Source organism: Nesoenas mayeri, assembly GCF_963082525.1.
Source record: "Nesoenas mayeri genome assembly, chromosome: 7".
Classification (NCBI taxonomy): domain Eukaryota; kingdom Metazoa; phylum Chordata; class Aves; order Columbiformes; family Columbidae; genus Nesoenas; species Nesoenas mayeri.
Genome location: NC_137551.1, coordinates 21982554 through 22126732, shown reverse-complemented (window position 1 = coordinate 22126732; position 144179 = coordinate 21982554). Strand labels below are relative to the sequence as shown.

The following is a 144179-nucleotide window of genomic DNA, read 5'->3' as shown; positions in this document are numbered from 1 at the left end:
CCAGATCAGAAGGTCTTAAAGAACAGCAAAGCATTATTTTTCAAGCTTGTGTGCTCAGAAGCAACAAAAGAAATTTGGCATTAAGTTTGGGTATAAATTTATTAAAATGGGTGACTTTGAATTCCAGTAAAAAAGACTTGTCAAAACCATGGTGTTAGTATCAAAAGAGGAAAAGACTTCTGTTACAGAATCCTGGTACAGGAGCGCTGGTTCACAGGTTTTATAGGGTCTTGGAAAAAAAATTAAAATGTAGATTTCTTAGCTGCCTGCATGAAGTTTCATGGAATTGGAGAATTTATAGTGTAGAAGTTATTCAGAGTTACTGGGTAGTGCCAGTCAAGCATGCCATTTGGGCACTGTAAGAGATCGTCACTAAGCCTGAGCTGTACAAGAAGAGAGTCCTTTATATTTCTGCTTTCTGTTTCCATAATCCAAATATATTGCAAAATATGAAATAACAAAATTCTGCTTTGCTGAGTACTAACTCTCACTGAAGTTCCTAATGGTGTGACTGCTTCTGTTGGTCTTGGAAAAAGTATATTTCATGTTATACCTTCTCAAGTCCCTGAGTAAACATCTGTGTTTAAAACGTACTTCAGTGGTAAAGTCTATTTCCAGCCATCTCAGGCTATCCAAGAAATTCATATCCACCTTTTGAAAAATATTTCAGAGCTTGTTGCTTGAGAAAAATTCATTGATATCTTTACACCTGCAGTACTGGGAAAAATTGGTCCTAGACTAACTGTGATAAAATTTATGGAGTAACTCCAGCTAAACAATGACTGGCTCCTTAAATAATACAAATATTAGCACTGGTTTCGGAGTCCATTTTACTGAACTGATTTGACCTTGCTTAGCTGTACTTCAGAGAATTAATTGATTAAATGTATGTGTGCATGGGTGCTGTGTCATACCATTTACTTTTTGAGTGTCTATAAAAATCTATTTTCTTTTTCCAGTCTCTGTGACAGGAAGAGCCAGAAGAATAGCAAGCTCTGAAATGCCATCTGGGAAATTTTAACTATAAACAATTGTGCATATTTTCCCCCAAACTGGAAAGAAGTTAATGTTGCTGTTTATGTTTCTTTTAGAATCTGCAGTCTTTTGTTATTGTTTTGTTTTAATAAACATTTTGAGGGAGGGTCCTTCCACATTTTTTTTTCCTTCCCTCCAAAAAGCCTCCCAGGAGGCAAAGGACTGTGGGGAAAAAAAAAGGAGGAGGAGGATTTTCTGTTAAGCTAACAATTTTTTTTTTAAACTCACAGCATGGTCCTTGTATATTCACTTTGGCTGCAATGAATGGTCCTTCACAGCACTATGCCTAGGGATCTGAGCTTGACAGGAACATCACATTCTCCTAGAAGCACTGAGCCTGAAATTACGATGCCCTGTTGATGGTATATTGTTTAGGGAGCTTACATTTGTTAAGGTGCATTAAGTTAAATTTGTTGTGATGCACTGAAATGGAATGGGTGCCTGGTAAGTCTAGACAGTGACAGTGCAGATCTTTTACAAAATAACAGCCTCATTCCCTTTTTTCAGTGTTTGTAAAGGGCTTCGTTTGCTGATGTGGCTAATCCATGCATCAGGTTTTCAAAGGCCATTGGGAACCGTATGCACCCTGACATGGCACAGGAAAAATCAACAGTTCTGTGACTGCAGTTTTTTTGTTGTTATTTGTTTATAAAGGGAAGAGCTTTAAATGCATCTGGATAAGCTGGAGATGGGTTTGCAAAATGCCTAAAGGGAGGAAAAAACACAGTGAGGTCTCCATGCTGCGCATTAATCTGTGTATTGATTGAGTAGTACTGGTGGAAAAGAATGGCAGCATTCACAAGTAGTGAGGTAGGATAAGAAGAGAAAACATACATGCACTGAGCAGGAGCTTACTGATAGACACAGAACAGTAGGGAACTGGCAGTTGTATATGTGTTTCATTGCCCTTTTCCTTGTACAGATTAACCATATGCCAAGTCCAGGCTCTTTGGACTGTTTAAACTAAAGGAATGTTTCTTATTTTTGAGCTGGAGCAATCAAGTTTCCTCTTCTGCTCTTGCAACCACAGTGCCTGTGCTTCCATGGCCAACTGTGGATCTTTCATCACTTTCTTATATTGATTTGAGTCCAGTAGAGATGGACCCATACCAAAACCAAAGAGGCACAACCTCTGCAGTGAGCTTGGAACCCAGGGTCCTGGCCCAGCTGCTGCTGCAGGCTCGGATCTAACACTGGAACAGTGATGGGGCTTAGATCCCCGGCCAATCCCAGATCCGGGGCTGTACGGTTTTACCTTAGCTACCCTTTTAAAACAAGAAATTCTTCTGAACTAGCTGATCCCAGTAGCTGTACTATGTGACCAGCACAGAGTCTCTAGCGTTTTCATCCTCAGCAGCCCTAGAGGACAGAACACTACTATTATGTCAATTTCATTTCTGGAGAAACTGAGGCATAAAGTAAATTTAGGCACGTTTGTGCATGCAGGAAAGAAAGGAATTTCCTAACACTGTTGTTTCTAGTGGAATTAGTGCTTCATGGCTTTTAAATGCATGGGTAATGATACCAGAAGGCATGTACCAAGCTGAGAGTGTTTTAAAGTTTCAAATGGCACTATGTGCTGAACAACCACAGTGAATAAGACCTGCATGAACAAGCAACTGTCTGACTCAGGAGGGCTCAGGGAGACTGCAGAGATCTACTCTCATAGCCCATTTTTACCTGCTTGCAGTGAACATATATTTAAGCTAAGTTACCGATACCAATCTGAAACAAAGTTAGAATTATCTGAAAGCTGATTCCATCAGCTGATAGTTTGTCTGCTTTTTCTTTTTCATATGTCATTCAGTGCAAGTATGCAAACCAAACAAATTGCAGTTTCTTGTGATTGTGATAAGTCTCACAACTTCTTTGCTTTTCGATCCAGCAGAAACCTCACTGTTTCTAACTTCTCAGGTACAAAGAGAACTAGGAAAATATCTCAGAAAGCAGAAACCTGGATTTGTCCAGAATCTTCCCCAAACTGACCCTTTGTGTGGGAACCACAGCAGGCACACATCTAGAGGGCTCAGCTTGTGTGCCAGCTGCAGCAGGAGCTCAGTGTGTGCAGGTAGGAAGTAGAGGTGGAGACATGAGCCAATGTGGAGAGGGGACTGTGCTTCAGCACTGCCTTGCCTGCTTGTGCCAGTCATCAAACAGAGCAGCTCATGTTCCTGCAGCGTACCTTGGGGCTGAAATGAGAAAGAAGAAAACAATAATGAGGCAGCAAGAAGGCACATCAGAAAGCCTGGCAGAAGACAGCCTAGTCCTTACATCTTAGCAATATTTATTATGAGAGATTTAAGATCAAAGTGTTCCTTGGAAACATGTGGCATTGGCTGCTGTTAGAGCCTGTTGGACTAGTTTGACCTCAGGCTGCTCCGGTGTGTCAGTGCCCGTGCTCACTTGAAAAAAACAGAAGGAAATTTGAAGATGAGAGAAAGGCACCATTTGAGGTAGTCCTGGGGAAGAGCACTGGACTGGATGTCAGGAGTTAAGGCTTCTATTCCCAACGCTGGTATTCACCTTCCTGACCTCACAAAAACTTCTTTGGCACAAGGATTCTTGTTATGTGTCTAGGCAATTCTTAGTATTATTTGGAACCCGTATCATTTGGCAATACCAGTAACCAATACATTTTTATTTCAACATGACATTGGCCTTTCTCAGGCCAATTCTCAGCTCTTTTGGTTGCAGCAAGTTTCAGCTAAGAAATTAGAGAATAAAGCTTAAACCAAAAAGTGATGATGTAGCTCCAAGAACAACTTACAAGATTTCATAAAAATGTTTACCCTGTAATCAAAATTCAAGGAATAAAACAAGCTTCTTGCTATCCCATATCACTAGAGCTAATTATAATTATAATTCTGTCATTTAAACATACCAAAAACCTTCTGGGCTCACATATTTGAGTTTTCTGCCAGGAAGGGAAGTACAGAATTGTATTAAAAAAAAAAAAAAAAAAAAAGAAGAAACCAAAACCCAGCAAAAATCAAAACCACTAAAATCATATCAAAATACATGTGGGATTTTTTTGTGTTTGTTTGTTTTGAGGTTTTTTTTGTTGGTTTTGTTTGTTGGTTTTAGTTTGTTTGTTTGAGTTTTTGTGTGTGTGTGTGTGTGTGTTTTTTTCTCCTCCTCATTCAGAGCCATAGAAAATTTGTGGAAAATTTACAGGGCCATTTTATATTATGGTCAACAATTTTTATGTGGTCACATATTATGGGATGTTTTAAATAGCTTTTGTAACTAACTAGACTTTTCCATTTGTTGTACTGTTTACTTGTATCAAACTGGGTGAGAAAAAAAATACTGTGATGTAAAGCAACACAAGCCAAAACTGCAGCATTCTGTTATAGACCCAGAAAGAAATTGTGAACCAGAACAAGGATCTATCTTACGGCAAATTTCTTTCATTTTCTAAATCTTTGTTCATCTTTTATTTACTGGCTCTTATTTCCCAATTCCTTGCTCAAGATTAAGTGGTATCCCTGTATAAGGCACTGAGTTATGCCATAGATACAGAGGGCAATGATTTCACTGTAACACTCCTGGGCAGAAGAATAAAAGTCTGGCAGATGGAAATTTATTTATATTTTCATTAGTATGAAAATACAGGTAAATATACATGATATTCCCAGAAGCTGCAGTGAAAGAAGACATAATATACAGAGTATTATGACTGTTAAAACTAGGCAAAACCATTATAGCTTGTAATTGGGCACCATCTAAATAATGACAGAATGTTTCAGCTTCATCATAACAATTATCTTAAGCAGAAAACAAACTTTTTGAGCAGGTGTGACATCTAGTTAGTTATCAGTGGAGCATTTGATTACGGCTATAAATGTCAATTTTAAAAATGGACAATTGCAACATAATTGTCTTAGATGTGCAAGTATGGAATAGAAAACCAGGTGGATGTCGTATACAGTAATTTCATGCCTGACATTGATTTCCAATAGGCAAGTCATCTAATGGACAAATTATTCACCAATTCGGTAGGCAAACAGTCAACAAATCAAGCCATTTTGCCCCTGTTTCCCTGTGATAAAAACCAGAAAATAACTACTGACAAGGATTTTCTTGTAATACTGTCAGATTCGACCAGCAGCCCAGAGCTGTGGTTTAAATAGGATCTTTACCTACTCAAAATGACACAGTGACTGTTGCTATTCACGTCCGCAAAGAAATTGAGATCAAGATTTTTTATGCTAGCAAAGTCTAGAGACATGTGGATTCTATTTACCCAGCAATTGTGAATAATAAATAAACTAAGTCACAGTTTGTTGGTAGAGGATTTATGGACTAAAAAAAAAAAAAAAAAAAGAGTGAGATTTGCCAAGACCATTCTCATAGTTTCAATCCACAGATAGTTTAGTTGCTATTTCCTAGCTTTTCTGTGATACTTTAGGATAGCAATTCCTAAACTGTGGTTTACGAACCAGTGGTGGTCTGTAAAATAGTGATAAATGGGTCTGCAGCTGGTTTCTGTAGCTACATCACCTTTGTTGTGTTTCCAATGAAAACTTGTATGGGAAGGGCGAGGCAGAGAGAAATGTGCACATTGACAGTGACCAAAATTTTGGAATCTACCATACTGGAAAATAAAATGTAACTGTTTACAAGACTGATATATTTGTTTCAAAAGTTACATGTGTTGCAAATAGTGTTCAGAATTAAGTGTGCTCTGGGCTGAGCTGTTTTTCAACCTCCACAGGTCCTGCCGGTGCATTGTCTTGGTTAGTGTCATATTGGAAAGTCTCAGCTGCAGGAACCACCCTGAAGAAACTGGATCCAGTGCTCCTCGCACTGACTGGTGCCCACCAATGGAGAAACAACTGGATGACAGTTAGTGTAGAAAGCTAATTGTTCAAAACTTTATGAGGTGGGAGAGGGGGAAAGAGAGTGAATCCTATTTTGGCAAGTAATCTGTAGCAGATACATCCCACAGAGTGTTTCTGCCCTGAAGCTTGGTCTAATTAATGCAGTCATTATCTCCACCTAGCATGGCTAAAGATATAAATGGTCATAAAATTATCCAAACCTTTCATTAGTACCCAGCCACAGTTAATCTCACTCTGTGACCTTCTGGGGTGGTGAGTTTTACAGGTCAGTTTCTTGTTGCTCAGAAATCTTTCCATCTCTTGCTTCTAAAATTTCCTGCCCTTTAGTGTCAGCAACTGTCTTCATGCTTGGGATTAAAAGAGAGGATCAATCTGCTGCGATGCAGTTGGTTTGAAATGCAAACCACTAATACTTAGAGGAGTGCAACAGTTGATTCTCAGCGTTGCTGAAGATATAGAACATCTACATTGCATTATATAATAATAAAGCAAGTTGCCCCTTGGCTCTAACAAAGCTCTTTCCATTAAGCTATGGAACACTTTTGCTACCTGTTTTCTAGGTACTGCACATTTAAGTTTATAAGATTGCTGCTTTGTTCAAAGAGCCAACAAAGTATATTTCAAAGATGACATGCTGTATTACAGACTGTGTTTTTCCTTACTGCTTCTGTTAATCTAAAGAAAAATGGATTAACACTGAAAAAGTACATAGATGTTTCTTCTATTTGTTGAAAAAAAGATGAGAAAAACATCCTATAAGGACATTCTCCTACAACTCAGTCTATCTGTTCATGAATAGCATGGAGGATGGTGGAAATAATAGTATGTATTTTCAGTGGTATAGATAAGTTACCTAATATGTTCACCACTTTTTTAATTAGAAAGAGGAGAGATGGGAAAGAAGGCCATTACTCTGACAAGAGTGTAGAAACTATTTAGCCTGGAAACCATGGCAAAATGGAATTACATTATCTAAGAAGAACATGTATAACATCACATCTCTGGTGATATGTTAGCAGCAGTGACTGACCTCGAAATCTTGGTACTAAAAAATCCTAAGGACCTTGCCAAGCTGAAAGACATATTTTTTTGAACTCTCTTTTATCAGCTTCTATGTATGACACTGAAGGGACAGAGTACAAACACTGCTGCAGCCATGTATAGCATCTAACATAGGAAGAGTACTGTTGGACAGCACAATTTTTCTGCAACTTAGCTGGTCTTGTCCCCTCTAGAAACCAGAGTAAGAAAAAAATGGGATAAATATCATTCATTCATTCATTCATTCAGGAAGTCCTTGCTCACAGACTTCTCTTGAAAGATGCTGCAGAAGTAGAATTTACTCCTGTGACCTATTGTCTTCCCTAAGTTACTCCACCGTTGCCATTTATTACTTAGTTCATAGACACCTGGAGTCTGCAGGACCTATAAACAAAAATTAGACTGCATAATAGTGACATTATTTTGGACTCCGTATTTTATGAATAGATCCTTTTTAAGAGTGGCAGATGAAATCAGTAACTGATATTGTGGTTTATCAAAACTCCTTAAAATTGGAAGCCATCTCTGACTTATGATCAAGTGCAGCAGAAGAATGACACTGTACAACAGTTTAAGCCAGGAAATTAAGAACAAAGTTCTGTCTCATTAAAAAAAAAAAAAAAAAAAAAAAAAAGGAAAGAGAGATACACTAAATTAATGATTATTTACTGTTAAAGTATCTATATGTGTCCGTCATAGACTAGGCCTTTCTCATGTCAAGAGCACTAAAATCACCAAAAAAAAAGACAGTGTCTCCTTAAAATTTATAGTTTAGAAGTTGTCTACATGGAATAATTTCTGAATAAGTAGTAAATTTAGAGTTCAGTAGCTACTGCAGAAAAATTTCCATGTGGAATTCCTTTTTTCTGAGTGCAGATAGATGCGCAAGAAAAATTCCCAGCTATTTTCCTTTTGTCTAGCTTGTTGCTCACTTTAGCAGATTGCAAAAGTTTTGTCTTTCACCACTTGTTCAGTGGAGTGAATCTTCCAGTCATCTCCTTTTACGTATTTTTTTCAGTTGCCTGATGGCATCTCAGCTGTTGCAAATGCTCTGGCTTCACTTACAACACATCCTAGATATTTCTGTTTTGTTTGTAGAATAACTTTAGAAGTAAAAGGTTGCTGAACTCAGACTGATCTAAGAATTTGATTTAAATTCATTCCACTTAATCCCTGGTACTTTCCTAGGGCATTTACTTTCAAAGGCATTTAGACATGTGTCAGTACTTTTGGTAGTTTCCAGCTTTTACAATCATATAAGAAGACAGAGATTATATAGTTTTGTAATTGAATTATAGATTTGGGATAACCAAATTTTGTTTAAATTATGGATAAAGTTGCTGTTTTGTCAGTTTTGACTTCAATGTTTTAGTGCTGGGGAACTGGCTCAGCATCTGTTGGTGAAAGGTGAGCAATTGCACTGTGCATCACTTGTTCTGTATATTCAATATTATTGTTATTGTTGTTGTTGTTGTTATTTCCTTTTGTGTCCTATTAAGCTGTCTCTGTCTTAATCCATGAGTTTTAGGTGGATTTTTTTCCCATTCTCTCTCCCATCCCACTGGCAGGGGAGTGAGCAGATGGCTTTGTGGTGTTTAGTTGCCTGCTGAGTTAAACCACAATTGCACAGAAATGCAGGGGAACACAAGGAATCAGTGAGACAATACTGGTCAATAATTTAGACAATGGTCTCAGCAACTGGCTAGCTTTTGTAGAGATTCTTGCAAGTTTCCTCAGATGACCCAACTGCAAACTGATATCTGGTCGTTCAGGCTAATGATTCAAAGACAGAGTACTGTCAACTACACTGTTTCTTTGTACATCATTGGATATGGAAAGAGCTATATTTTAATCCCATTAACTGATTAAATTGTCCAGGCTTGGAGAAAACTTGTACGCTTTCTGATCATGTCAGGTATATGAAAATGTTTGAAAATTTAATTCAACATTGTATTTGTAATTTGACTCTTGTCTCTAACAACAGAATGATAGTAATAAGTCAAATCAGAAGGAAAAAGTCATAGTTCACTTGGAGGTCACTTTTTCCATTATAAAACAGATTAATCCCATTTAGCTTCTGAAATTAGGCATAGTCTCATTTTTAAAGTAGATTTGGATAGATGAATCTTTGATAACATTGTAAATCCTATTGTGGGATCAGCACATTAATACCTTTTCAATGTTACCGTCTTTTGAATGTATTTTTCCATGGTGAACCTGCCATTGATTGTAATGACAGCAGCCATCACTTGTGCAAGGTCTGTTATTGTCTTTGGGCACCTTCAGAGAAAAAGTTAACAGGAACATGTGCATCCATCTTTTACTCTAAAGAGAATGCTGTGAAGACAGATTAGAAGACTGAAAGAAAATTGTACATAGAGCTGGGCACAATCTATGTATTTTTGAGCAAACATGCCAGGTGTATGAGGGAGGATTTTTTCAGCATATTATATTAGTGTTCTGCAGCTTGTGATGAATCTATATTTCTTAGAATATTTGTGGGGCTGGTACTGATCAGTTATGCCTTTAAAGGGGAAGCTTAGGCAATCTGAAAAAAATTCTTATGCCATAAGGGATAAGGCATTATGTCTTCAGGAAAACATTTTGCAAAGAATCCAAACAGTAAGAAGACTAGCAGTGCCTTTCAAAGATTCTGTACACTTATCTGTTTATCCACCTTTGAGTGAGAGAGCAGGAAAGGAATGAAGAAATAAAGATCGTTCTCTGATTATATGCTGACCAGATCTTTAACTACTGTAAGTCATGTCTCTATGAATATTTAAATTATTTGGGAATCTGAAACTATATATTGCAGATTAGATGGTAAAGTGGAATTAGTAGAGTTTGAATGTCTGTAGAATACAATACCGAACTTCAGATGAATTTAGGTTTACAAGTCATGTTGGCTCAAATTTCAGTCTGAAATGTTCTTCAGCCTGCTGAAATAGCTGGGCAAATTAAAATAAAATGTAAAATAGTGTGTTGAATTTGTGAGTTCCAAGTTTTGTTCCAGTTTTCCATAACCTGTGGTATTTTAATATGCACAAAAACAACAGAGCAGCCGCCAGATGAGAAGCTTGCCCTCTGCTTCTGCCTTTGCCTGCAGGAAAATGTTTGGGATTTTCATCTAGGTTCTGATAACAGTAACTTTGAAAATTTGTACCATTTGTGGGTGAGATGAGAGCCATTCTTTATGCTTTGTTTGATAACTCTTCAATCAACAAATTCTAGTACATTGGTATATTTCTGAAGGTTTCAGCTTTGAAAAATAGGAACAGGAGAACCCACCTACTGCATGAGAAAGAAAAATGCAAAGCTTGAAATTGCTCTTCCTATTTTGGTGTTAATAAAAATTAGCTCATTAGAGTTACAAGGTGGTGTCAAATTTACTTGTAAGGGTTAGAGCTGGGAGTGTAATGGAAGGAGTAGCTGCCTCTACTCTCCCTAATCATTTCATCAGTGAGATGCAGGAGCAGCATTTTTTGCCTTTGTGAGTATAAAAAAAAAGCAGAGTAAGCATGAGGTAAACATTACCTTTTTCGATCATCCCACTTTCCAGTCATCAGGAGTTTAAGCATCTCCTGACTGAAAGACTGAACCCAGGCTGACATATTTATTCCCTGGTATGTCATCTGCCTTCCATTAATGTGTATATATTTTTTCAGACTCAGTAATGCTCCTGACCTCCACATGTATGTTTCACTGCTGAATTATGTACTATGTAGTACTATGTATGTACTATGTGTGTCCTTAGACATAAGTCCTCAAAAGACTTAAAATTTAATTGGGAGGGCTCTAATTTTCATGCTAGAAAAGAATATGATTTCCATATTTGCCTTCTCCACATTATTCATAATTATGTAGGCTTCTAGCATATCTCTCCATGGTCATAATTTTCCAGCCTGAAGAGTCATAATCTATGTATTCTCTTCTCCTGTGGAAGTTGTGTGATACCTCTCACCATCCTTGTCAACCTCTCTGTGCCTTCTATTGGAGTACTCTCCTCTAATCTCTCCATAGGTCACCCACCATTAGTATGTCTCAAAGCTCTGAGCATAGATCCTAACATCCTCAAAAAAAATGCCTAGAAAGTGTTGTGAAGAACTTAACAACATTTATTTACTTAACTAGGCCATGGATTAGTATCAGAGATCCTGATTCTCAGCAATATTAAGATGGGATGTCTTATTAAACTGTCTTATCCTGACCTTTGTGGGAATGTAGCATTAAACTCTTGGGGCATTTGGGCTGTACTAAAAAAACCCCCATAACCAATATTATGTCATTTTAAAGGTATGTAGGATAGAAAATGAATTTATCTATGTGCATATTTGCTGATTTTTTTTGTGTTGCTAACCACTTACTTCTGCTTCATATTCATAGATTTTCTTTCTTATCCTAAAAAAAAAAAATCTCATTTAAACACATATGCTGTTTCAAATATATTGAGCCATTTGGCTTTCAGCACTTTCAGAAGATATTATTTTCCTCCTCATCTTTTATTGCCTGAATTCAGCCCTTGTTAATATTAAAACAAATATCTTGGCACCGAATGCAGCCTCCCTGATCCCTGTTTTTTGTTAGCCACTGTTTGAAAACCTTGTTAGCTTAGTGTCAGGCACTCATTAAACTTTCAACTTACACAAGCTGCCTCCCAGCTCTGACAGATTGTCTGTGCTGCCGTGTGTATATGCACCAGCATGTGTTTGTCTGCGTGCTTGAGTGTGTGACTTACTGACCTGTATGCAAGGCCAATAAAACTGTAAAAGAAATGTGTACCTCCCTTCCCCCCCAAATCCAGGGTGTAATTCCTCCCTTCCATCTGGGTTGTACAGAATCCAGCAGTGATCCCATACAGGGCTCCATTCTGCTCTCAAACAATGGGCTGCTGTTCAGTCCATATTATCATGTATTACCTTAGCTGTGGAAACTCCTCATTACTAAGTTAATAAAATATTTTCCTTCCTTCCCCCATAATTTTTCATAACAAAAAGATGCATGTCTTTGCATTCAGAATGATCAATATCTCCACTTACGTAGGCAGGTGGTCACATGTTCTTTGTTTTACTTTGTTTTGATTTTTTCTAGGTTTTTTTTTAGCAGGGCTGCAGGCTGCACAGGAAACGAGGGGGATTCTGTTTTTCCAAAGGTCAGGCTTGGATATGCCAGTGATTGCCTGGCTTGCATATGTGGAAAAACACCGTCAAAGAGCACAGCGGCTCTTTATTTTTAATTGCTACGTGACATTTTAATGTTTTACTTTAATTACATATCCCTTTTCCCAACACTTGCCTGCTGTTCTGAAAAAAAAAGAAAAAAAAAAAGAAAACTCCTTAGAGAGCAATAAAACAAATAGGGACACTTCTGTACAATGCATCAGAACAAAAGGGAGAGCTTAAAATGCTTTCTTCCATCTCTGTCCTCCACGATCCTGTGACTGAACAGATTGCATTTTAGCAAAAGGAAAACATCAGGAATTTGAAATATGTGCATACAGGTCCTCCATTTCAGAGTAAATCAGCAGTGATGTCAGTGCTGCCATGCTGATTTACACCAGCTGGGAATGTTACCCATTGCTTTGGTGGGGTTGTACTGTTGTACACCTGCTGAGGAGGCAGGCTTTGAGACATCTAGGATATTAGATCAGGCTTAGAGCACTGTTCTCATTCTGCTATATCTGTTATGGATTAGGAATTAGTCCCATGAAATTAAGAGAGCTTGTAACAATATAAAAGAGGGTTAAATCAGGCCCTTTCAATGTCTTCTAACTTGCTTGGCCTCTGAATATGTTCCCCTTGCTATTCATCTCTCAATAGCTACTTGTACTGCAAAGTATCAATATTTACATTGGGATACGTTGCCTTTAAGCCCAATGGCTGATTATTTTTTGTGGTTTATGGCTGAGCTGAGATTCAAGGTAATGAGGGCTTCTCTCTCCCTCTTACTCACCTCCTCCTTATGGTGAGGAGGTTCAGATGGTTTCAGCTGCACAAGAGAAAAACAACAAGCTTTTGATAGATAAGTTTATGACAATTTTGGCAATAGTTTATGAAGTACACAGGACTCAGTCTGTCCTTTCCATGGTAACCCTGTCTCCAAAATAACCCCAGTTCCAGCCTCCCAGAGAACATTTCAAACCAGTGGCAGAAAGCAGATAAGCAATCTTTACCCAGATGGTGGCCAGCCAGGATATGAAGCCTGAGCACCAGTAAGGATGTCCTTCGACTGAGGACCACCACTACAGCAAATGGCAGGTCAAGCCCAGAGCCACAGTGGAAAGCAGAGGCCTCAGGATCAGAATGCTTGTAGGGCCTAAGCAGAAATCCTTGATCATTTGTAAGGTCTAGCTCAGGTCAAGGAATTGAAAACAATTGCAGTCCTGCTGGTTCAAGTCAGAGTATACTTTGACCCCTGTAGTTCCTTCAGCACTCTTTTTCAGCCCACTTCTTTTTGTGCATCACTTTCCCTTTTCACGCTGTGTGTCTCATGTTTGGAGATGGGAATCTCTGCAGAGCCGGATCCTTCTCTTGCTGCCTGTATGTGCAGAGCCTAGCACAGTAGAGTCCAAGCCTACTTAGGAGCTCCAAGTAACACCTACATGTTACTGCCATTACCTTTGAGCAGGAAGCATGGCATGGCTGTAGTACCAGTATGAAGTGGGAAGAACAGCAGCGAGAATTCAAGAAGTCTGAGGTGGCTGCTTTTCCCTCAGTCTCTTACTGGGCATGCCACCAAGATGCAGCCCTTCCTGACCCCTATGAGGTGTGAGAATCTATTGCTTCAGACTGAATGAACTGCTTCACATGGCAGAAATATCTCCCATGCCACTGCCTGGCATCAACATATTTTAAACCAGCCTTTTGTTTTGCCAGCATTACTCCAGATCCGTGCAATGGGTTATCTGCTGGTTGGAAGCCTGTACTGTAATTCTGAGGTCATCTAAATTAATTGCTCTGTCAAAGGATGACACAGATCAATAACAAGACCATACTTTAAATGTTAGTTCAAAATCTTGACTAAGCAGTCATTCCAGGAAAGCATTAATGAGTCAGGATGATGCCAGAACTTACATGAATGAAATTCCCTTTCCTTGTGCTGACATGGTTGCATATTTAGCCACCACGAATTTTAAGAGAGACAGGCATCCAGATGGGACAAATCTTCTAAATCCCCTAGTAAAAACAATGGATGTGCACTCCATTTAAAATAAAGGACTTATTTTCTGAGGAGTATTAGTTTTGTTTTTTATAGATTGTTTTTGTTTAATTAATATTACAAAACAAAGCTTACACAGGCTGATCTTGCACAGCTCTCTGCATCTTATTTTTGTGGAACTGAATAACTTCATTATTTTTTTCATGTTTGTCAAGGTATCTTTCTTTAGCTTCTACAGTCATATGAAATGTCATATTATTTTCAATAACATCCTGCTTTTTTGGGTGCGAAAAAAATGTATAACACAGCTTGACAGCATAGAACCCTGATAGCTCAAAGTTCAAAACCAAATTAATTAAGAATGATTTTTGCATTTAATCTCATTTTTTTAAAGACTTGCAGAATTCAGTTTTATAGTTACAAGCTCCTGACTCCTGATTTAGCATGCTTGACTTGCCAGCAATAAAGTTGGCTCTGAAATTGACTTTTAGTTCTGGGAAATGATTTTGAGTCTTCAGAGACTATTGTCCCAAAGTAACAGGAAACTTTCAGACACTGGGAAAAAAAGCTATTTATACAGAATATTTTAATTTTATTAAATCAGCAAGTTCTGAGGAAAATGTTTTGTTGGAGTACTTCTGGGCAGCTGTACTTCACAGGACTACTCTTGACTTTAAATTTATCATTTTCTTTCTGGAATGATAGTCACTTATGGAAAAATCTCTCCTTGTGTCTTTTTCATTAACCTTCCCATTTTTGCAAGATGCTGCTTTTCCTTTCTGTGGAGCTTACTCTCTGTAGAATGGAATGAAGAGGAGATCCACATTGCTGGCACAGAAATTCAAGGGGACTATTGCCATTGATGTCAGTGACACCTGGTTGTAAATTGATGTTTATTGTCCTCGCTATCTGCTTTCTACATTTGTTATGCTAGCAGAAATTATTCCATTGCTTGTCACCAGAAGGAAGAAATTAGCTTTTGTAGACCTTTTGCAAGCTAGACTGTTTTCCAGACAGGAGAGAGAGAGGAAAATGAGGTAAGAGGAAAAAAGGGACAGGGCAGGGATTTCCTCTTTCCCGATGACATAGAACAAAGCAGAATCCATCATCACTGCACCTCAGGTGCAAATATTTGCTGTCACAGGAGAACAATGAATGTAGGAGGTGGCACCTGTGACCTGACCTGGTGGTAGCACCCTGCACCACAGGAATGAGGCACATCGCAAATACACTGGTACTGCTGAAAGTTTAACGTAACAACTTATATATGTTTCAGAAAAACTAAGATGAAGGCTTTAGAAAGAGGACTTTGGGGTGTCTGTATGCATACAAATTGGGATTCCTGTATCTTATTTTTAGTGGTGTTGAGGAGATTGCAAATTCTTTCTAACCCAAACTCTCAGAACTCTCAACATGGATTTTATCTCCTTTTGTCCACATTGTAGCCAATTATTGTACACTAATAACAATACAAGTATAGAGAAATACCATACACATCCCAGTCAAGGAAGTTCACACCTTGGAGACTACATTAGAGGTTTGCATAGTTATGTGGTAGTATAGAGGTGAGTTAGATAACTCAGCAAATTTTCCTATCTCAAATTTCTATTTTCTTGTTCCCAGAAATTCTGTAACAGTGCTTAAAGTTGTCCCTCTTATTCAAGCCTGGTGCAAATTCTGTGTCCTGTCCTTGGGTTTCAGAAAGGAACACTAAGAAGGAGGAACCATTCTTCTGTTCCTCTGCTTTACTTTTGACATACTGAGGTCTAATTTAAGACAGTAAATTGGTGTGAAAACAAAATTACAGCATCAGTTTACAAAAAAAGGAGAATATGATTTTCTCTCTCTTTCACTACAGTGCCTCCCAAGATTGGTTTACCATCCTCTGTCTTCCCTGTTGGAAACTGAAGAGGTAAAAGCTGACTAAGTATGGACTTTGCCCTGACTGCAGCAGTTCAACGTTTTTGTCTCATGGGTTTTATCTTGCTGTGCTTGCTTGCATCTCTTCTCCCCACTCACATTGGTTCAATATCTTGTCTATTTTGAAATAAATAAATAATTCATAGAAAGTAAGTTTGTTCTTGCAGCATACAAGCCAGATGTTTTTAGACTGAAGAAGGGCTTTTTAGTGGAGTTTGAGTGGAGGTATTTCTCTTGTCCACTCCAGTGGTCAGTGATGACAAATAAACAACCAGGACATCAGAGTGCAGAAGGACCAGGCATTTTTAGTCCTGTATCTTCCAGCAGCATTCCTCCAAGCACTTCCTCAGATTGTTGCTTTACTTTGTCTGCTGTCATATTAGCTGAGTTAGCATGCCCACCTCCTGCAAGAGCACATGATCCTTTGCTGCACATTTGCACATGATGTTGGCAGTGACAGTTGACCAAGGGAGAATGTAAGGTGTTGCTTCCTTGGATAGCACAGCTTGTTTCCCTCTTGTAGCAAAGAAAACAGGGATAGAGAGGATAAGTCTCATTCCTTCTTTTGAAAGATGAGAATCTCCAAGTGTGCACAAGTGAAATCACCACTGAGCTCTAAATTCCAGGGACTGTCCTTGCCTTCAAACAGGAGGATGCAGGAATAGGATATATCCCTTGCCTCTCTGACTTTCCTCTTGCCTTCTTCATCTTTTAAGGCCTTCTCAAGTGGAGGTATTTCCAGGTGCACCTGCAGTGCAAGACTTTACCTACCTAGATACATCCCAACAGTAATTTCTATTGCTAGCAGAGTCAGCTGAAAAAGGCAAGTATATTTTGTGTGAGAACCTGCAAGTGAAGGACACTCTTCTGTTTGGTTTTCAAATAGCTATTGTATTCTTAAAAAAATAAATAGAATAAAATAGAATAGATTAGACTAAAATAGACTAAAATAAAATAAACTAAATCTAAATAGAAGTAAGAATGTGTTAGAGTGAAATAATTATTCTGCCTTGTCCCTCTCTTTTAATGGGAGAAATGTAAGCAAGAAAATCAGAAAATATTAAATGAAAAATGTTGACTACAACTCAAGTTCAATGGAGAAAATATATATTAATTGAAGTAATTTTACACCAGTAAAAACTTTGAAACCAAATATGTCAGCCAGCCTTTACAGCACATTCCCCTTTCCAGCAGTCATCCAACTGAGGGTGACACGATTGCAGTCCATGGGGAGGGTAGACATCAGCCCTGCACCCCAGCCTGCATAACCATTTGTCAAACAACATTTAATTATTAAAAGCAACTCTTATGAAACCATTTGATGAAACCTGATGTCCTGTCTGACCTTCTCAGAACATAGCACTTTGGTAATTGTACTATTGTTTTGTTTTATTGAATAAAGGAATTATTTGTAATTCACAAATAAGTTACCAATTTGACCTTCTCATCTGACACTCACATGCGCCCTCGAGTGGTCTACATTGTGAATTGCATTTACTCGGGCTGTTCAGTTTATCTGAATATAATTTAGCTGGTATTTTGAAGCACCTTGTTACAGCTTAAATCAGCACTTTTGCTTTGAAATATTGAACTTTGAAGTTGTCTTTAGCTCAAAGGTTTCTGGGTAGAAGCAGCAGGAATGAAGAGGGGTGTTGCTTTGTTTCACTTTCCCTGGAACTGCTGTCTTGATTACACATCACTTGTGGATTGGGTTATGTGACACCTCCTAACCACTGCATAAAAAGGTGATGTAATTTCCATAACTCTATCATTTAAGGTTAAAAATGAGGTAAAATATTTCATTTTTGGAGGTTGGTGCCCATTCCATTTAGAACTCTTGAGCTTCTGTACTTACATGTTAATTACCAAATTATCAGCCTGACAACTGTGAGGATACTCTCTTTGCTCCTTTAAAGCTGCAGAGGGAAGCAAGGCAACAAGTTCTGGGAATGTTCTTGGCTGACTTTCCTACAGGGGAAGACACAGAGGAACATTCCAGCCATTATTGCTTTTCTTTTTCAAAGTGCTAAAAGTACTAAATCTTTATGGAGTGTTGTTCACTGATGGAAATGTCATAAGTATTGCTCCTCTGGACATCTATGACAAATATCACATTTTGTCTCTCCTTTTCACATTCTTTCTAATGCCATATTAAGGGGACAGGATTGGGAGAACCTCCTTCCTCTGTCCCAGACATTAATGCCATTAGTGAATAATGTTTAAAGTAGTGGATTTTGTGGGTATGATCGTGTATTCTTCTGAATCAGCTGGGTGCCTGGTTTTCTATTTTCCATCAGGCTGCCCAGTTGTAGGAGGAAGTTTGGAAGTGTCATGGTCTGAATCTGACTCTCAAGACCATGTTAACTGGACACAGAGCCTCAAATAGAGGCACTAGCTGCTTCATTTTCTCTAAATAACTCTTGACAGGTGACCACTGTTATCATTATCATTTGTACTGCAGTTGCATTTAAAGCTTTCTATCATGAACTAACGTTCAGTACTCTGCAAAACAAAACCTTTCACCTCCAATAGCTTAAAATCTATGAGAAGCCTCTTCCGGTCAAATGTGTGACTGCAAGTTGTGTGAACACAGGTGAGGTAGCTTTCAGCTAGATATTTGTTGTCTGTGTAGCTCTTAACGCTGTAACTGAAGTACAGGGAGAAGTAGTGACATCTCTAAGATTATTTAAAGCTCCAGAATCTAGGAAGAACCCCAAACTGCTGAGTTTCTCTACAGTCCTCTGCCTACCAGGCTACATGCATACTGTATTGTAATGGTACTAAGGTCACATTCCGCATTTTATTTACACTACAGCTTTTAATAGGGATATTTCCCCTATGTAGTGTCCAAGGAATAGAATATCCTAGTAGGCAGACACCATTAGCACCAGAGGAGTTGTTGATCTGCAATCAACAAGCTTCTAGCATGATTTCCTGATAATTGGCTCATGTCTGGAAGTAGCAAGATGTGCTAATATTCACCAGAATCACAGGGAGTGATGGATGTTGTGAACCTTCGATCAGTTGATAATATCCTCACTGCTCCATGTGTCAGAAAAAGACAAAGGCTTGGTCTTCCCTGGGGTTTCTCACATGGCAGAGGGAATGCCTGGAAGTTTTACATGGACTTAGTTATTCAGCAGCAGAAACTGCGACTGTGATCTGGCTTCATCTGGTTTCAATCACCCGCTTCTCTCAATCTCTCTGCTGAATGTTCCTGTGTTCATGGAATATTTTTCCAACTGCCAAATGTGTTCCTTTGGCATTACCTTTCCAGCCCGCAGCAGAAGGATTGCAGAGGAAAAAAGAAGTGGCTTCATCAAAGTAACTGTTTGAATCAATAAGACGTTATCAACATTATGGGTAGCTTTTTCGACTGCCTTGGCAGCAAACTTGTTCTACTTTTCTTGCAGGGAAGTGCATCTTAACCTTTCCCGGCTCTAGTCTCAGTGAAATTTAAAACGATCTGATCAGTATCTTTAGAGTCCTTAGCTAGCTAATATGATTCTGTCTTGGTGGTGTGGAGTTAAAGGGTATTTGAACAAAGAATGGAGTAGTGTTCTTCCAAGATATCACATTATAACTTTGCTTTGGGGAAGAATTTTTTAAGCAAGTAACAGTTGTGATGGAAAATAACCTCTCTTTTATCCTTCTTATGCTTCTGTCACCAAGAATTTAAGCAAATCTGTTCTTCATCCAATCCAGATAAAGTCACAAGCATATTTCGGAATCACTGCACGTGTCAATAATCAAACAATATAGAGGCCAGGGCCTGGTTTAACTTTAGCAGTTTTGTGCTGGGATTATTAAAATGCATGGTGATGTGTTTCACGAACGGGAATATCAAAGCTCCCTCTTTTATGTGGAGGAAGCAATGGCACATGTGAGAACACTCTAACCAAAAACTGCATTTTAAATGGAAACATTTCCAATATAAAGGCCGTTTAATCTGTGTATGCTGCTGGGTCCCTTACTGACTCCAGGAAATAAATGTGCTAAGTGGGTCACTTTTAACTTAGAAACTGAAGAGCAAGATGATGTCACTGTCTTCTGACAGATCCAGAATGAAACCCGTAGTTATTTCAAGGAAATTAAATGAGGACCTCAGTATCCAAGGATGCGTATACCTATTCCTTTAGATGAGGGCTACTTTTATTCCTTTGAAGAAATGACATTCAAGAGCTGTTCTATGTGGACTGATCATGAGAGAGGGCCAAAGACTTGCATTCTATTATTAGAGTTCTACCAGCAAGATGCAAAGAGAATTTTAATTGAATTGGGTCATTTTCCACTGGAGGCTAGATGGACTGCTGTATTGAGGAGACTAAGACAGCCCAAGGGAACAACAGCAAAATACTTTCTGTGTCCATCTTAATGGTTTTAACAGAAGTTTTCTGGTCTGGGTGGTTTGTTGCGATCAGCTTTACAACTGTCTTTCATTACTTAAGACAGCCATGGCACAGAATATTGTCTGTTTAAGGTGTAAGCACCTGAGACTAAAAGTTAGAGGCAAGAGCTGTTAATTTTTGAGAGTTGATGTATTTAGCTAAATGGAACTACACAAGCAACTGAGCAAAATTCTACCAAATTTGAGTATTGCAAGCTAGATCAACAAAGATACCAGGCTTCAAAAGCACCATGCTCTGTAGAATGAAGAATCCCCAGATAAGGGCACGCTCAGCCTGTAATCTCATAGGTATCTATCTATTTAAACAGCAGCAGCAGTATTACAAGAGATATAGCTAGAATAATTTTCAGTTGAGAGGAAAAATGACAAACTTTGCTACAGGCCCTTAAATAGGGAGGTCTCTAAAGCTAAATTAGAAGAAAGCAAAAAATACAGTAGAAGACAGTGGGAAACAAATGGTTAGAAAGCTAAGATGGGAGTTAAAAGTAGTATCGACTGCAAGTGCTTGCATGCAGCTGCACCCAAATAATGGCTGAGGAAGGCCCCTTCCTGACATCAAACAGCTGTTCTGTCTCACAGAGAGCAGGGCCATGTGGAGATCAGTGTCAGGTGGAATAAAACAGAACAGAAAATGCATTCCTTAAGACACAGGTGGCAAAAGCATCATTTGGAGCTTGTTGAGCGCAAGCCAAAAGACTACTTTGTTCTATAAAGCAGATATTCCAGCTTATCACAGCTCTATTGAAAGCACATGTACAGACACTTGTACCAACTGGAATATCTCATTGCTACAGAATTAGTTTGGATTATTAGCATCCCTGTTGTGTCTCTAGCAGTAGTCAACAGCTATTTGCAAAGCCATACCTACAAAATTGTTTCTTCTTTCTAAGCTTGCTTCCTTGCTTCCACACTCCCTGTTGTGCTAGCAAGTTTTCTGTGAATGTCATATGGTTCTTGGTGTGTCAGTAAGCTGAACACATATATGATTCTTTCTCCCTGAGGCCATCAGACAGGTTCCGTGAGCAGGTTACAACTGAGTGTGAGCATACTGTCTAGTCCTTAGTCTATATCCTGGAGCAGCCAGCTGTCCAAATTAGAAAATGTAATCAACATAAAAGAAAAAGTTTTGGGGTGTTTTATAGCCAAAATTTAAGAGTCATGGATCACATTAGGGCAAAGGAATGAGACATACCATCCATTTATAAGATACATAAGATTTTGGTTGTGTCCTGCACAGGAGCTAAGTTATGTCTGCGGTACGTTACAGTCAGCTGGACTAGGGTGCAGGCCCGAGCTCAATGGCCTCCCCAGTCCACACCGTCTAGATATGTACTGCCTATAGCTCTGTGGATTTGCCAGTGTTCCCATGGGAGCACAGACTGTATGCAAATGCTAATCTTTTGTGAAAGACAGTTTTAGGTCTTCTTTAGGAAGTATAGTATAACAGATTACCTGCTCACCTTGGATGAACAATGAGAACAGATCTAGAATGGGAATCTAACACACACACTGCTCAGTAACCAAATATAAAAAGATCTTTGGTCATTTGAGTATAACTTTGATAGCAGATAAACATTCGGCTCAGTATCTTCTCAGACTATAAATCTGTCAGTGTTAAAAGGAATCATTCCTCCTTTCTACTTGAGTTCATGAATATTAACTTGAGATCATATTAACTAGGAGCTTTTTAGGTAACAAGAGAATAGAAACCTTGTAAAATGTGTCTAAGATTGCAGGGTTAATTTTTAACCTGCTGTAAAATAAAACAGTATAAAATCAATTAGACCAAAGCCTGCTTAAGTGGGTAATTAAGGTCACAATCAACTAAAATTGTTTCTGAAACCACTGCAGCTATAGATCATTACACTTCTCTCCTAGCACAATGCAAAAAGACAGGGCCCAGCTATTGCTTTCATCTGGCTATCAATCATCATTACATTGTAAACTGCCAGGGTGAGAGAGGGCAAAGCTTTGAATTCAGAGCTGATGGAAATTCTATGACCTGGGGGCTTTCTTAAGCTAAAGGCTAATTAACCATAAAAGAGTCAAAGGTCTGCAAGTCTAACACATTAAACGATGTGCCTGCCTCTTTACCTTCCATTGTATCAGTAAACATTAATTCCCTTAAGTGTGAACATGTCTAATGCAATCCTTGCCTTCTCCCACCCTGCCTTCTGCCTCCTTGATTTTATATCTTGGGATTTTCTCCATCTATGTGAAATCAGGTAGAGCTTGGGAGCCGTGCTCCTGCTGGAGAAAGTTCTGAGCACTGCAGGCTACATCTGGAAGAGGAATTCCTGACATTCTTCTTTCCTAATCAGCTTGGCCAAGCTAATCACATTAGCTTCAGAGAGTGTTTGGTCATTTGTAGTCCAGAATAAACAAGCTCATAGTCTAAACAAGTGTGTTTGAGATTTCATAGACTATGTGAGGCAGCTGTAAAACCACACGAATCTATATACTAAATCTATGGATTTGTATATATTAAATTGAGAGCTAAAGATAAAAATTGAAATTTAAAGGTAGCAATAACACGTTATGGAACAATGAAAATAGTAATGGTTAGACAGATCTATATCCTGGAGACTTTGAACATTTTCTAAATGGAGTTTTGTTATTTTGACAAAATAATTTAGCGAGAAAGGGATAAAATTGTTATTGCACAGTACCCGTTTTTGGGGCCTCATTCAAAGGTCATTGAACACAGGAGAAATTTATCCATGAACTCCCAGGAAACACTGGATCAGATGAAGTATGGTATCAAACAGTACACCAAAGCTCAGAAAATATGTATTTGCCATTTTTATAATTATGTTGTTCAGGTACTGTTCCCCTACTCCACCCGTTCATTCTAGCCCATCTGTCTCTTGCTGTGAAGTCATGTTCCAGCCCTTTACTTACACCATAACAGTTTGTGAAACCACTCAATAAACCAGAACTAAAATAGGGTTAAAAGTTTTCATTTTAATCCAACACATTTCAGTGATGCAATTGGCTATGCTGGAGGGAGAGAAAAAGAGTTGACAGGTGCAGGAGAGGACAGGAATTTCTTCAGTCAGCTTCATCACCAGAGAAAGTCTTGATCTAAGAACATCCTGAATCTTTCATTGATTTGTCATTAGGGTTTAGCAAGCTCAAGTTCCTGAGGTTGCAGTTCCACCTTACAAATCCTTTCACAGCTGAGTGTACCAGGGGTTCCTGTACCTGCCAAGCCTGCCTACATCTGTCATCTGCTTCTTCTTGCCACCTGCTAGACACCACAGCACTTTGGTCATTACCAGTGAAATAGTTCATGTAACTGTGATCTAAAGAGGTCTAAGAAATTACCTGTTTAAAAAAAGAACAACATGGAAAATCTCTGATCTTTCCCCCCAAAAACGAGGTAAAAGAACCTCATATCACTCTAGGTTGACTGTGCTGGATTTTTTGCTGATGAGAATAAGAGGGGAAAGTTCAGCAGTATACCATTAGAGAACTAGAGCAGAATGCAGACTGCCTTAGTAATGTGACTGTAATGATGAAGACATAATGATACAAGTATAATTTGCAGGGAGAAATAATATCTTTGATTAGCTTCAGAGAGTTGAAAAAGAGTTCGGCATTCCATTTTCATTATCAGGTGTCTGGATATCAGCAGACATGCTATGTTTTTGCACAACAGTCTCACAAAATAAGTATAAAGGGTATTAGCACTCGGTTTGAGGTCTTGTTAGAAAAGTCCTTCCTGTGCTAGGAAAAAATGTTCATGTGTTAGAGGCTAGAGCTTTATGGGCTTTGGGCTGCTACAGGTAAGTTTTTTTGGAGAAGCCCCGGAAAATACCTCCTGACCATTTAGCGTCAATTAAAGATGCCATAATGCCATTTCTGGGAGTGTTAGTGCTGGGGTTTTGCTTCGGTTCCACTGTAGCTTACCACATTGTAGCTTTGATCAATAGAATTATTCTATTTTGTGTCTTTGCTGGCACTGAATGAGAATATATCCAGGCTATATCATGTTGTTGGATGGGTATTTAACCAATCTAGGAAAACCAAAGAATTCAGAGGACTGAAGGTTTTTCAGTGTAGTTCCATTCTTTAAAAGCAATGAAGAGGAAAACTAGAAAGTTGCAAAACAGTGTAGCCTCGTGTCAGTTGCACTTCATGTAAAGGCTTATTTAATTTAGAACTTTACCAACTACAAACTGAAAAATAGAGTTCCTGCCAATAATATGGCTTCATATAAGGCATGACATGTTAAGTCAACCTATTATATCTTTCTGATGGGATTGTTGATCTATTTGATATGAGGAGTGTTATGATACATGGCTTTCTCCAAGGCCTTTGACTTAGTACTGATGGGTTTCGACCGCATTCCAGAGTAGGTGTTCTTGTTATGTCCCATCATCTGGCCCCATCCAGTCCTAATGTTCTGATCACCAAATCAGAGCACATAGTGGAGTGCATGGAAGTTCCCTCCCTGTTCATGTATCTTTCCTTCCACAAGACACGGAGACCAGGGCTGAAGGGTCCTTTTGCACAGACTGGTGCTGTTTGGAATTAAAAGGATGTATTAAAGGGTATATCATCAACAAATCTAATTTATTTGTTAAGACATGCTAGGAGGGATCCCCAGAGACTGCTTTTTCTTCCAATGCCATTTAATATTTTCTTCAACAAACTAAATGATAGAGTTTTTAATGGTAGTTTTGTAATAAAGATTAATGAAATAGTAAACAACGGAGAAGGCCAGTCTCTATCACAGAGTGATTGGAATCATCTGGGCATGTATTCTTCCAACAAACCACGTTTTAAGACTGCTGACTAGGAGGCAAGGTATTCCCACATGCTGTGAGACTCTTGGAAACTCAGAAGAGTGAGATGTTGTAAATTACCATCCCAGCAAGAGCTCTTAGTGCAGTGCTGAAAGTAAGAACAAACAATGTGATCTTGTAAAGAGGGAAGAAGGGCCATGAAATGGAAATATCAAATAGTCATAGAGAAGCAATTTTGCTTCTGTACAGGGAATTGATCAGTTTTGGTGTTCCTATTGCGAAGAAGAACATGTAAGAAAGATTGTTGGGATGCAGACTTAGATGTGAGGTTTGAGAGTTGCAATGCTCAGATGTGTAAGGTGTTTGTGCTCAGACCTGTGTGGAAAGATGCCAAATCCTCTGCCTGTTCTCCAGAGATGTCCTAAGTAATATAAAACATCAGATTAGATTATGCAATGGCTTCTTAAGGACTCTGGTCCTGAGAAACCTGTGAAACAAGTGCTACTTCACTTCACCATTTAAATGTGCAAGATTGGACTAGTTGCATTCTAACTCCAGCATGATGGCATTGTGACTCAACGGACTTCAGAAGAGTCACACTGGCGTCAGCCAGGAGTAATGTAGTGACAGGCTACAGAGTTTGTACAGAATTTTTGAGATACCTCAGGATAAAAGGTGCTATTTAAATGTAGGTTGCTTTTATTAAATGCCTTGAGAATCATTTATAATGCCTTTAAATATCAGAACAGCCACACCACATCAAAAACCTCTGCACATGTGTTTACTTTATTTCAAAGTTTGCCACAGTTCACTCTAAATGGCTTAGATATGTTCAGTAATTCAGTTATAATGAAATGTGCAAGCCTTCAATAAAAGAATGTGTTACAGCTGGCCTCTGATGTAAATGCTTTGCCAATTATATGTACATTAGTGATGACTGTAGCAGGCTTATAAATACTCTTTGTAATTCTCTGGCCTCTATTCTCCCCTCCCTTACGTAAGTTTTATAGTGGTGTGTAATTCTAGATTCACAGATTTTAGGGCAAGGGGGGACCCTTAGATCATCTAGCCTGATTATCAGGGTAACAGGCCAGACAATCTCATCTGGTTACTTAAGCAATGAGTCTAAGAGCCTTTTTTGCTTGACCAAAGCATATCTTCCAGTCTGCAAGTCTTCAGGCGAAGACCTTCAGACACAAAAAATCAGTTAGTGGCCGCAGAAGTTTGCTCTAGTTCTTAAACATCCTTACAGTGTGTCTTTTCTTCTTGCCCTGCTGTATCCTACATTACTTCTTTAAACACAGCAGATCTAGTGAGGAGACCGTCACCTTACTTTTGAGCTTCAGCCCAGATCTTTTCAGACTCTAACCTACATGATTTTTTTTAGGAGAAAAAAAAAAGCTTGAATTAATTCTTGCTAACCTTTTTTCAGACCTCCAGATGTTCTTTCTGTTTTCTTTCCCATAATGGACAAATTCTTTGCAGAGAAGTTGTGTGAGAGCAATATGCCATTTCATATTAATTTTCAGCCTTTGAGTATATTACTGAAAGAACTCATCTCAGAATTTTAAGGCTTAGAGATCCAGAAAAGATGCTATATTTTCAAGGGCACCTCTCTAGGTATACATAAAATCAGTCAGCAGAGTATTATTTTTTCCAAGAATATCAGTATGTGTAAAAGTTGGTAAAGAGGACCTGAAGACCCTGAAAGATCTTCTCACTTTGTGTGGATGTATCTTTTAGAAAATATAGCTCTCTTCTGATTCCTGTGATACTTAGCAATTCTTTGTGCAGACTCACTGGAAAGCATTATATGTTCTCCCTTTTCACCCACCACCATATAGATTTCTCACAATCGTCATGTACATTTCTCTGGACACTTTACTGATTGCCAACACATGTCTCTTTACTCTCCTATGGTCTATTCTGCATTGTCAGAAAGTCTACAAGGTTCTAATAGGACAGTTTTATTATCTGCCGAATATACAGATATTTCCATTATATGCAAGTAGAGGAGGAAGAAGATGGAGAATCTGGATTTAAATGTGTTTTCATGTTTTGGGAAATCTTATTTTACTCAGATTCTGCAGTCCATAATGACAAGTAAAAATGCAGCATATACGTTAGAGGCAGGCAGAGGAAGAAGTGTCAGGCAGGAAAAGTTCAGCTGATAGATGTTTCCTTGGAGTTTTGTGCCAGAGCAAGGCACAGTATCAGGAAGTTGTAATCTGATAATCTAAGCAGAAACTGGTCATGACAGAGGACACATAGTAGCTAATTATTATGTTAATGAAAGAACAAAGGCAGGAGAGGTCTGTATTCTCCTGACAGATAGTGATGTGCAGATCAGGCCTGAATCCACAGGAAAGCATTGAAATCTCTGTAGAATAAAAATGCGAAACTGAGACAGTGTGCATTTTTAATTGCTCTATTAGCACAAAATAAAAATGCACATAAACTTTAGTGCTTTTAATATTACACTTAGGACTGTTTACTTGCTGAAGGTAAAGTGCTTTGAGAAGGAAAGCATACTTCCTCACAGGGGCTGCTTCCCATAATTAGTTGGAGTATGACTGTTTAAATTGTAGCTCAGCAGAAATGTTTTGATTCTGTGGGGCACCAGCAGCTCAGCAACAGTGCTGCCTTTCACATCCACTTCTTAAGCGTAACAGATCATTTAGACCCTGGGTTGGCCAGGCTCACATAAACCAGGTTTACAAAGAGTTATAAAAGCTTGCCTTTCCTCCTCCCTTCTCCCCTACATTCCAATTTTTCCCCTTATAATTTTACCACAAGGCAACACAGTCAAGCTTTTCTTGGATCATATGAATCTAGATCAATAAATATCAGTTTCAGAATGGGAATCTATGCACAGGCATGTGTTAGAAGGATGAAATAGTTGTGTTTGTTTAAAGGAACCTCAAAGTTTGTTTTGTTCTCTATTTGCAGGGCACAATGCCTATGTTATATAGGTACCAAGCTGAAGCTGGAGTGGAAGAAGAAAGTTTCTTCTGAAAAAGCAGCAATGCTGGAATGTGATGTGGAGACTTGGATTGTTTTTCAGTTCTAGAGGCATGTATGGTAAGCAAAATTGTGATCTCTAGCCGGATAAGGCTACTACGCATAATGGAATAACCTCCATTTCAGCTGTGATCAGATAGTTGTTGTCTATAGACAGATGCAAAACATCTTATGGAAACAAGATGTTCAGTTCAACAACAGACTGTCAAAACCATCAAGGCCTTTTTTTTTTCTGTCGTTGCTTAGACCACAAGTCAACCTTTACCGTGGACCTGGTCCTCTCCTCCCTTCTTATGCCGCTTGCAAGAGATAAATGATTTTATTAGTTCTAAAGTGAGATTCAGAGTGAATTCAACCATCCATAGAGCAACACTACAAAGGCTGTGTTATTTAGCAGAGATCTTGTGGGACCCAAATGGTGCACGACACTTTTGCTAGCCCTGAGACATTTCATCTGCCTGTCTGATCTCAAACACAGGAACTAAATTCAGTGAGCTTTAGATCAGGTCTGTGCTCCATGTAGTGTATTGAGCAACTGGGTTCAAGTCATGATTCTGCCACTGAACTCAGCATCACCGTATTCCGGAAAGTATTCCTAATAAGAATTTTACTTTCTCTAAAATGGATTTGGATCTTTGCATAGATGTTCCTATGGAAGTACAGCATAATTAGTTGTTCTCTTGACTGTATAATGATACAGAAATGGACACGAAACCAAAGATAGAGGTTACAGTCAAAGGCATCACACCTTTCTGACTACAGATAGCTGCTAGAACGATACAATATTTCTGATCATAGCTAATGCAAAGAGCTGAACTAATATTGTATAAAAGTATGCTGCATAAGGGAGACCTTATTGCTGTCTACAACTACCCAAAAGGAGGTTGTAGCATGAAGGGTGTTGACTTCTTCTGAGTAGCAAGTGATAAGACAAGAGGAAATGGCCTCAGGTTGCACCAGGGGAGGTTCAGATTGGATATTAGGAAAAAATTCTTCATGGAAAGGGTTGTCAGGCATTGGAACAGGCTGCCCAGGGAAGAGGTGGAGTCACCATCCCTGGAGGTGTTTAAAAGGTGTTTAGATGAGATTCTTAGAGACATGGTTTAGTGCTAGAGTTAGGTTATGGTTGCACTCAATGATCCTGAGGGTCTCTTCCAACCGAAATGATTCTACGAATTAGCTGTGATGACAGCAGTCTCTGAAACTTGCTGAACAGAGAAAATCAAGCAAATGACTTAGCATGATCTGTTGTAAAGGCAATTGTTTTCTGTATAAAAAAATGTTAATTCTGTCATGTTTTGCTTTGAAGGAAATAACGTGCAAGATTTATCAAACAGGAATCATGACAATGAGATTTTACTTAGCTGTCTCCTGCAGGCCTACTGCATAATTCTAAGCAGTTACTTCCCTTTTTTTGTATGGCCATCTCTTAATTTAAGAACTGAGAAATACTGATTTCCAGGGTGTTAGGTTTTTGTTTTTGTTTTGTTTTTTGTTTGTTTGTTTGTTTTAAGTTGGAAGGGATCATTATATTTATCTTGCCCAACTTCCTGCATAAAGCAACCATAGAATTCCAGCTAGGACTTACCACTCTCTTACAAAATATTGTGCAATCCCTGGACAGATGCAGCTATATTCATGAAGAAGAGAGTGGGCTTCATACTGATACAGCTTCTTTTCATTCATATGGCAAGGAACAACATACCACATATGCTTAGAGAGAAAGGGGTGAGCTTCCCTGATATCTCTCCCACAAAGTAGGACACACAAAAGTAATCGAGTAACTTTTCATACAGAAAAGGAATATCTCATTTGTCAGGAATAATTTTTCATGAAGAGGCTCTTTTCATTAATTAACAAGCTACCATCAAACAAAATAACTAACAAATACCATCAAAAAGTATTTTCTCCCTTTCCTATTAGCTTCATTGGGAGCAAGAGTACTTCTGCTTAAACTTGAGATAAATAATACATATATAGTCATGTAAGATTTATATTTATGTTCACACATTCATAGCTTTTTTATGTGCATAATCGTATATATATTTGTATCAGAGTACCAAGTCATGTCAATCAGAGAGAAATGTCTCTCAGTGTGTCTCACACATAAATTTTCAAAAACTGAGAGTTTTGCACTGCACACAGTAAAACAGAATAAATCAGACTTCATCCTAACCAAAGCCAAGTTAGATCTTCAGAACCTTACACAAATGGTTTGTGTGTATGTAAATTAGCACTTAGTAGATGTGTAGCCCGAGTAGGTGCCTTCAATAAAGCTGCTCTTCTGTCACAGTAGTAGTGACTCTTAGTATATTAATATTAGGTTCCCCACATTCTGGGGCAAAGTACCTTGATGAAGCAGAATTAAGAAACTGTGTGCTGCAGTGGTACAGCACATCTGGCTTGCAGCTCCATAGGCATATGACAATATGGTGTTAATAGAGAAGTCAATAGCTACATGTTGCTAGATCTCATATGTGGGTACCTTGCTTTTTAATTAAGTCCAATAGATGCCTTTGGTTTGAAAATCTTCCAGTTGAGCATAATTTACATTACATTGGCTATTAGCAAAGGCTTCAAAGTGTTTTTATTCCTCTGGTATCATGTGAAAACACCAGACCTTGAATAAAGGACTACAGGAGAAAAAAAGAGTTTAAATAAATTTCAAAACCAGAATAACATACATCATCTTCACTCGGTGTTCTGCTTATGCAATAGAGCAGGAACACCGTCCTGATTACAGTTCTCAACCAGTGCACAGTGCACACCCTCCTGCACCTCATTTCTGTTGTCCCCACTGTAGAGAATGCAGCAACAGTGAGGAAGCTCAGACCCAGCATAGAGGAGTCTGAACAAAAGAAACGGAGCTTTCTGCAGACCAGCAAACATGTGTCATAGCAGCTAGTAAGCTGGTTTGTCTTGAGTTTGATCCAAACACAGATTGGTAGATCCCAGCTGCACTTCCACCCAATTTGCTTTGAATTCAGGGACCTCAAAGTATTCTCCAAATGTTAATAAATTAAACATTGTACCATATATCATACTTACCTGTGATTTAAGTAAATATTAATAGATATATTTTATAAATGAGCAAATTTGACTTCTCTGCAACTACTTTGCAAACCTAGAACCAGACACCATCAGAGCTGAGAAGGGACCCTGGGCTTTGTTACAATGTGCTGCAGGTATTGGCTATTTTACAGTCTTGCCAGAAACCAACAACAGCAATATAAGAGGTGCTCCCTCAATCTCTGAGCTAGCTTCTGAGTAGCTCCTGCATTTTCCTCTAGTTACATCTGTGAAAGTGCCTGGTCTGTCCATCAGATAAAAACAACAGTGCCAGGAGAATGGCATTAGAGTATCCTATTCCTCAGCTCTGTCAGGCAAGGCATGGAAAAAATAAATAAGATGCTGTGAACAAGAAAAGCATGATTGAGTCTGCAAGTCCCAGGATACAGGGACACATGTGCAAAGCACAGCCTGTTTATACAAGTCAGTAACTAGAAGAGCTACAACAGTAAAAATTGCAAGGAGCAGTTCTGACTGGGCAAAATGAATGTACTACTTTTGCCCTGTTCACATCTGACTTGAGATTCAGTAGGAAGGATGATCTGTGCACAGTTCTGTTTTGAGATGTAGAAAAGTTCTCAGGAACTTCTACCAGGTGAGATCAATGTAAGAAACCTGGGCAAAGTCAAGAGAGCACAGATATGTCAAAGGTTAAAAACTCACATATCTGCCCTTTGTAATCCTCTACTCTTGTTACTGACAGAGTCTGTAGCTGCTACAACCACAAGCTCACAGATGGTAGCAGCACTGATTGAGGATGCTCCATGTTTTCAGAAGAAAATCTTCAGAAACATCATTCGTCTATGTCAGGCTTTCCCATCATTTTGTTGCAAGAAGTTTCTGTGTTTATACACATGCATGGACACTCCTGCCATCCCTGAAGAAGACATTTTGCTGGGTAAAGTCTTTGTTAAATATAAATTGATCTAGCTCCATTGACAATTTATAGCAAGTAAGGCTATGATTACAATTGAGTTAACGATCAACCTGATCAAAACTGGACATTTCTAACAGCCTAGTGTGGCTAAATCAGAGGTTTGGGGATTGCTGCAAACATCACTAGGCAGAATGCCTGGTTTATGGTATCAGTCTATGGATTTAAATTTGATGAGTTATATTTAGTAAAATATGACAATTTGGCAAGCGCATTTAAGTCAGAAAACATAAGCCACAGACAGATGTAAGTATTTTAAACTCAGAATTATCAATGAAAACTCTTTCAACAGTGTCACGGTTGCACTTAACATAAATTAAAAAAAAAAGAAAAAAGAACCATTTTAAGAACACTGAGTCTGAAAACTTGAAGAGGACAAGCTGGGACACAAGAACAGAATGACTTAATTTGAACTACACAGCAGTTCACTGCTGGTGTCAGAACAGTGCAATGATCAAACTGTTGAGATACTGTGGCTTTCTGTTTTCATCTCTTAATATATCTATGTTTCTATGCAGATGTGATGCTATATTACAGTAGCATTGCAGGAGCCACAGTCAAAACTCATAAACTAATGATAAGAAGTATTTTAGGAAATGAAAATTATAAAACCAGTCCAGGCTCTGCAGAGCTTAATCTCTATACACCCAGTTGTGTAGCCTGTGGTGATCTCCAAAATTCCACTAATATCACAGGAAAAATTTAAAATGTGCTAGTTCTCATTGCAGTCCATCTTACCTAGCTCCTGATGCAAGTTAAACAGAGAGGCCACATATTTTGTTGAGTAGAGACAACAGGCAGTGTTAGGACCCCAGAGATGGTTACATGGATCGCTTGTTCAGGATTGTACAAAGCCCTTTCCCTGCCCCATCATGATCAAGTAACGTTCTTGTGGCAACCACAATAATTCCCTGCAGGGGCCAGGGATATTAAGAAAGTATGTTTGGAGTCTCTTAATGTAATTTAGCAGCAGGAAACTAAGAAGGAGTGCCAGAACCATGTGAATAGCCAGTTCTGTGTGCAGCACTTGCAAATGCTCCACCTAGGCCACAGCAGAGCCACTGCTGCTTCATTTGAATTTATTGTTAAGAAACCTGATTTAAGATTTTTTATCCACATGCGACTTATGTAACAGCAAATTTACAGTTTAAATGTGGTTAATGAAAATTAGTATTTTATTCACTGAAAACTCTTGTTGGACTTTCCAATTATTTGTATATTTAAGCTTTAACAACTCCAAGTGAAAAATGTTTCCTGAGGCTAAGTCTGCTAGGTTACAATATTGTCACCACCTCTTAATGCTGAATGTAGTGCATAGCAGTTTTTTGCATCTGAATACTGTGAAAGTATCCTTGTTATAATTCTGTGGTAAATCAGCCATAAAAATATGTTATTGCAATAAAAATTCATTTATACCAAGTCAGTAAGTAGAAAACTCTACTAACTACCTAAACATAGTGAAGAGATGGTATCTGTACTGAAGGGCTTGTGTTAATAAGGGAATGATCTAGGCCAGGGATATCCAAAGGCACAGACAGTAAAAGTGATTTGTCTCAGGTCATGCCACTATTCAGTGGCTGATTCACTCCTTAGTGATAGTAACTCAGCCATTTAATTGTGTTGTTTCCTCTCATATCAGTTACATGAATATAATAACAATATGTAGTTACAGAAGAGTTATGAAGTAGTTTAGGGAGCACATACCAAATAACTGCATGGCTAAAAAAAAGAAACAAAACCCAAACCAAAACAGCAACAACCCCAGTCCTTATCTGTGTCCTTAAAAAACAGTTAAAAATTTCAAGATAAATTTGTACCTCTGTCCTCAAAGGAAGGACATCAGGGATGAATCTGGCCCCTTTTTATTCAATTTGTCCTCAATTTGCTAACTTCATTGATTTTCTTTTTTTTCACTCTCTGTTAATGGAGAAACAGCAGGCCCTTTGCAATAGGCATTAGAAGCAGGAAATCTCAGGGTATGTTTCTAATTGCCAGACTTTCTCTTCCTCTTTCTGCTGTTCCTGCTCTTAAGGATGCATGAAGGGGTGGCGTGAGCATGAAGTGCCACTAGGGAAGCAGAAAAGAGTATCAAGGTCAGGGTGAAAACCACACAAGAAGCAGGAAGAGATGCTTGCAGTTAGGTTCATGACCTTTGTATTTTTTTCTGATTGTCCAGGGGAGGGAGGAAGCTGGGTAGAGTAGGAGAGCTAGAAAATTAACATTAGAGCAGATGTGTGCCTAACCTCTAGTAGAAAATATCAGAGAGTTATGCAGGTTGCATTGAAGCTGGTAAAAAATGTAGGGTTCTTACTGCTGAACTCTGGGAAAATCAGAGGTGCATCTGGTATTTGTTCCCAGGCAGCTGAGATGATAGTTCCAACAGGTAAAGTGCAAATCTTGGATTTCAAAAGGAGAGCTGAACCATAGAAAATACTTGAAACATGTCTGGTTATTAAAAAAAACCCCATTGAAAATATTTTAAAAGCGAAACAATACCATTCACTATTGGCAAAACTGTGGTTCTTAGCAAATATAGTCATTTAAGATGTTAATAAAAACTGGCAAGTATTAGTCTTAGTGAGTGCCTTCAAATTCTCATTAAGATAGTTGTATTCCTCATCAGTTCTCTCTGTATTCTGACTTGGATATAGTAATGTACATGTCCTGCTCCACAAATACGCAAATGGAAAACTGTGACCTGGTCTGAGTGCCAGTTAATTTTGTCTGGGCTTGCTGATGGCACAAACGTTTTAGTTTAGGCACATTCCTGAAGAAGATAGAATCTTTCTTTCCAGTGCCTTGGGGAACAGTTTTAGTGCATTAACACAAACTGAGGATAAAAATCTGTTCTACAACTCAAGCACAACCTTTACCCTATTTCATTACATATGGTACTTCATGGTGGTTTTTTTTAATACTCTTGTCTTTAGATGAGACTATACAACTCACTGGCTCTGAGGCAGTGGGTGATGTATTACTGTGACTGAAAGATGCTTGGTAGCATGAATACTCTATGAAACTTCTGATTTTCTACAGGGTTCCAAGGAATTATGAGTCTTTCTGCATGGTGCACCAGTTAATAAAAGTTGGCATGCTAGGTGTGTAGGTGATCTTCTCCACCTCCATGTAATAGTGCCCATTACATTGTCCCCTGCATTATGCTCTGAGTGACACTTCTGTTTCACTAAAAATGCTAGGAACTACAAAGTAATCTTCAGCCAAGTATAAAACCAACTCTGGAAATTGTAGTGACTTAATTTTTCCAATCACAATTAGCAGAAAATGAGCGTGTACAATGATGAATGGAAAGAATAGTTAAAATACTGATTTTCTGACTGTGAGCTGTTCACCCAACAGCTTATTTTATGTGCAGTCAAGATACTTCAGAGCTCAAATGGCTTTTCAGGCTCTATGTGTGATGTCCTCTGCTGCTTCACTGGGATTTTTTTGAAAGACTCCCCTGATTCAAAGCAGGATAGAGGGGTGATTGGTGGAGGTAAATAAGAGAAGACAGAGAATGGTGACTACTGGAATAACTATAAATGGCAATTGCTGGAATGACCCATATGGTGGAGATCAGTAATGACATGACTTACACTTTCAAGATTAGTTGTCTGTTGCATCTGTTAGAAAATGATGCTAAACAAACTGTTAACTTCAGGCTAGTGACAAGCGCTCAGAGTCCAGACTGCCTGAAACTTGCTCTGGCAAAGGGCACTAGTTGGCTCCCAGGCTGCTCCTGTCAGTAAGGAAGCCAAGGACTGAATTCTCCTTTCCCTCTTGGGGTGGTCTCGATGCTCTGAGTGAGCCATGTGTGTGGCAGAGACCCTCTCCCTGCCACTGCTTGTCTTGTACCTATTCTGCGGACAGAAGGCCTCTGTTTGCAGACTTGTTAAACTGGCATCTTCTATCAGCAGTAGATTCACTAAAAGAAACATGTAGGAAGGGAGAATCTATTTGCTGATGCTCTTTATTTTAATCATACAAAGAAAATGACAATTTTTATATAGAAGCCATTAGGGATGCAAGAGGCATTGGTTCCTAGCTCTGGGGTTCTTTCTTTTAACCAGACTGTGGCAATGCAAATACAGCCCATCACAATATTTATATCTTTAATTCTTGCATTCACCACATTACTAACACACTGATGGGCCTCTTGTTCTTCATTTGTCTGTTTCCTTAAACTTTCTGCCCCCTTTTTTATTATTATTATTTTTTCTGTCATGTGTGCCCTTCTTGAAGGTCAATCAGACATCACAGATAGAGCCATTCTGCTCAGGGGCTTGCAAGCAGCTTGTTTATGAATGAAGAAGGCTTTGTGAACTTCCAGGGACCTGCTGAGCTTTTTTATAAAACTACCAGTGGGACAAGGAGCTTGGGAAAGTAAAGGCCTCTTACAGAAACAGAAAACAGAGGCACACTGCCAGAAAACTTGGGCTGACAGTCCAGTTTGTCGGAAACGTGTCCAAGTAACGAGTTTCTAGAAAACAGATAGGGTATCTACATAACCAAGGTTTGAGCCTACACTATGTGAGCACAGGGCAGTATGTCTGCTGGGAGGCTGCCACAGTGAGTAGTTAAGTCAAGAGTTGACAATAAAGGTGTCATAAAATGATCAGACCAGGAAGACTAGACCTTTGTGGAACAGAAAACAGAAAGACAAACACAGCTTAAAGAAAAACCATTAAGGAACTATGACTGCAATGCAGGCAATAGCAGAAGCATTTGATCTGATACCGATTGTCATAATTTTTCTTACAAAATACTTTTGTATCCTAAAATCAGTGTTTTATGCAATTGAAAAGACATTGTTTAGTTGGAGGCATGCACAAACTCTTCCTAAAAAGCAAACAAACAAACAAAAAAAAAACCCCAAAAAACCCCACAGAAATCACAAAGAAACACAGGTAGAGACCAATGAACAAGGTTGACTCCAGTGCTAGCTCATGCAGATAATTTTTAGGTTAATATTTTATCCATCCTGATATCCTGAATATCCTTTGGACTTATTAAGCACCTGTCTAGCTTTATATATATATATTTAGTAGGTTCAATGGAATTCTACACTGAGATTTTGGTAGTTTTGATGACATCTTTTCAGCTGCTGTTACTTCTATAGAATTTCATGATTTAGAAAATGTCCAAGAAGCTGACAAAGGAAGATTGTAGCCAAGTTACAGTGACTCCTGCAAACTTACCTTGAAGAGTCAGGGGACAAAATCCCATTCTATACAGCTACTTTCATCCTCTTTCCATAAATTAAGTCTCATTGACATCCATTCAGCAACTCTAGTTGGCTTTAAAGTGAAGCCTGTGCAATTTTGTATTGTGTGCCTCATCTGCTACCAAAGTTTCCCCCTGCTTGTGAGAGTGAACCCCTAATGCACAGGTCCAGCCTGAAGACTCTGCTGCTAAGAATTCATTATGTACTGAAACTTGCCATATAAGCATTCAATAAAGAGGGTGGACTTTTATTTATGCCAAAATCTGTTTTGCTGTTTGGAAGCTGTTTGAAAATGTTACGGTCACTAATTGATTCAATATTTTTTGACAAAACATCGGCATGGTTGAGGCTTTGCTGTTTCTCATAGACAAAATCAGCACCACAGTTTGTTTTCATTCTTTACAAGGCTTTGCAGCACATGTGACACAAACCACTCCTTCCTTTGCTTATTTCCTATGAGCTTAAAGTACAGATGGCAGAGTTTTCTAAGGCATATGCATAAATTGAGAAGGGATGGGCTCTGATAGTCATGCAAACTTCTCTTTCCTTCCACTTCTGTCAGCTCTCACTCAGATCCTGGCTTTATAATTCTTGACTGGTGAGCTGCCCAGTGCACTGCAATTGTCTCCATGTCTTGTAAGAAGTAAAAGGATGTACGGTCCATCTTGCAGCACTCAGTGCAGGAAGAACTCCTGCCAGCTATGATGCAACTAAAAGCCTTCAGTACTGTAGCTAGGAGACCTGGGGTTTCCCTAGCTACAGGCACCAGGTTCCTGGAAGTTTTAGGGCCTCTCAGCTAAAATGGCTGTAATAAGGCTGGAGCAGTTCCTGTTACAGTAGGGCGAGCATTGAAGGGAGACAGTGAGCCTCTACAAAAGTCTGTCTTGTAGTAACTATAGTCAGCACCCCTGCCTATGATTAAGATAGTGGTCACTAAACACTCACTGAATATATCCCTCTATTGTAGGCTGGAAAATGGTAATCTAGCCCTGAAGGCTGTGGGTCAGACTCATAAGTGATGCCCATCTACAGGAAATGCCAGAAGTGATGCAGAATCGCGTCCTTGTGCTGAGGGGAAGGAGTCTGCTGGGACTTTGCAGAGGGCTTGGTAGAAGAACGAACACAGTAGATTTCATAAGCTAAATATTTCCTGTTTCCAGCTCAGAAATGGCTATTCTTTAATTCCACAAATAACTGTGTTCCGTGCTTGAGAAATGTCAAGAATCCATCCAAATGGTCCCACTCAATGTATGTTCTCCAGCTCACTGAATGGTGTCACCTTGGTGCCCCAGTCTGTATGTTACTTCCCGTCTTGTTCCTTGCTTTGCTTATTAAACTCTACAAGTACTTTCCCTCATCACTATTTTTCTCCCAGCTTCTCCCAGAAATCTATTATTTGTTCAGAACTTTTCTTTCTTGACCCTTTCCCAACCTCTCAGGTGCACTTTCATCTGGTACTAGACCGGTAAGGAACCTGCAAACAGCTTTCCAGAAAGCATGCCCTGCTTTTTCTGCTCATCTCTTGTCCAATGCTTTATTTACAGGTGTTGGTTATTTAAATACATTTAAACATATTTTTGGCAATAATTATTCTTATAAGGCAGGAATCTCTTCTGTATGTGGAGAGACGGAGAATATGTCTATAACATCATACTGTTTTCAGTCAAGACATTCCCCTAGTCATCCACATGAGCTGTATTTTAGTTCTTATTCCAGTTCTGGTCTGTAGTGAACCCACTGACTGTAAATAAAGTCAGGCATTGGATGCAGACTGACATATGATTAAATTTTGTTCTGATGGACAATTCACACACAACAAACCAGACAAGGAGCTTCTGCAAACTCAAGCCCAGCTACCAAAGGCCGACTATGTAGCTGTAAAGACCTCAGACTTGTAAAATTCAAGAGGCAATGAGCAAAGAAAGGCCTGGCAAAAGCTTGGAAGTTAGTGAAAGTATACTGGACAGCACTTTGAAAGCAGAGATCAAAAGGCAGCACAGTAAAAATTACGTAGCAGATAGTTGATCAGAAGAACTCATTGGCACAGATGTCATGGAGACTAAAAGTTTACTATGTTTTCAGAAACAGTTAAATGGATGTGAATATCCAGGACAAATTATGAATAATATAAAATCTTTGTGCTCTGTAGAAAAAGCCAACTGTAATAGAGTTCAATTTACAGTTGCCTTTTGCTGTTAAAGCAAAGCTGGTTACTTTCTGCTCTGATCATTCCTTTCCTGCATACTTTCTTTTTGGCACACAGTACTTCAAGCAAAACCTGAAATTCTGTGTGGTTTCCATGGAACCTCGAACAAGGCTTTAAGATAACTGTGACTTCTTGATTGATGAAGTTATATAGTCTTATCTGGAGAGTCCCATGTCAAGACCAAAACTTGTATTGTATATAACATATATTTCCTAGCATTATGAAATACTCTAGTATTTTTTTAATACCAAACCAATGTTTCATAGAGCTCCTCAGTATAAATGCTTGATATTCTTATGTAGTGGTAAATGAAGGCATGTTAACTTTTGCTCCTAAAAAAATACTGCTGGAAAATTTCCAAAATATCGATCTTATTCCAATAGGAGAATTTATTGAGTGGGTCATGCCATCCTGCAGTTTTATGCCCTATACTTTTGCAAAATTTGCATTAATTTAAAATAAATAATTATTTGGAAGTGTAATCAAATGTAAAATCTCTCATCAAGATCATTCTTGAAGAAATTGGTTGTCTGTGGGGAAGCAGAATGTAAAACCAGGACTTGTTTCTTAAATCTTCCACCTGTGTAGGTCTTGATGTCTTCAGACATGGCATGCTTATTCTGCTCTTGGTTGCAGCAATAACATGGATTGCATCTTCCTTTCCTAAAAAGATGTAATTGAACAGTTGCTGTTATGAGACTGCTGTGACCGAGCAGTGCAGGTGAGCTACAAATAAGATACTGACCTTCATTTCCATTTGGAAATCCAGACAAAGTCAGAATAGTTTCCACCGTGACTCTTCAATTAAAGCACATCAAATTTGATTTATTTGAATGGAGCATCAAGGACTCCTGCTCTTTCATTCCAAATTTCCATCTCTAGATGAGTCAGAGGCCCCATTCTCCCACGTGTCCTATGACTTTTCCATATCAACACCATATCAATGGGGCTTAGGTGATCTAGAAACATAAATTGTGCTGCTAGCTTGGCTACAGAAACAAAACTAAATTAAAACATTCTGTCATACTGATACACAATTATACACTGTATTAAACTTTGCATGTGACAGTACCAATCATGTCTTACTGGACAACTGAAACAGAGCCAAGGACTTCCATGATGTTTCTGAGAAATTCTCAAAAGCAAAGGTCTTATTTCTATAGGAGTAATATCCTTTAGAGGCAGTGGGATTTTAACATGTGGGATATGGTGTGATGAGTTAAACAAACCATCCCAAAGTGCTGGAAGTGAGCATTTGCCTATATCTGAAACTGATGTGAAAGTCTCTCTGTACCTCCTGTTTAAGACTTCCTAGGCAGTCACAACTATTACTGAATTGCCATTAAGTTAATTAGAGCCTTGCTTAGTTTGAAAAGAGTGTGGAATTTGGCATATGAAAATCTCTGAGCTTCATCCTGTTCTTTGGATACCCACTAATATAAAATTATTTTCATCTATAGCACGCTAAAACTACAAAACCTCAGAGCTCTCTTGTTACCTTTTGCTTAGATATTTGCTCTTAAATTTCCTTTTTTTCTTTTTATTTTTCTTAAATCAATAATTGCTCCAGGAATTTGTATAGTGTATGATTAAAATTGACAGGATTCAGATGACTATTGAGAAAAGCAGATGAAGAAAGCATCCTGAAATCATTCTTAATTTTCCAACACCCAAAATCAGAGCCCCTAATTGGATGAAAAGTTCCATTTTTACTACCTACAAGTAGTTTCTGTAATTGGCAAAATTGCCTGTTATTGTTTGAGTGTGTTTGGATCTCCTGCAGTAGGTTTTTATATGTTTGAGAATTGACTGGAAAGAAAAGCAGTGGCTTTCCCAAGTCACTGTTTCATTCACATAGTCCGAGCTGTAGGTATGAGATTACCAGGGTCTGACATGAATGGAGCTCCTTCTCTCTCAGGCCTATTGGAAAACAAAACACATACCGACATACATTTGAGCAACTGTGAGTTGACTTTGGAGAGCACTGGTATTTTTACACGATAACAGTCCATTGGATTCCTTCATAAGTCTTTCAGTTCTTTGTTACATAAGGACTTTTCCTGAACTGCAGGGCAGAGAGCAGCATGTATGTAATTCCTGTTTCACACTAATGCATCACATGTGCTTTGGATTTCAAACATCAATATTTGTAGGAACATACAGTAGGGCTCTTTCTATGAGCAGGGATTGGATTCTCTCACTTACCACCTTTCACAGTCTCTCCATAATTCACTGAGCACGGGCTTTGCTTTTCTTTATTTAAATTTTTATACTTTAAAATTGCCCCTTTATATTTAAGTACTGTAGGACCCTCCAGTAACAATCCAGAGAACTGCAACATGATATTCAGAAGAAGCTTTCTTACAGGCAAATATTGCTGTACAGTCTTTATTTCTCTCCTAAGATAATTAACAGATCTTACTGGCCAGGTTTTGATCAGGTGTAAATCAGCACATCTGCACCAAATTCAGTGATAACATTGATTTACAAGAGCAGAAGTACTAGTCTAATCTGATTCCTGTCATGCCTATAGACAGAGAAATGTGTAATAATATTTTTAGGAGTGCCTCTTTATTAACTGCTTCATTTGTCTGGAATAGTTTTTGTGGACTGAACCTGTAATGTTACAGGGGGAAATAACAACCACTGGTCTCATCTATTGCAGGAGGTCAATGTACAGAAAGAATTCCCAGGCTTTCACACCCAAAAGGAAGGTGTTGTAATGCCTAAATGTAAGTGCCAACTCCCCTTGGTGGAATCCGGAATTTAGTGTTAAGTGCCAAAGCTCTTGGTATAACAGGTGGGTCAAGGTAGGTGTCTCAGAAAGGGAATCAAAGCACCCAGCACTGGGAGCAGGAAACCACGTAAATTAAGAAGTTGGAAGTATTAAGCATGGAACCTCCTCTGAAACAGAAGTTCATATTCTAGGCAGCACACAGGTTCATCCTTCCATTCAGCATCCAGTGCCATGAATTGTCTCCTGAATGTAGGCACCTACAAGTCTTTTTCCAGAGACCTGATCAGAGCTCATTGTTTTCTTTTAAAACACAACTGCAAGCAAAACAGGACATGCCTTTAGTCTCATCCGCAGGAAGACACCTGAGCTCTATGCCCCCTCACACCCTGCTGAAGTCTGAGAGGGTTCAGCCTATCAGTTAAATGTCTGGCTACATATTAGTGTAAAGGGGAGTCACTTGACCCCTGCAGCAGCTTTATCATTACATTCTGACTTCATCAAACATCTAAATGTGATCAATTAATCTATAAAAGGACTATACTCTTCTTTTAGTATCACCATGGCAAAACTAGCCATATTAGTACAATTGCACAGCAGATGTTGGCCTTGTATGTCTCAATTATTTCACCTGCTTGGGTTACAGGCTTCAAAGATCTCAACAGAAGAAAGTGTCCTCCTTCTAAAAATGCTGTTTGAATTTATCCACAATTAATCTGTAAAGAAATAATGAAAACCTAGAGAGTAGTGTTCTCAGAGAGAATTGTGCCCATTTTCTTTTGGGTGCTTACAATGAAATGCTTGTGAGTGCTCATAACAGCAGACGGCTTCTGTTTGCTGCCTTGCGCCTGCTGAGTTAAACAGAAAGAAAAATGTTAATGGTCAAAGCTTGTCAGCAGTACATTGCCATTCACGTTTAGTCACAGTTCACTATTGTTTTGTGTTGTTGTTAGGATACAGATATTTCTAGGGTCAAAAAGGGAGTGGATTTATTCCTCTGGAAACTTTAATAAAGTTTCAGCTCATGCAAGCCCTGCAATACCCACAAAGATCAGCTCACTGACTTCTAAAAAGGTGAATCAATTGGAAATGTGAGAAATGCTTATAATTTCTGAATCATCTGCATGTAATAATTTCTACCCTTTTTATAAATGTATGTTTACACTGTAGTATAATAATACATTCTATTTTGTTCATTTTTTCCATCAAAATATATCAAATTTCTCTAGAAATACTGATAAATGTGAAGGAAAATATGCAAGTGGATCTGAAAACAGATAAAGCTGTCATAGAATTCAAAAGATTTGAGTTTAATTCCATTCCTTCAGTGATAATGGATAATTCACTTGGTCTTCCTGTGCCTATATGTAAAAAGAAGTGAATACTGCTTTCCTTTGTGCATCTTATGTATTTGTACTGCTGAAAACAATCTCTTGCTATGTCTTCAGAAGCTAACTTGGCGAGACTGGGTATATGATCTGATTTTTTTGTTACGTGGAGGATATAGTGAATACGACCCTTTAAGTCTAACTCACTGTCTCATACTATTTAGGTAAAGACAAATTTTTTTTTCGTCTATAAATCAAGTTTTTACTGGCATCTCTGCTAAGGCATTTTCATTCTTACTCTGTTGAGTTTCAAATTTGGCACTAGCAGGCTGAAGGCAGCTGATAATTGGACCAAATTTGATGTTATTTGAACAAGCTGTTGCAGAATTTCATAAGTGGGAGAGAAAGATGTTTTATTAAATTTCTTCAGTGCTTGCCCCCCACCCTCCCTTGTCGTGGCCCACCAATCAAACAGACTGTGCTAGAGATGTTAAGAGGTCAATGTAAAATCTGGTAGGTTATACATGGACCCTAAAGGCTGTGCAATCAAATAGAGTCCCCAGGCTGTTGAAAAGCATAATTGGAAAGTGATTGAGTTAGGAATTTTGGAATAGCATGCCACAATCCAGCATATTCCCAGGGGGCAACATATTTTGGCATTTCCTTGCAAGTTCATTAGGCAGCTGGTTCAGCCAAAGAGGTTACAAGCAGCACAGTCAGGGGCGTAGCAGAGACTATATGATGACAGGGATGGGGAGGATGACCTCCATAAGGCACACAGAGGTTTAACAAGCAAAAGCGATCTTTACTGAATGCATTTTTCAGTTCCTTACTAAGAAAATACATGTAGTGTTGTCAAATCCCCAAATCAGAAATCAAACCTCAAAAAATCAGGAAATTGGCTTTTCATGATAACCAAAAGAACTACAAGGCTTTTGAACACAAGTAATATTTTCTTCTCCTGAAAGAGCCAGAAACAAGTACCTAGATTTCTAAGTCCTGTGATATGTGTGCTTTTGTTGTTCTTGTTTTCGTTTTATGAGATGCAGCAATCAATGACATTCACCTGAAACTGCAGAGTGCTTTTAAATGCACCTGATGTTATTACCACTGCTACTTTGAAATAAAAAAGGCTTTTGGAGGCTAAATTGCTCCTGATGTTAGGCAGGTACCGCACTGAGGAAGCCATCTCCCAGTTTTCTCTTGTCATGAGAGGGTGAGGCAGGGTGTGCATTAGCAGGTGTAAGAGCCTAGCGCCAGTGTGGGTTCTGTGTCCTTTAACTAAGGAAGAAAAAGAGATGAGGACAGATTTTAGACCCAAACTTTTATATGCAGAAAGGCAGTATGAATGCAAATACAAAAAATGTGTTTATGTAGGCCTTTGCCCCACAGTGGCTGATACAAAGGGAATGGTAAAATGCAGCTTTTCCTGTCTCAGAGTAACCATAATTTTTCCTGTATATCTGAATCAAAAGCATTTCAACATGTGGGAAATAACTTTAATATCAGCAATAGTTGTTTATTATTGAATAGTTTTCTGAACTTCAGGAATACATTAATTTGTAGAGGGTGAGATATTCTAATTACTTGCCCAATTTTGAAATTTACCCATTGCATGAAGAGCCAATGAGCTGGTACTTCATTGACCTGCATTAATCTTAACTATAAGCCTAACAAAAGCCCATTTAATAAAGGGTGTGTGAGAACAGAAGCAGGGTGCCTCCATTTCCAGACTACCATGTACAAAGCCTCTGCACAACAGTCAGTACAGCGCTTGGCACTTCAGGGAGGTTTATGATGGCCATCACACTCTCTGGCCTCTATTCTGCACCTCCTGCCTGTAAGCCATTTTCTAAGCCACATGAAAAGGTCTTAAGTTTTCCTGTCAACCTAAGGTTGAGCGATCCACTGTGGGAATGGTAAGATTCCTCTCCCTTCTTTCTGGGAGAGATGTGGATGCAGTGATTTAGAGCAGAACAACCTAGACAGAAACAGTGGATCTGATTTTTAGAAAGAAACAGAAAAAGGATATTTTTCTTGAGAAAAACTTTGCAGTGAAACAGTTGTTTTAAACTTTCTGTTTTAAATCTCCACTTGCTGCCAGAATATAGTCACAGGAATGGCAAGTATGATAAGAGAAGTTCATTACTTCTATTTATAAACCTAATGAAACCTCCAGTGAAATATCTGGGACTGATCAGCAATAAGAACTCTGTTTTTTAAAAATAGATAAGATATTTCAAAGTCTGTTTTTTGTCATGTATTGCAGTGCAAAGGAAACACTCCAAAGTAGCCTATCCAAAAAACCTTACTAAAGACTTGTGAGACCCAATTAATGTGTTTGTCCTAGAGGAGAAACTTCAGTGTAATTTTTCTTTGTGCATGTGACTTCCCCATTACAGAATAGGGCCTGTGCTAAGAGCTGTTTTCGCAGTTTGATCAGAAATTCCATCCTGGACCTGAACTTCCTGCTTGAAATTCACCTCAACCACTGAACTGAGTGAGGGTGAATCAGTAACTCCCAACAAAATATTACTAGCTGAAAAAAATGTAAATGTATTGACCAGCTCCAAGTGTGACTACTGGTTGTACTAATTCCTTAAAGGATATTGTGTCTCTTTTTCCAACCCTTTACAGTTTGAAAAGAATGATTGAAAGTCTTCAACACCTGCCTTAGATTAGAAGGCTTAAGAAGCTCAAAATATTAATCTTAGATAAGTCAAAACAAAACACCCACAAGAGGCAGAGATTTCTGTTTTAATCTGTTAGCAAAAAAAATATTTTAACAGTTTATATAACAGAATATAATTCACTACTGCAATAACTTGCCAGAAGAGTGGTGCATTTTCTATCCTGGCAAGTATTTGGAAAGACACTCATGCTAACTTTAAAAGGTACACTACAGATTAACCACATGCTACAACATTTTGTGTAAATCATTGTGTGGATTTGTATAAAAGATCATAGTGGTCCCATAGGGTTTTAAAGCTTGCTTGTCTATGAACCAAGATATGCCTCAGATAATGCAAGATTACATATCTTACAGGACTCTGTCTCCGTCTTTATACAGTATCCTGAAACTTCCCTCAGAATTGCTTTTCATGTGATAATTATTTGAGATTTATTTCTACTTGGGAGTTTTGTTAGGCCAGCTCTACATCCAGGGGTGTCATTGTCATACCAGAGCACACAACATACCTTGCCACAGCTCTGGGTGAAGGGAATTTCAGATATACTCCTGTTTTGTATGTCATGGCCACATGAATCCTGTGCCTTGAATCACTTATGCAGCAGAAAGCTTAAAGATGGAATTTCTTCCACCATTAATATAACAGGTCACTTGATAAATATGGAGTCTCAGGCAGGCTTTGGATGTAATGGCCCCAAAATTCAGGTATGCTGGGAGCAGGATTTTAGCGTATATTTCTTTAGGGATTTTGCCTCTCCTTTGTTGTTGTTGTTGTTTTATATGCTCATTAGAGGCTCTGATGTCTGACTGAGATGAGTTGACAGAGCACCCAGAAACTCTGTTTTATGATTTCTGGTGCCTACTACCCCTGTTAATTGACAGTCTGCTTTCTTCTGCCTTTCTGGTACCATGTAGTTATGCCAAGCCACATTAACTCAGCCTTACATCTCCTGGCCTGTGCCTCCCTTGAGGCACAAAGCCACGTGTTCAGTTTCCAGCACTGACAGATGAAGGTAAACACTTCAGGATAAGCAAGTCTAATGCTCCTTATTTGCACACTTAGGAAAAAATCAAAGTCATCCATTCATCTCTCCTGTTCAGTAAACACAGAAGCTAACTTGGCTGCACTGTGTGTGGTTCCCCAGGGAATTGTTTTCATAAGACTTCATGTGAAGATTTTTGTGCTGATTTTGAAAACATTTTGAGGTTGGATTGCAAATACGATGTCCTCATTTACAGCCTTTCCTGAACCATAAATCAAGGGATATGTAATTAAATGAAACAGATAGCCAAAACCTTGACTAAGCTGTATATTGAGCCTGGAAGGGAAAGGGATTCTGTGGTTTCACAAAGATCTAATGTAAGGATCCACTTATAAAATGTAGTTGTAAGGGTTCAGGTATGGTGATATTAATGCATGATAGCAGCTAGCACTATATGCTGTGTTCCAAAGTTACCCATTTGCCTACTCAAAGAAATGGACTGTAGGACACTTTGCAATAATAAATGAGAGCTGCTCAACTCAAATAACTTGCTTAGGCATGTGAATTATTTGTTTGATTTTTGTTTTGTTTGTTTGTTTTCCCATGAACCAAAACAAAAATCTGTTTGAACCCCTTTCTCCCCCAGCTTTTTTTTCTAACATCAATAGTAAAAGGGGAGATTATTATTTTAGAAACAAATTATATGTTAAATTTTCTAAAAGGCTTTAAAATTTAATTTTATGAAATAAAATTACCTTTCAAGCAAAGTGCTGTTTCTAGTTGAAAAAAAATTTTGAGTGGGAAGAGAAATGTCAATCTTCTTGCTGGAAAAATTTTCCAAATAGATGTTTGTGAAATGTTTCTGTTGGAACAATGCTGCACTTTGAGTTTTTTGACAAACTGTTTCTGTGAAAAAAATAATCATCATACCCAAAGAGCAAAAAGTAGATGAGAATCTTGTGTTTCATTTCTTATGTCTGAGTTAGTTTATATGAACTGTATACATTTATCTTCTTTCCCTTCATTCTACCCCTCCCTCCCATAACATAATTTGGGCATCCCCAAACACCACAATAATAATGGTCACTACTACAAGGGTTTGAGTTGTTTTCTGAATGGCTTATTCTATGATGATGGAATTTAGAATACAAGGTGAGAGGTCAGAAAGTTGCCGTCCTCCATAATTTAACTGCTGGGGCACTTTTTTGGGTCTCTGCATTGTAGCACATTGCTCTCTGGAGAAGTGAGTGCCACTCTAAGTCCTGGGAGTGCTGGGGCTGGTGTTCTCAGGTTTCCCAGCCGCTGGAAACATCCCATTCCAGACAGACTGATGGCCTCAGACACTGCAAAGGGAGTCACCAAGAACCATATTAGAAGTCAAGTCTGGACAGCCTTTCACATCTTTTTCCGTGTTATCTGCTGATGCTTCATCAATTGTGTAATGCACTTGAATGCCACTTCACTGTCTTCACCATACATTTATATACACATGTACATATATGTATACATGTTTGTTAGATTTATTATACAACTATTCATGTAGACAAATAGGGTTTCCTGTGCTTATTCTTAGTTCTGCCTTGGAGTATTTTTAACTTTAAACAATCCAGATTCGTCAAGTCAAAATTATGTTCTTCACCTCCTTTGCAGATATATTGTCAGCAAAATTACTTGAAGTCATAGCAGTACATCCCAGAACGGGTATCTTTCCCTTTCTTCGATCTACTTGTATTCTTGCAACCCGTGCATCTCATTATGGTTTGTTGGAATCTGCATGTAGGCAGCAAGTTAGTACTGTTTTCTTCACCACTGCCTTCTATTTGCTGCTTCTTTGCTGGCAAATGAAAATATCCTTAAAGGACCACACACAGCAGCTGATGCATTCTGGATTGCCCCTGCTGGGGACATTTCCCTATGTCCTGGCCATCTGACAGTATTGTCAGCTGTGAACATCTGAAAAAACAGACTAACCTTGGTGTCAGGGGATGTGCTCTATTTTGCATCTTGGGAAATCCACACTTTCATAGCTGCTGGTGCTGTTGAGCTCCTCTTTTGATGCAGCCGCTCAAGCCTTTCTATAGCTATGGATCTACAGGTCTGTTCAAGATTATGGAGAAGTCTTTGACGGTTTCATGTTTTGCTAAGGTGACCAGTTCTAAGTCCTATATAGATTTGAGATTATTTATTTATGTATTTATATATTTCAGTTGCAAGTATTTCCAAACACAAGATTGAACCTGAAATAGTAGCACCTCTCAAGGTCAGGGAGCTGACCTCTCAAGATAAGTCTTTCCAGAAATCATTGCAGGAATGTAGTTGGTGTTTAGGGTAGGAAGGTGGGATGTATGCACACAATAATTCCTCTTCTAAAGAGATGGCAGCAACAAAGGCAAATGCTTGCTCACTGTCTCCAGGAGGATGATGATTCAACAGTTGCTAATACCAGTGAACTCAAGGTAAGTTTGAAGAGGTCATATTTCATCATCCATTCCCTACCCTAGCAGTGATACATGGCTGGAGGGTGAATGGAAGTTGTCAGGATTGAGATTGTTAGGGGAGAGTGTGAGAGAGCTAGAGGCTGAGCATGGAAGTGGCAGAAGTGAGCTGCAAGGATAAACTGTCTGTGAAATATTATACTGGCACAAAGGTTACTTCATTATTATTTTTAAATTTGCAATGGAATTGCACATTGTCACCTCTTCCTAATGATCAACAGGATCTTTTGAACTTTATCTGATTACCGATGGAAGTTACCAGATTGGTCTCTCCAGAGCTCCAGCCTGAGTAGCACATAAAAGTCATAAAGTTAAAATTTCACAATGAAATGTGTCTAGTTTGTTGCAACCAGAATTATGCATGGCTTAAGACTTGGGGCAGAGATGTTTTCTAAGTACTGATTAAAAATCAGATATTGTCAACAACTTTTTTTCTAAAACTGACTGCAGCTAAAAGATTCCCCCAAGATGTAGATTTTACTGTGATTCAATCCTGCTTATCCATTGGTCTGTGATTAATTACGATCGACTAGGCTACGTGCTGCCTGACAGAATATACTGTTTATCTGTATGTGCAAACAGAATTATAGACCAGATAATAACTGATGTTTAAAATACAGATAATATTATTGGGTCTGAATAGAGGGTTTTGTTGTCAATTCAATTTCCTGGGATTTTTACATGCAAATTATTTCTTAGAAATTATGGAACTTAATTTTATTTTCCCCAAGTGTGCAATTTTATACAAGAATGAAACTACATATACACAATCTTTTTCACATACAAGCTATAAAGGCTAATATAAAATCCCAGTGCTACACAAAAGTCTGGCTTGAGGTTTTTTCTTCCCATTCCAGAAAATCTTATTGGAATGTATTTTGAGTTCACCTTTCTAAAGAGAACAATATGCTTGCAAATCAGTAGGACTACTTGCTCAAAGAAATCAAAGCCTTGCAAGGAGCAAAAGTCATTTCAAGCTGTGCAACATGTAAAGTTGAGACACCAGTAAGCCCACAAGCTCTGTACTTCACCAGGTACCATGCACTTCATGGAATTCTGTGTAGATGTCTGGGTGCGAGTTACTTGTTTCACTTCATGCATTTGCAATGTGTGTGTGGCACTGCAAAGTGGCAGAGGCTTAACACTCTTGTTGCGATGCCAACAGACAGGTAGGCAAAAGGGCAGCATTCCCTGGCTGTGCCTCAGCTGGAGCTGAAAATCCAGCTAAGACTAAAAGAAAAACTGGTACACAAATCTCTGCAAGGGTATGCTCTGACTTGCTGCTTCTTTTTAAATATTGCCTTAAATCTAGATGGCACAGCTGATGTTTATCTCTTGTGGAGGGCTGGAGTATTAACAGTAAAGCTCTGGTGTGAAATGAATCAGCCTGAACACCCAGGAATTGCACTAGAAATGTTCATATCACAGAGACTGTACAAACAGTACTGGAGGCAGGCCCTATTCCAGCAGTCCTTTTGTGCTCTGCGAAGGTTTTCAGTGAATACTTACAGTTAAGCATATGTTGACATGTGTTTCTGAACAGAGATTGATTTAAGTAAAACATGTAAATGTAAATTTGAACCTCTGTTCCAGGCTGCACATGATCAAAATAGCAATAATTTTAAAAAATAAACTGAGAAGCTGTCTTTAAAGAATATTGTGAAGGGGGAGAGAAGGGCACCTACTGGTAGAAATTCTTGCTGATCTGAGGAAGAATTATTATACCATACAAATGTGTAAATATTGTCAAAACCGAGCCAGGGTTGGGATTTCTGGCCTCTAAATATCGATAGAAAGTTAGCTGCCAAGTGAAAGAGCACACACTTGGATTAGAAAACAAGAACTAATTGGCTATACAGTAGCCCTTTGAAAAAGGTCTGGAAGGTTTCATTGTGTGAGACTTCTTGGATTGTTTTACAAGGGGAAGCTAAATGAAGCATCTAGTTTGTCATCTTCATCTCTTGAGTTCTCTGATGTCTGTCAAACTGGAACACTTCTGGCTAGAGATGTGTTATCTTTGAACAGCAACTTAATAATGTAGGTAACTGCTAGGAAACTGTGTGCAGCCTGCCCAGCTTTTCTGTTTTCTTTTAGCTCACAGGAGAGGAGGAGTCAGGCTGCCCAAAGCCATAAGTGCATCATTGTACTTCCCCAGCAGCATATATATAGTGTCCCTGGAACTGGTTCTTGAACTCTGCCGGTGTCATTCCAGTGTTACACCAGCCTGAGATGCAACTGAGACTGTACAGCACAGCAATTAGTCATTTCAGCTTGAGTCTGTCCTTTTTGTTTCATAATTTTACCCAGAACAAGTAAGCCAAAAAGGAATTAGAAAAATATGCCAACAACCAAATTTATTTTGTATTAATTTTGTGCGTGTGGGGGTTTCTGTGGTTTACCTTTTTTGTAGGTGGCAGGAAGCACATGGATTTCTGGCACCATGTACACATCAAGGAAGGGAAATGCCATAAATGGAGGGAGCAGGTCAGGAAGGGTGGGGAGAGAAGCAAACCACATTCTGAACATCCACTGCCCAAAGACCATGCAGTAAAGTGGTGCAAATAGTATTTGTGTGTTTTAAATGTCTTAATTTGGCTGAAAGCATGTAAGCCTTAAGGTAATTTTGAAAGGTAAAACTTTCAGAAGTGCAAAATAAGAAAAATATCATATTTTTTAAAGTAAAATCCAAAATATTTCATATGTCTTGAATTTTTTTCATCTACACCTATTTCAGAATAAACATGTTGCTGAATTTAATCTAAATCATCAAATTCAGTCTTGTTAACAGAAGTCCCTTCACATATCTCTTTGTAGTAGTTAATAGGATCCCTGACCTAAAATTTTAGTGTCATTCCATTTCATCACAGAACACAACATAATATCTTTGGACCCTCCTGACCTCTAAGAAAACCACACGATAAACACAAGACTCCTCGTTTAGCTCTATTTCTCCCTGCAGAGCCTAACCATTTTTCCTGATAGTTATTATCATTAGTTGTCAGCAAATATCTTATTTAAGATCAATGTCAGGGCCTTTAAGTGGGTCCAACATGTAGCAAGAAGCCTCAGTGCAGTGTGTTGTCATCTATCTTTCCCTTAACATGAAAGAGCCGAAGTTTCTATTCATTGTTGATTCAGCTGGAGCTCCTGGGTGGCCCATGTGCAGTTGGTCACAGGTAGATGTATTGCAGCAGTGCACACAAAATCCTGGATTATCGGTCTGTGAGTGGTTCCAGGAAGAAAAGTGTATCCTACCAGCCAGCTTGTGATATAAAAAAAGTATTCTTGGCCATTTACACTGTTCTGACACCCAGAAATGGGAGAGAAGACCAGGAGGATTGAAGTGGCAATACTTTAACAAAGAGGAATGTCTCTCCAGAAAGCACAAAGAAGGTGATACAGAAAGGGCTTGCAGGGAGCTCCTTCTTAGTGCGTTGCATTTGATCCACAAATGCAACAGGTGAGTGAACTTCAGTACATAAAAGAGAAGAAATGCTTCTAGTGTAAAAGTACTATGTGGGATCCTTTATCTTCTGTTTCTGTGATGTAGTAATTCTATTTGGATTCCTTACTTCTTCAGCTAGAGAAGTAAACGAAGTAGAAAAATGTCTTGTGGAAACTGGAAAAAAAAAAAAATCTTGACATTATGTTCAAAGAATGTTTTAAAACTCATCTTCAGTATCAAACGGTGAGCTTCCAGTAGTTCACAATCCTAAGGGCAAAACAAAGTGATTAGCTGGAGAAGTATGCTGCTATAGTAGTGGTGATCTCTGAGCTGCCTCTGTGAGGTAGCTGGTTACACATTCTCCCCTCCTCTACAACTATAAAATGTTTGTGCTTGCATCATATTTCGATTTCTTTGCAGCTCTCCACAAAGCACAGGTCCTTGCTCACAGAAAGGCATCCCATGGTCAGGAAAACACCTGCAGAACTTGGTCTCATTGTGTGGCACAGTTTCATTGTGAAGCTGTTCTGTTCTTTAGGTGATGAGCATCTTTAGGTTGATATCTGACAGCTGGTACCTAGAGTATCAGGCACTTGGATGTTACAGGATTCACTTTTCGGGTAAGAGAGAAAAACACTTTTTCTTACTCTGTTATTTTATGTATTTGAACTGGTGAATGTGTAAGGTGTTAGTATTCAACAGAAATCAGTGCTTAATTACAGCCTACAGATAGTAATAGTCCAGGTAGTCTAGAATACTGTAATGATGAAGCTGTCGAAAGGAATAACTGATGTACTTAATTCTGAAAATGCTCCTTTGTACCTACCAAGATAGGAACGCCAACCTTCCCTCTCCTCTTTAGCCGGTAAAACAGCTCCCTCTACTGAAGTTATGTCAGAAATCTTGTCTATAACAACCTGTGCTTCGGGATCTTTGCCAAGAGCATATTTATGAACTACTTTCAAAGAGCAAAACAGGTGATTACAAGGCCAGGTGAGATGGTGAAGAGGTAAAGGGAAGAATTTTTGTCTTTCCACTTGCACCATAACCCAGGTGTTAACAGGATGGCACAAGTCACCATGATCATTCTATACAAGAAAATCACTATATCTCAATGCTTTGATCACAATATTTAACAAAAAGCAAACAAAAGTTTCTATCTACATAATGAAGAGATTTCTAATTTTTATTTTTAAATGTGGGTAAATTATGTAAGGTGAACAATTTTGGAAGCTGAAACCTGGTCAAAATATAAAGGAAAGAATTATGAGTCTGCCCTTTCATTCCAGAGAATAGAAATTCAATTTCTGACTATAAGCTGGTTGCTTCTTGTCTCCAGGATGGGTTTGGTATTCCCTTGGCAAACAGGGCTAATATGAGGATAAGTCCTAATCATTGCAGACTGTTCAGAAGCATTAGTGAATGTGATTTTGAAAAAACAGCAGGTCCCAAAAACCTAATCTGATGCCTCAGTGGTAAAACATTAACAACAAGTATTGGGTTAGTCCACTAAAAAAGCCAAAACATGCTTTAATATTATTGAATTTTCAAGACTGTTCACTGAAAAAATATGCAGACAGGAGTTTATACTTTACCTAATCAACATGCTGATTCTCTGCAATGTGAAAACAGACATTATTTTTTAAGCCATAATGGGAATCTCCTTGGTCAAATTTACTGAAGGACTTAAAAACAAAAGAGAGAGGAAATGTGTCCTGTGTCTGATTATTCCCTCCCTTTAGTCACAATGCTGCATTATAAAATTTAGCTGAAAAGACTATCATTTAATTTCATTGCAAATGGAAATAAAATGCTGAAAAATATTACACTACATTCTGCTAATTCTGAAAAAAAAAAAAAGGAACTGTCTTTGTTTCAATCAAAACATTTCAGCATTCAGAAATGAAAACATTTCATGTTTTTCTCTGCCTGATCTTATCTGAAATACTTTGTTGAAATCACACAGAAAATGCGATCTGAAATACAAAGTCACATAGAACCATATGGTGGCAGATAAATGCTTTGAAATGTTTTGAGGCAGTTCAACAAAATGAAATAGTCTGTACTTTTTGCAGAACAAACTCAAACTGATTTTAATTTTCTTGACCCAAAGCTGATACTAAAGACTTCATAGAGACTTTCCAAAATATTGTTATGGAGTTGACTTTGTCTTATGTTTCTGGGTGGGTCTCTAGCAAGCAGAGAAGCCAGATCACACTCCTCCTGCTACTGTACCACAACTGTGATCAGTTAGAACACTGCACTTACGACAGGCTTATCCTGCTGCAGGCTGGCAGCTGACCCAGGGGAACCTCAGTCTGCAGATGTGTTGGACAGTGTTGAGAGAGCAGAGCCTTTGAAAAGAAGGGATGGAAAGCCTTAGATGAAATTCTGTTACTTCAGTTGTTTGTAGGGTGGGAGAGGTTAGTGACAGAGACTGATAAAAGGGAAATGAACAAAAACCATGTGGCTACCTCACTCCGCCTCTTTCCATCAGCAGAGGTTCTGTGCGGACTGAGAACTAAGCATAATGCCAGCTCCTTATGTCAGTTCTGGAAGGAGCTGAAAACAAGTGTGTTTCTAGAAACCGGAACATCTTGTGTTCCTCACCTTTTAGTCTTTCTAGGTTGAAAGTATCACATATACCTCTGGGCCTCATTTACAAATAGTTCCAAGTCAGTTTTGCAGAAAATGGCTCCTCAAGTGCAGAGCGTAGAAGGAGAAAGAGTGTAAGGTGGGCAGCTGTACTGGCTCCTCTTCCAGCCTGGCAACTGATTGTTAGAGAACCCTTTGCAAACACAGCTTTGGAGGGAGGAGGCGATTGAATACAGCAGCAACTCCCCGTTGCTCAAGCAGGATCACTGGACCCAGGGCAGAACAGGCCCAGAATTAGTGGAGAAACACAGATTTCACCGGAGGATTCTTGGACAGAGCAAGACCTCTATAATGTTATGTAGGTGAAAGGAAGAAGACAGAAAAGATGGTTGCAACCCCAGCAACTAATGAGGGTTTGGAAAGAACAGATGTGAGCTGTCAATGCAGAGCTGGAGTGGGAAGAGAAGAAAAAAGGCTGTTGCTAAAGAAGTTTAGGAGAGAAGAGAGACAATGGCGAGAAGGGGAAAGCCTTTAAGTGGGAGGTAGGAAAAGGAGAAAAGAAATAAAGACCCTACATGGGAAGAAAATGAATAGGGTGTCTGAGAGGTTGATAGAGAGAGAAAGAGATGGAAAAGGGGATTCCTTGAAGAAAGAGCTGTGTGAATATGCAATGCAGTCTGCTGGTTTGATCTCCAGAGCAACTGAGTTTCCATACCAGTTCCAACTGGCTGACTTAGCGCAAATTATGAGCAGCTAGCTGATTGCTTCTGGGACCTTCCTAATCAATCAGGGAATCTCAGTCAGGCCTGTTAGTTTAAGCTGTGCAGACACAAGCCCTGTGTGGGGCAACTGGGAATTAAAGCCTGAGTTAAATCTATAGAGAAGTTTTACTGTGTGCATCTACAAACCATTCACTACAATGTGACAAAGATTTCAGCTGGAACTATGGGCTCCTAATGTAGTACAGGTAATATTTAAAGGAGAAAAAATAATGCTAGAAGGGCAGAAGAAATTAGGTTATGCTTCTGTGGTCCTTGCAGCAAATAAATGCGTAATAAACCTTGTACTTCTTGTGCTACTGGTTTTGACATGGGGAGTGGCTAATGAAGCCTTATTTTCTGCTTGAATGCAAGGAACAAACTTGCTGTTGGACTTGCAGAAGGTCATTCAGCGATGCTGGTGATTCATGGTAGCAAGACAGTGATCTCCAGAGAGCAGTCATGAAATCTGAATTTGCTAACTGGAAATAATGATATTGTGGTAGAAGGCTCTCATCTGTTGCCAGAGACTCTTAGCGGAAGCTTGTTCCAAACCATGTTTACCACAGATGTCTCCTTTCCTTTCTCTCACTAAGACCCTTTCCTGGAACATAAAGATGAGAAGAATCATGCAGTTTGCCACTTTTCTTGTCCAAACAATAAAAAATTTGGAAATTCTGACTTTACACAGAAGAGGCTTTAGGGGAAACAAATTAGCTCTGTTCACCTCAGTAGTGATTAAATATCAATAAAAGTTTAATTTATGTGAAACAGAACTTACTGACAGCTAGACCCATATTTGAACCTCTGCAACCTCTGCTGGAGTCCATGAAAGCTGGACTCAAGCCCCGTGTTCCTGCAGAGGCTGGGCAGCTGTGGAGACATTGTGAGAGACTGTGGGGACAGAACAGAATTAGGGAGTTGGAGGGCAGCACAGGAGGAATGTGAGGCTGAATGACAGGCTTCTTGTCTTTGCAACTTTTACAAGATATTCGAGTGTTTTACTAGATTTACTTAAGCAGAATCAAACTCGTGGTGCAAAACCTTCAAATGCTTTGAAATGGAAACTGCTCAGAATGTCTCATTTAGCTTGTTTTGATCATGGTTGAAACCTAGAAAGAGGTTGCTAGCCCTAAAGTTCAAAGGGATTCAGAACAGAACCTGAGAAATATTCCAAACATTAAAAACAAACTCCTTTTGTTTCCCTGGTGCTTATTAATGCTTGCCATGGAAAAGCCTGCAAGCCTTGCTCTGTTATTGCATGTCAGCAGTTAACATCCTTTTGACAATCCCATCCTTATAAAAAACTACTCACTGCTCTTGTCTCCTTTAGCAGTTATAGTAGCTACACAGATTTAGAGAGATTTGGTTTGGGTTGGTTGGTGTGTTTCACCTCCCAGCTCCCCCTTCCCCACCCCAGCTCCCACTCCTCACAGGAAATGAGAGAGGCATTTGGATAAAACTTACATTTGAAGGTCAGAAGAAGGAAGCTGTTTTGTGAAGTGATGAGTTGGTATCCAGAAGAGCAGATTTTGTGTCACAGGTCTATCAAATCCTTCTTCTCAGTAAACAATAGCAAACTACTGCATGGTGTTCTGGCTCATAGAGGTAGGCTACAGAAATTATCACCTGCTTCTATCTGCTTCACTTCTCTCCCTTGGAGACTCCTGATCCTTTGGAGAGTCCCTATAGCACTATACATGTAGCTCAGCTGATCCTGGAATACGTGCTGTATTGTTGTAATTTAGTGTGATACACTGAGGAAAACCAAAATCTCTATTGATTTCCTTGATATATCAGCTTATAATTTGTAGTGATTTAGGATGCTTATTTCTATTAGCTTACCTGTCTATGCATTACGTAAGTCCAAGAAACAAATAAGTTGAACAACTCTGGCTCTTATTTTAATCTGTCTGCATGTTTGTGAGTCAAAACCCTCAGCAGGAATGCTACCGTCTTTCTAGGGCTGCTTGAAAGTCAATATTCTTGAGTTCATATTTGACAAAAATGTTGATTTTCAAGAAGCCCCCTGAAATCCAGGAGTAATGTTGCCTCTGTCACTGTAGTGTGTATTACAATTGTTTTACTTCTGTCTCCCTGTGTGACAGGCTGACCTACTGATAGCTGAGAAACTGAGATGGAAGCCTTAGTTCTGTTTCCTCTTATCTCAGTAGGTAACTGAGTGTAGCTGCATTCATGTTCACCCAAGTACAAAAATAAGAGGAGAAGTTTGTTTTTCTATTCCACAAGAAAACTGGTTATTTGTTATTATTTTTTCATATTGCTGTGATGAAATTTAGAAAATTGTTAGTGGAAATAGAAAAAGAAATGAGTGAGTTTCTTGAAAAGTTTCAATAGTTTAAAAATTTTGCTTCACTTTGATTTTTTAAATTGCCTGCACTTTCAAATTAAATTTGAAAACAAAATTTCACATTCAGAAAAAAAAAATAGAAAAAATTAGTCACACTTGTACATTTTTTGAGGTTTCCCCTCACCAAGTGCTGTTGTTGTCCAGCAAAGTTGCTTTACAAAGAGCATATGAACAACTTTCACAACATCATACCTATTTTGTCCTCAGGATTGGAAGAGAATGCCAAGACTGATCACAGTATATTCTCTTCCTCCCTTGTGTACTAGCATCTTCTCTTCAGCTATGCCCCTGGAGAATCAGACCGAAGCCCACGTAAAGCATCTGGCAGAGGCTGGGTGCTGCAGAGGGTGTGGTAGCCTGCAGGGTTCAGAATATAATCAGCTCATGTCCTGAAGCATGAAATTTGATTATCCTCTTTTTCTCAGACCACATCAGTGCGGTTATGTCTTGCCATTTAAAATCCCTGTCTCGGTGCTTAGCTCTGTGCCCCCTGCAGCAGTGAACACTGTCATCTGACTATGCATTGCATACTGTAATCTCTCTTTAGATTTATGTCACAAGCCATTGAATTTCGCTGACAGCCCCCGTTCACATCTTATGAAACAGGGTGAAAGGCTGGCAAGATGGCAGTTTAGTTTTCTTCTCCTCTGTGACTTTGATTTTTTTTTCTTTTAGAGTAATGTTCCCATTTTCTAGAATAAATAGGCAGAACTATGCTTTTTCAGTTTTCATCTCATATACAGACTGGATTTACCAGACAGTGTCTTACAGGGAAAAGTAAGAAGGTGAGTGAGGCATGGGAAAACAGCCACCAATTTCCTCTAGCTGGGTATGTATCAGTTCATTAAAGTCCATGGAGCTGTTTATCTTTTACAAACAAAAGACCTACCCAGGACTTTGTAGAAGACAACGTGAGACGTTGATAAACATGTTGCTTTGGAAAAAGTCCAAGAGAACTTCATGTAGGAGTAAGTCAGCATCTGAGTGACATTAGCAAAGATACATCCAGTTCCCAGTTGGAGGAGAGCATGTGTTAGCCATAGCTTATAAAGAAAGAAATCCCAGATGCAAGTGAAACAGATCACCGCTTGCAAAACAAAGCCAGGAGGAAGGAGCATGAAAAAAGAGGCCATGGCAAGAGTGTATTATATTCTACCATCTGAATATTTGGCTGCCTTCAATTACTTAAATCATTTGACAAGAATGGAAAGTGCTTTTGAATACCAGTGAAATAACAACCACAAAGATCTCCGGGCAGATATTAATGAAGTTTGTACTGAAAGCAGTGAATGAAAGTACTGGGAAATGTCGAGAAATAAAAAACAGGGACACTGGAAAAACAATATCTTCTTACGCTCTGCCAGCATATACCTTACATGCTGGTAAATCAGTAGTCATTTATCAATATGGTTGTCATCTTTTGAGGGCATTTGTACAGCTCCATTCCCCTGCAGCATAGTCATCTCACAATTTTTAATGCTTTTGTTCTTTCACATGAAGTTAGGTAATGCTATAACACTATCTAATACTGTACCAATACCCATGCAGAACTGATATACTTTGAGCTGCATCGCAGGCATCAGGCAGCTGAGGCTCAGTGTTACAATGCCTAACTTAGATGCCACATCATAACATGCAATTACAGTCCTGAATTAGGTGATCAGACTCCCTACACAACACAAATTGAGCTAGGTGTCTAAAAATGTGTTTTCTGTTCTCCTGTCAGATACTCAGCAGAACCAGGTAAGCTACACAGTAACACAAAGGGAGGAGTAAGGTAAAAACTGTGCTTTCTAAAGAAAGTTAAATAGTTGAGTATGGGCTGGAACAGGGCATCACTGGCATATCAGGCAGCCAGTATCCATCTGTTTCCTTGCTGTGATATTCTATCATGAAGGTTGGAGAATGCCTAAGTGGTGAATCCTATAGTTGTGCCAGATTGTGAAACAGTACTGTAACAACATCCACTTTAATGAGAGAAAAGAAGCATCATGCTGTTTGAAAAACTTATTCAAATTCTAAATGATACTTTCCACATTGCTTTTCTTAATATTCCTAGTCACTTCCATTTTATACATTACTTATTTTTAAAAAGTTAATTTAAAAGTAACTATGAAACTCACAAATATACCTGCCTGTATGTCTTTTTAAATTTTCATTTTTAAAGATAGAAAAAGCTTCAAAAGTTGTCTTAGTACAATGTACATATATAGATTCAGATTATGAGTCAAATGATAGCGTTTCAACGGGGCTGTAAGAATATCTGTGATTTGTGGATAGATCTGGTCAGTACTTCGTGATGGGCAAACTAACATCTAGTCAGTACCACCTTTCTTTGTGGCTGCATTACAGAGTATAGATTAAGAGAGGGGTTAGCTTTGGGCTTCTCAGGGAATACACATTTATATTCTTTAGCAGCATTGAAAAGATTCTTATTTGCTCTTACTGGAATGAAAGTTAAGCATAAGTGGACTGTGTTGCCCTCAGAAAAGACAGACATAGTGTATCACTTTAGCACTACATGATAATAAACACAAAAATATGATTCTCAAGTTGAAGCCAGAAGACTGGCAGCACATGTTATTTGATCCTCTCTGAATATCTGAAAACCCTGAGCACTCTGCTACGGCTCTAGCCTTTGGCTGCAGTGGAGGTGATTATTTTTTATTTCAAACAGTTTGTATGTATTAGGAAATAGATCAGTCACATAAATTTCCAGAATCCCTTCTAATTTACACCCTATTACTCTGATTCCATAGCCTACTGCCTAATTCTTGTTAATGAACTTTCTCTTCCTCCTCTTATCTTGTTTTGAATTTCCATACTCCACTGGCATGATATGAAAATCAGGCCTTTGTTATTTGGCATCTGGCTTTAAAACAACAACAACAACAACAACAACAACAACAACAACAAATCAAAGTTAACTTTTAACAAGTTAAACAGGGGAAAAAAAGCCCTACTTATTGTGTTTCAATCCTCCATCCAGAGCTATTAGCATTTCTGTGTTCCTGCTTAAAATGTCTTGATATTTTTTCTTTATGTTTCTAAGGTAAGTAGTAATTCTGTCTCCAGAAGAATCACAAGAAAACTCTCCTTTGTTGTTTTATTGTAGGTTCTGAAATCCTCATAGTTTTTACAGGTTATGCTTATTAGGAGGTATGGTCTGTTTACATAAAAGCCCAGTGACTCTGTTTTGTTTTTTAACACATTTCTCTTGGCATAATATTTCCTAAAGATGGGTTCTTTGTCTCCTGATGCTTGCAAGCCAAAACTATTTCTAGTCTGTCCAACTAGATGGCTTGCTCATGGTCTGCTTTTTTCCTGTGCTCACATTTCCAAAAACACTTTTCAATACAAAGGAAGAGAAGAAATAATGTTTTTAAATGGACTAGCCCTCCCTTTCCATGGAGACTAGTGAAATCTCTGTATTTTTATACCATTTTACAAGTTGCTCTCAGTGTAATGCTCATGTTCATACACTGAGGTGTAGTGCATGTTAGTAAATACTAAGGAGATGCATAGCTTTTTTAAATTTATCTAGACAGCCACAGCAGATGCATCTTGTTACTCACCCCTCAGTATGTAAAAAGGATTGTGTGTGCTTCTGAAGCAAATCAAAATGATGCCAGAACAAAAGGGTCCTGAAAGAGAAGTCAGTTCCAGTTGGAAGTTTTAAGTTTGGTATTATTAAATTAAAAGTGAAGCAGAGAGTTGAGGAGGTATAAACTATTGTTTCAGCAACAGAAGATTCTGGACATGGTGGTGTGTTGGGGAGAGTAAAAGCAGGCTTCAGCAGTGTCATGTGTATATCTTAAGACAAAGAATAAACTTGAATACGATTCATAATGATCAGTAAAGAAGAAATTTATTGTTAAGAAACTGCTTACCAGAACCTGAGCAGCCCGCTGTAAATTTCAAGGAAATCATTGGCCACACTAGCACGACTTTTTTCTAGGCTTTATGGAGTTAGGCTACAAGCATGGAAACTTTCATGTGTGAGTATGCAATGGGAGAACTTATTGTTCCTGGAACACAGCAGAAAATCATGCTGAGATCTGGAAGAACAACTTAGCAATAAAAAAGGTGAATACAACAAATAGCTCCCAGGGTATGAGGTTTCAGGCAATGCAAATTAATTTGTCATCCCATCTGGTCTGCAAGTAATGGGCAAACCTCTAAATAACCAAAGTTTGGTTAAGAATTCAAAAACTGGAATCTCTCTGCAGTCATGATCATATGACTCTGTGCTTTATCTTCAAAATGCCTATCCTCACAAAACCTGAGCAGCTAAACCCTCACTAGTACATTATATTAGATTTCTTCCTGAATCCAGAAGGACAGCAATTACCACAAAAATGTTAGCATCACCTGCTGCAGTCTCCAGGTCATCTTTGAACATTTCTTGCTGAACAAGGTCATGATAGTGTTTGCTCATGAGGTACAGTTAGACTCCATTCCAGTATGGAAGGCTGGCTTGGAGCAGGTATCACATTTAGACTTGATCCTGGAATTATATCAGAATGCATAAAGGCAGAAACTGTTTGCTGTTTTGAAGGTGAAAAGGCTAAGCAAAGAGATCCTGGCATAAACAAGTGAAAAATCAGTATTACTGACCAGAATTATGTTTATGAGTTAGCAGGCTGGAAAAGTTTGACATTTCTCTGGGCATGTCTAACTGGCATGTTTGTTGCAGATAACCCAAGCTGCCACTGACTTGGCCAGGAAACAGAAGACTAATATTTTCCTTTGTATAAACTGTTCCTGAGCTTTTCCCTCAAAGTACTGGAACGTGCTTTTCATCAATATAGGTTGGCATGACTTCTTTTTCCATCTGCCTGGGTGAGGGGGGCAGGAGGGCGTTGATATTTTCATTTCTAAAAACAAAAATCCCAGTTATACAGCCAAAAAATTGGAAAACTTCACTCAACAATAGTATTTTCTTTGGCGTACTCCTCTAGATTCCAGTGTTGTGGAAGAATATTTGCTATATGAGCACTACAGGTTTATGTGAATGAAAGCTTATCAGGCCAATCCTGCCAGTCAGCAGAGTATGGCACCCCCTGGATGAGAACATAATCCATTACTTTGAAGAATGAAGTGGGGTAGGATGGGTTGCTCTTCTTAGGAGATGGAAAATCACAAGGTGGAAAATCCAAAGAGAAGTGGATCCCCAGGGCAGCCCTTGTAGGTCATTACAGATGTCTGCCCATTGCCTGTGCTTGTTTTTTTCCAAATAAAGGCTGCTGCTTTGGCAAGTGTACGGAATGGGATGATTGGTGGCACAATGACAATTGCAGTTGTGGGCGCTATCATCTGCCACCTACTGAACAGTAATTAATAAGGTCTGCCCTGAACAATGCTGCTGGCTTGATGAATACAGACATGTGCAACAAATTCTAAAGGGAAGAGACACATGGTCTGGGGTGCCACCCATCCACTCCCCCTTCTCCTCCTCATCTTCCCACCCTACTCAGAAGAAGGATTTTTTTTTTTTTTTTGATTTTTTGACAGCAAAGGTTGCAGTATATACAAAATGACTGCAAAATACTTTGTCTCTTTGGCCTTTGTTTCCAGCAATGTCATGGACTTCATTGGTGTGGTACAATTAGAGCTCCATTCTGAATTCACAAAGAACAGGCTTTATTTGTTTATGTGGCTGCTTTGCAACTATGAGAGTTCTGTATGTTACTGAAAATCACTGGTTGCTTCACTTTTTAAGTGCAGATTTCTTTTCTCAGTAATCATCTCTGTATTTTGTCACATACTTTTCGAGTTTCATTTTACTACAGTTCTTCAAGACACATTATCAGCCAGAAATAAAGGAAAATATTTATTCTCTTTAATCTGAGGGAATCATTGTACTGCTGCTGAAAGAAACACACTCTGTTTAAGTAGCAATCCATTAAATTGCTCTCACATTTTCAAGGTGTATGACTGCTGTACCGCACTGCCAGATCTGCATGCAGTTTAATTAATGCTCATCACACAGAGGGGTAAACCAGGTGGAACTCTGCTGCACTTCCTGTGGTTACCATATTCCGGTAGCCTTTACTGATATTTCTACAACTGAACATAATATTCAAATTCTGAGTTCTGCTACAGCATGTAAATCTAGATTAATCACTTATTAACATGTAACATCCCAGATAGAAAAATAATTGTATTGCTTTACTGCAGATGTGAAACTCAGAATGGCATTATGTGTGTATTTATCTCCCACAGTACTGTGCTACTGTTCTATACAGATACCCCAAGCTAGCAACATTCGAGCAAGCTACAGGGACTGGAAGCAATAAAGCCATGTAAAAGTGACACTCAGTTAAACTAACTGTCTTTCCAATTGATAGTCTTCACGGCCAAAGTACAGTCCAATATCAGCCTATGGTAATGTAAGCAATACACTGCATCATTTAGAAGCACCAGTATGCATGGTGGTAGCTGCATTTCATGGTGTAAACACCCCCAGGGTTACACAGGCTACTGCTAGACTGCACAGCGAGCTCTTTGACATGACTAGTTTAAACTCGCTGCTAGGACCTGAGTGCTTGTAGTTCAGTTCAGCACGACATAGACACAAAGCAGGTCAAACCTGAGCTGCTCCCTTATCCCTTGTCAAACACAGCAATGATGCTCTTCTAGGCAGAATATAGTGACTAACATATCTTCTTAATGTGAAGCGTATTTTGACCCATCCTGAGGATTAATATAGTGCTAAATTTATTCCCTCATCATAGAGTCATCTTACTACAGGGATATGGCCGAACACTTTGAAGAGCAGGTTAATTTAGGCTTTAATACAGGAAATTGTCTATGTATCTATCTTAAAAGGCAATATGAGTGTGACTGGAATTGAATTTACATCTGTTCTTAAACATGCCACAATCATAGCTTTCCATTAATTTTATCAGATGTATCTGGTGTAATTTTATGAGTTGAATCCCATGAAATGGTAGACAATGTACATTATTCCATGGCTGCTTTGTAGGATTTGGGAACAGGTGCTATTGATCCACTTCTATCAAATACAAAACTATGAGAAGGAAGAGACTTTTCTCCCCCAAAAAAATTTAGACAGGAATGAACTGTCCTGAATTTTTCTACTTTGAATAAAACTGACAAAGTGCAGGGTATGTTTTATATACACGCATACATACATATATATGTATATATTTTCTTTTTTAGCAGTAGTTACTCATGACAAATGGAAACTTGGCACCTTTCCTTATCCCAGGTCTGGCGTTGTGCCCACTCTGTATATAGAAGGAGTGAAAAGCTTTTCAATTTCCAATTCATTAAGCAGCGGTGCACAAGTTGCCACATGTATGCTGTTAGGAAGTCTCAGTGCAGATGGAAATGGACTTTGTCACAAAATATAGGCTTTCATCACTGCTAATGCTGAGATTCCTCACTTGGAGAATGATTAGCTGTCTTGAAGTTCATTTACAAACTGATCAAAGCCGTGAAATGGGGCTGACTGGCTAATGCCTGTTTATTCCCTCATGCTATTTGAAACAAATTGGAGGAAGACCAAATAGTGAAGATTTTTGAATATCACAGGTAAGGAAGGCCTCCTACTCTGAGATTTGTAAATATTCCTTTCACTAGAAGAAAAGGCAACTTCTTTACAGTTGCATTTTGGAGTCACATAGTATATGGATTCAACATAGAAAAAAAAAAGGCACTGCTCAGAGCAGCACTGACTGTATAAAACATGTGGGAAATCCTTAGAAGTTGATTGTTTCCCACGATATATAGAATAATACAAATGGCTGGACTGATTCTTTGTTTCTCTTTCTGATCTGGACAGTGCTGAGGACTTGCAACTTCCATTGAGTTCCCTGAGGTGCTAATGGAACGTAGGCAAGGTTGAAATCTCTGGTTTGAAATTATGAGGTTTGAGATAATAATTCACCTCTGAAGACTATATGTCCAGGAGAATAGGAATGGAGAAATTGAAACCTTCACAAAAAATGGTTACAGTGTCACTGAGAGTACTAACTGGCAACCTCTCTGTTAGCAACAAGAACGGTTATGCTGAGTGAAGCCACTGTCTCAGGTGTGAGTTAAACGTTACTGTTTTCTCCTGGGTCACTTTTGGTTTCAATTGTTCTTAGAATCAAAGAAAGTGGAAGATAATTTTACTGTAAACTTATTAGGTGTTTGAAACCAGGGTTTTGATATTGGATATATCACTAGTGCAAACATCCATAAAATCAGATCTCTTATTATGTTTTTTATATATTAATTTTAGAAGGCAGAGACTGCACAGCACCCATTACAATGAAGTCCCAATTCCAATGGGAGACAATTTATGTAGTGCAATCAAATAGTGGTTGTGATATAGACAGAACAATACATACAGCAGAGATTCCAGAAACCTTTTCATACTAAGATATCTGTGCCTTTCCCTATTTGATAGTGCCATGACACAGCAATATACCACCTGCCTGCATTTCACCCAAATGGATGGAAACTCCAATCTTCCCAGTTCTGTTCTGCTTGAAACAGTCTCTGCTCAAATGGATTCTGTGGCTTATCTTGGCAGCTTGGAAAAGCTTGGTTCAAAGGGTCCCTTTTTTGTTAATAGTGATTCTTTTTCATGGCTGTCTCTATGGCCCCTAGCTCCAGCTGCAGTCTGAAATGGAAGTACTGTGTTAATGCTCCAAAGCACAGACTGGGGTTTTCCAGCCCAACCAGATGCTTCAAGTCCTGTAAATCTCACAAAAGAGCCTGCATATATCTGCTAGCTCAGTTGGTACTTGTTTGTCTACAGCTGTAGACGACTGGCTTTGATGATCTGGATGCTCCCTACCAGGACTGTGTTCACACATTCAGATTAAGATGATTTAGTTGTGATCTAGAGAGTCAGACAGACAACTGTTTTACTTTCCCAATTTTTACCCTACCCTCTCTACGTAAGATTAGTGCTGGCAAGTTGCAGTATATCTTGAGAAAAGTATGGCACAAAGCTGTAAAGGCCAAGACTGGAAGCAGATTGTCACATGAAGGAGAAACAGTGGCTCTGTATTCTTCTCTTTTATACTAGAATATTATTAAAATTTAAAAAGCATTTTTTCTGCGTAGCTCTTTCAGGTGCCAGATACTTTATGCTATTCAATGTACTGAAGAAGCGGAACTCTTCATCCTTTCCATGCCTGGCCTTTTACACTTGTAAGAAGAGGTCTGATGATAAATCTGCACTGAGAGTTCCAGGAACTTTAAGTGCTTTATTTATTTATTTTATTTATTTCTTTTTTTCCAAGGTTTTTTGTCTTTCATCCAGCAGTGTGCTGTGTCAGACTACTGCTGCCTGTAAGGTGAAAAAAGTGTAACTGCTGATTTATCAGATAACACCAGGGATGAGTGAGTATGGGCTAACAGTCATAGACATCAGTAGTGCTAAATTCTGTTATACATGTTAGGTGTACAACTTAAAGGAGACAGAAAAAAAAAAGAAAGCAAACTTCTTACCATAACCCAAGTCTAGGTAGGAACAAGGAAAAATTGTTTGTGCCAACCCTTCTCCTCTCTCCCCACTTTCCTCTCACCATTTTAATAGCAGTTCAGAGACCTTGCAGAGTCTCAGCTGTTTCATGTCTGGTTTCCATCTGGGTCTGGAAGTAGGAATGCCATAATACCACAAGACAAGCCTCTTGCATGCTACTTCTGATCATGGACAGAAATCAGGACGGCCCCCTAGAAGGGTCTAGATGTGTGACAGCATTAGCAGGCGTCCCCCAGAGCTCTGGGAAGTAGTGCAGTGTCAGGCTGTCGGCTCCCTAGACTGCATTTGGCTGGTTACTGAGCACACACAAACTTTCCCAATCAAATCTACGCAGCACATGAGGACTTTCCAAACACAGGACTGGGCCAGCCTATGGCAACTTCTGTGAGCAGATCATGAAAAGTATTACCCAAAATGTTCAAAAAGTTGTGTAGATCTTGGCTGTATGTTGTTGTTAAAGTCATAAATATATTAATTTAGGAAAGTGGACCCTTGCATGAAAATAAAAATGGCATTTCTGAAAACATGTGAAAATCAGCACAAGTTTCATGAAGTATGAAGATAAGAAGTAAGAATGTGTCCTGACGTTGGTTATGGTTGTTAGTTTAAGAGCATTCTTTGGGCTTCTGTATACAGCAGCAAAATCCCTCAGTCTGTCTATTTTCTCTTACTCTGACAAAATGCCCTCATTAAGGGATTAAAGATGTTATTGCAACACTATTCATAATGTATACACTTTGCAGCCCCTTACATCTGTTTTGTGCACTATTTATCTAATCATCAAGACCCTTATTCATATTTGCCTTGGAGATAACAGGGCAGGATACAGAAGGATTCTTGGGCTGAGAGGAAATGACAGAGAGTTGGTGTAATGGACTAATTAAAGACTTCAGGGTCAGACTAGAGAAATCCAGAATTCTGTGGTATGGAGATACTCATGTGATACACAGCACTACGCCATTTTTCACAGCACAGGCGTGATCAAAGTCACCTGATGGTTTCATCCCAAGGAATAGCCCTCTGCCAGATCCCCCAGCTTCTGATAAGTGGCTGATGTTCTCAGCTGCACATTAAGAGAGATGCCAGGCTTTACTTTGCATGTGAGGAATTATGGGGAACCCAGGCAGCTTGCAAGAGCAGAGAGCATGCTCTCAGTAAGGCACTCATGGGCCACGTGTGAATGAGTCAGACTTTGCTCTCTTCTGACTGACCTATCAGTTGTTTGACTGTCTTGGATCAAAGAGTTCTGATGGCAGTGTAAAATACAATATGAAAATGCAATCTGTATTCTTCTCAGTGTGTGCTTTCAGATATGCCTTCCCAAATTACTTATACTGCTAATATGTAGAGTAGAAGAATATTCGCATATGTGACTTGTGATAGAACTGGGCTTAGTGGCTTAGATCCGTGGGTGGTACTTAGGTTACATTTCAAAAATTCTCAAAGAAGAACTATAGAAAAATTCACTGCAGAGCAATAAACATACCTTGTAAGATATCACGCAGACAGATGTATATGCTGATACGATGGATGAAATTAATACACATTATCAAGTCAAAACTCATTAATTTAAAAGTTGGAATTATGGAATAAGATTTATCCCCAAATACTTTTCAGGTGTTACTTTGTTGATGTCAGTAGATAACAATGAAACTCTTCCACTGGAAATGCTACAAGTAGTTCTAGGTGGCATCTAAATATCATTTGTGAAGCAAGAGTTAAGTGAAACTCAAGGAAAGGTGTGCAAGGTGGGAGTTAAACAATAAGGATCTGTGTAATAAACAGTAGTTACAGAATGCTGGCTGTTTTCATGGCCAGTGTGACAGGCAATTTGATCATCAAAAATAAGAGCTTCTGAGCTCCTAGGCTTAATGAATCACCCATACTCAGAAGGGATGGCTGTAGCAAACTCAGACTCTTTGTGAACTGACAGTGAGATACTTAAAACAAGTGCAAGGACATTTCAGCTGTCTAAACATTGCCCAGTGTTTAGACAGAAATGTAGTGATCTTTATGAAAGAGTGTTTTAAGAGACATTTGAAGAATTTTAAGGTCACAGGCTCTGCTTCTTCATCTGGCTAATGTCACTAGCAAATCAATTCTAAACAAAATGACTGTTTAAGTGTGTATTTAAAGAACTGGGAAGCCTTGCCAAAATCAAAGAGATTCAAAGTTTGGAACAAGATGGGTTTAAGCCTGCAAGAGCAGTTTATCTAGCCTACAGGCTACTGCAACTTCTCTTTTTCCTGGGCATCTCTGAGCTGTAGAGATAGTGCTGAGACAGAGTGAATGAATTGTTCTGGCAGTCAAGTGCTTTCTTCTATTACAGATTTAGCGAGAACTGATAATGTGATCATAGACTCCTCTGACTTGTAAATACAGCAGAAACAACTGGAACTAGCTACACCCTGAAGCCTCAATGGAAAATCCCTTTTAGGTTTGCTCTGGAGTTTTGCCTTCTTTCAGCTTCTTCCCACACTATATCTCCTTCATTTATGTGGTCTGAATCAAACATCCCTATCTGAACTTTGCTGAACTAACAGAAGTTTAATAGTACAGATGAGAGCAGCTATTGCGATATGTTCCTCTTTTCTCATCTGGGCGGTAGGAAGTGTTTGTAATTGTTTTCCCTTAGAGAGTGAACTGGGATCTCAGCATGCTAAAAATCACCTTAAGGCCAGGGTATGGAATGAGCTTATTTTAGCCAGAACTGGCTATTGTCCCAAAGTAGAATCTCTGAATTTCAGGGGAGTAGACAAAAGAGACACAGAGCTGGAGCCCAGAGGTAGGCTAACAAATGGTCCCACTGCAGTAGGTATCACAGCTATTGGTCTACTTCTAAATCTCCTGTATGCTTCATGTCATCCAGGCACAGGACCTTTGGAGATGGAACAGTTTATTTATGATATAGGTGAAGAACATGTTACACTAATTCTATTTTGATTGTCACAAAAGTAAAGTGCACTATGATTTGTAGTTTTCAATGTGTCAAATGGTGGGGATAGTGGTTCAAAACACCTGAATTTAGTGCCTGCTTTGTTCCTGACTTCTCAGGTGATTGTGAGAAAGTCAGTTTATAAATTTCCTCTTTATCTCTTTCCCCACCACTGAAGCTGGATCTCTTTTGTAAAACACTTTTTAATGTGTGGATGAGAAGTATAAGATAACAATTTACATTGGTGAGAATATGGAGTACTGCAGTTATATTATGAGCAAAGAAGGTGCCTTTTGCGCAGTCTTCAGTATCTGGACTGAGACTAGGACCTGATCAGAGATGTGATTAGTTAAGTTTTCACAACCTGGCTAAGTCTCTGTCCATCACACCCTGACAGATTCAAGGCATCATTAAAGGGCAGGGGGCAGCTTCCTTACGTTCTGTTACTATCTACTGATCTGGGGAGAGACAGTGGCTGATGTGAATGGCCATGATGAGCAGCACACCCTCCTGCCTGTCACAGTCACATATTAATCATGGTACAGTAATTTGTGAGAACATTAATAAATACAAATCACTCTCCAGGGGACTGCAATACATTATTTTACCCCTCAACAATAGCAGACCTTATTATCTTGCAGGGAGAAGCTCCTGTCAGGGCAATCAAGGATGGCCACTTTTAATGAAGACAAATGATCTCCTTCAAAGGAGCAGTGAGCCTTGATTTAGCTTAATGGCTCACTAGTACGAAGCATGGATTTAATCAGAGCTCCAGCTTCTGCACGCATGGACCTTGAAGTCAGGTAATTGGAGGCAGGTGCTAAGAACAATTTAAATGAAATGTCTAGTTGATAAGGACAGTTTGAAACAAGCAAATTATACTCCTCCCCCAAGCCCTGGCGCTCTCCGACATATGAGGGCAGCCAGCTGTGCTCAGGAACCAAATGACTTAATTTCTCAGCATTGCTTTTCTCACTCCCAACACTGTGCTGCTACTTTTAGCTTCCAGATGGCCCAACTGGAGTGATCCCCTTTCAGATAAGATAGTCAACTGAAGGACTCAGTATCCTTTTTTGTTTATTTGTTTGTTTTTGGTGCTGGAAGACATAGCAGAGTCAAAGTCTGGACAGAGATGTGGTCCATAAGATTCTGACTTTTAAGCTTCTCAGGGTCCAGGGAGGGAATGAGAAGGAACAGACTAGCAGTGTTTCCCTAAAATGAGTATTATTGATCACCCCTAAACTGTGGATCTGAAAGAGGGGATTTGATTCTTCAGGCCGTATTGACAAGTTCATTTTAGATGGTCAAAACTGCTATGTCAGAATTCAAGTATGCATGGCCCACAATGCCTCTCATAATCCAAACTAAGGAGCCTTCTGAAGAACACTGTAGCCCCTTTCCTACCAGCTAACCCATTATGTTTCCTTCCAAGAACACAATCACTGTTCATATTTATATCTTTTTCCTTTTTGGTGGTAGTGGAGCAGGGAGTTGACCAGATCATCTGAATTGGTGGGTACCAGCAAGAAACATTCCTACAACTCATGCCCTATGTACAGTTTTGTTTGGAACTATGTAGGAATTGTTAGCGTTATGAAGTCTTGTGCTTTAAAGGAAAGTCTTAAAATATGTGTTTGTTTTGTTTCATTTTTCTTTGATAACCCAGCTCATAGATTTGTGTGCTTATGAAGTAAATAATGCTCATGGACAGGAAAAAAATGTGAACATATTATCTAAAACAACACCTCACTGAAAAATAAATATTTATTTTTAAGCGAATCTTATGGTTTTGAAGTAAGGCCTCTCATTTTCAGGCATTTGATGCCAGCAATGCTGAACCTGATAGGGAATGTAGTGAGTTGTAGGAAGTTCAGTGAATTATCACTAATATGTTCATCATATTCTAGAATTTCAGACATGAATCCACAGGATTAGGTTTTAAACCCTAATTATCGGTTACTTAAAAGCACAGTCTAACAGGCAAAAGCATAATAAGAGCTGTAGTATAGGTACTTCAGGACCTCCCTGCTCCCTTTTAGGTCTTTCTGCTATCCTCTGAAAGTAATAGTTAAAAAGCAGTGCATTCATAACAACAAAAAGATTTTACTCCTGAGGGAGAAAGTCATTAACCACTGCGTGTGGAAGTATTTTCCATTAGCAATTTTGTAAACACAGGCTGGAGTGCAACTATGTCTGTAGGGTCTGCATGACTGGGAGAAATCACAAACCTTTACTACAGGGAGATTTCTATGATCAACTTTTGTGAGACTCATTTCCTAGTCAAGAGAGTACATACAGGGAAGCAAGGACCGTTGATGCAATTAAGGAGCCACATATCTCTGTGTGCTTTTTCAGGATGACATGTGCTGTTTTTCTTTAGAGTAGGAACAAGCAACAGGTAGGGCTGCCTTGCTACAGTAGGACCCAATTTACTAAACCTGAGCCGTGGTTGATGCACCTATTTCTGTGAGTATGAAATGGGAGTGATATTGTGAATTTATTTCTCTCCATTAATATTTTATTATAGCAAGACCATTTAACATTAGTTGTCCTCTAAGGAGTCTTTTTGAGAGAAGAATTAAAATAATCCCTGGCTAAAATCGCTTATTGAACTGCTTGGAAGAAAGAATTCTTCCTGGGGGCCCCTGCAGTTTTGTCTAGATTGTGGGAAACCAAAGAGGTTTTGGCTTTTCAGATACATTTTGAAAAGTCATTGTTGATATTTTTTTTCATTCTTTTCCCTTCATCTGTCATTTTTTGTTTTGTTTTGTTTTTTCTTGTTTTTAATTAAAAAAATACCCCAACAACCACAAACAAAACAACAACAAAAAACTGATGAGCTATAATTAACAGCTGAGAAATAGAACAACCATAAGAAGGCAAATGGATCAAGAAAAGACTTGGAAGTAAAATACAGGTCTTTTAGATTAGGAGTTAGTGTTTAGCTGATCAGAGTCCTGCTACCCTTCTGCTTTATGGCTTGAATTCCTTCCAATGCCCCTAAAGGCTGAAAATTTCCCACTAGTGTCAAAACAACATGCAAAATGTTCAGATGGCCTTTCAGGTTTACAGCAACATTGTGGTAAGTGGTGTGATTGTAATTTAGGTAGCCTGCAAAAGTGCTGCCAGCTTTAGAATTACTAAGTCTAGCTAAGCTGTGTACCAGAAGTAGTGGGCATTCAATAGCGCAGGCTGCGCCACAAACTGAACAAGGCTGGCTGGTGTGTGGGAAAATGCACCATGTGAGTTGTGATCATGCCTGTCTGTAGTGGAGGAGAGAAGCGGTGTTCTGTAAGTGCCAGAGGTTTGTGTGTGTATAGGTAGGGTTTGTCATGGGCATGCATGACAATGAATGGGAGGGAGAAAAGAAGGGTAATTTGATTCTGTTCCAGAGGGGGAGTGGGTTACAATGTCTGACTTGCCTTTTATATGCTGGGTGTTTCTGTGTACCTGTCAAAGAAAGGTGTTTATGGCAGGAAGATAAACTGTTACTCTATCAGAAAATGAGGCATTGAAAATGCTTTGATTGGCCCAGCTGAGGAAAAATACAAGTTTCCAAAAGAAAATAAGGAGTTTGTGATAACTAAATAGATGACTTTCGTAGAGGTAGAGAAAAACAGTGGAGAGAACGCCCAGGATGAGATTACCCTCTCTTCCTACCCTCGCTCTCCATCATCTTTGCCAAGTCTTGGGAAACGGGAGAGGTGCCCGAGGATTGGAGGAAAGCAAATGTCACTCCAATCTTCAAAAAGGGCAAGAAGGAGGACCCGGGTAACTATAGACCGGTCAGCCTCACCTCTGTCCCTGGGAAAGTAATGGAACAACTTATCCTTGGTGCTATCTCAAGGCATATCAAGGATAAGAAGGTTATTAGGGGCAGTCAGCATGGCTTTACCAAGGGTAAGTCATGCTTGACCAACCTCATAGCCTTTTATGATAATGTTACAAGGTGGATGGATGATGGCAGAGCCGTGGATGTGGTCTACCTTGACTTCAGTAAAGCCTTTGACACAGTCTCCCACAGCATCCTAGTTGCTAAGTTGCAGAGGTGTGGTCTAGACAATAGAGTAGTGAGGTGGGTTACAAACTGGCTTAAGGAGAGAAGCCAGAGAGTGGTAGTCAATGGTGCGGAGTCTAGTTGGAGACCAGTATCTAGTGGAGTACCTCAGGGGTCAGTACTGGGGCCGGTATTATTCAATATATTCATTAACGACTTAGACGAGGGAATAGAGTGTACTATCAGCAAGTTTGCTGATGACACTAAGCTGGGAGGAGTGGCTGACACGCCAGAAGGCTGTGCTGCCATCCAGCGAGACCTAGACAGGCTGGAGAGTTGGGCGGGGAATAACCTAATGAAATTTAACAAGGAAAAGTGTAGAGTCTTGCATCTGGGCAGGAACAACCCCAGGTTCCAGTATCGGTTGGGAAATTACATATTAGAGAGCAGTGTAGGGGAAAGGGACCTGGGGATCCTGGTGGACAACAGGATGACCATGAGCCAGCACTGTGCCCTTGTGGCCAGGAAGGCCAATGGCATCCTGGGATGTATTAGAAGGGGGGTGGTTAGTAGATCAAGAGAGGTCCTCCTTCCCCTCTACTCTGCCCTGGTGAGACCCCATCTGGAATATTGCGTCCAGTTCTGGGCCCCTCAGTTCAAGAAGGACAAGGAACTGCTAGAGAGGGTCCAGCGTAGGGCAACCAAGATGATTAAGGGAGTGGAGCACCTCCCTTATGAGGAAAGGCTGAGGGAGCTGGGTCTCTTTAGTTTGGAGAAGAGGAGACTGAGGGGTGACCTTATTAATGTTTATAAATATATAAAAGGTGAGTGCCATGAGGATGGAGCCAGGCTCTTCTCGTTGGCAAACAATGATAGGACAAGGGGCAATGGGATCAAGCTGGAACACAAGAGGTTCCACTTAAATTTGAGAAAAAACTTCTTCTCAGTGAGGGTGACAGAGCACTGGAACAGGCTGCCCAGGGGGGTTGTGGAGTCTCCTTCTCTGGAGACATTCAAGACCCACCTGGACATGTTCCTGTGCAACCTCACTTAGGTGTTCCTGCTCCAGCAGGGGGATTGGACTAGATGATCTTTTGAGGTCCCTTCCAATCCAGAACATACTGTGATACTGTGATACTGTGAAGCAGAACTGGGACCATTGTTTGTGTGTGTGTGCTGTCTGCAGTCATGAACTATTTTAAAGACATACACATAACTTTTAGAGCCAACTCTCACCTTAACAATGAGGATATTAGGGTTTTAGATCTGAAGTTATTTTGATATGCCAGGACGAAAACATAACACTGATAGCTATAGTGGGCAGGAAACAAGACTGGAGTTACCTGCTGAGTCACCTGCTGAGTCACAGAAATAATGCATAAGACTAACTCCTTAACTGGATCACCCTGTGACTGTTGTCAGTCACCAAAGAATAAGGGCAAACTGTGTTCATTCTTCTGCATGCTCTTGGCTACTGTGTACATTGTAGGGAGCAATGCACACTATTCCCAGCTACCCAGAACAAATAGGTTTTGCTACTCTTATGGGCAAAGATCTTTCATTACAATGTCATTTGTGAGAACTGGTGCAGTAGAAACCAATGGCCATGCTTCCCTAGGAGCAAGGTTGCAGAAATAAGGCACTAGGCCAGAGGTTCATTTATAATAACCAGGATTCACTTTCCCAGCTCTGGAAACTGCTGACAGTGACCCCAAGTCATTTTGTCTCAGTATGTAATTCAGTGTCTGTAAAAAGCCCCAAATAATGCTATCAGCCTCTCAGAAGTGAAATGATTTGAAGCCCTTCATGAAAGATGCTATAAAGGCCCAAGCTGCCATAGGAAAGCCAGCCCCAACAATACCTCATAGAATATGTGCCTTTCATGTTTGTCCTGGGGCCATGGGGAACAATGTTCTTTCAGGACAACAGATGTCTGCAATTCATGGTGAATTTCCTTCCCTTCTCTCACTAAACTCCATTCATTTTCAGTTCAACCTCTTCATTCTCAAACATACATCTTGGATGTTTGTCAATTTCTATTCATTTTACTTAGTCTGCACATCTAATCTCTTTGAGACGAAACATTTCCTCTGATGGCAGAGCCTTAAGAGTGCTATTCTGCCCATTGGGATGCATTGAGGAGAGCCTCTTGGCAAACTGTCTCATTTTTGGGGAACACACATTTGAGTAGCAAGACCTCAGGCATTTATGCTGTGCAAGACACCACAATGCTCAGCACTCAGTAAAACTCAGAAGGGGAACACTGCCTTGAAAAGCAGGGTGCTTATTGGCAAGTGTTTTTCAGGATTGGTGTGGAAAGCTGGCTTCAGTGCCCAGTTTAGTTCATGACTCCCTCCCTATGTAGTTTCAGGCAAGCCACTTCATCTCAGAGTTTGCAGCCTCTAAAGCAATAACACGCACTTCCTTCTTGTGCATATTATTGTGCCTCCCTCCTGCTCTGCTGGGTGTTTCAGGTAGAGGAGAACAGAAGAACTGTCATGGTAGTGTTCCCTCGTAGCAAATGGAGATTGACTCCTTTCAGATTAAACTATCCAATAGCAGTGAAATCCTAGCAGCTTTGGCTCAGTAGTGATTCAGCAGTGTTTCATCCACTGACACAAGGAAAAGGTCTGTCTTCAGCTCCTTAGGTTTGCTGTTTTACTCTGTTCTCTTTAAGAAAAAGACACTGTACCTGACTGCTATTAGAGCAGGAAACTTCTGCTGCCCTGACTCGAGACATTCTTGAGAGGCTGGTGACATCTGGTGGGAACTGGAAGGATCACAAGCCTCTTTCGTCTTCTGCCACCAACTCTCTTCTTCATTGTGAACTTTTATCTCAATCCCAAGTAATTTATTAAAAAAACAAACAAACAAACAAAAAATCCCTTCAAAACACTTCAAAACAAGCCACAAACTTTTCTATTGAAAGAGCACAAAATCAAACCACAACACTATAATGATGTATACTGAACACTATACGGTTTAGATATATAAGGGCTTGAAATGCTGATGTGATCTGACAGAGCTAGTATACAACGAATTTGGCACTTGATTTTTGCAGGCATGTAAATACCATCTTTTAAACAGCCTGGTCAGAATAGCAGTATAAAAATCAGATGGTACAGGTCACATTTGCTCATCATTCAGTGCCGGACCCCTGTGATACAACCATTCTCTATCAAGTTTAAAATTTGTGCAAAGAACATGTATGCCTTAGCCTGGAAAGTATCACTGTGGGTATGTTCAGCAACCCATTTGTGAGCAGTTAAATATGAGTGCCCAGAGTGTGGATTAGGTGTGGATCTGACAATGGGCATAAAACTTCAGTGAAGGGAACGGTAGTGAGGTTAACGTTATACTCAGGATAATTCTGGCAAGGAAAGTGGAAATGGGTTGCTTGAAGTTCAAATGAATTATCTAATTGGATCTGTATATAGATGTGCATTAACGAGTTCTTCATTTTTTTTTTTTTTCTATTTTTTTAATCCTATAAACATGGGCACTATTGCCTTTGCATCACTTTTGCAAGTGAAGTTTTTGGATCTAGCTGTGTACAGCATTTGTGCAGCTTCAGAGGATGGAGCAAGTAATAACCAACAAAATTTTCTCCCAGTGTCTTTTAGATATCAGAACAGTATGTCTGCTGATAGACAGAGGATTCCCTGTATTTGCCAAGGGTTTTATGAGGCCTTTGATAAAGGGAGAAGAATCTGAAATGTTACCAATCAATCTCCTTTTCTTCTTAATCCCTTTTTTAGGATGATAAAGATGATAAAGAATGGGTATAGAAGGACAAAATCAGTAAAATGATGGTCGAGGTTTTCAGAAGCAATTGTGAAGGCTACATCACCAATCCAGCTACTACTGAGAATCCAGAATGTGGATACACAACACTTGCTAAAATCCAGCTCCCTTTGAAGAATGCTGAACTGACACCTTAAAGTCACCGGTAAGTTTAAACAAGCACAGCCTGTTGCTGCAGCCTATCTTTTCATCCTTCAGTACAAAAGCGTTAGGCTAGAGAACATTGCAAGTGGATTTTCAGGGTGAAATCCATCAAGTCCAAAGCAAATATCATCTCAGCAACTTAGGAGAAAAATTTTCACTCTAAGGATTCAGGTTGCTTTCCTTGAGCTCCTCAGACCTCTGCTCCCTTCCTGTGCCAGCTCATCTCTGCATTGATTTCATGACGTGTAGTATCACTGCTGGTAACTATCAGCAAAGCCAGTTGTCCAAAGACCTTCACAGGGGAGGCTGCTTTCCACTGTATGAGCTCTGGCCCTATTGTTTATGACAGCGCTAGGTGACCTAATTCACTCCAGTGGGTCCATCACACATATCCTCACAGGGTGATTTTCTCCTCTGACAGGCCATTGTTACCATCTGTCTTGCTAGTAATCTGCTAGCCTTAGATTCATGCAAACACAAAACTACACCTTGATGGGGCCATTATTGAAAGCTCATCTAGGTAGTGGATATTTACATGGGCATAGTGACCACAGGGAATGAGCCTAGAGCTACTTGGACAAACCTTAGCATAGCATACTATGTGGAGTGCTTTGAGTTCTTATTTTAGCTTCTCTGACCAGCACTGGAGCAGGATAGAGATCTGCTGATACTGAGATGTTCATGGTGCTATTACAACACTGTTATAAGCTGTTAAGTCTATAACCAGAGAGAAAGCCACATTCACCACCACACTACATACATGGCATCTTTTGGGGCAGAAAGTTTCTCCTGCACAAAGCACAGATGGGAACGAAGGCACAATCTCCGCAAAGAAAATCCCTAGTAGTTGTAAAGGGGTATTTGGTCAAACAGTTTTTATTCTGTTCCACAGAAAGCACTGTTACATACATGCATATATGTCTATTTACAAACACATACATTACCATGTTTTAGATTGAGGAGTGAATGGATATCTTATTTTAGTGTAGATTATTCTGTGATTTGACAGAGGGTGAGAACAAAGAAAAGATGACATTACTCCAAGGAGTTAAAGAAAGGTTTTGAATTCTTCCTGACTGCTCAAGCCAGTGTTATGTAAGTCCCCAGGAGGACTCCCTGGAAAATTGAACAGTCTAGAAGAGGAACATAACCCAGTAGCCACTCACACTCTTAGCCAGGGATCTAAGTGAATGTTGATGAGAAGGCGAGTAGGTGGAGATGTCTCCATGAGATTGAAAATCTCAGCAGGACCTGGCATGGAGTCCTCTGGAAGGAGCTGCTCTTGCCTAGAGCAATGTTGCTCTGAAGGAGCTGAGCATTTGTATTGAGCTGAGAGGTGTGGTCATCACACTGCTGCTGGCATCCCAGGCTTTATATGTATTCTGACTATGGGAAGATTTTAACATCTTTTCATCTAAAATTGTTGTTAAGCAGAAGGAATGATGTTCCGTCCATGCTAGTGTTTCAAGTTAGGTGATACAAAAGAATTTCTAGCTGTGAAATAACCACTTTGTTCTACTTACTGCTCAAATGAAACCTAAGCAGGATTCTGCTCTTTCCAGGGGACAGGCACATGCCATGGAAATAGATCATAGTCATGTGAAATGTTACCCTTAATGAAGCAGCACAAATTTTCTAATAATAGAGACATATTTTTGCTCCATGTACCCTAACTCACACACAGTCATGGAGGGAAATTTGTGGCAACTGAAAAGTGCAAGCATGAAGAATATTTTATGCTTTTTATTGTCTTTTCCTTGAGTACTTCCTCAACACTTCACAAGCATTACCTGTGACTCATGCATCTCCTCTATGACAGCAAAACAGTAGACAAAGAAAATGAAGTGCGATACTATTAAGGGAGTTCTCTTATAATAAATTATAGACATGGTGAAGATAGGAACCCAGGAGTTCTGTGGGAATATGTGTAGTGCTATTCTAAGTTAAATAAACTAACTTTTTATTTCTTTTATCTACTGATAGTTGAAATTCCCCAAGAGTCGTTCAATTGTTTCATCTTAGGATTTCAAAAAGGTCAGAAAGCACTGTCTGTGTTCATGTTGAATACACAACTACAAGTTTTGCTTGGTTTCAATTGATTAAATAGATGTGAGATGGAGTAAGGATAGTTTAGTGAGACACCAAGGTTCAGTTCCTGCCCCTGGAATAATGGCAGCCTCCTGATCACCACAACAGTGTTATCAGGAGATGATTCCTTTTATGACATGGTGCTAAAGTCGCAGTAAAATCTGGAGCCAGCTGAGTGAGTTTTGGGATTTTCTTGCAAAGACTAAGCAGTTTTGGATCTACTGTTTCATGCAATATTTCCAAAAGTGTGTGAGCTAATTTTCTGTCTGCTATAAGTGGGCTTTTGTATATGTTACTGGTTGTGGCAAGACAGCAGGCCAGGCATGCTCTCTCCTGATGCTGTACCCAAGTTCCTACTTTATCACCACTTCTACATGTACATAACAGCAGTTTCCTTGTACTCATAGTGGGGATTTGCTTTGTGAATACTAGTGTTGCTATAGCTACATTTCTCTAATGTTCATTATTTCCCATAGTGTCCTTGTCACTCATCCAGGGATGATGGCATTAAGCTCACAGCATATCATTTCTGCTTTGGGAGCTATTGGTAGGTGTACTGAATGGGCCAAGAGGTAAAGCAGCTGGTGCTTTGCCTGGGCTAACTCTACTTTAATAATGAAGGAAGTAGTCAGGGAAACAGAAACTTTTTTGCAGCAGTGGGTTGGGAAAATAAAGCCTAAAATCACTAGGGCTCCTTTAGAAGAGGGCTGAAAAGAAAGGAGGAGAAGAAATTGTCATTTCTCAAGAGAGCAAATGCAAGGAGGGGAGTGAGCACAGGCAACTTCAGTTAATTGTTATGCTGTGTAATGAGCTGGGATGCTGGACAGCTACTGTATGGTCCCCATTGTATCTGTCGCTTGGTTGGGAGTGTACTGCTCACAGGCATTTTAGCTGGTTTTTGCTTTTGAATGGTTTAATGAGCAAGACAAATAGCTGTAAAATTCAGATCAGGATCTCAAAAAGTTCACTGTCCCTCAGGCGTGCATGTGTATCTGGTGCTGTGCAGAAGGGGCAATGAATTCTGAACTGCTGCCTACTTCCTATGCAGCTATGAACGGAACTCAGTTACACAAAGGAAGACATCAAAGAGTTAAGACTAGTTAAAAAGTAGAGCTGGTCACTGGCAGATCTTGTAGACTGACATCCAAGTGGTACTCCAGACTTTGCAACTTCTCTTAAAATCCCATACTGGATTCTCAGGCCTTGATCAGTGCCTAAGTGGTATTAAACCAGCAAGCCTCTCATGATAGTAGGCACTAAAAACCTGTATCTCCTAATTCCAGTAGACATGCAGCTGCTGGATGGAATCTGGTCCTCTCTCTGAATCAGTGTTGGCTTGGTAAGGCCACTGATATGATTAACAAATTAGAATGTCTGCTGTATAAGGAGAAGCTGAGAGACCTGTGGTTATTTAGCATGGAAAGGAGAATGCTCAGGAGAATCTTCAGGTGCTGGAGACTCCAAGTAGCGCAGCATCAGACAGGCATCTGGTCCAGATGCAGCACACTGTGTAGACTTAGTCTGTGGAAGGGTTATCCCATTTTGGTCATTTGAACTATTATAGGATTTTCTCACAAGGAAACAACTCCATTCAGCATTTCTACAGTCCACCAGGAAGAATGTTGGATGGATGTAACCAGATTCTGCTGTACTTAAATGCCTCTTAGCAGTCTTCTAACTGTTCTCAATTTATCTACACTTTGAGCTCAGTGGCCCCATCTATAAGGGATATGAGTGTACTCCAGTAGTGCAGTGTAAAAGAAGAAACCTGTGAGATGCAGAGAATCCTGTTTAAGTGGTTTGGCTTATTCAGGAAGTCTGGAGCAGAGCTGCAAGTTGAATACCTGAGTCCTACCTTTAAAGGAGAAGCTGAGAACAGATGTTTCCTTAGCATCTCCAAGAGAACATGTACAGCAGCCACATCTGCTGAACACTTTCTGGTGATGAATTATTGTTTCCAAACTCATTTTTCCAAACATGGTGTCTACTGTAGGAAGAAACTGTGTTTGTCAGTTCAGTCCTTTCCTCCTCAAAATGCATCTGCTGTCTAGGCTGACTGTCGGAAGTGAAGCTCACAAGCAGTACTAGTACTGAGGTGACCAGCCTTTAACTTCAAACATGTTCAGAACTCTCAAACTGCAGTTTTCTTAAAATGTTTACAGGCTGTGGATTGAGAGACTTGGTCTGTAGGATTGCTCTGGGACTGTGACAGATGGAGGACCTGTCAACCAGCATGTGGCAAATGGCATCTATCTGGCTCAGCTTAAAGTTGGTTTGAGAAATTCTGAGATTTTCTGTGGATGAAAGTTTCTTATATAACAGATTATGAAATATCTGTAAGGACAGTTCTATCTCACACTGCTAGCAGCCTCAGAGGACTAGATCTGTGTAAAAGTGTATGTCTCATCCAAAACAAATTTCAGTATGAATGAGGATGTCATTATGGGGATCATAAGCATAGTATCTGTTTAAAAGCACTTAATTATTATATTCTTAAAAGATAAGAACATGAGATATGGCAGAATGTCTCAGAGGTCAGTAATACTTGTTTTAGGGGAATGTATAAAAGGTATCATCATCACAAAATCTGCCTTTACAGGAAATATAAATATAAGCCCTAATCACTAAAAAAATATTTTCCCTAGAGCTCTTAATGGTTAGTAGTTAAGTTTCACAGCTGTTTTTTCATAAAAATAAGTTGAAGCGAAAGTCAGTTCAATGTTTCAGGAATCTTTTAATATCCCTGTAAAATGGGAAAAAAATTGTCAAACAGCAAACACTTCCTGTTGAACAACTGCAATGATGATGCACAGATACAGAGGAAGAAATAGTGCCATGAAGATTGTCTTCTAAATCCAGAATGCTTGTTCTAAACCACAGAAAAAACACCTTTGCATAAAGTACAGGAATATTGTCACTGAAAATCACTTTAAAGTTGTGGTACAAAAAGTGAATTGTGCATTTGTGTGCAGTGTAGTGCATTCATCGTATAGCAGTACATGTGCAGTAATTAAAATCAAAGCGAAAGGCCAAATACCAAATGAAAATTTGGCTGATGACACTTGACAAAACTGTGCAAATAGTCCTTTCTATGTAACACAAAGACAGTAATGCAGAGTGCATGGAAAGTAATGCTTCTGGGAAGACTAAAATTCAATTAATTTAAAACAAAATATTAAATTCTGTTCATATTTTTTACCAATAAAAATCCGAGGTTACTCCACTAATTTAGTATTACTCTGGATCTCTATCAGTATGCTTGAAATTATCATTTGGCTCGAAGTATAAATTTAATTTCTGTGTTTTCCTGACTTCCAGCAGACTGTCTGAGGGCAGAAAGAAAAAAATAGCCCTTGGCCTTCATTATAATTGTAATACAGTGTCTTTTTCTAAAAGTCATACTTTTAATTAGTATATAATCCATCATTCTTTCTGAACCATAAACCTCTCATTTGTAATGAAAATACACAACTATTTTCTGTCCTGTTTCTACCACAGTTCTTAATTCAAATGTCGCTTAGCATTTTCTCCTTTCCTAAAAGCAAAGACATGTTTAAATATGTACAATTGAGTTATATAAATGCTATTCTAATTTCCTATGTGTAAAAGTTACTATTCCAATGCACTTCTAATAACTTCACTTCCCTATATACCACCTTCTAGCTAGAAGACTTGGAAGTAGTACTATGGAAACAAGTAAAATCATACAAACTTGAGCAGCAGATTTCTGCTCAAATCCATTCAAACTCACACTAACAGAAACGCTTTTTACAAGAGAAATAAACTGTACAGAGAGTTATTTACTCTAATGTAAAGATCTTATTCAGCCCCTACTGAAAGCAGTGGGACTTCCCATTGATGGGCTCAGATCCTAGATAAGAATTACAAGATAGTTAATAACTGGAAACAATCGGGGGAGACGAAGTGTATGTGTGTGCAACAGTGCACACACAGTCATTTTATCTGGCTTAGTATTGCATTCTTTTTTACATGCATGCACAATGAAACACTGATGCTATCTACACCTGTTCATACTGCTTGGAAAAATTAATATTCCATCCAGTTAATAGAATACTCTTCCTGCTTTGAAGAGACAAGGGTTTAAAGACATCCTATTTTTCTGTCAGTTTCTTTATTTGAGATGTCTAGTGATGATGGTATAAACTACTGGCCTGGAGTGATGACTGGAAATGGTTCTACACTGTTTAAGCAACCAAAGGTAAACAAATTGAGTCCTTCTGCACAAAAGCATAACTACTGTAGAAAATACCGATTTTCAGTCCAGAAGCCAATAGTACACAACTATATGTAAGGTACAACTAATTTTCCACCAACACCAGCTGAATCTTGCATGTTTATAGTAGCCCTCTGGAAAGTAAAACTAATTCCAAAGGCTGCTATCTCCTTGTCACAGTTCCAAAGTATTTTCCCAGCGATTAATACATTATTACACAGAACACTCAAATCGTCCTTGGCACTGTAACAGCAGTGTTGCAGTGCTGGTTGGCTGTTTCTCCAAACTGTGAGCCAAGATTTAAATGATTTACCCAGGACATGTTAAGCAAGGTTTTGAAAGTGATCTAAAAAAGCATGTAGTATAACACTTGTCTGTGCTGGGTTGTTATCTCTTTAAAGCAATTGCTGAGTGGTCCCTCCAGTCCAATGGGAAGAACAGCAGGGAAGAGTCATATTGCAGTCAGTAGGAATACATTGCTTGAAGGTTCTGAAGGACTTCCAACACAACTTCATAACAGAACAAATACTCATCCTATATGCAGAGACACCATTGTGAATACCTGGATACATTCAACACAAATCGTACACAAAGAAGGAGGCTGAAGTGCTGTTTGTGACATCAGCATCTTTGTAACATGGATACAAAAATCTAGATATCTAAGAGAATCCTTGGTTTTTTGTTCTGTCACTTGTAAAAGTTCAGGAACATTTTCTGATTCAATGCAGCATCTGTAAGCTTGTGCTCATGTCTCATTAGGTCAATGAAGGTTATCTATTCACTTAATTTTAGTCACATGCTTGATCATTATCCTGAATAAAAATATGTCAAAGCATGTGCTAAAATACTTGCCTATAGGAAAAACTTATCCTTTTAGTCCTACCACCCATTTGCTCTAAGTTGGTTTAGCTCCATCTTGTTTTTTCTTGTGTGAAAACTCTTGTCAGGGATAGGTTTAACTCAGCAGTTGAATGGTTTACTGAGGTGACAATAACTCAGCAATAGCAAGAATTCAACTGAAGGCTGCAATTTTGCAAGGTAGAATTTATGGTATCTCACCAGTTTTGTTGTTGATCCCTGCTTTTGTTTTTGCTCTAAAAAGAAAGGGCTGGGGTGGGGGGGGCAGGGGGAAGTCAGGGAGCAGAGCTTCTATCTGTACTATATCAGTACTTTGCTTTTATTTCACTTAGTAAGGGACAGACCTTTCATATTTAAATCTAGACATCACTTACCTGGAAGGCTGTTATTTTCCTTAAATGAGAGGGCTAAAAATATGCTTTAATTAAGCATATGGTTATGTACCACTAATTGACGCTTTTAAAAATCTTAATCTCGTTGATTATTGAGGACTTACCTTAGTTTGAATCATGCCAAAACGCTGATCTCTCAAATCTCTCACTATCTGCTTGATGTTGAACTATCAGAAGAGAACAATTTTTATTTTGTTGACATGCAAGTTATAAAGAAAGATTTAAGCACTTTTAGATGGAGAAGCTGTGTCTCAGCCCTTATACAAACAGTATATTTGTAGTTATTATCTTTGTAGTTATTGTGTTTGTTCTATAAAACAACAAAAGCTGGGTTTATTCAATTTTTTTAGGATCAATTCTGTCAGGAATTACTCTGGTCTAAGAAACCCCCACAAGTTGATGACATCCATACCAATTTGTAATACTTAATGATTATCTATTTGACACTTACATGTAGATCTTTTTCTATATAGCTGAGCAGAATTTCAACACACAGCAAAACTCCACTTCTTCCAATGCCAGTGCCACAGTGAGCAACAATAGGTCCTGTCCTGTGAGCTTTCCTCATGTAGCAAATAAATTTTACAAGCTGCTCAGCTAGTTTGGGAGTATTGTGGTCTGGCCAAGTGGAAAACTGCAAATGACTTATAATGCGCTTCTCTTCTGTCTGGAAGTGAAAGACAAGAAATGTTAAAAATGATCAGTCCTGAGACAGATTTTCAAGGAATTCCACTGATAAATTTTCCTTCAGTCTCATTCTTAGTCAGTTTTTTGTCTATCCTATGTTCTTCAGCTTTTTGTACTTGACCCTATTAAGGTTTATTTTAGTTTGTCAGATGCACTCAGAAGACATAGGAGTATGAAATTTACTTCATATAATTTTCATGAGACACTGAAGTTACTCTATTGCCCCAAAAGGATGTAGTTACCTTCTTTGTTGATTAGAAAGGAAAAAACAAAGTCATTTGTTAAATTAGAACATTCCATTACTGTTTACTAGAATTTTTTTTGTAACTGAAATAAGCCATAGTAATGGAAGAATAGTAATATGATAGCCCACAATAGTAAGATCATAAATGGTATTCTGGGTATCAGATATAGAAGAATAATTTGTGATTAGATACCCTACCATACAAACCAAATCAACTAAAAAAACGCTTAAAAGAATAAACATAATGTAGATAAACAGTATTTTTAACTGAATGGTCCTGGGACAGCAATTCATGTTACCAGTTTGCCAAACTGCATTAAGCTGAATGCAAAAGACTACCTGGATTTTTACCATCAGAAGCATTTGAATGCATGTCTGGATTTCTGCTGAAGTAAACCTGTGATTTTCTATCATAATTTGATATTGGTCCAAGACAAACGCAGCAAACTTAGCATGTTCATTGAAACAATCACATATAATGGCCCATCTTCCCATCTCAATAATCTTCTGGGAAGACTCATATCAAATACTTTACTATGTTCCACACACAGTGACATAAGGTGGATTGTGTTTTCTTCATATAGAGAAACGGTGTTCTTGATGGAAAAAGACAAAAAGTCTGGCACAAGTACAAATATTTTAATTATTCCATTAACTAATAGGTCCTACAGAAATTTTTGCAAAGCTTTACATAATAATGAGGTAAGACTGATGGGCTTACAGTTGTTACAGTTTCCATTTTCTTATACTCGGATTTTATATTTGTTAGGTTTATAAAAATTTGCTGCTATATTTGCAGTGTCGTGTATATTCATACCTTTTTGTGAACGAAAGAAGTGTCATTTGTTCTAAATTCTAGGATGAAAACTAATTTCTTCCCCTCTTTTCTTCCAGTCACCATTACAAAATATGAACTCACTCTGTCCACCCTTACTGATTTTATTTGATAAGAACAGTAAGCAATTCTGCAAAACACTGAACACACTAGTTCTGTGACCATTGAAGGACTAATTTTTGGACATTCTTGTCCAAATGTAGGTAATGTTGGATCCACATCTTGTGCAATGAGCAAAGAAGCAGCACTTCACTAACCCTAATTTCATGCCTGTTATTCAAGTTTTTACATTCCTAAAAAATAGTGAGCAAATGCTACGGAGGAAGCAAATGTAACGCTAGTATTTATTCATGAAAAATATCTTATCAATTTCATAATATATGAAAGTATTAAATATACTTACCTGCTTGTTGGTCATTACTATTGTTCTAACTATGAAGTAATCCAGAATCTGGTAACTGTCTAGCCTTAAATGGAAATTAGCCAGTTCTGTAGAGCCATGAGGAGCTTCAGGCCAGTATTGATGACATCTGACTTGCCCTAGCTCCACTTCTTTTGTCATCATGGCAATCACATCTGATTCACTCTCCCAGACCATTTGCCAAAAGTCAGCCATAGTGGATGGCAGAGGCCCTTGGGTTATAATGTAAAAATGTTCCTCTTCTCCAACTTTCATTCTAATGTAACTTGCATTAATGTAGCCATTCTTTTCTCCCAGAGGAACTCGTGTCTTATCATCTGTACAGAAACAGAAAGTTGCTATTTCAGCTGTAGATCTGAAGCAGAGTTCTACGATCGCTAACACTCAGGAGACGGGGAAGCTCAGCCTCTGAATGTTGGAATGCATTTGACTAGTAACACTAATATTAATAACTACTAAAAGGAATTCCAACTGATAAATTGTATGGTTCTCTGTAGCTTTATTTCTCTTAAGGTATTTGTGTTATACTCCATGAGCCTTATAATTACCATAAAATTGTTTGGCAGTGATTCAAAATAGTGTATCCAGCACTACTTTTAAGGTATGGCATGGGAACATTGTCACTGGATATTTGTGCTATAAACCGGGGAATTTCTGAGAATGTATACTGTATCACTAATATAGACAGGTAACTATGCTACAAATTTCGCATGTGTTGTCCTGCTGCTGCAGTTTAGAAAGACATCAAGGGTCCAGAAAGTGTTCTCCCTCTGTTGTGATACCTCTTGGGGAATCATTGGGCAGTGCAATATTTTTCTGAAATCCTTGATAACAGCAGTCATACAGCTCTTGCACTCAAATCTTCCTTCTAAAATTACTTCAGTGATGAAACTTGTTTGTGACTCATATAAGAGATGAGCAGCTGAAAGCTCTGGTTGGATATTATACTTTCATATACTTCTGAAAGAATCTTTCTAAGAGCTACATAACTCCATGATTTCCACTCTACTTTTCAGAATTCCACTGTGTCATAAGCAATAGATGTAGTTGTACATTTAATCAGATTTAAACAACTGCTATTATAGTTCAAGTTACACTTGCCCACAGAAATGTAGATCAATATCTCTGAGAAAGAGGGAAGGAAACACCAAGACAGCTGACCCATTACCAGACCAAATCATGCCTCGTGGAAGATGATACTTCAGAAAATCACACATTTTGCAATGCAGACATCCTTACATGAACTCTACCTCTTTTTGAAAAATCTCAACACATTTCATTATTAGTGGAGCTCTTTGTGACTAAGTATGTGGTGGGGTTTGCACCTCCTACATCCCAGTGCTATAGCTGTTTTTCTGTTTTCTGATGTCTTTGTTCAATGAATGTATGTTCTCATTAGTGCGCATACTTACATGGAATAATATCTTGGTATCTATTTTTATTCTGGTTTTCTGGTGCTTTGCCAGTTCTGCAGTCATCTATTGGTTTCACATGTTCTAAAGCCTAGATCAAAGAGAAATAGTCAATCCATGTCGTTCATAGCCTTTACAGACAACCTTTACAGAGTGTGAGAAAACTTTACTGCTATATGTGACCCGAGACTCACAAATAGGCTTCTTACAGAAGACAATCAATGCATCATTCTCTAAACTTCTAGGCAAGGAATTTAAATTGCTTTGTATTTTCTCCAGCCTGCACAAAATTTCTGGAGTTTTCAAGTGAGATTTCCAACCCACATCCCCAACCCCTTTCATTACAAATCCCTGCTGTATATTTCTGTAAAACAGATGTTTGGAATAGTGTCTTGGCCAAATGTCAGCATTCATAATTGATAACATACTGACTGAAGCACCACCTGTTGCACCATTAACAGGTAGTGAATATCAATGAATACTTTTCAGTGACAGAGAAAGTGATGGATAAAGGTAACAGCATCAATTTTGTTGAGTGCAAACCATAGAGTCATTAAGTATTTCATAGCAGATTTAGGGGAGCAGAACACAATGTAGCTGGAAGCAGGAATGTGCAAGTTCATTTCATTTACAGCTTTGAGTTGCCTTCACTTTTCTTTATTCTTTTGCCTCTTTGGTCTGCATTGCACAATGCTCAGCCATCACATTGTGCCACTGCGCAGTGTATATGGACTGACATACATGTGACAGTTTTTTAACATCATCATCAGTTCATACAGTTTTTACTCAGATAAAATACCCATTTGCTTTGGTAAACAGTGCTTTCCCTATTAGATCTTTGTGTTTTCTGTGCAGATGCATGACTCAGCTCATAGTATGCTATGCCTATGTCAGTAACGGAATGGAATGAACGGAAATTAATACATGCCCTTGAGCCTTGAGGGAAAGTCAGCAAATCCTATACACGTGAGCCTGTGGGATTTTGTACTCAGTAAGCCAGAGATATAAAGGAAAGTGAAATAAATTGATAATATTGTGATTAGTACGGAAAAGTGGTAGCAATCTGTTTCTCTGGTGATGAGTAGGACATCCTTTAAAGAAAACTCTAGTACTATGTTCAAGAGTTATGAATTTTTTTCTTTGAGGATTTGCTGATAACTATTTATATCCTGGAACAAGAAATTTTATATGCTTTCCTAATTTTACACTTTTTCATTACTTACACACCATCAAATGTAATTATGTGTTTTCATTATCTATGGAAGTCTGTTACTTTTTCTTTTTAATTTCACAAAGTTCCTGACTTTAATAGCATTTTGTGGCAATGACTTCCCTGGATCACTGGAACATTGTGTGAAACATTTTCTTTTCATCAACTGTTTCAGCACTAGTGAATCCCTAGCAGCATGGATTTCTTGCTTTAATGAAGCCCCTAGAATAGTTTCTAGGCAGATGTTCAGCAGAGCTGAGGGGATAATAGGAGGAAGTCCATCTAGGAAAAAGTGATTCATACTCTACTTTTGTGCATTATTTGCTTTTCATTCCATGTGGACAATATCTATGCACAGGGAATATTGTGAGCCTGACCTGCAGGGAAAGAGAGAGATCCAAATACTGTAGCATCACCCAAACAGCAGAGTAGGAGCCCCGTTCTAGCTGGAATAATTCTCCAAGAATGTGGAGTCAGTAAAGACATACAAGTTGGTCTCTCATACAGTATGCTCAAGGCTGCTCAAAGTCACTTTCTTAGCTCTGCTAAACACTTAGATCTTAAAAAGGAATCACACTTTACCATGAACTCCTTTAACACCTCTTGATTCTCAATCCGCAACTGAAGGTCTCGAATAAGACCTGTGATGCCAGTCCTTGGACCTACTCCAGTCAGTGATGGTTTGAAGTTAATTAACTGGGTCAGTTCATCTCCAGAAGCAAAGGTTCTGCCTATATATTAACAGAAAAATGAAGGAGTTTTAAATGATTGTTGGTCATAGCACGAAGTCTTGGCTTTAAAAACTAGTGGGTTGCAGCACTTAAGTGCATTTTGGGGCTTATACTGTGGAAGTAAAATATGAAAAAATATTTTTGGCTTACTTATGTTCACAGCAGAAAGAACAAGTGAGCACCATGGATACAACCAGCACCACATTTCATGTAATTTGGAAGTAGAGCCAACTATTGCAGCTTATTGCCTCATATAGCTTCTAAATACAGTTTGTTCTAGATAAACAGTCCTTGCAGAAATATAAACTTCAGTGCCAGTTTATATTGGTAGAGGAGACTGGCCACATTTTCATGGAATCATCTTAATGTTTCCAACACTTTCCTGAAAATTAGTATTGTCACACTCCACTGCTAGGAATACTCACTGCAAATTCTTCCTTCCTGAAGTAAGAAAATATTTTCAGTTGTTTTCAGCTTCTCTCACACTCCTGTTCAAGAACTATATGTGAAGTATCTTTGCTGCACCAAAATCAGGATTCAGTTTTACTAATTTTCTCATCCTGAAGTATAAGTTCTCATCCAAAACTTGACTTTAAGAATAAGGATGAATATTTATGTCTCCAGAAATATCACTATTCTACTGGAGCAATTCGCTTGCCATGTAGATAAAAGCAGTAAAAAACAGTGGTTTGAGGCAGAGGAATTATGGAATTTGTCCTTTTATTCACGAGGTACTGTTAGCAAAGAGTAACATGCCAGCTCTCTCAAGGAAAACCTGATGATCTGTTCCACAGGTTTGTTGTGTGCTGAAGACAAGGAACAATGCTCTGTTTTCCTCTTGTAAGACGTCATTGCTACTCTTAACTAATCTCTGCAACAAGTGTTATGCTTGTTATGCTCTTGTCTGGGCTACAACTTGCACCTGCTTTACCTGAGTTTCTAAGACGCTTTCTGTTCACAGATTCAAGGGTGTTTCTATTAACCAGTTGAGACTGCCAGTGAGGACAGATTCTCCCTCCAGACAGAGTGCTATTTCCCACAAACCTCTTCTTCCAGATAAAGTGGAATAAAAAACCCGAACTCTTAACAGGTCATGGAGAATAAAATGGTTACAATTTTCTGTTTGCTAGCCAGCACAGCTTGGTTGTGTGAGGGAGATAATTGTGGTTTACTTTGGATGAGACATCCACTACCACAGGTTAAGAAGAAGCTGGGAGAGACCCGTATTGCAGAGAATCTGCAGGATACTGCAGCATCCTCAATATGATCCCTTTCACAAATTATTCTTGTTTGTGGCAGAAGCAGCTTAGTTTCCTACAGGAACAACTAGGCAGGTTCTCTCTGTAAGCTATCTTCTGATATCAGATGGGCTTTAGCACCTGAGGACTGAATATGCTTCAGTATGTGGTTAAGCACATCAATTCTAGAGGTTTTAATGGAGTTATTATATGAAGTGAAATTCAGCGATTCTGGGAAAAAAATCTTAAGATAGAATTTGACCCTTCACTCTACATTTTTGTGTAAACACTTCATTTACTTTTTTGATGAGTTGTATGGGAACAGCAAGGGAGAGAGGAGAATGATTTAAAAACCTTCTTGCATCCACTGGTAACAAGCACATTTTGTAGTATGTTCCTGGAATTTGTTACATTAATTCTCAAAGCCTTCCTTTTCATTGTCTTTCATATGTGAAAAAGGACTTCTACTACATCCCATCTGTTTACTGTATCTCTCATAAGAGAATCCATCTGCATTTATTTTATTAATTTTTGGACAAACTAAGAATTTCACTGAGCCAATGTGTCATTTCTTTGCACTGTCCAACAGCAGTTCTCTGAAAGAGATGGAGAGACCCCAGTGTAGGCCTTCTTCTTGTGGATGTTGCAAAGATTTGATGGCCTTCATATGTATCAATGGTAAAAATTGTGTCCTGAGTGCCCTGGTCTTTGAGACACAAAGAGTAAATTCTGAGCTTGTATACAAGGGATTAGTGTTGTTTCTCTGTACATATACAGAGGAGTGGTCCTATAATGTTAAAGAAACAAGAGAAGTTTTTGCATGGTTACTTCTAGGTAGAACAGAAACCCTGCGGGACGTATCATCATCTTCATTGTTCCAGCTGTCTGACTCAGACTGCTGACTCTCTCTTCCACCACCTTCACATTCCACATATTTCTGTGACCTGCAAAACAGCATTAGTTGAATGGTCTTATGCAAACAGCAGAAGCTTTAATAATCTGAACCATACAAAGGTTTTTGTTTTAATCTAGTTTTGGTCACTTACAACTTTCTTGAACAAGTATTTTCAAGAATTATTTTGAACTCTGAAGAATATAAGTTCAAGGACTAATAGTAGCATTTTTTTCAGGAGTAGTATTTGCAAATATAGCCAGTAAAAAACACTATAATTGGAATATGGTATTTTATTTTTTTTCAAATAAATAGGAAGATACTTTGTATAAAAAGCTGCCCAAAAATTATTGAAAGTGAGGTTTATTGCAGTTATAGATAATTTTTCATGTATGTCATTTCTCAGTTGTTAAGAAATCATAGGAATGGTAACAAGCAAAACCTATTTAGCTAAGTATTTAGAAAATTTTAAAGCACTTAAATTTGTTTGAGGTAGAAGATATGCCTGCAATCCAGAACACATTACTGGTTCAAATATTTCTCTACTGGCTAACTCCTGTACTCCTGTATCATTTAACTATGTTAGTAGACTTAAGCATATCAGTCTAACATTATCCTATCTTATATATAATCATAATACATAGTGTTAGAAATAGTAAAAGGTACACTTAAGAGGAAGAATAAAATAATAAGGAGCAGCCATAGTAGCATAGGGTCCATCCCGGGCTGCAAGACTTGCTTGGAATTCTTAGCATAATAAAACCCACGGGGACCCTGCCCACACCAACGCTGCTCAACAGCTCTTACTGCAGATGGAGCTGCATTCAAATACAACTGTATTTCTGTTATATGGGACACATGAGTACATTTGCATGCCATACTAGAACAGCTCTGGAAATAGAGGAATAAATTACCCATATTATTTAATTTGCATTTGTACTTGAAAGACTTACCTGTCTGAAATGTTACTGATGATATCCTTATAGTCTTGTCCAGCCAGCTGACCTTGCAGAGGGTAATGGGGTGTAATTTCTGGATCCTGCAAGTTTAAAAAAAGAGAAAGAGCTGTGAAAAATCAGTACACAGAAACATCAAGAAGATAGATCCTTTCATCAACATTCTTTATCTGAAAAAAGAGCTGTCCTTCACTCAAGAAGGAGAGGGCAAATAGAAAAGTTTCCATTTTCAGAAGAAAGTATGTAACTTGGATTCAGTGCTGCAGTATCTACTAGGACCAAAAAGCCACATCAGCTGTATCTCTGAGTTTCATAACAATACGGCCTTCAAACATCTCTACCTTTGACAAAGTTCACTTTAGTTATTAATATATGATCTCTAATCTCAAAGAAAAGGTAATCACAGGAACCATGAGTCACTCTTCCACTCCAGAATCTTGGCAGCAGAAAGCACTGGTGTCTGAGATGGAATTGTTGGTTTTATCAGACACAATGATGCCAACTGTTAGAGTCAGGGTGCAGGTGCATTACTGAGGAAGCACTCAACTAACAGAGAAGGCAGACTCTTGATCATCCTCCATATGCAGTAGAACCAGTAGTATTGGTGGCTGTTTAATGTGTTAGAGAATGACGACTGGGTTCTGCATTTAAATTATGATGCAGAACATTTGTCATTAGTATGTGGAAGAGTCTTCTTCTCAGTTGAAACCCTTGATAGATAATTACTTAAATTTTACTTCGGAGTGGTGTTTCTTCTCTTTCCCTGCTTAATATTCCAGATGCACTCAGAAAACACCTTGGCATGTTACACAGTAAAAACTACTGAATGTCCCACAGGGTGTTAATGGTAGTTGCCACTTATGCCTTATTTTCTTACTTCCATGGTGTATTTCCCTGTTCCAATAGGGGAATTCACGGCTGCCTGTCTAACCATGAATTTATTTACTCAGTTTCTGCACATACTGCCTACAGTTACTGGAGAATGCTATATGGATTTTTGTTTTCTATTTACCAAGGAAAGGTGCTTTCTACTGCTTTTTTGTGCTTCTTTTTTTTTTTTTTTTTTTTTTTTTTTTTTTTCCAGTAGCTTGTCATTTTCAAAGTCTACATCTTTGGAGTAGATGGCAGCTGTGCTCCATAAATTACAGCATCAATAGCTTCTATTTATAGGAGAAAGCTAAAGGCAAGCTGGAAATAATGAAGAAGAGAGAGTTAACGGAACCCATTCAGCAAAATTTTTAGCATGTGCTTAAAGTTAGGCATATGCTGTGCTGAACTAGATAGACTTAACCACCTGCCCGAAATGAAATTTATACCTTATTACCTTGATAACTCAGGGATCTAATAAGGAACCTATAACATTAGTACTATCTCCTACTTCTCATAGATATTATTTCTTGGGTTTACTTCTTTGTCAGATCATGGACATGACCTTGTTTTGATTTTATATTTCACCAATCTCTTAACAGTTTCTTTTCAACACCCATTTTAACAGTGTACTTAAAACTGACTCAAATTCCTCTTCAAGGTTTTCTCAGCTTATTCATGTCAAGGATTTTTTCCATTTTATCTTTTTTTTAGTTTGATTATATTGGTTGAAGCAGGGTTTGTTTTTTTTTATTATTTGTTCTGGAGGATAAGAAGACCTATATTTCTAACATTTTCTGAGGAGAGTCTTTACAGTTGTAACCTTAGAAATAATAGATGCTGTAAAATTTGATGTGGAATATCTTGCAGGACTCACCAAGATTCAAAAACACAGCCATGTTTGAAGAATTTTGGGTGCCTTGAAGTTATGAATATTAATGGCAGACAGTTGAATAGAAATCTTTTAAAGTATATTGTTTTAAAATACTGAAAGAATGGTAAATTAATAAACCATTCCACTCCAATATTATAAAGCACCAGAACTAGATTTGCACATGTAATGTCCCTTTCCCCTGCCCTTTTAGCATATATATTATACTAATCATATTCTCTTATCTCAGTGGAATCCCCTGACTCATTCAAATGTTAGCAGTTCCAGTCATTGCAGCACACTTTCCTCACAGTTATTTTTCCATTAAGGTGTGGTTCTTGCCCGCATTGCAGCAAACTCATTTTGTAAACAAACATACAAGTACATTGCCTGATAACTTCTAGAAGCCCGATTCAGATTTTACCTTGTGGTACATCTGGTTGGATTCTTCTTCCTTGGAAGTGAATCCAGCCTGTGCTTGGAGGCTTTCCTCAGCAAAGTCTGAACACCAGAAAACAAAATCAAAGTAACATGCCTACAAAGCATGAAAATACAGATCCATATTTTCTACACCATCCACTTCAGAGGACTTTCATCTTGGAAGAGGCACTGAGAGACAGTGCCAGAAACTGGCATGGAATGTCCCTTTCATGGATGCTCTGAGGACTGGTACAGCACCAATGCTATATATCACCACTCAAGAAACCTGCATAATTTAGGTTCACAGAAGATACACTTAAGTAGACTTCTGTATCAATAGCAGATATAAAAAACTTCAAACAGACTTGAAGTCTGCCTTCCCTAACCCAGCTTATTCCTTTGCAGTGCTAAGGAACAAATAACATAGGTTAACTTTGATGACAGTTCTTCTATAATACCATTGGGTTTTCCTGGTCCAGGAAAACAGTTTAAACTTTCCAGCAACTGTGTAATTCACCAACATCATGTGAGATGCAAATAAACATCCCCACAGTTATTTCCTTAACTTTGCAGAGCTGGTGAAGTGAATTGGAATATTTCCATAACCCTTAATAGGGCAGGAGCTTCAATCAACCTTTTTATAACTGGCCACCCTTCCATTTTTTTTTGTGTCATTAAACCCTGAAATTAGAGATGAGACAGTGAATAGCCCACTTCCAGGCCAGTGCTGAGCATAGTTTCCTCATCTTTATGGAAAAACTTTGCTCTTGAAGCACACTGGTTATCTTCCAGTAAGTGGAGTGTCTAGTCTTTATGACACAGACTAGGAGTTCAAGAGGATTAGCTTCAGTCTAATAGATACTGAAAAAAATTGAGATACTTGAACCCTAGAGGCAGCTGCTGCCTAACAGCAGAATTGTCTAAAATACCTATGCAGGTAAGTTTGCGTCAGTAAAGCTGACTAGATGCATAAATGTTTACCTTAAAATATGTCCAAAACCTACAGTCAGCTCTGCATCTCTCCCTAGTCAGGGGGGAACAAAACAAAGAGCAATGGTGGTGGTTTCTTGCCTGAGAAGATTTGAAACAAAGCCTTCAATTTGTAACCAGCATACTGGAAGGTATATTAAGAAAGACTTCTGTATTCTTGCCCTTCAAGTTTGTACACATTATAGGAAACATTTAATTGTTCAAAGAAACAGAAAGTTGAGAAATATAAACCCATAATCTCCTGGTAACAGTATCCCCTTACTTCCACTGCCAGCTTTAATTAGTATTTAAACTTTGAGTATTCAGTAGAGCAGAGCCTTCAACACAGGTTTCTTCCATTAGACCTAGTCAGCTTTCTAAGTATTGCTGATGCAGGTGGGTGTGCTCTCAAATTAGCAATAACCAGGGAGCAGAGGTTTCTGGGTTTGAACATGAACAATTGCAGGAAAGGAGTGTCTGCTAGGCAGAACAGGAGGTGTAGTGCTTCCAAGAGATAAGGTAGGAGTGCTGGAATGTGAAATTTTTTGGAAATGTATTTTAGCAGCTGGGTCAGTAATGGGCTATGCTTCCACTACTTCTAGACTTAAAAATCATGCTTGGGCATTCCTTCCCTGTGGTCCTATGTCTTGAGTAGATCAGCTGGAGCTGCAGATCATGGTGAAAAATGTGTTTGTATCTACAGCTATGAATCAGGAGTAACTGTGAAGTTAGTAATATTGAGTTGTTCTGCTAATGGGAAATTGGAATACAAGCAACACGTAACCCCACTTTTATCACGTACTGAGTGGATGTGGCTGCTTACCAGGCTCTGCTTTTGTGTTTGGAGAAGGTATACTGTTGCTCTGTTTGCCTGAATAAGTCCAATGCAAAGCCATACTTCGGCAGACAGTGAGTTGAACAGTGCCTCGAGCCTTGCGCAGCAGATCTATAACTGTTTGGCGTGGCAAACCAGACACAAAAGTCTCATTCACCTGAAAAATACAATGATAAATGCTTCAAGACTCCTGTAACAGAAAGCTTCATTTAAGCACATATCCCAGCACTGAGCAATCTTTATATAATGTGTTTGCACTTCAGTTGTCCTTATCCTCTCAAATTTTAGTAACTTATTTGATCATCTTCTCTCTAATTCTTTATACCATGACTGCCAGCAGTCCACCACAAAAGTATAGTCTATATCTCTTCTGAGACATTAACAGTGCACTGTTTCCCTCACTCTTCAGATGGAAGATGGAAGTAAATGAAAAATAGAAAAACAAACAAAAATATTGAAATTCCTGAAGGAGGAAGACAAGTAATTGGGGGGGGGTGGGAGGGGCGATGAAGAAAAAGAATATTTTATTAAAATGTGGTTAAACTAATAAGATTTTTAAATTAAGATTCAAAAGCTCTAATTCCGGTGGGTTTTGCTTGTCTTGATAATACCTAAATGGCACTGATAAGTTCCTGCCAGTGTCCTCCTGGTTAGCTGTTTTATGCATGGCTGGTCAGTCAGCTCTTGTTTCCCTGATTTTTCACATGTAATCCTCACTGAGCACAGTGGAGGAGTTGCACTTTGCTGCTTGCCCTGCTACACTGGGTCTGCTTCTCTGCTGGAGTGCCAGATTGCCACCTTCCAGCTGTAGAGAGATCTAGTCCCACAGGGAGATGAGCTCTGGGCAAGGGGTGGGGAGCCAATGGACATCATCTTCTATGTTTTACTGTGCCAAGCAGCCTCAGATTTCCAATCTGTGCAACCTTCATACTGAACAGAATGCTCATGATAGAGTAACTGGAGAAAATGTAGGCCAAAATAATGAAGAAGCAGCATTACCTTAAGTAGGATGTCACCAACTTGAAGCCTCCCATCTAGATCTGCAATGCTGTCTGGACTGATTGCTTTTATTAGGATAGCTCTGCCATTTCTTCCACCTACCAGTGCAAATCCTAGGCTTCCATTTTCTGCTTTTTCCAGCTCAATCTTAACAATGAAGTCCTGCAAAAGAAAACGATCCAATCTAAAGTGAGCTTTCTTCAGGGATGTGATTTGTTTGCATTTTTAGTATCAAAGAGTCCCATTATGCTTCACAGTCTTCACTGGCTGATGTAATTTATCCTTCTCTTAAATAGGTTTATAGAGCTTCTAGAGATAAACATAGCAGCTGCATGTATGTATCAGAATAAAAGTAGTACATACTTATTTCTGTAATCTTTTTTTAATAAGTATTGGAGGGGAAAATAACCTCTTAAGAGCAAGGAAACACATACTTTTGTAACCTTTTAAAAATATATAAAATACATCACCTTCATTGACAAACAAATCACTTTTATCTCCAGCATGGTAGTAATGCAGTACATACCCTATTCTTTTTCTATGATGAAAACCCTAACTTTGCAACCCCAACATACCTATCTGTTTGGCTTTAGCACTTCATTCAGTTTTAAAATCAGCTGCTTTTTTAGGGTCAAGTATTATGTCAGAAATAGCAGCAGCCTAGAAATTTTTATGACTTGCAGCATGGATAGTTCCAATGTTGCAAATATCTTCAGAAATCATTTCATCAAGTTGAACAGATAAACCATAATGGATTAAATGGTGTGGAAGAAGCAGTAATAGTGATGACTTAATCAAAAGTGAGAAAATGGTTACAATTTTTCTGCCAGGTTGAAGGTCTAATTTTAACAAGAGACAGCCCTTTTTTGCAAACCACAACGAAGAGAAAATTAGTAAATCTATTCCTATGAAATATCAGTCCAAATGCAGGTAATTTAAATTCGGAGTAACATTATTTTCCACATGTTTGCACAAACAGAAGTGATGTTTGCACTTGTAAGAATTTTGGGGCATTGTATATTGAGCATGGAAATTACTTCTTTTCTTTTTTTTTTTTTTTTTCAAATAACACACCTGTGTATTTTAGGAATTCATCAGTTCAAAAATGGCATTATGCTTGCCAAATTCAAACCATTAGGGTTTATTTCAGTGCTGCATAATACTCCAAAGGTTTGGAAAATGTTTGACGATTACACTTATTTTCCCCAAAACCCCATGCTTTCTAAGCTAAGGATTAATCTTGTAAACTGTTAAATAGTCCTATGAAGACCCAACAGAGGGGCTATATCATATGAGCCATACTTTAGCAAGCTGGTAAAATAGTGATATTACGCATTGAAAAACAGCAACAGAATAGTGGAGTAAAATTTGCCACTCACCTTACAATCTGGAGAATTGGGAGTGTTTTGCTGAGCACTACAGTTTGTTTCCTCCAAAGGTTTTTCTGTGAAAAGCAGCAACAACTTTTACACAGGTGTATTGGTAAAATGTTCCATAGTACAACATTCAAAATCATATTCAGAGACATAATAAAGCACTCTATATTTGACACGTAAAATACAAAATAATGCCTGCGGGCTTAAACTCCTGAACTGTGAACGGAGCCTTCTGCATATTATCCCTGTAGATTTTTACCTTCCAGTGAGCAGGTTTCAAAACAAGCTTTCAATGTTGTAGGTTACATGGTCAGAGACGTAAGATGGAGAACAGGTGATGTATAAATGTTTTCTGAAACTCTGAAGGAGGCAGTTTTGTTTATGAAGAATTACTCTTTCCCAGGTGCTGCCAGTTCCACCTACAGACTTCTTTCCTTTCAGAGGAGGAACAAAATTTTACTAACCTTGATTGAAAAATATGAAGTTCCTTACCATGTTGGTGGAGCACATGCTGTTCTTGGGCATTTAGGTTTTCATCTGAGAGAGAATTTTTCTCTCTCTCTGTCTCAGCAGGTGGCCCTGAAAACATATACACAGTTTTGTTTTGTTTTGTTCTGACAGGCCTCCTGCTAACCTTCATATACACAAGGGAATGTAAACTCTGTGCTTATATTATTAAACAAAGCATCAATATCCAATATCAATAGTATATGAGGCAGTTTGAGGCACTACTGCGTGATTAAGTTTGCCAGTTGCACAGTGATATAAACAATTCTGTCATGAATTGCAGAAATATTTCATCTCAATCATTGTTATTTTTAAAACTGTACAATCAGAGATCAGACTGAGTCATTCTAGACATGTGGCAATGAGAAGGCAGAGGAAGCAGCAGGGTGTGTTAGTGTCTGCAGAGATGGATATGCAAGAAGTTAATGTGCATTTCTTGATATTCTTCCCTCTACCCACCCCCAGGTTTGGGCTTTTGCTTTATTATATCTTGGTGCTTTTACTATTTTACTCTTAATGTATGAGTTACAGAAAATGGTGAGTGTTCTGTTGTTTAAAAACAAAACACAAAAAGCTCCCTGTTGCATTTGCAAATTTAGTATTCATTTTTGTAACTAAGAGACTGAGAGTCTATAAAATGAAGGTTTGCTTCCATAATAGCAAATTGTTATACATTAATCTATCAGAGATGATAGCAAAAAGAATGCCAGATACCAAGATACCAAATTACTATAGATTTTTTTAAGTGTCTTATAAAAGGAAAGAATCTTGTTTTACAAGAGAGGCAGGTAACTGTACCATTGTAGAGTGCACAAATCTGCATTGGAGGTGGACCAGATCTGTAACCTACTTTGAAGGTGTCTTGAGAAATCTTATAATTTGCAAAGCTCATGGAGTGAGGATGTGAAAGCAAGGCCTTACCAGGATATGCATTTAACATGCTTTAGTTATACCACAGAAACTGAGAGTATACATAACTTTATCTGTGTCTTGTAGTCAACTCGAAGAAGTTTGTTCTTCAGTAACTGAAATAAGCTGCTTCGGTTTATAAAAACAAACACATGGCTAATTGTTTGGAATAATTTCTTCAGGTAGCCCTGTGCCAATATTCAGATGAGTGTGGGCATTTAAGCAATTCTGGTGCAGGGTTACTTTTTCAGGTAATCTTTGCATGATCAAAAAAAAATATTGGATATTCAGTCAGGTAAATGAAACTGTGGGTTAGACTTGACTTGACATGCCAGCAAAACGTACACTTGAAAGTATTAGTTGCATAACTAACACACTTTCTATGCACTGACAGAGACATGATGCCTATCCTTCCACCTGATGCTGCACATGCAGCCTCTGCTTGCTGAGACTCCTGCTGCTGCTAAAGCAGATCTGGTCAAGGTTTTGTAGTGTAGATGATTGCTTAAGTTTTGTGTCAGTTATAGTATTCATTATCATCCCCTAATAGGAATACTTTTATATAAATTGAGAGATATTAGTGCTGCCTGTTTCTGATTTCCTATAGATTCATTGATACCAGTTTAAAAATTCAGTCTAGATGATGAATCATGGAATCAGGTTGATTGGAAAAGGACCCTCAAGATCATTGAGTCCAACCATAAGCTAACTCTAGCACTAAACCATGCCCCTAAGAACCTCATCTATATGTCTTTTAAACACCTTCAGGGATAGTGACTCCATCACTGCCCTGGGCAGTCTGTTCCAATGCCTGACAATGCTCTCCATAAAGAATTTTTTCCTAATATCCAAGGTAGTAGTGGCTCATATTAAATAGTGTCTCAAAAAAAGTTCTGGTAAACCCCTTAGAAAATAGTTTCAATCAAAACAGTTGTTGAAATATGACCACATAAAATTCCCATTTAATAACAACAAATTGGAAAAAATAGAAACTGACTATGCAAAATGCTATCTATCTATCTATCTTTTTTTTTTTTTTAACAGAGCTCTGTGTTTCATTTCTGTCTTTAAAGTGGTACTAAGGTTTCCTCACACTTGGAATGGCAGTAACAGAAGTACTGAATGCCAAGTTACAATCTGTTATTAACTTTTTAAATGCAATGAATCAATACCTTAGGTTTATTTTCAAAATCAAAAGCAAGTTTTGAACTAAAAAAAAAAAAGCCTTACTTACTCTTTTCCTGATCTATAGGAACCACTGGATTGCCATTTCTGGGGGCAGAAAAAGTGAAATATGTGAGCCATTAAGAGCTGCATGCTTTGTAAAGCACATATGAAAAATATTTTTAGAAAGCCAGTTGTCTAAATTATAGTTGTGCTTCTGTGATTTTATTAGTGTTGCTTTCCTAAAGAACATTTATATCAGTATGTGAAATATTTGACTGTATTTAAAAACAGTGAAACATATTATTTAAATGGGTTGGGGAAAGAAATACATGCTAAACCATCTGTCCCAATATGCAACTGCTTCAGTTTCTCCTTTATAAAGTAGGAATGATCTTTTGATATTTTCTTTGCTCTATTTCACTATTTCTGTTTGTTTCCTTAGATTGTAAATTATTTTATTGTTGCCCATTAACTGCTCATGCAGCAAGAAGTATAATGAGGCTGCAGTTTCTTCAGCTGCTAGCCCAGTGCAAATTAATAAAAAACTTATAAAAGTTTGAACTACATCAAGATAGCTGTGACAGACATACTATTGCCAGTTACAGTTATGTAACTTAGTTATTCACATGCTTTTGGGTTACTATTTAACTGTTTCTCTGAGATTGTTGGAAGCTTTTTCTATGTCAGTCCATGACCTCTGTTGATGCTCTATCAGACTGCAGAACACAATAAATCTACAGTATGGCCAAGAACTGATGAGAGAAATTCATAACTTGCTGCAGATTAAATGCTGCATTTTTAACAACTTTCTAAAATATTTGGCTGTTGGAAGTATCTTGGAGGTTCCCATCAGAAGTATTTTCGTGCCTGTAGGTATGAATCTGAGAACGTATGGAGAAGGTTGGCACTAGTGTTGGAAATATACAGCTTTTCCTTGGAGAACAAGATATCTGAAAATTATGGTCAGCCTCAAAGTTAAAGGATTCACATCTGTGTTTGGATAATGAAGTTTGAAGAGTTCTCATTTGTGTTGTATGAGCCTACTTGTATTCACTGTGTTAGCTGTAATTACAAGGAGTTCAGATATCTTATCGATGTTATGCATCAGGTTGCAACCTTCAGACCTTTGAGGTAAAGCATTTTTCTTGTATTTTGTCTTGTTTTTATTGTTTGCTTTAATGATGTAAAATGTAGAAATTTGCTTTAACATTAGGACTGAGATTGAGTATGCTCAGATTTACCTTGTGGCTTTGATTTGGACATTCTGGGTGGCAGCTTCACACACCCTCACTGCATCATCCAGGCTAATGCCCTCAGTCCACAGTCCACAGATGTAAACAATCTGATCGCGTGGCTGCAAACTGCCTTCCATGCTGGCAGGAGAGCCAGGCACTATCTCTAGCACATAAATACCTTGCAACTTGCTTCCAGCTCCTCCTGTCAGCTTCAAACCTAGAATAATGAAGAGAAAGCATCTTTTGTGGCAGCATGTTTTGAATTCTGCTGTCAGGGACACAGAGCCTAACAGAACAGATGTGGGTCATTGAAAGACAGGCTGAACAAATCATCAACATTATAAACAATAGACTTGCCCCCACAAGACAGGGAATAAAAGCTGGACTGGGAGAGTGAAAAGCAATTATATGTCAAAAAACTATGGAAAAAACTGAAATGATATTGTCCATCTCTACACTTCAGCTATTCCATAGTACTTTATTTCACCTAATGTTGAATAGTCATTTCAAGAAGACACTTAGCTGAACAGCAATAACTCCTTCATACCAGAGTGCTTAGGGGATACTTATATAGTGCAAACCAGAATTGTGCAATGATATTCAAGGAACCTCCGAACAAGCTAGTTTCTGGACTGAAAACCTGAGCAGATAAATCTGTGTTGTTTCCTGGGTCTACAGGTTTATCTGTGTGCAGTACTTGCCACATTCTGCAGCAATACTCACACTATGGAGATTTCTTTTATCACTTGTATTGCACAATGTACATAAAGCCTTTTGTCTGTGATGAATCCACTGGAGGTTTTTTTAGCTAAGTACCAACAACTTCTGTGTAATATTATCATAAAAATATGAGACTAGACATCTGCCAGAAACTTCAGCTGATAGGGTGATAATGCAAAGATATTGATCTAATAAAGAGATATCAGTCTTCCCTTTAAGGCCTTGCCCAAAATAATCCTCTCCCTTCCTTGGCCATGGGCAATGGAAGAGAGCATAAAGGTGTCAAGGTCACACAGGATCCATATTGATCCAAGACCACAGTTACTTATGATTATCTCAATTGCTGTATTCCCTGTCCTAAATGGTATGCATAGTTTTTCCTACACACCTAGCTGTCCATTGGCACCTTTGGTGAGAGTAATTTCAGGAATCTCATCTGGCCTCATAGAGGGACATGGATCACAATCAGCACGACCAACCACGAGGTGCAGATCAGGAGGAGAGCTTTGCAGTAAAGTCAGGGCTTCATTGCATGGTAAAGATGTGACATCAGTTCCATTCACCTAGATGACAAATCAATAAAATGATGTCATAGATCTCATTGACCACCATGTAGTTCTCTCACCACTCTAAATTTTGCATATAAACTGAAATCAGTTTTCACTTCAATGTTACTGCTTTGCTCTGGTATTTAATGTCAGTGAATGGTACAGTTAAGACTGCAGTGAGATTTCTTTGTTGAGCTTTTATTTTTTCTGAATGCAAAGCTTTCATAAAATAGCTCGTTTTTCTTGGAAGTCAAGGTCTTGTAACAAAAAAAAAAAAAAGACAGACTAATGCAAGAAAGTGAAGATGAATCAGACTAAAACCAGGCTTTATTCATATATTACAAAGGACATAACTCCCGCATCCTTTGTATGTCACCTATCTTATTACATTAATTGAGTTTATGTCACTTGATTGGGAAGACATTTAATGTCTTGGTTATCTTGTATGACTGCTATATGATTCATGTTATTTGCCTAGTCATATAATCTATTCAGTCTGAAATTATCCCATTGAAGTCAGCAGAATTGCATTTATTATATGATTCATTTGCACTTGCATGCCTAAATATGTGATAAACTGGATCCTACAGAATGAAGAATACCAAAGCTAAATGACACTGATCTGCAAATATTCTCTCCTCTGTATAAACTCGAAGGACTACTGTACCATAATAATTCTGTCTCCCCTTCTTAGTCTTCCATCAGACAGGGCAGGGTCATTCAAGATTTCGTCAATATACAGGCAGTTGTCCACTTTGTTAAGAACTACAGAGAATCCATAACTGTTGTTCTCTGACTTTGTCAAAGTCACGAAGATCTCCATTTCCTATTAAAATAAGCACAAGATATGTTTGATGTAGGCTTTTCTTTTGCTTCACTAACATCTCCCATTTTGTTTTATATGCAGATAGGAATCAGATCCTCAGATGGTATAAATAAGAACATACATAAGAGTTTCTCTGCTCCTGCCACTGCCTTATTCCAAAATTAATTCTACTTATCTTCTCCTAAGTGGAGTGTCATGGTGATTGATTGATTTGGCCTAATAAGGCAGAGAATGAGATCAGAGACTGGAATTTTGGCATTTGAAATGTGTAAAGAAAGGCTTGGAGTCCTCTGAGTTGACAAGCATGGCAATAATAGTGTTCAGAGATTACTGTTGTTATTGCTGTTGCAGTTCCACTGAAGGAAATGGCTGGATTTAAATTTTGTCCTTGGTGTTCCACAAATTAGTGGGAATTCAGAGCTCATTAGTGTCAGCAGGAATGTAAGATGTTCAGCATTTGGCAGGACCGAGCCCTACATTTTGAACAGCAATTAGCACAAGGATCACACTTTCTTACCAGGACATTACAGTAGTATTACTGTAACAAAGTGATTTTCTGTGTGGTTTTAAAACATGACAGGAAACAAACAAACAAACAAAACATAGCTGACTCTAATTAATTTTAGAGGCCACTAGAGGACTTTTAGACCTTTGTATGCTGGGAATAACACTGCAGAATGCTGGAAAGTTGAAGAAATAGTAAGATGGCAAAAGCAGGGATATGGCCTTAAGACAAATGGTAAAGAATTCTGGAGAGCTGGACATAGAGGAAGTTGCGGTTACTTGAAGATTGTGAACATTCAGGAAAGTAAAAAAAGCCATGCATAAATAGCATAGTTAATGAGTTAAAATTAATGTTTAAGAATGTTGCATTCTTAAAATTCTTTCTTTTCACTTGTCATATTCTGCCTGTTAATAACCTGGTGCCTATCACATACCCTCGTGCAATCTTCATTTTCTTCCTTCTCTTCCAGTTCCTCCAAGTCTTCCCATTCATTGTCACTGTCATGTGTCTCTCTAGCAGGCAGGGAGGATGAGAAAGGACCACAAAGATGTGATTGTGGGGTCACCATGGTTGTGGAGAGCGTCTCGGAGCCTCCTCCTCGTGAAAGGGAGGTCACAGACATTGAGCTGATGGTGAGATACTCTTCATCAATAGGGGTTAGAGAGAGAGTTTCAGGCATACAGTTTGTGTTCGATAGGTCATCATCACTCTTATTAAATATGTGGCTGGAAAATAAAAAGATTGCAGTGCTGGAGTTTTCCTCCATATGCTTTATTAGATGGCCACTGACATACATGACCTTATTTTAACTGAAGTACTAGTTATGGTACTAAATTGCAGTCTGGGTCCTCCAGTGTTACTGTAAAAATAAATAAGTAATCAATATTTGGCGAAGCTAGTTAAAATATTAAAAATCTTTCAGAATTTGAAAACAGTCTTTGCAAAATCTTGCACTTTTTTTTTTTTTTTTTTTTTTTTTTTAATAAAGCGTCAGTTAGTACTTTGGTCACTTCTTGAAAAAGTGGAAAATTCCTAGATCATTAATTATTTCATCTGTCATAAACAACTCAATTAGCTTACCTAGTAAGTGTTATGCACATTATAATACTACTACAATTTTCACATTTGCATTTTTCTTGAAAAAGGAATGCCAGACATATTCCTGGCCCCTACAGGTCTTTCCTCAGTAACCAGAGCACAGATGAGAAATATGAAATATTAAATGAATCCTGTCTCTCCATGAAAAATACAAGTCCTGACTTCTCTTTGTAAGCCTGCATTTATTCTTATGCTTGCCTTGAGACATAAGAGTTACCTTATAGAAAACAATGTATTTCTTCAGTTACTTGAACTAAAATTATTATTGATTTTATTAGAGTCAGAGTATTTAGCACTTTCAGTGTTCAAGCCCAGACCCTAATCATATGTGGTGTGTTCAATATTGTTTTGGCTGTTGTTATTAATGAACTCTAATAGATAAACTAGTATAGTCTATATAGAACAACATTGTCTCCCACTAAATTTACCATTAAAGCTAATAGAAAAGCTTGAAACACTTTTCTTTAAATATGTGTTTTATTCATATTAATCTTTATTGAAATATTGATGTGTCATTCATCTTAAAAACACTGAAAATAGCATCACTTTTAATAATGCTTCACAGAGCAAAGATGCCCTGTCATTTCATATATAACAGTTGCCTAGGATTTTTCACTATGTGCCATCTCCCAAACAAATATATACAACCAAAAGGAACATAAATTGGGTGCCTAGTATGAAATCATAGAAGATCCTCACTGTTGTGCTCTTGTTAAAATGTTGTCTATGGTCAGAAGAAAAATATAAAGCAAAGTAGCAAAACGGGCATTTTGTCTGGATATGGCTAGTATTTTTGAAATATTGACCAAAATAAGGAAAACATAGGCTCATGTTGTGTGCCCTCAGTGAGGGAAGCAATGCAGTCTGTCAGCTTATATCTGTGCAGAGAGTAAAGGAGAAGTTGGCCATCTCCAATAATACAGCAAAGCTGATAGTAAAGCTGACAGTTTGTGCTTTTATCGCTGAACAACAGTTACTTACAATACTGTGGAAGAATGAGGCGACTAAAAGCAATGTTTAAGGATAACAGCAAATGCACTCTGCTCCTTTCTTTTGAAGACAGGAAAGAGCAAATTCAATGGATGTTGCTCAATATGGGTGTCATAGAAGCTGTCACATGTTAGTGGAGTGCTGACTGACCTTCAAGGGATATGAAAGGTGTTTGGCAGAGCTAAACAAGCTCAAGGCAATGAGCCGGCAGTGGCTTAATCATAGCACAGCTTCTACCCATCTCTATATCACCATGGAAAATAACATGAGTCTTGGTCCTTCATGCCCATATATGAGCTCCACTGTCATGCTCAACTTTATTTTGGAGTCTCTTGACCCCTACACCTGGACTTCATAGGGGAAAACTATGGGTTACAGTTTTTCAAAGCAACTTTTTTAAAGATTCTTATAGATAGCAATGAGAAGAGTGAAAGGAATTTTCCATGTGAAACCCTGAGCAGGGAACTTTTAAAATTCATATCAAACGATTCCTACATGAGAAGTTTTGAGCAATCAGAAGAAAATAAGTTTCTTCATTAATGCCTATGTCCTTCTGGGGTTTTTCATGTTTTTAGATGGCAGGATTATTTAAACTGAGATTACATTTAAAATACTGTTCAAAATGCATACCACCTTAAAGTGCTCTGGCTGCCTTTTGAAAATGCAAAAGCTGAAACTAAATGATATCGAGAATGCACCAAACAAAAACATTTACTTCAGAACTTCCTTGTGGGGAAGAATATAAAACTTTTCTTGGAATTCATATTTTCCCACAAGAAACTTAGTTTTGTTTAATCTGTATCTCTTGGCAAGCATGTTTGCTGTAGACATGTATCTGCTGCTTTTATTCTCAGCAGTAGAGAAGCATATATGTAAGCTGAAGTTTCACTCAGGAATGTGAGTGAAGATTCTCCTCTCAAGAGACAAGAGCTACAAGTATGAATTGCTACTATGGCCCCACTTGACTTTCAGTGAGCTGATGCCATGACTCCCCAGGGCCTGAAATCTCTCACTGTTTGCTTCTGTGCTTGATGAATGTCAAGAGAAACAAAAGAATGGAAAAATAGAAATTAATTTCTAGATAAAATTACTAAAGTTGTAAGTTAAGGGTCTCTGTAAGACCCTTGTCTTTCCATCGATCCTTTCTGTTCTGATAATTTATATTCTTTTGCATGGGAAAGATTTTTTGAATGGAATGGATTGTCTTCTGTGTGCCAGTGTTTGGTATATCCAAAAGAGTATAAAAGAAGGCTGCGTCCATTTGCACTGCATTTTATTGTACAACTCCTCTGGCTTGGGGCTTCTATTGGCTTCTGAAGACTGGAAAATAACTTTTTTTTTTTTTTTTTCTCCTGGGTCACAGTTTGTCTTCTGAGGTTTTTTTATTTGCTCTGAAAAAATTTGAAATTAAAAGATCATACAATAAGAAAGAAATTTTTGATGCCTATTGAAGTCAGCTCTGAGAAAATTTGAATTAATAGAGTATATAATAAATAAGAAAGCCTTTTATTCCTATTTAAGTCAATAAGTCTTTCCACTGATTTGAAACTGCAGCCAGCTTTGGCTGAACAGCATAAATGATTACAGTAGTGCAGCACTCATACAACAGTCTTGCAATGCAGACTTATGCAAAATTCTAAGAAGATGATAATAAATAGAGCAGATTAGGATAGTCACGGTAAGATGGTAAAGCAAAATCCTCAGTAATCATCAGTGATTAAAGAAGATAGCCCTATAGTTAAACTTAAGCAATTCACTTTCAAAATTCTAAGAACTGAAAGAAAAGCTGCAGAGTAGATTTCATAATTTCTTACCCCTTTGCCCATCCAAATTCACATGGTGAGTAGCAGTTCTGCTTCACTTCTTCTTCTAGGGAGTGCAAGACTTCAGAACTGGCAGCTTCTTGATGAAATTTCCAAAGATGCTTATAGAAACTTTCCCTGGTAGTCATAAATTTCTGTAAGGACTTCTCTTGAAACTCAGTTTCCTGCTCTTCATAAGCTGAGCTGTCCTCTTCAGGAGGCTCACTGAAATCTGCTGCCACTGGAGAATCCAGGCAGTCTTCGATGTCTGGAGAGGTGCTACCTCCATCACTGGTAGACTGGTCCATACAATTTCCTACCTCTGTACTGCCTGGCATTTCTGTCACAAACTCCTTAATTGGAGATGGTGCTGGAGTCTATCAAAATAACAGAAAGGTTAGTGTAACTTTTTTTTTTATCTCACATCTTCTTTCCTTTGAGAACAAAATAGTTTGAAGAGGCAACATCAACAAGTGTCTGAATGTGAAAATGTCGAATGGTAGCTAGAAGGGAGGGGGAAAAAAAAAAAGAGGGAGATAATCTCACTAAGTAACTGCTTTGTCTTTATGCTCATCTTCCACATCCTTCAGAATTTCCAGACAGGAAACTACTACACAAGTTCACTTTCCCAATTAATTCTTTGCTAAAGGTGGCTGATTTTTACTTATTTTCATATCATGCCTCAACTTTGTGTCTATATTCTTTTCATTGTGTAGAGCTGGCTTCCAAATTTGGCTCCTGTGTGACTAACCATGGAAATCAGCCAAGGGTATATTTTATAAGAATAATGGCAGCCATTTTGTTATCTGGAGATGGTCCTGGTGGTCATTTCTGTCTGCCCATGGACAATACTTATAAATCCTTGTGGGACAGAAACCATGAGTAGCACATTCTGCATGGAGCAAGAGTGATGCAAATGCATGTTGATTATCAGAATACTTGTGTATGTGTCTGTGATTTGTGTTCAAGAAGGAGGAACAATAATGCTAGCACACCTGATAGCACTGGTTTAGTCTCTGTGTTCTCCAATGTTTGATTTTTTTATTTCCTCCTTTTTTTCCCTTGTAGATTCTGCTCACTGTCAATAAGAACCTCAATAACCAGTTGAAACCATTATTTCATTTATTAAAGTAAAGCGGTAGCCTGGATAGGAAAAGTCATTTATTTTCCTCTCATTTTGGGGAGTAATATAGCCACCTTAAACCCACAAGTTATAATAGCTGCAGTTGAGAATATCTGCAGTTTCTGGCTGATGATCTAGGAGAGCATTTTTAGAAGCATCACTAGAAGATCTGCTTGGGTATGTGCTGTTTCACTCCAGTGATAATACTGAATTTCAAAAGTTGTTGTACTGGGATAAACATGTTTTACATTTTTCAGATTCCAATTATTTTAGTTGCTAAGGAATAATCAGTTGAACTCTAGAGCTTGAGTTGAAGCTGGGGTGGGAAATAAATGGAATAGAGGGCACTGGAGAAAAGGGAAGGTTGCCTTGTTCAAGACTATATAGAAAATCTAGTGGTGCTTTTCTAGGTTTGTAGAAGCCAGTTTACTTCCAGAAGCTTTGCCTTACCAGGGCACTCTGCTCTATTTCTGGTAGAACACCTTTCGGTGGTCTGCAAAGTAGTAGTGTGACTTCTGGAGGAGATCCTCGCAGCAAGTGCAGGACATCCTAAGCAGGAAGAAGGAAATTAGGTTTCTTACGGAACACAGTCTATAGTACATGTTATTTTACCAGCTGGGATGGAGACAATTTTTATTGTGAATGCCTAATTCCTAGTACTGCCTCTCAGCAGTGTATGGGGGCCAAAAGTCACTACTCATGATTGTCACATAAGTGGACCATAGTTTTTATGTGAATGTGTATCTAAAATAGTTCTGTTCACAAAGTCTTGTTCTACTAACAGACACATAGTTTTAAAACAATACTTTTTGTGAAGAAAACAGGATTTTCAGACAAATGCAATCAAACTGTATATGGTAGAGACAGGTCTTCAGTCAATTACATCAGCATAGCTCCACAGACTGTCATATTGATATAACCAAAGGCAGATTTCCTCAAAGCCCCTCTTTGACTTAACATCTATTCAGTGGCATGCAGCTTTCAGCTATGGCGGAAGATGAAATACTTCGCCTACGGAAATTCTTTTTCCTCTAGACTAAAACACGCTGTGACACCCCTGCAAAAACTGAGTAAAAAGGTTGTACATCACAAAGCAAGACAGTGCTGGAAAAGGACAGAGTCCAGGTCAGGAGGGGGAAAAAAAAAAAGAGTGCAATTACAGCACCCTGCCAAGGCATCTAGGAGATACAGCACCTTGTCTTTTGCCCTAGCCACTCAATGACATGAATGACCTGTCAGTGGACGAATTGCATAATTTAATGATTTCTGTTTGTTACAATCTTATCTATTCCGTGCATATTCATATACAAAACTCAGGGATTTTTCATAAAGTGAAAAGATTACAATGTAAGAAATAAATCCACATGTAGTCCTTTTTTACCATTTAATTTCTGCATGCAAGTATAAAATTTCTCATTCCAGGTAAAAAAAATTACACGGGATTTACCTCACCTGGTAGAGATTTGAAACTGGAGTATGGTAGCCGGCATGATATTACAAAGCACAAATGACCACAGGGAAAAAAATATTCCAGTGATGCATAACAGGAACAAAGATTCCAACTAAATAACAACTGGTGTGCATCTAACAGTAGACTTTGAGCATCAATAGTAGAAAGTTATAGATTAAATGGCAGAAAAAATTCTCTGTGAGAACTCCATTAGGAAGGAAATTCTCAGTAAGAATTCTAGAGAAGAATCCTACAGAGACATCAAACTAATTATATGCAAATTCTGCCCCCCTCTGGTGATAATTAAGTTTAAATGCAGATTCATCCCATTGTCTTTATTAATGTTACCCATCTAAAGTCCCAGTGATAGTGCTGTCTGGTACCTGATACAAGAGTCCTTGAATAGGTTTCCCATTCACAGCTAAAATGATGTCTCCAACTTCGATTTCACCATTCTCTTCAGCTGGCTGCCCTGGAAACAGTCTTTTGATCCTGACAATATCTCCTCCAAGGTGTTCATGAGCATCTCCTCCCATTTGCAGTACACTAAAGCCAAGGCCTCCAGAATTCTTTGTCAATTTGACTTCAAATATAGTATCTGTTCAAAGCAGGGATTGGGAAAAGAAAGGTAGCTGTGGTACATATACCTCCTAAGGAGCTGATGTAAATTATAGCCTCAGCAGACCTTTTCCCTGTGTGCTGCAGAGGTAGATCTACTGATACTAATGTCAAAAGAAGGGCCTGAAGTTCCTGTAACTTAAAATCTCATAGGCAGAATGGGGAGAACTGGATTGTATTCTACTGTGCATGCACAGACTTTATGCCATCTAGTACGAGCCCATAAAGGAAGAAGAGTTTTGTAGCAACATAAGAAGGTTAAAATGCTGTCCTATTCTGACATTGTTCTGTAAGTGTTGGGTAAATATTACTACTCTGTAGCTGCATTAACCAGCCTAAGCTGGAATTCAAGCTACCATTCTTTTCAGACAAGAACAAGAGACCAGCACCATCCGAAATACCACGGTTGCAGATGAACCCCATTCTGCTAGGGACAATGTAGAGGCTCAAATGCCCCATGGGAAAGTATGGTTCAGACTTAGTGTTTATGAGACAGCCTTACAGTAAAAGATACAGCATTTATTTGTTGGCTAAGTTCAGTGAAAGTGATCTCTGAATCCTCTGCTTTTAAGAAATGACGTGACGGCAGTCTGCAGTCCTGGACCTGGGGCAGCAGTTCACCCCAGCTTCATCACTGATGCAGCAGCAGCAGCTGTGCTGGTGATGCTCTCCTTGGGTAACAGGCTGGCAACACCAACACAACTGCTTCCTGCCTAAGAGTGCTCTAGAGTACAGACAGGGACGTCCCTTGCCAGCCCCACCTTGTGAAGGCTAAGAGATACGGTATTTATGCCAAGGATAAACTCAGCTATATCTAGCAACCCTGACCCTAGCTACATCAGAAATATTTTGCTCAAAATCAATTTTGAATAATGCCATTAACATTGCATATTATATTTTTATTCAGTATGCAGTTTTCCCTCCAACCCACAGAAATTTCATAGTACTATTTTCATTCATTCTTTTCTTACACATTGTAATAAGTCACTATGAGCTCCTTTTTTATCTCTCACCATCTGTCAAAAAGCAGTAGTCCTTGGTGCCGTCTGTGAGGGATGTTGCCACAGAAACAACTGCACATTGGTCCTCCTTTCTGTCACTAGCACTCAGGCATGGCTCTGGCAAATGGTAGTTTCCCCTTTCTAGAACCAGCTTGGCAATCTACAACAATGATGAACAGGTTCTGGTTACAAAGTACACACCAAGCCCTATGTCTTTTTCTTTTTCTTATTTAGGAGAATGAGGTTGGATGGGGTTGGAGAAGTCTCTTTTGACTCAGCTTTGCTACTGTACTCCATACTAAGTGCAGTTTATTCTACTAGCTATCTTATTGAGCTCTGTTGTACAAACCTGGCCAGACTTCTTAAGGTATTCCACGGCCTGTTTGTGGGTGATGCCACAGAGGCTGATGCCATCTACTTCCAACAGACGATCACCTGAGGCAAAATAATACAAGCAAACAAAAAGTGGTAAAGTTGTTCTGATGTTCAGGTTCAATGGATGTAAACCTTGAGGCTACCCACATTGCAGTAGATCTTCCCATTTACGTATGTCAAATTATGTTACCTTGTATGCAAGTAATACTGCTAGTTCCACAGCATTCTATAGCTAGCACTTAAAATATACCAAGGTATTCCATAAATAAATGCAGTGATAGTATCTGGTTATTGCAGCAACACTGAACATAGATGTCAGTCACTAGCCTGATGTGCAGCTACAGAGATTAATTGTACAATGTTTGTATGAGGCTCCTGTTTTTTTCAGTGGGATATCTACATGCAGCACAGGGACAGGCTGAGGAATGATGGACAGTATATTACGTTTCAAGGTTGTACGACTTCCGATCCCAAATGTGTTTCATTGTCTCTGTGGCGAGCGTTCCATATTAACATTGAGTTCTGCAGCCCAAAGTTTTATTGCCAGACACATTACCTATCTTTATTTGTCCGTCCTTATCTGCAGGTCCCCTGGGAATAATTGACTTTACATATATCCCACCATTACGCACACTAGTGTTAATTCCACCCTGCAAAACATATGGCCACAGATTAGAGTGGAGTCTTCACATGTTCTTCCTGTAATAAAAATCAAGAATTTTACACAAGCATTGCAAAGCAACTGCTTCAGGAATCACATTTTTTTTTTTTTTTAAATAAAGGGCCTGGGGCGGGGCGGGAATTACTCCAAAGTCCCATCTAGTTGTAGTATACTTCCTTAGGCAGTAATCTTGTATTATTTTCTCAGGAAAATGTAATGCATTTCTACATGGCTATATAAAAACTTTTACTAAATGTTCATAATTTTTCCCTATACTAACATAAAGATTGGGTTGTATCTTTCAGTCAGCCTTTATGCCAGCTTCCTAACTATGCAGCATCCATTCAGCAACTCTTAACCTTTCAGACAACATGTAACACATGAACCTGAACTTTTGCAGCCACTTGAAAGCCTACAGCTCAGAGAAATTCCAGATTAACCTAAGAATCATGGTCTGCCCAGCTACATCCCCTGGCCAAATTCAGATGAAAAAGCAGCCCTTAAATTCTTTTGCAGGCAATGAAATGACTGTTGCTTCCCACACCATTTCAGCAAAAACTGTGAAGACATCTCAGCCTGGAGGGGTAAATACAACTATGATAGCCACAGTAAGGTATTACTATTCGAGTGGGGCAGACAGTTTTCACTGCTGCCTTCTCTGGTCCTCTAAGCATACGGAGAACTGCATCTCCTTTCAGCCCTTGAGGCAAAAGCCAAAGCCACATCAGGGGCTGCCAGCAATTAAGCAGTGCCTGTGGGCCACTGCTTCACCCCACTTCACGATCCTGTGCAATTTGTTTGTACAGACACAGCTTTTGAGTTTCAGCAGCTCCAGGAGAGCAACAAAGCCAGTTGTGACTCAGAAAACTCTTTGCATTGCTGCATTGTCTAGAGGCTCTGGCTATATACCTCCCTGACCAAACTCTGCTTTCAGTGGTAGGTCTTGTTTTCAAATGAGTAAGGATGAAAAGAGCTGGTACTGTCATGTGCTTCTTTCATAGATTCTGTCTGCAAGAAAGGGGGAATGAGTAGAGCCAGTACTTTATGCTTTCTCTGTCAAACAGTCAGACAGGTTTGAAATGGGCCATGCTAACAGTTTTTGTTATCAGCCTATTTGTTCCACAGAAATACACTTCCCTAAGTGTTTCTTGGTCATGTAACAGTTTACAGACACGCTGGAAGATTAACAGTAACACTTGCAGTCACACTGATTCCAAAAGTCCCGTCTTCTTTAACAAGCTCCACAGTGTAGATTTCCTTTGAGTCAGTTTCAGATGGAGACAGTATGTGAGAAGAATCAGCTTCCTGTCTCAAAAATATAAACACTAATGAGAACACAGCATCTCAATAATAAAGAGGGGAAAAGGGAAAAAAAAAAAAAAAAGAGAGAGAGAAAGTTTCCAGGAGATGTAGAAGGTTTGAACCTGCTGTCACCATAAGCCCGGAGTGGTACCATTTATATCCTTAACATTATTTCAGGCTTACACTAGTATTACTTAAAATGTAATATGTCTAAATATGCATTAGCTGAGTGTAGATAGGGAGGCTCTCTAATAGTAGGAAATTAGACATTAAAAAGTTGCTGTTCTGTGTCTGGTTGAAAACTTAAGATATTGAAAGAAAATAATAAAAATTTTGTACCTCCATTGGAAAAGGGAGGAGAATTTTTAATAATATTTTGTGGAACAGTTTCCCCATTTTTTCATATATTCTAGACATGTCAATTATGTTGACATTTACAATGTAATTTAACAAGCAACATCTTCCAAGGTTTTCTTTCTCTTTTCCTCATTTTTAAAATTTCTCATTTACTTTCCACTTTTAATATAGCTGGCATGTTATTAAGACACATGCTGGGCATGATGTTGCTGAAGAGCATCAAAATCTCAGTTACCTCCACATCCAGGCTATCAGCTGAAGGAACTGGAATCCTAGGGCCCGATTTTGGTGCTAAACTCTGGGAAAGAGCCTTCTCAAGTTCATCTGTATTTATATCTTGTTCTTTGTGGGGAGCTGTATGACAGTCCTGAATCTTTTTTCTCCCGCTGTCTACACAAGAGATTTCAGATTCACTGGTGCTGTTTCCTCTTGATAGATTCTTTTCTTCATTTAATCCATCTTCATACATGTCTGTAAAATCATATCAAAATAAAACATTGCTGAATGCAAACAGTAAGTAAACTTGAAAGCAAATATTATTATACCTCAGCACAGGAGGACACATCAACTGGTTGTAAAATCAGATCCATAAAATGAGTCAGTCATTGTAAAATGGAGTGAAGCTATAATAAGTGTGGAGAAGTGTATCTACTTCATCACTGCAGAGGACTATGACTCTCTAACAGAGAAAAAAATGCCAAAATTCTCTTCGTATTCAGCAATGCAGCCCATAATAGATTTTTTCACACTTCCTGTAGAACAGAAATCACATGATACCTACTAGAAGTTGACTCTCTTCACGGTTAGCCTATGCTTATTATAACTGGCACTGAGTGACAAGGGAGTACTACTGCAACCATAAATACCAGTGTCCTGAGCTAAATATTAGCATTCCATAGCCAGCAAAGGCATTTGCCTTTATACCTTTGGGTTGAGATATGATGAGCTCCACTTCATCAGGAGAATTCTGTATGATTTTAACTGCAGTATTAAACGAAACACCCTCAAGACTAATATTATTCACAGAGATGAGTCGTCCTCCTTCAAAAAAAAAAAAAAATATAAACCGAAGGAAAAGCACGTCTATATAAGGAAATAAGTCCAGAGTAGCTAACTTTAAACCATAAAAGCATTTTAGTTCTAATTAAAAACTAAGGACAATGACCTGGTTTGATATTTCCAGCTCTGTCTGCAGGTCCTCCAGGGATAATTGAAGCGATAAAGATACCGAGGTCTAATTTTCCTACATTTTCTCCTCCAATAATTATAAAACCTGCAAAAGTGAGATAACAAGAGAATGCAGAGACACTGGCAGTATTAGAAAAGATGAACCTTAGGAGTGCAAAGAACTCTTACTCCAACAGCATAAGTTTTATACATGGTCTGGAGAATGGGGAGCTCTGATTTACATGGCATCAAGGTCTTGCTTGGGAGAGATTTGAACTCACGTTATAATTAAAGTGTGCTGGTGACTGTGGCTATTTAAATACAATTTCTCACTAAGAATACTTTGCTGCCTTGGGACTTTAAAAGATTCCAACTAATTTCTTACAAGAGTCATAAACTTTGTGGACCTTAGTATTTAACACCAGTAGGAGAAAAATGGTATAAAGGCTCATTAGATAAATTCAAGCATTGTTCTACATATGTAGTCTAGGCCATATAAATTTCTAATGGATATGTAAGAGATATCTAAGAAAAGTAAATCTATTTTCAAGTAGTTCAGTTTCACTGTCCTAGCTCAGAATACTCTGCCTATTGAGGAATATATTCTTCTCACTGGTAGAATATTTGCCTTCAGGATCAGGATATTCCACACAGACCTGCACCATTTAGAAATTTGATTTAATTTTATGAATAATCAGCTGTGAAGTCAGATGGTCCTCTGAACTCATCCACAAGAACAGGATACAGTGTGATAGTGTATTAAATAACAAGAATGTTATCCACATAAGAATCCAAAAATCAGGAAACGTTAATGTTAAGCTCATTTACTCATTTTGCACCCCCACAGGCAAAACCTGAAAGCTTTGCACAACATCATCTCTCCTGTGTAAGGTCTAAAATAAATAAAATCACTCTGAATGCATTTCAGGTACAAAACTAGACCTTTGTTTCTTCTACTCTTAGCGCTTGGTCCCCTTGACCTCTGTGGCCTTAGTTAATCCTCTGAAAAAACTGTGGTCTTGATTTATGTGCTTATGTCTTTTCAGTCTCAGAAATTCTAAGTCCTTTACAAAGATTGGTAGTCTTATTCTATAAGAAGAATGAGGTGAAGAAGGTTATAATCTTGCTCAGCTTGAGTCAGCAAGTATCAGGATTAGTACCAGGATCTGACAGTCTCAGTAACAATCATAACATTCATGTTCCTTACTTACCAAATCCATTCTTAGGGTCACGTTTTAGGCTGACACAAATTATTTCTCTTTCTAGACCACTTAGCAAAACTTCCTTTTGGATGGCTGGTGATCCAGGTGCTGCAGAAACAAAACAGCCTGCATAAGTGTAGATTAATGCAGGGAGACAGTAGATTCATACAGTGTGAAACACTGAGGCTTCAAATATTAAAAATATGTTTTGTCCTTGTTTTCAACATTATCGTTACTTCTGAATCAATATAATTCAGGAAGGAAGCTCAAACAAATGTTTGGAAACTTGCATCCTTTAGGAAAGTATGTGTATAATAGCTGTGTAAGCTCTTATAATGTTCCTTTCTGGGAGAGCATGTGTTTATCTGCAAAGATTTTATTAAGATTAGGATATCTAAGGAGTCAGACTTGTAGTTCCCATTGAACATGAGGGTCATCTGGACATAAAATCTCCTATGGGTTCATTTGGAAACTCTAGCCTTTGGCCTTATGGGCCCTGTTAGCTCTGTAGGTGCACTCCAATCAGCACTGATTGTGATCTTGACTTTTGTAGTGTTAACTTCGCTTAACATTGTTTAATTGCTACAGTGTGTTTAAAGTATGGTTCTAATTTTAAAATGGACTAACCAAATAATCATAGCTTTGTTTTCCAGAGATCCGCTCACTGTGTGCATGTAATATGGCTTCTGTTAGAAAATTAGCTGTCCAGTTCTTATTCCAGTTAGTGCCACACAAATGCGAGAACAGAGGAAAGACCTGGAGCCTATGTTGTCTCACGCATTATTTATTGAGTTGTAGATCTCAACTGCAAACCAAATTATGATCCCTGAGCACAGGGATATTGCACCATTCAAGAGTCCTGGGTGTACTGAATAGCATTTGACACCACTGGTTGAATAATTTTTTCATGAAGTCCCTTACCACTGATCCTGACGGAAAGCAGGAGTGAAAGGGAAGAAAACAGCTTGTCTTGTTAAACTCTGGCTTAATTCCCAGGAATATAAGTGCAAAAGAATATTCTTTAATCTGTAAGTAGAATACATTTTGGTCTGCTGCAACTGAAACACTACATATAGAAGGGCACTGTCTCTATGATTATTATACTCACCACTGATTGTGTTCTGAGTTGAATGAATAGAGAGGTAGTCATAACTTCTTTGCTTTCCATTCAAATTGATGTGCATTTCTGACTGAGATAGCCCTGATGTGGATCTGCACGGCAGGAAATGAAGACCGTGTTACAATAACAGATCAGCAATAGTATTTAGTACTCTTCATTGTCATCAGTCTGTCAGAGCTAAGTTGGGAATACACATGTTTATAGCCTTTCAACAAGTATTCTGATTTCTGGGTTGCATTTCATTGTAGGGGAGAGGTAGTTTATTCTTGCCCGCATTTGCTTCCAAATAAGAGCTGACATTAGACCACTCATATCATGACTGATTTCCCTCTGTGTTTTTCTTTGAGCTGAGTGCAGGCATCAGGAAAACACAGCATAGCCTCAGCATGATTCATTTAGCCTTGCTGTCCATTTAGACAGAACCACATCTGAAAGTTTTCCTGGTAGTTCATGTTCTTCTTGGCTCTATTCTAACTCTTAGTATTCTAAAAGGCACTAGAATTCATCAAAGACCTTGAGACTGTGTGCAGCTATAGTAACCACCTACACTGGTGAATATACCAATGCAAATGTAAAGGGAGAAGTTCTTACAGTGTTTCTATGATTTGCACCCTTAGACATGGAGGAATCAGTTAGGCAAGGCCTGTTCAAATCCAGATTCCGCTGTGCACGCAGTTCACATACTGTCATTCCCAGAGAAGATATACAGTCCTTAAAGATTTTACTTTTTTTCTCCCTTCTTTTTATCCTTCTCCATAACCCAGTAAGAGGTTCATTCCTGAGTTTCATATAAATTTAAACGTCACTCATTTTCAAGCTCTTATCTGTTAGACTCTTAGCTTCTTGACTGTGTTTGCATTGCTGCTGGTCAAGAAGCCCCAGGCCTGATGGTGTTTTTTGGTGTAATCACAATAAAGACTGGAAAAAAAAAAAATCTGCCTCACAGTTTGCCATAGAAGTTTGCAGAGATGTAGCCTATGACTGAGTAGTATTAAAAATATTTAGAGGAAAAGCCAACCTACCTGCCAAGATTGCTTTTGTCTCTAGTCTTGTTGGTTTCCACACTGAGGTTGTCACAAGATTTGCTCATCATGCCGGCAGAAAGGTTTTCCAGGTTTGCTCCATAGAGCACATTCTCTGAACGAGACAGTCTCTGAATCAAGGCAAGGTGTTCACGCTGAGTTGCATATGCAGAATGTGATTTGTCTATTTCCACAAATTTACTTTCTTCTGAATAAGAAGGAGAGAGGGGGAGGAAGGAAAGATAAATCCACTGGTATTATCCCATCTTTTTAAGCTCCAAGGTACTTTCTTTCTAACCTTTTGAACATACCAGCAAAAAAGATTGATATTACAGTTATATTTGTTCTGGTATCTCTGAGGATATCTAGGCCTTGGAATGAGCAGAAAGGGTTTCCAATCCACTTCTTTCATAGACAGTACAGGCTGTATTTAGATTTAATTTCTATGAATTATATCATGAACTCACTTTCTACAAAGATGGAAGAAATGTACAACACTGTATAATTTAAACCTGAATATCTCTGTAAAGTATATTTTGTAAATGTTCAATTTATGAGAAATATCTGTCTGTCAGAGACTGAGTTAGCCAGGTTGTTAGTTTCCCATACTTCACATGCCCATCTCTCCAATACACGTATATCTGAGAAGACTGGAGCTCTACTAACACATAGTGCCCTCTTAAGTTCAGAGAGGGACCAAGGAGCTGGCTGTTCTCTCTGAGTAATTTGCACAAGTGAAGATGAGTAGTGGGCCATCTCGGTGGCAATACTTGCTAGCCAATTTTCCACCTCTGTTTGAAATCTACTACTTGCTTAAAGACATCTGGACTCTGCTACATACAAATTTATCCTCTCAAAAGATTTTGTTTCCCTGAAACAAGATACTGCTGGAGGAGGCATTGTTAATTTTTATTTAGGTTCTCAACTGTTGGGCTAGAGAGGGGATTTGAAGGAGAGAGAGACAGCAGGCAATTGAAGACACACCAAAAAACAAAACAAGAACCCTGCTTGGTACAGGCTAGCACAAACATGGGTTTTAATTCTGCTTGTATGTGCCAGCTGACCTCCGGTACATTTTTCCTAAAAAATATTAGCCTGACTGCAACTTTCTAGAACACTACTCTGCAGCATTAAACCTAGGCTCCCTCTTTCCTCACTTTGATCAGGATTATTTGTTAAGGCATCAGAAGGCTTAACTGTCCTCAGTATTGGTGCAGTCTGAGAGTTGCCATGGTGATTTCAAAGTAGGGGATTGCAAGCAAGTTTTGAAGAGATGGTGACTTATACATCTGAACAGTGCAGCAGAAGCAAGATTTGCCCTTGTGCAGATAGAAATTCATAATCTCTTACAGCCTCACTCTGGTGACAGAGGCAGCATTTTGAACTACTACTGGTCACTGCCTTCACAAAGCCCTTTTTCAGGGACAGTGAACACACAACAAACCTCTCAGAACCTGCAGTCACATGGCTTGTGCAAGTCTGGCTTGTTTCAGTGATTTGGGGCACTTTTAATCAGGACTTGGGTAATAATTTTCTTAGCTCCCAGTGTTTTTGTTCTCTTATATATGGAATGTAGGAATTTTAAAGATATATTACCACAAGCAAATGTAACAACTTTAAGATTCACTGTCAGCTCTCATTTGTATGTTACAAATCACAGTCCCAGTAAGTTACAGGAGCCCAAGCAACAAAAGGTGCCTTGAACCTCTAAATGTCATCCAAGCACCTTTTTCCATGGTAAAAAATGTGTGCAGCTGGAATTTCACTTTTCATTAAATAATTTTAGTAGGAAAGAAGCAATATATCAATCATCCCACTACATCCTTCCATGATAAAATTTGTTGCCAGCACTTCTACAGTTTTACTAGAGAAAGGAGTATCCCAGGAGATAAAGCATGACACTTGATTCTCCTGTTATGACTCACTGGGTCAAATACTCAGTGGTTGCAAATGATGATGATTCTATTCAAGGCAGGGGATGAGTCTTCCACTGGTGAAAATTCATGTTGCTCCACCGAAGTCAAAGAGTGATGAAAGTTGTCATCTTAGGCTGTTATTTCTCATGTGCATCAGTTTCCCCATAATGATCCTCACCTATCTTTACAGAACATGCTGAGAACCGTGGATGAGAAGTGCAACTGTGTAACTGCCCTGGGTTGAGCAGAACCTTGTCTTAGAAATTACGGAAGGTCTGAAGTCTGAGCAGGTATTATGTCTTCCACAGACATGATTTAAGCTAAGCTAAGAGCAGCAAACAGCTGCATAGTTGAGTGGGTATGACTGATGTGTCTTTGGCTCATTGGTTTTGCCCTGGGTCTGAACCATAAGCTTGAACCCCTTTCTTATGGAAAGATAACAAGTTAACTAAATTCAGCTCCAGCATATTTGGGCGCTACTTTAGTCATTCTTTGTGTGGAACAGGTTACATTTCTCAGGTTACATTTGGGGTAAGTCAGATACATTTCTTCAGAATTCTCATCAGGTTTCCTGAAGGAAGTGTAATTATGCCTTTTTTTCCTTTTTTTTAGTCTGAATTTAGCTACATAGTTATTATCATTGGAGAACTCCTTTCCACCCCCTTCATGTGCCCGTTCACGTCACATATTCAATTATACTTACACACCTCTAACTTCCAGTGAAGTAGGAGACATTATTTTCCAGTCTGCAAATGAGAAACTGAAGCACACTGAAACTGATGTGGCAGGTTCTGATTCTCAGCTTCACTGAATGCACCTTTCCTAAAATCTAGCCTGGTCCTATGGTCTGAATAATGCAAGTGCTTTTATACCTCACCTGATGAAGTTTGCCGAAGTTGCCTAGAATTCATCTGTGCATTGAATTTGTGCTGGGCAGAGCAGAGATCCAGTAGATATTTACATGTCTTTGCTGTATCAGTAATGAAGGTGTGTTTCTTGCCACTGAAGCTGCTTTCAATCATGAATTTTTTTCTCTGGAGGGAAAAGAAAGGCACTCGTTGCTTCATATATCAATCATTACACTGAGGGACTGAAAGTTCATTTGTATAATCTTGTTGCTTTGTTCAGTTGTATTTCTGCCTGTCTGCGTGCCTTGTGAGTGCAGTAAATGCCTATTGTGAATTCGCCAGTTGTTAGTGAGGTGTCTGTCATTGGGATCATAACTTCCCTATGTCAAAAGTCAAGAGCCTTTGGACATTGACTACATTGAAAGCAAGTTGATAGAATTGGAAAAATGTGGACCTACAGATATTTAAAATTATTAAACCAATTTAATGTGAAAATGCCAGTATCTTCAAGGAGCAGAGGGGCCATTTTGTGAGAACAAACAGACTGAGAAATGTGTGATGCAGGTGGACGTCTAAACTCTATGGTGATAGACTGATAAATCTCTCATTTAGAAGGGGTCACAATCTTGTCACCAGTGCTGTTTTGTTAACAGACACTAACATACTAAGAGATGCGAATGGGAATAATGAGATCTGGGAAGAGGGAGACATGACCTCATAACCTGATGTAGGTAGGAAAAAAAAAAAAGGGAGAAGATGATAGGAATTAATATGAAATATGCCATAAAGAGGTTTGACGTAGTCTTTGTAATAATCAACACCAGATTATTCATTTTACAGTAATTTGTACCTAGCCTTGGTTAAGAAACGCAGGACTAAACCTAAGAATTGAGTATCTTGGTATCTACATTCAGATCCAGCCTTGATTTTCCACTGTTTTTAAAAAGGACTTACCTGTGCAGAATAAGTCTAATTCTAGTTCTAAATGCAATAATTTATCAAAGTGACAGGCAGAACGGGAATAAAGTAGTAGTAGAGTGGAGAAGATATTCACTTTGTTCCAACTCACATGAGCTGAAATTCTTTCTGTTTCACGCCACTGGAATCTTAAACTGGCAATTCTTGTGTGATTTTTGACCTCGTACACAATGATGCCTTTGGCACAGATTCCCAGGACGATGTCCCCTCCTGTTCCTTTCTTCTCTTGGGACACACGGTAGAATAACACTCCATATTCAGGAAGTTGCTGAGTCACCTTGTAGAGAAAAAGTGCATTTACCACACATTATGGAAAATGAGGCATGGGAAGAAAAGGTAGGTAGATGGGAGAGGAAATGGTTTTGAGTGTATTTATTGAATATTCTTTCACTCTGTCATTAAACTTTTGAAAATCCTTACCAGATTTTCATAAATACTGCCTCACAGAATCATATAACTTTACTTTGGTATGTGATAGAGTCAATACAGGCATTCATTTTCCATGTGTAAAATTGAAATAATTCTTTATCACACACTACATTTGAAGAGGTAGAAGGTTTATGTAGCTTCCTGCACAATAATCTAACCATTACAGTGGCACTGAGGCCCTCAGCATTACTGCTGCTTGGCACTCATGTGCATTTCTGAACAGAAATCCATGCAGAATTAGTGCTTCTTGACTACGATTAAATCTTGTTTCTTTCCATTTTCTTTCCTGTGTCTTTGTTTCCCTGAGCAAACTCAGAAACCACGAGGTACAGCAATATGATGATCATAGTAAAACTGCTAATACTTTGGTGCCAGGGCTATTCTGACACTGTTACGGGCTTGTGTGCATTCCTTTCTATAAAGTGATGACCCAGCTGGACATCATAACTGCAGCACCACCACAGCTCCCAGCCTGCAAGGAACTCACTCAGATACAGACGCCCTATGGCTATAGTATTTTAAAATCAGACATTATAAATTTCCATTGACAAGAATGGTAAGTTACAGGGTTTGCAAAACTGTACCTCAAAGTATCTCACCTAAATATAGTGGTGATTTTTGAGGGAATTTCACTGCCCCAGAATTCCCTTCAGTGCCAGACTTTATAGTAACAGATCTTCAGCATTGCTTCAGCCTTGCACAGTGTTCATTGCAGGGTGAAAAGTTAAGTAGCATTATACTTCAAGGGACTGAGGAGCCAGCCTCTGCCCTGCCATCTAGCTGTGCAGAGCATACTCTGAGGAACTCACACAGAGGTTTTGAGGTTTTGGTTGTTGTTGCTTGTCTTTCTGCCCCTCCTTCACTTGGCCACAAAATGTTAAAGTGTGACTCAGACTCATTACAGAACTATGGAATAAGAGGAGGGTTTTCTGTCCTCTTTTGTCATCTGCAGATCAATATGAATTTATCCAAAGACTTTTTTTTTTTTTTTTTTTTTTTTTCCTGGGAGGCTAATGTAGAATCCCCAAATGACTTTTCAACTGTGAATAGAGATTTTCAGTGACCAAAAAAACCAACCCCACTTTAAGAAGGTCTCTTTTTCAAAAAGTATCCAGAGCACAAATGTTCAGGTCCTGAAAACTGGGGCATCTATCATCACTAGCTGAATCTGGGTTTTAATTTTTAATCCCTTTCATATTTGGCATTTGCATGTTCTTGCCATGGGGTCTATCTTTCTCACTTTATATGATGTGTTGGCTCCTTCTACAGACTTATTCATTGAAACAGATACTAACAAAGCTGCTTTTCTTCATTGGATTTGCCATGCATGATGGAACTGTCATTAAGGCTAAGCTTCAATTTATTTCTTCAATTCCACTGGCAGTGTTAGATGAGAAAGTAACATAATTAAACAGCAACTAAAGGAAAATGATGCTATAAATAAAAGCATGTGGCACTGCATCAAAATGGCTACTGATATTTATCCATTATCTAATCCCTGATATTTTTAATTTGATGGAAAGCAGAGAAGTTTGGAGGGAAAGGAGTATTTGGGGGGAGGAGGTCAGAGTTAAATCCCACATCATTGTAACACTCTAGAGCCCTAGAGAAATAGTCATGGGAGTAAATACTTCAGATAACTCCTTCTTGACTTTCAGGGTTCATAGATATTTTAAAATAAATAATCACTACATGTTTAGAAAGTAGATGACCAGCTGCAGGTAGTTTCAGAAGTCAAGAAAGTGTTTATTCCCATGTTTTATAATAATTTCTAATACATTCTGTAGGTGCATTTATAATCATCTGGAACCCAGACATGTTGGTAACTTGCTGAAAATTTGCATCAACCCTTAGGACATTGAAAATACCCTGAAATGTGCACTAACCCTTTATAAACTACCAGTGAAAAGAAACCTACCATGTAAACATGATGTAAGTTAGTTAGGGTGACAGTATATCCAGCAGAATGAAGTTCTGAGTTTTTTGCAGAGTAATTAAATTTGTTCACCATATCTAAAATCCACTGTGTCAGGCAAGAAGGAAATAACAGACAGTGGTAAATAGAGAGGGGCTTTCTATCTCAAAATAAATAAAAAATATTTGGGGAATAACAAGTTACCTTTAAAAATTCTAGTTCAGCTTCATCCTCAAACAGGGACCGATTCATACGATGTAATTTAGCAAGCTCTCGCTGTACGTACACCAGGGACATTTTCTCTATTCGGCTTGCTGGAATGTAGTCTTCAACACGAAAATAGCTCTTTCCATGCATCTTAGGGAGGAAAAAAAAAAAAGAAAAGAAAAAAAAAAAAAGAGAGAGAGAGAGACCTTTTGTTCTTTCTTGACTTTTCTTATTTGATGCATTTCCAGGGTGACATGTATGCTGAAGTCACCCTGTTGTAATTACCTAAAAGAAGATGGGGAAGGGCAGGTAGTGTCCTGACAGCCAAATGTGCCCCTTACACCTGTACTCAGCCAGGTGTGCCAAGGGGAGAAAGGAGCTGGGCCTGTGGGCAGCCCCGCTGTCTGGCACTCAGAACTGACAGTTCCAGCTGCATCAGCCCAACCTACAGTGGGGGACCGAATGCTGACCAGATGGATCAGACCACCCAGAGTTCAATTAATAGAGCTACACTGATTTACACAACTGAAGATATGACATTGAACATAAATGGCTTCAAAACTAGGATAACTAGTTCAGATATACCATCAGCAACCTTCCTGTCTTTGCAGATTGTGGATCTGAGCCTACACATGAAAGAGCTGTGAATTCTGGTGTGTTTATTTATTTTTCTCTTCCTTGTTTTCTAATCTCTTTAAGCCCCTCTGCACATCCAAGATGTGCCTATGTTGTGGATTTTCTACAGATTTTCTGGAGTTTCTGGGATATGTTATCAATTATGAAGAACCAAGAGTCTCTTATCATTTTGCCATGTTTTCTGCCAAATTCTTTGGGCTCATTACTGCTCAGTAATAAGGAAAATATTGTAATTCTTTTAAATTCAATCTGAAATGTGATTATTGAAGGACTTAGCTGAAATTATGCGCTATTGACATATCTTCTTTAAACTCTATGTGACAAACAAAAGCTGCAAAAGCTGTTGAGAGAGACATCTGAGAAATATTGTATTATTTATCCACACCTCAGAAGCATAATTGCCAAGCTCTGCCTGTAAAGCCAAAGCACCGAGTTTCAGGGCAGTCTCATCATTGCAGTATAATCGCTCCTCCAAAATATCTTTACGAAGCTGCAGGTAAAACTGATGCCTTGTCAAGCTGTGCCTGAAACACAAAAGCATTTAGGAACACAAAAGGAGCCTTGCACAGTCACCCTAAATGCTACTGGTTTTCCTGCAGTCAGCAGAACCATGCACTTACTGGATAACATTAAATTGGTTGACAAAGAATTTTATCCTTAGAAAGAGTGTGAAATTAATGATGGAGGTTTTCTTCTTAGGTTGGTCATTCCAGCCATCTGGTGCGACTTTGTAGAGTTTGGTCTCTTCATCTAAAAAGAAGAATTCTTTACCTGAAATCAGAATTTTGGTTCTGTGATAAGTCTGGAGGTACTTTAGTAGCTCAAAGTTCTCCTGTCTTCATTCAGTGCATCACTAGCAAAAAAAATAAAATGGATCTTTGATGTCAGTTGAGATTTACTTTTCTGTGTCATGGCTTAATTTATTATTTCTTTGATGGAGAACTTAAGATAACACTTAACATGTAATTAAAATTACAGTTGCTAGATGCTGGATTGCTGTGGTGTCTGTGGAATCACTCAAGAATTGATGGGGCTTGCATTCTGTTCGCCATTCAGGTTCTGCATCCCACTGTAATTCTCATGCCCTACACACAAAATGTGCTTCTTCCTAGTGCCTCAGCCATGCTTGCCACCAGAAATGGGCTAGGAGTCTTGATGTGGGTCTTGTAGATAAAGTAGCTGAGCCTTTACTCCAACTTATATCTAGGACCAATGACAGCCTTTCTCTGTACAGTGCTTCCTGGAACTTCTGCGGGGGCTACATGGCTCAGTATTATTCCAGAGCAAGAATGGGATGCAGCCTTTTCTGCATGGGAATATCAGCCAGTAACAGTATGACTGTGCACAGTCCTAGGATAGACACGCGTTACATTAGTGCAGTACAGTTTAAACTGACATACCCTACTTTTGCTTAAGCTTTGGATCTGCTTTCACCTGAAGATCTTACTAGAATTCATTAATAAGGTGACTACAGAGGCACTGAAATAGAGGACTGTGACTGTACTTAGCTGTGTATCATTACCTTTCAGGTAAGCCAAACCAAAGTAGAAATGTTCCACCAAGTTTGCATATGCCACCACAGTGTTGAAAACATCTCTTGCCTTGGACTTGATATCACATTGCACCTCAAGGCACTGCCCATTGAGTAGAATCACATTGAGATCCCTTTGGGACAAATAGGATTTCCCTTTTTTAGTCTACAAACATGTAACAAAGAATGAAGAATGAGTACCAAGTACAAGCAATCCAAGTTTCAGAGCATTTTGTTACTGAGGCTCCCTAGTCTCCTGTCTTTACACAACCTGATGGAATTGGCAACAACACTATGCTATTCCCTGCCTTCTTTCTCATAAATTAATATACCAAACATTTCTAATTTTTAAAAACTCAGGGACCCCCCCCCAAAAAACAGCGGAGCATATTCAGACTCTACAATCACCAGGCTTATTCTAGATTTTAGAGTAATTCCAAATTTTCTTTGCCCTCATTTTTACCACTGTGTGCTGTCAGCCTTTTACATTATTTTAATGAAAGGCGGAGGATCTGCCTGCAAACTGGAGGATTCCAATACATTGCCACTAGATGTCACATTGCATATTTGGTGTATAATCTTAATCTTAAAAGTCTTGTGCTAAAGTGAGCATTTTTAGCTGAGAAATTAAGATATTTTCACACCAGCAGAAATACCTATATAGAACTGAGAATTAAATGACCTCCTTTCAAGTGTCAATACTTCCTCAGGAACCCTGAGTTAGTTTGGGAGCAGGTAATGGCAAAAATACTGGGTTGGGACTCAGAACGCAACTTAGAGAGAGCCCCAATTAAAAAGTCACTAGATTAGTTCTAAATTCTTAATGTTCATACTTACCACAATTGATCCAGGCAGCTGTAAGGTCACTGGTGGTTCAGTAGACAAAATAATAAATTCTGGACCTGAAAACTGTAAGGAGGTAAGTTAGATGTTTCATAAATGTGTCCTTAATGTAATGAAGATCCCAAACACTAGTACCAATGTAACCCATTTCTGTTGATCTGTATGCTGTAGCTAATTGACATCAGTGTCTAATAAGTTGCAAGTGCTGATTGAAGATTTCTCTCTGTTTTGGGTCTCTCTTGTGTGGACTCTCTGGGGTCTGATCTGGGGTAAGCTCGTGCTGAAGCCTTTTCTTCTGTAAAGACACTTGACCAAGATCCATTTCTTTTGCAAGGCATCTATTTTCATGACAATTTCAAAAACTTAATTTCTCCGAGACCTTTTACCATTTGATTCCTAAGTTACTATGAGGACAGTCACAGACGTGCATACACATACATACGCACCACTGTGATTTCATAAGCTTAGCCTCCATAAGGAACCAGAGTAAAATGCAGAGCTGCTTTCTTCTACAAAATGAAGGCTGACTGATATTTTTTTATTAACAGACATTGAAATCTTTTGCTTTAACTTCACCAAACTTTAAGAGCACAAGGTGCTTTCTTTTTTTTTTCTTGCTGAGCATCTACCTCAAGGAATTTTGCATATTGGGATTTTTTTTTTTTTTTCAGATTAGTCTGTGCTTTTAGATCCTTGAAGCAGACAGAAAGAACTAAACGTCTGCAAGTGGTAAGATGTGGACAGTCACATCCAGCCATTCTCCATGACTTAGCATCTTTTTTGGATAAAATTTATGGTTTGTTTCATAATACTAGTATCATCCTGTCAATAGACAATGCAGTTTTGTATCACATATAAAGAGGGACTAGAACTCTGTTGTAACAGTTGCTACACTCCTTCTGAAGACCTCCATTATTATCCCAGCAAAAAACATATTAACAAGATTTGAAACTAAATTTATCTATAAACCAATAATTTTCCAAAGTATCTAGCTGAAAGCCTTGATTAAAGTTCTGCCACTAGTCAGTCTTGAACTTGTGAATGGCAAACAGGTGCAAGGATTCATCAGCCTGAAACCTGTCCCTTCTACTTTGACAACAGAAAGCTCCATGAACAGCAGCATTGCGGAGTTTTCTGTGATTCAGTTATTTGTGGATTTTTGTGAAACAACTGCCAAAGAAACATTATCCTTTCAACTTAACAGAGTCCTACAACAAATTGGCAACTAGAAATAAACCATTGGGTGCACTAATGGTTTGGCACACTCACTGCTAGCTTATGCTTTCCATCCAGGCATACACTGCAAAACAAAATGAAGTCTTTTGAGCACCATTGACCAGCATGTGTTTGTCTTCAGCGTTTTCATAACTGTTTTTGCTGCTCTGAAGTTCCTGTCGAAGTGGTTGATGAAAAGAGTCCATATGATGTTTGATGCTTGCAGAAATCGTGTAGATCAGAGAGGGTTCAATTAGAAGGTTTCACTTAGTCTTTATGGACAAGAGCTTTCACTTGCCTGCCGTTCTGAGTTATCACAACTCGATCATACCTAATTTGGAGTCTGTCAATTTAGAACACTCATCTAATGAGGTGACTCAGTAGCTAATACGCACATCACTGGCAGACAACTGGATGAGTGGTTTCTTTTCAGTGATATTTACATTTTGAAATCAGCTTATACATTTTTCATTAGTCACCTTTTCCTTCCTGTGGAACAAACATTTCTGTGATGCAGCAGCTGCTGTGTAGTCCTTTGTAGACACGGAGAAGGTGGAACCTAAACTTAGCAAGTTCTGTCTGCTGTTCTTCTGAGTTCCACCAGGGATTTCTTCTACTGCGCTGACTGACCTTCAAAGGAAAAGTCATAGTGAGCAATATAAATAGCATGCAATTGAAACAACACATACTTGAGGACAAAGAGCTTAAGGTACATTGACTGGCAGAATATTATGAAGTCCAGGGCAATGTCAGTTACAAGCTGTTAAATGTTTCCTTACAGAAAAAGGAAAATAATTTAACAGGGATAATATTACTGATACCCTTTGTAAATAAAAATAAACTATGCTTTAATTCAGTAACATTCTTTTCCCTTTTCCTTTTTCCCTTTTCCCTTTTCCCTTTTCCTTTTTCCCTTTTCCCTCTTCCCGTTTCCTTTCCTTTTTCTTTTTTTTTTTTTTTTTTTCCCCCTCATTTGGTGAACCAGATCTAGCCAGTTTAAGTCTGGTGTAACCAATAGGCAAATAATTTAGCCTCATGTCTTTCTGGGAATTCTACAGGATGAAGTCAATTCCTCATTTCTTATTTTCTGAACCAAAAAAGCTTCAGAAAACATAACATTTCCTGTTACATTATTCAGAATTTTCCAGGAATGGGAATTAAATTATTTGAATACAAATTCATTAGAATAAATTAATGTCTTAGGGAACTGAGGGAATTTTCAATGTAATTAAGAGAAAGATATGTGAAATCTCTGATCAGAAAGCTGTCTTTATACTGTACTTTTATCCCATGAAGTAATTGTGTTTTTCATACCAGTAGACACATGCTTAGAATAAATTGAAAATATAATATATACTTTTATGAATGAGGAAAGAATGCTTATGTGGGATAGAAAGAAAGATTTTGTTGAGGTGGATTTTTGTTAATTACATTTTTAACAAATGCCAAATTCATCTGGAAACCTTTTTGTTGTCCCCAAGTTTTACTCTTTTCTTTTGCATGTTACAGAATTGTTTCAGGGAGCTATTCACAGAGTTTCAGAAAGTTTTTAATAAAATTACTGGAGAAGTTGCTGATCTCTTCACCCTGGTATCAAGTGACAACACATGTGGGAATTTTTCGAAGTTGCATCAGGAGAGGTTGAGACTTGATATTAGGAAGCATTTCTTTACTGAGAGGGCAGTCAAACATCCAGAACAGGCTTCCTAGAGAGGTGGTTGATGCCCCAAGCCTGTCAGTGTTTAAGAGACATTTGGACAATGACCTTAATAATATGCTTTAACTTTTGGCCAGCCCTGAAGCAGTCAGGCAGTTGGTCTAGATGATTGTTCCAGGTCTCTTCCAACAGTTCTGTTCTGTTCTATTCCATTCCATTCCATTCCATTCCATTCCATTCCATTCCATTCCACTCTACATCCTATCCTCTCCTATCCTCTTCTAGTATTCCTCTGTCTATATATACTTTTTTATTTCTATCAACACAACCTCATAAAGGTCATTAGTTAGCTAAGAAAAATCCCTAAAAATGACCTGATGTGACTTTTGTGGGTATAAAAATATGATTATCTTAAAACCCAAGATCCTGTATTAAGAAGACTTTATTTTTTTATTTTTTTTTTCCTGTGGAAAATGCTTCCTGTTATTAGTCCTATAAGGTGAGAGATGCCAGACTTGACAGCTGTGTCTTCTTTATATATAGGCCATAGTGCTTCATATACTTACAAGCTTAACTTTATGAGATGAAAATTATGTAAGCTTACAGAAGTGAGCATTAAGATATTATTAAGCTTTATAGATAGAATCATAGAATCATTTCAGTTGGAAGAGGACCTCTGGATCATCGAGTCCAACCATAACCTAACCTAACTCTAGCACTAAACCATGTCCCTAAGAACCTCATCTAAACCCATCACTAACTCTTGTGGTGATTGAACTCATATATGGGAAATTGGTGGTTTCCAAATTAATTATTTCAACTCCACTGTTGTCATGCTACTTACAATAGGATGGTAACCTTGGTAGAAATTCAATTGCAGATGCTTACAACCAGAAGTGGGTTTACAGCCCCTGTTGCAGCATGATTTTAGATCAAGGATACCAAGATGGCAGCCAGACTGGTAGTCAGAGGCATGGAAAGTGCTCCAAAATACTCCATAAATAAATCTTCTGTTACTGATATCATTATCAGGTGTGTGATGCATATAGAGATGTCTGTATATACACATCTATATGCATGTGTGCAGTCAGACAGGTAGACAGAGACTTTGTCCTTCACAAAAGCTGCTGCTATCCTGCAACCTGCGTGTAATTCTTATTGCAGGTGTAGAGGTGTACTGGGCTATCTCACATCGCTCAGATTATTGTGGCTGATTTATCAGGAAGTTCAAACTGTTTACTTGGGATACATTTAATTGGGAGTTGATCTAAATGGAGCATTTCCTGTAGGCCTGAATTACCCACGTCATAGTTAAAAGAAGAAACTCCTGTTTAACTGGGTCAAGAACTCAATTTAAATGGGATGTCTGTAGGGATTACACGATACTTAAATATGGTATTCTGGTCTTCATGGTGCCTAGAAGCTAACAGTACTTACATCTCTTCTTCACTTGGAAACAGGCGTGATTACAGCTGTACCATGCTAACACCCAGTCTAGAAAACTCTTGTTTGGCAGCAGTTTTGTTTCCCTGGCTTTTGAAAAGGAGTTAGCATCAATTGTAAAATACACAAGCTTTCCTTTTCTGTGTACAGGGCTGCTGTACATGCCATGGCCGAAATAGAGGCTAATCCTCATGACAGAGCAGAGGTCTTTACTGCTTGTGTCCCTGGGTTACCTATAATAACTCTTCAGTCAACTGGCAGGTCAGGGCTGGATATGGTTCGCAAGTAAGACAAATTAGTCTAAGAACTGACATGGAAATGCAAATACTTCACTGAAAATGATGGATCACATACACGATCTGTCTTAAGCACTCCAGAACAAATCAGGACTCTGATAATGTGACAGCAAGGCAAGACCAGATCCAAAATCTGAATGTAGAGAAATATGGACTCTGCAGAATGCCTTCCCCGTGAAAGAAATTAGTATTCACATGTTCTCAATGGGCTTTTCCCTTCCACACTCTCTGTGGAGCTGCTTCCCAGTTGTTTCAGTCACAGTGAGCTATTGCTGCTTACCTGTCTCATTCTGATGGAGACATGCTAGGAACAGTTTTTCTGGGAGGCCAGTGACACAGGACACAGTGGTAAAAAGTAAAGGTGGAAAATTTCAACACACTTTTTTGTGTGGATTGTTCACGGTCCAAGGACCATTTCACTAGAGCATTTGGACTCTTCCACTTCATGCCAACTGAGTCTAGGTGCATTTTAATTCGACATAAACAGTATCATCAAAACAGGTTCAGATGGTGACCCAAGCATTTTCTGATAATGACATTTCCACACTAGTTGTCTGCTTCACTTGGTAATAAAACAACTTCTGTCTCCTAGGAATATGAGTTTTGATTACCTGTTTATGAAGAGCTTGTAGCTACTTTGTGTCCTTGACCCACTAAGGGTGGGGTCCCATGACCTGTGTGTCTGTGAAACTCTCCCTGCAATGAAAAAAGGAAATTTCACAATTGAAGCAGTTGTAGCAGTACTCAGGATCTTGGGACAACTACAATGAGGAGGAAATTTAGACTGGCTACTTCTTCTCTTGTGTCCTTACTTGGATATGATAAATGGCTATTTGATAAGGCTAAGTGAACACTACACCAGCAGTATTCCCAGTTCTGTAGTTATTGTTACTTCCTCTTCATAACCTTTCATGTGTATGTAATTTGGAAAATAGCTCCTTAGGTACAATGGCTGTTATTTCCATATGTATGAAGGTAATTTGTGAAACAGCTTTGCTTTTCAGAAATTACCCCTAGTATTCTTTGTTCTTTTATTTCCAGACACGGAACTGGGGTTGGAGGGCAAAGGGGGAAGCCATGAAACTCCTCTGGCTTAATCGGAGTAGGATATAATATCACTGAAATGAAAACTGTTTGTAAATATTTCAGTGGTTATTTGCTACATTATATATCTTGTGGATGTTTTTTACATCATAATATTCTAGTGGGAATATAGGATAGTTTGTGAGACATTAGCAAATAAGATATGTATATTTTTTCACCGTCAGTCACCTCTGCTCCTACAGAAAGGATGAGCATTGTTTTGTCCAAATACATGAAGGCTGAAATTTAGAGGTGGAACCAGAAAGGGTTATGCAAGTAGTAGTTTATCGAACATTTCTTCTAGAAGCAGAGATGTTTTAAAATCTTTAAGGAAGGGTGGGAGGGTTAAATTTTTCACTTGGATCATTTCATTGATCCTATTTGAAGAACTGCATATCAAACTATTACATTATCAGAATGATAGAGGTGATGACATGAGCTATGTGGAAGCAATCATTTAGGTCAGCTTTTTCTCCAGGTAAAATATCCATGAACTATACCCTGAGACCTCACTCTGAAGTCCAACATGAAAACATGGCATTGAATTCTAATATACCAACCTCTAATTGCAATTTTAAAAACTAGAAAATCTACAGTCACATTGGTAAAACATGCATAAACATATTTTTTCAAGCTGCAGATGGTAGTGACAAAATGTGAGATCTGAGAAAAGCCAAATACTTAGGGCTGGTTACCAAAGTTAAGATTCAGTCCGTGTTCTGAAACCACATGCTTTTTAATGAGAAATCCTTGCAAAATTATCTGCTTACATTATAGGTTTCACGTAATTGTATAAATACACTTTGACAAGCACATGAAATTCCTATGAGTTGTTTTTCTGTCTCAGCTGTTATGGAAGTTGGACAAGTTGGCTATTTTCACTGGCCAGATGCTGTGCTTTGATCACAAATCCAACACATTCCTGGTGTTTAAGTGACATGTGACCCTCAAAGAAGTTGATCCTGTAGATTATTAATTTATTATATGTTAAATGAGCTTCTAAAATGCAGTCTGGAGAGAGATATTGATCATCCTTGATAACAGTGATCTACTAGATGGTAATATTTCTTTTCAGAGAAGAATGCAGTTTTCTAGTACATTATCTCATAAAAGAATGTCAGTGGTAGAGAAGCTCTTACATCCTGTGTTTTCTCCTGTATTTTTAGAGTTTTGTCTAACAAAATCCTGAGTACAAACAGCTACCAATGTTCCAGTGGAGACTGAGATACCCACAAATTCACTGGAATTCGCCCTTTTCAAGTTTTTTACCAAAATTTTTAGAAACAATTTACAAAACATGCTTCTGAGTTTACTTTCACTTTGTGCCACTAGATATGCCAGTGACACATATGTTTCACATAGGGAGCAGCTGTAATTGCAGGTTTTTATTGCTGCTGATATTGATTGCAATTCTGGAGCTTCAGAAAAGCAACGCCTCTCAGGAGGAGAGTATCAACAGCAATTGTATTAATAACCTTATCTTGGGCTTGAGGGCTAGCGGCTGAGAGGCTATTTTTCCCCCCTCCAGGATGTATTTGCTTTCTCTCTGTGAATTATCTCCTGGAAGACTTGTGATAAAGCAGTGTGCACCTAGTTTTTTTTGCTATCTTCCCTAGGCAAATTAGTCCCTTGAGATCGTGCTCTGTGCCTTTCATTTTTTGCCTAGTAAATTTTAAACCTTTCAAATTTGGAAGAGCGTGGGTAATATGTTCCAACAAATTTCATGACAATCATCAGCTGGATATCAGAACCCCGAATTAGTGCTCCCTAGTGAGAAAAAGCAAGGACTACTCAGCAGTTTTCTGTTATTTATGGCATCAATGAACTCCCCAGTTGGTGTGCATGCCTTGTTACATTGTAACTGATGTAGTGAACACTAGGGTTATTACCCTAGAGAAGTAATTTCTGGGATAAAAAATAAACACATGCCTACAGAGCACATTTGAATCCACGCCACAGGAGGACCTAGTACTTAATTTCTCATGGAGGCCCATAGAGGGAGGAAGTAAACTCCAAAATACTGAAATAAACTTCCACCTCTGGGTCTGGAAGTTCAGGAGAAGTGCCCCGGGCAGGATGGAAAAAAATGTTGAAAGCAGATGGAAGGGTGGATAGCTGTGGAATGGAGAATAGAAATGGACAGGAGTCTGAGAATGAGGAGCTGGTATGGTAATCTTGTGTTTTTTTAGGAGATACTGATGATATGATACTGATTGGCTCTTGGGCAGTATGAACATCCTGTCTGCATGTCCCTTGCTCACATTCCAATTTAAACATGAAGATACACACACACATCAGTACACACCTTCCTGCTGAACTTCCTTCTTTGCTTCATCCTCTCCCCCTATACTGTGATTTAGGTGGCTTGGGAAGGACCCTGACCGATGTCTACCACAGTGTCTTCACTGAATGGAATCCTCTCCCTCTTTCATGCTTTACCAGCAATAGCAGGATTGAAAGTGGAGCTAAAATTCCAATTCTGATATCTCCAGACAAAGTAAATCAGAGGAGCAGCATTGCAATCTGGCATTCAGCACAATGAAAACAACACACTGAGCAGGAAATACACAATGGCTTTAGGACAAAAATGAAAGTAAAACAGAGAGTTGTTTTCTTGTTGTTTTGCTCTAGATTTCGCCTTGTCTGTTTCAAGACCTCATATACCAGAAACATGCTGTCCAGCTTTGTCTGTGATCTGCTGAACAGCTTCACCTGGTAAAGGGGGCATAAAACAAGAAAGAGGTGATGGTGCTGCATGGTAACCAGGGAATATACAGCTTTACAGTAGGACACAATTAAAAAGGAATCCAGTACAAAAGGATCTTTCTTTTCTGCAGCTTAGCACAAATATTCCTCCCTAGTCACACAACCACAAGTGCATGGGAATGCCTATCACTATGGGTAGTTCCACATTTCAGGGAACAAAAGTGATGAGTACATAATCTATAAACACCTTTAAGGATTATTACCTCTTCTGTGTCCTCGGTTAGACAGTATCAAAGATGTACTTTCAGAAATACTATTAGAGTCACTGTAGTCCACAGAAAGTTGTCTGTAATCTTCCGTTGACCGACTGTAATTCATTAGTCTGGACCCTTTGTCTGGAAACAGAAAGGAAATACAGTGATTTTCATACTTTAATTATAAGTCATTGTGTCTCCATGATAACATAAATAACATTAGGCTTGATTAATTTTTATATAGTCCATATAGGGGGCTGAAGATGGGACCACCTCTTTTGGGAGCAGCAGAGTTGTCATCAGCTTATGCAAATGTGAAGCTATGAGCTCAGCATCTGAATGTGTGAGTGAGCCAATATGATCTGATGGGTGGTTTGTTGGTACATTTTCAAAAGAATCTACTTTTCTTATGAACAATAATACCTAATAGAAATGTTTCAGAGGTATTGAAGTGTGTGTTTAATTTTAGTTGAAGTTAATAGAACTTAGATGTGATTTGCTGAACAGGAATCGGATTGTTCATATGCATAATGTTAAGCATATCCAAAAAAAAACCTGCATAGTTTGGGCCAGCCTTCCCCTTGCCCTAAAATCACAGATTTCTGTTGAAGTGAACAGTACAATATAGAGACTAGAAAAAAGATCTATCTGAACCTGAAGTCTATATTTAGTTACAGTTAGAGAATTACTATGAGGGATAACAGAATCTTGGTCTTAGTCAAATGAAACATGAAATTAGTATATACTGGTTTATTTATATAGTGAGCAGGATTTGGCTTTATGTCTTGAAATCACTCCAGCAATCCGTGTGTGAATTTGTACAACACCAACTTTTGAATTGAGAAAATGGAACTGAAATAAAAAAGAAACCTCAAATTTTTGCTTGAGTAACCAAATAGGAAGGATTAATATATGTTCCTTAATGGCAACAGGATAACTTCACAGAATCCCCCTCTGTACCTTCAAAAATACACTGGAGTATACAAAGTATAAAAGCAGTTTTGAAAGTAGGTTTTTTATTATCTGCACAGGTTTTATTCAAAGTGCTTTAAGAGTTGTATCTGTGCAACCTAATTCATTATCACTACTTCGCACACCTCACACTACTGTCCTTTGAGGAAATAAGGAGCAGAAACCTTGCTGACTTGCTTCAGAGTCTTTCCATTATTAAGTCATTTGTATGTAAAGCAAAAAGTATCCTCTCCAACACTATGTGTAACCACTATAGCATGAAATTAAATAATTCACCTAGCTTGGGAAAGACTCAGAAAAGGCTGGCTGTATCCTTATTAGACAGTTCAGATTTTAAGTCTTTCTTTACCTTGGTGAAAATTCATCTGGGAGGACAGTGGTGAGGTGTCCGATATTTTCTCATGCAGTCTTTTCCTTATCACATGACTTCTGTTAAGCTGAGAGGCTGTGCTGTCCTCAGTGACTACCCACTCTACCTAGAAGACAGTAGTGCTGCAAGTCAATGTCATATGATATCCGGACTTCAGACTCTCATACTGAAGTGATCCTTGCCCTCTGCTTGTCAGAGGTTGCTGATTTGCAGCCTCATATACTCAGATTAACACAAAGCAGGATTGAGTTTTGATGGCTTCATGCTCTCATGTGAGCTGTGTTTAGGAGGGAACACTCTCTGTTACAGAGGGAAATAGAGTAACAGAGAGTGCAAGGGAAAAGTTCATCTCAGCATGTTAATGAATACTGGTTGAAAACATAAAAAAAAATATTTGCAGTGTGCTTTCTTCCAGTTTAATGCAGCTTGTCAGCAAAAAATATTTGTTGATATTTTGAATCTTGAAAAGGATGCAGGTGCTCACTTATTAAGACTTCACGTGGTCAGGCTTGATTGCACAGCAAACATTCAGCTCCACTCCAGGACGATGAATGAAGTTCTCAATACGATGTAAATGTGATTTCTCTGAATTTCACAAAGAAGGTCTGAAACTAGAACGGCAGTGGGGAAATCTCTTGTGTAAAGTCCATTCCTTTGACCAATAAGAAGTTTCTGTAAAGGTTATGATTGCTTCAGTATTAACCAAAGAATTAAAGATACTGTAAGTGCAAAAGCTGGTTTGCATCATTTCCCAGGAGCATAAGAGTGGTATGAGAGATGGCTTCATTGCCTCGTTTGCTCATACACATGGTCACTCAGTTCCCTGCTTAGAAGTCTAAAACTAAATCTCACTACCTTAATTCATAAATGCATTAATTTCATGCAAATGTTCACCCATATCCCATGTTGCTGCTCACCTCTCTCACCAAAGAAAAGGAAATGCTTAGAGCATAGGAGTAGTACCTACCTCACTGACACTTCCCACAGCAAACTGGACCATTTTCTTTATGTAGACATTCACTGGTAAGGAAGCAGTTTCCTTCTGATGTGCTTCACATGCTTCCAGAATTGATTCAGGAGAAAGTCTTTTATGTGGCAGATCTTCACATAGTGTCAGCAAGAGCATGTGTAGTTGATCACTCAGCTGGAGGGACTGAAGCAAAATGGAGGTACTGTTAATATTTCCCAAAGGTCTGAAATTCTGTGTAAACTGGGAACAGGAATTACTGTAAGCTTTTCACTCTGG

General features: G+C 38.6%; 1 protein-coding gene across 1 annotated transcript; it reads right to left on the bottom strand.

Annotated features, from left to right (window-relative positions):
• Positions 1-86178: 86178 nt before the first annotated feature.
• FRMPD2 (FERM and PDZ domain containing 2) lies at positions 86179-143933 on the bottom strand (the record flags this gene model as incomplete). Its single annotated transcript, XM_080347505.1, has 43 exons — positions 86179-86250; positions 87071-87133; positions 87418-87633; positions 89136-89470; positions 90566-90656; positions 92358-92506; positions 94573-94688; positions 95590-95675; positions 97755-97831; positions 99543-99711; positions 100554-100715; positions 101933-101997; positions 102422-102508; positions 104580-104617; positions 105754-105964; positions 106856-107030; positions 107683-107841; positions 108780-109071; positions 112249-112613; positions 113810-113908; positions 115193-115407; positions 116441-116588; positions 116778-116863; positions 117360-117453; positions 118665-118769; positions 119359-119594; positions 120048-120164; positions 120289-120396; positions 121502-121600; positions 122601-122704; positions 123635-123842; positions 126428-126584; positions 127468-127653; positions 129925-130077; positions 130949-131087; positions 131184-131334; positions 132086-132260; positions 132932-133003; positions 134632-134782; positions 138160-138244; positions 141601-141732; positions 142913-143039; positions 143901-143933. The coding sequence occupies 43 exons, from the start codon at positions 143931-143933 to the stop codon at positions 86179-86181; spliced, it is 6108 nt and encodes a 2035-aa protein (XP_080203631.1).
• Positions 143934-144179: the final 246 nt, after the last annotated feature.